The sequence below is a fragment of the Daphnia pulicaria genome, chromosome 6 (assembly GCF_021234035.1).
Source record: "Daphnia pulicaria isolate SC F1-1A chromosome 6, SC_F0-13Bv2, whole genome shotgun sequence".
NCBI classification, from domain to species: Eukaryota; Metazoa; Arthropoda; class Branchiopoda; order Diplostraca; family Daphniidae; genus Daphnia; species Daphnia pulicaria.
The window spans coordinates 18,538,473-18,667,809 of NC_060918.1; the positions used below are offsets into that span (position 1 = coordinate 18,538,473).

At 40.2% G+C, this 129,337-nt stretch overlaps 12 protein-coding genes and 3 long non-coding RNA genes across 18 annotated transcripts; 6 read left to right on the forward strand and 9 right to left on the reverse strand.

Annotated features, from left to right (window-relative positions):
* Positions 1-4,377: 4,377 nt before the first annotated feature.
* On the reverse strand, positions 4,378-10,653 carry LOC124342150. The gene is made up of 2 exons (XM_046795118.1): positions 8,352-10,653; positions 4,378-8,234 (listed from the first exon to the last, which is right to left on the reverse strand). The coding sequence occupies exons 1-2, from the start codon at positions 10,651-10,653 to the stop codon at positions 4,378-4,380; spliced, it is 6,159 nt and encodes a 2,052-aa protein (XP_046651074.1).
* Positions 10,654-12,928: 2,275 nt separating this feature from the next.
* On the forward strand, positions 12,929-13,721 carry LOC124342151 (low-density lipoprotein receptor-like). Its single transcript, XM_046795119.1, has 4 exons — positions 12,929-12,967; positions 13,045-13,277; positions 13,346-13,551; positions 13,642-13,721. Exons 1-4 carry the CDS (start codon positions 12,929-12,931, stop codon positions 13,719-13,721), a joined length of 558 nt encoding a protein of 185 aa, XP_046651075.1.
* Positions 13,722-17,215: 3,494 nt separating this feature from the next.
* On the forward strand, positions 17,216-18,252 carry LOC124341822. Its single transcript, XR_006918621.1, has 3 exons — positions 17,216-17,922; positions 17,991-18,085; positions 18,198-18,252. It is a non-coding gene; the product is annotated as an uncharacterized LOC124341822 (long non-coding RNA).
* A 2,323-nt stretch (positions 18,253-20,575) lies between these two features.
* Positions 20,576-22,125, reverse strand: LOC124342152 (extensin-1-like). The gene is made up of 2 exons (XM_046795120.1): positions 22,075-22,125; positions 20,576-21,478 (listed from the first exon to the last, which is right to left on the reverse strand). The coding sequence occupies exons 1-2, from the start codon at positions 22,123-22,125 to the stop codon at positions 20,576-20,578; spliced, it is 954 nt and encodes a 317-aa protein (XP_046651076.1).
* A 3,124-nt stretch (positions 22,126-25,249) lies between these two features.
* On the reverse strand, positions 25,250-27,655 carry LOC124344380. Of its 3 annotated transcripts, none has more exons than XM_046797921.1 (5): positions 27,582-27,655; positions 27,370-27,471; positions 27,179-27,279; positions 26,973-27,095; positions 25,250-26,843 (listed from the first exon to the last, which is right to left on the reverse strand). In XM_046797921.1, exon 5 carries the CDS (start codon positions 26,820-26,822, stop codon positions 25,920-25,922), a length of 903 nt encoding a protein of 300 aa, XP_046653877.1. In that variant the 5' UTR covers positions 26,823-26,843; positions 26,973-27,095; positions 27,179-27,279; positions 27,370-27,471; positions 27,582-27,655; the 3' UTR covers positions 25,250-25,919. The 3 variants fall into 3 exon arrangements, with proteins under 3 accessions (XP_046653877.1, XP_046653879.1, XP_046653878.1); XM_046797923.1 differs by having other exon boundaries at positions 27,370-27,491; positions 27,582-27,636; XM_046797922.1 differs by having other exon boundaries at positions 26,973-27,279.
* An 8,423-nt stretch (positions 27,656-36,078) lies between these two features.
* On the reverse strand, positions 36,079-38,301 carry LOC124342269. Of its 2 annotated transcripts, none has more exons than XM_046795234.1 (5): positions 38,180-38,301; positions 37,818-38,064; positions 36,819-37,687; positions 36,421-36,719; positions 36,079-36,292 (listed from the first exon to the last, which is right to left on the reverse strand). In XM_046795234.1, the coding sequence occupies exons 2-5, from the start codon at positions 38,004-38,006 to the stop codon at positions 36,183-36,185; spliced, it is 1,467 nt and encodes a 488-aa protein (XP_046651190.1). In that variant the 5' UTR covers positions 38,007-38,064; positions 38,180-38,301; the 3' UTR covers positions 36,079-36,182. The 2 variants fall into 2 exon arrangements, with proteins under 2 accessions (XP_046651190.1, XP_046651189.1); XM_046795233.1 differs by having other exon boundaries at positions 37,818-38,080; positions 38,180-38,293.
* A 116-nt stretch (positions 38,302-38,417) lies between these two features.
* Positions 38,418-43,765, reverse strand: LOC124342270 (ras-related protein Ral-a-like). Its single transcript, XM_046795235.1, has 5 exons — positions 43,574-43,765; positions 41,283-41,696; positions 39,900-40,108; positions 39,646-39,820; positions 38,418-39,501 (listed from the first exon to the last, which is right to left on the reverse strand). The coding sequence occupies exons 2-5, from the start codon at positions 41,391-41,393 to the stop codon at positions 39,391-39,393; spliced, it is 606 nt and encodes a 201-aa protein (XP_046651191.1). The 5' UTR covers positions 41,394-41,696; positions 43,574-43,765; the 3' UTR covers positions 38,418-39,390.
* A 343-nt stretch (positions 43,766-44,108) lies between these two features.
* Positions 44,109-48,885, forward strand: LOC124342267 (DNA-directed RNA polymerase I subunit RPA2-like). Its single transcript, XM_046795230.1, has 16 exons — positions 44,109-44,320; positions 44,415-44,762; positions 44,832-45,364; positions 45,423-45,715; positions 45,773-45,886; positions 45,942-46,144; positions 46,208-46,720; positions 46,789-46,965; positions 47,021-47,140; positions 47,207-47,316; positions 47,387-47,525; positions 47,586-47,747; positions 47,808-47,928; positions 48,029-48,156; positions 48,222-48,386; positions 48,632-48,885. Exons 1-16 carry the CDS (start codon positions 44,216-44,218, stop codon positions 48,851-48,853), a joined length of 3,453 nt encoding a protein of 1,150 aa, XP_046651186.1. The 5' UTR covers positions 44,109-44,215; the 3' UTR covers positions 48,854-48,885.
* Positions 48,886-48,943: 58 nt separating this feature from the next.
* Positions 48,944-49,983, reverse strand: LOC124342271 (cytochrome c-2). The gene is made up of 3 exons (XM_046795236.1): positions 49,836-49,983; positions 49,420-49,487; positions 48,944-49,361 (listed from the first exon to the last, which is right to left on the reverse strand). Exons 2-3 carry the CDS (start codon positions 49,456-49,458, stop codon positions 49,074-49,076), a joined length of 327 nt encoding a protein of 108 aa, XP_046651192.1. The 5' UTR covers positions 49,459-49,487; positions 49,836-49,983; the 3' UTR covers positions 48,944-49,073.
* Positions 49,984-50,171: 188 nt separating this feature from the next.
* LOC124342268 (PAS domain-containing serine/threonine-protein kinase-like) lies at positions 50,172-53,282 on the forward strand. The gene is made up of 9 exons (XM_046795231.1): positions 50,172-50,373; positions 50,443-50,764; positions 50,827-50,991; positions 51,057-51,332; positions 51,398-51,661; positions 51,725-51,961; positions 52,030-52,122; positions 52,188-52,710; positions 52,769-53,282. Exons 1-9 carry the CDS (start codon positions 50,333-50,335, stop codon positions 53,245-53,247), a joined length of 2,400 nt encoding a protein of 799 aa, XP_046651187.1. The 5' UTR covers positions 50,172-50,332; the 3' UTR covers positions 53,248-53,282.
* An 11,810-nt stretch (positions 53,283-65,092) lies between these two features.
* Positions 65,093-67,375, forward strand: LOC124344407. The gene is made up of 2 exons (XR_006919731.1): positions 65,093-65,708; positions 65,741-67,375. It is a non-coding gene; the product is annotated as an uncharacterized LOC124344407 (long non-coding RNA).
* A 5,658-nt stretch (positions 67,376-73,033) lies between these two features.
* LOC124342153 (serine/threonine-protein kinase 4 homolog B-like) lies at positions 73,034-74,604 on the reverse strand. The gene is made up of 4 exons (XM_046795121.1): positions 74,574-74,604; positions 74,342-74,428; positions 73,607-74,029; positions 73,034-73,383 (listed from the first exon to the last, which is right to left on the reverse strand). The coding sequence occupies exons 1-4, from the start codon at positions 74,602-74,604 to the stop codon at positions 73,034-73,036; spliced, it is 891 nt and encodes a 296-aa protein (XP_046651077.1).
* A 1,963-nt stretch (positions 74,605-76,567) lies between these two features.
* On the reverse strand, positions 76,568-82,777 carry LOC124342154. Its single transcript, XM_046795122.1, has 7 exons — positions 82,682-82,777; positions 82,525-82,626; positions 82,362-82,413; positions 82,093-82,297; positions 81,965-82,022; positions 78,484-80,301; positions 76,568-78,175 (listed from the first exon to the last, which is right to left on the reverse strand). The coding sequence occupies exons 1-7, from the start codon at positions 82,775-82,777 to the stop codon at positions 76,568-76,570; spliced, it is 3,939 nt and encodes a 1,312-aa protein (XP_046651078.1).
* Positions 82,778-99,688: 16,911 nt separating this feature from the next.
* LOC124344576 lies at positions 99,689-100,574 on the reverse strand. The gene is made up of 3 exons (XR_006919773.1): positions 100,488-100,574; positions 100,137-100,388; positions 99,689-100,061 (listed from the first exon to the last, which is right to left on the reverse strand). It is a non-coding gene; the product is annotated as an uncharacterized LOC124344576 (long non-coding RNA).
* Positions 100,575-119,698: 19,124 nt separating this feature from the next.
* LOC124342156 (angiomotin-like) lies at positions 119,699-120,640 on the forward strand. The gene is made up of 3 exons (XM_046795123.1): positions 119,699-119,706; positions 119,771-120,579; positions 120,621-120,640. Exons 1-3 carry the CDS (start codon positions 119,699-119,701, stop codon positions 120,638-120,640), a joined length of 837 nt encoding a protein of 278 aa, XP_046651079.1.
* The last annotated feature ends 8,697 nt before the right edge of the window (positions 120,641-129,337 follow it).

The window sequence follows — 129,337 nt, forward strand, 5'->3', positions numbered from 1 at the left end:
TTTATCCATTGTATTGTTCTTTCACATAAATCTGAAAAATTTTGTTTGTGTATAAAGTTTACCATGAAATTAACATTTTGAAATATGGGTTGTTTGCTTTTCACTGTTGCTTCGTTTTTCATGTAATGGAATAATTAGAAAAGGGTTCATCATAGTAATTATCCTTACATTTGCTATATTTTTATGCATTGCTTGGCGAGGTATCAAACACAAAGCATAAATCTGATCTTATTTAAGAGTGGGAAAAATATGGCCATCTATCTGAAAGAACCAATTATTTATTATCTTGAAGAAGAAACGGAAAGAAGAAGTTTGTAGATTTGTCATTGTTGCGGTATCCATTTCCATTTCTTTAAGGTACTTCGATAACGAGTAACAGTTTAATTGGAAATTTCTTTGGACAAGTGTTTACAATTACTTTTTTGAAATTGGCAAATAAAGAACAAATTTGCTGTCTATCAACACAGTTAAGAGCAACCGTCTTACTAAGTGTTATAACAGAAATAACTGTTGCCTTTTACTAGTTGAATAAAATTGATACTTATGTTTAAAAATGAATTTTTGATGGTAAACCTCCCCTTTCCCTATTCTAAATTTGTTGAAGATGTGTTCGGTGTTGTTTTGCCAGACCAAAAGGGTAATACCAATTTACAAAATCGTGATGATGTTTGATTGGTCCTGTTTTTACTACTACTGGAATTACAAAAAAAACTTTACGACAAAAAAATAAAACATGTGGTCGCTCCAAAGACGATGTAGAAGACTGTGGCAAAATAAGCCACACTGAAGATATCTGTGACGACGCAACTCACAGAAGTAACGCTATTTCAATGCTATTGTGGAATTAGTATTTTTTTTAATTAATTTTCTTTTTAATAAGTGCTTGCTCGACTAGTTAACCATCCTTAACCACAAGATTGAATTTGTTTCACAAACTTCGTTTATGGAGACGGAAGTTTAATGTGGTTGGTGAGAGAGCCAAACTGAAGACATCTAAAATACCCATCACAAAGTAGTTTTTTGAAATGAATTCCTTTTATAACAGCAGATCCTCATCTAATTGATCAGCCTTTACCACTTGCGATGTGAAGTTTGTGAGCAACACTATAGCTGAATAGCAGGATAAAAAACCGATATGAAAATATGAACAACAACAACCCCAGGAGCATATACCGCAACAAATATAAAAGGAATCCGTGCCCACTTTTCCAACAGGTACCACACTTCTTTTTTTACATTTTTAAATGAAGAAAAGGGACATCAGTAAAATATTTCTAGATTGCTAGTTTATTGATTGGAATGTTGACAGGGAAAGGGCCTTTTGCGATAGAGAGAAATCGGATACCTCATTTATTATTTCTTTCATTGGGTTTCTTTATTTATTTAAGAAAATTATTTTGTATATTATTTGTTGCACAACTTTTGCTTGCTTTCGCAAGGATTATGCTGAATTTTTTTACGTTCTTTTTTTGAACCATTCCCTTGCCTGTAGAAAATATTTTATTATAAGATACTCCAACACAAGATGGGCAGTATGTTACCTCTGTGCCGTTCACAGCAAATCGAAATCTCTTTGTTCTCTTCCCTACTTATTTTCCCTAACGTATTTCATTGTTCTTTCAAAACAGTCCCGAACTTTATTGTTTGATAGATCAACTTCCTGTAAGCATCTTCAACTGCTAAGAAACCTACTTTAATCCCCTGTGTCTTTCTCTTTTGGATGTTCCAATTTGTTCGTATAAATCATCTGGTAGCAGCTCTAGTTCCGTTCTTTAGGTGCTCACGCATTCATCGCATTTCAGAAGCCGCTTCCGAGAGTTCAAGTCGTACTCACACAAATTATAAACCATTTTTTTGTTTTACTTTGATGGCCACTACATCGGCTCCCGCTCGGACATTGTGCTCTTCGTTTGCTTCTTTAAGCGTAGGAAATCGGAGAAATTCGTACTCCATTAATAGCGGATCAATGACAGAATAAATTTGTGGATTTGATGATTGGTTAATGCATCATTATGATCAGCATCACGCGTGGGATCACGCTCCAGTAAGTTGTCAAGTATGTTCTATTTCATACTCATCCAAAGGAAGTCGGGGGGAAATGCATTTGACCTTGAGGAATTCACCAAACAAAACTAGCTTTTGGTGCTGTTCCTCGTCGTCAATATTGACGTGTGCCACAAAATTTTTGGTTGGAAAGTATATACAAAAGAGCCGAAAGAGCTACATTAATGAATGATTAGTTGGGTGTTCATTGAATCCTACGGGATTCCGGATGATTTCAAAAAATCGGCAATAGAACAAAACATATGAGTAATTCATTTGTGACTGCCCTTTTGAATTAATATTCATAAAATGCTACCTCTATACAACCCTGGTTGAATTTTGCGTTTAAAACGAACTCATAATTTTCCGCAAGAAGATCATTTGTAAGATCTATTGTGCTACGTACATAGTTAATCTCAGCGCCTGTAATGTTGTCTGTGACATGAACAGTTTTAAATTTACTTCTGTGGATAGATGATCTGTTATGTCAATTGCATCAAGAAGTTCATATAATACTTTACAAATAAGTGCGAAATATTTGATTAGTAGGGAGAGTATAGCACATATACATTCACTCTTTTATATGAATATAATGAGACTATCGCCGCTAGTGGCGCGACCATCTCGGCAGGCATTCAAGGGGGGGGCGGAATAGAGTTTTAAGGAGGCATATTCGTAGCGGACCCATCAAGACGACGCCACCTTCGAGATAATCTTCTGCCATAAGAGACCGGTAACCATAGTTAATGGCTCTGATAATATAGCTAGGGTTTAGTAAAGGTTCACCGTGCATATTTTTGACAATGATTCCTGTGATGACGCCACATATGGCAACTCCGCACCCATCCCCATCCAAAAAAATCTAGATGTGCCCAACAGAGAGGCTCGCGACCTCGTTCCCACTCAGTCCAAGTTTGCCCCTCTTGTAGTGACGGTCACGTTGCATCTCTCTCCGTTCCTAATACAATTGCCTTCCGCTTAGTTTTAGTACTTCACTTCATCATAATTGCCATACTAATTATGAACAGAATAGCCAAACCTCGAGAGAGCGTCAAGCTTTCATCTATAAATAAACCTTAATTCAGTTTTCAATTTGAATTTGAAGGTGGGGGGGGGGAGGTTAAGGGATATGCACCAAACCATAAAACGTTTGCCATGCTCGTTCTGGTACATACCATTGATATGTACATACCATCATGCTGTATATGATAGGCATAAAATGCTTTGGTAGTGTGTATAGTATAGTATGTATGCTATGGACTATCATGCCGGACTTTTACCTATGCCATTGCGTTTATACTGCAGGTTGCATTTATATCGCCCCGTGTTTCCTGTTTCTTGGTGAAAAAAATTTCCCACTCCTAGATGCCGTTCGACTGCACAACGTGCATTATGCAAAGTGTAGTGGCCCCATCTCCCAGCATCCAGGCTCTCGACGTATGCTGACGTATAATCTGTTTTCTTTATTACAGAAATTTGTTTTTAATGAAAGTTCTAGATAATCCAAATTGACGAGGAAAGAAAAAAAATTTTGAAGCTTACCGATTTATATATTAGGAGTCGAAGACATTGATGCTAGGCTGAATGCAATCGCTCCTCACGAAACAGCATTGGCGCAGAGAAAACATGTATTAGCAGAAGAAATGCGTCGTTTAAGATACGAGATTAATGGTAGGGGAATTCTTGCGTTTAATATTTTAATTAAATTTTTAAACGTAAGTCCGTTGACAGTTACCAAACGAATGTTGAACTCATTTTATGTTTCGATAACAGGCGTGTTTACTGGACAAACTGGAACTCTCGCAATCCTGGAATCCAACGAGCCTATTATACAGGGTTTGATGTCCAGTCAATCATTACAACCGACATTCGTATGCCTAACGCCTTAGCGCTCGATTTTGTGTCTCAAAAACTCTACTGGTCTGACGCTCGACTGGACAAAATGGAACGAGCTGATTTAGACGGCAAGAACCGCGTGGTGCTGTCCAAGGTTTCGCCACAGCATCCGTTCGATATCGCCGTCTACGGTAACTACATCTTCTGGACAGATCGGGTTCTGCACGCCGTATTGCGAGCGAACAAATATACGGGCGAAGACGTCGTCTGGCTGTTCGGCAGGAAAGTAGTGTGTCAGACTTTTTACCTTACCGAATAGTTGAAATGATTAAAGATGACACTGATTTTAGATTTGCAAGACTGATTGTATTGAGCCTGACTCGTTGTACGAATAGATTAAGACAGCCGGGGCCCGACCCCCTTTGGAACATTACATTGACACCAGGGGGGGAAGGGGCACAAAGAATTTACACAGTCAGGCGGGTAACAAGGGGCCACCTATCGGGGGCCCCGAAGATCGAATTCTCGTAGGTGAGCTGGAATCCGGGTCGTCCGGCCGGATCTCGTCGTCGGCCGTTGGGGATGCCTTTCGTTCCCAACATACTCCCCACCAGAGCCCATGCCTTGGGACTCGACCTCGCCGACGTCAGTTGCGGCCGGATTGGCCACAGGATTTTCTTCTTCGACGGCAGCTGGATCGATCGGGAGCAATGGGAGTGGAGCCGGATCGGGTGGATTTGGAATTTGCGGAGCAGTTGCTTCAGCTGGCTCCGGATTCAACGCACCGTCTGCGATCTCCACATCTTCCGGTTGATCTTCTCTCAATTCTACGGGATATAAACATTGAATGGCTCGGGTTAATAATTTACCGTTTGGGAATTTAACTATTGCGGATCGGACTAGGCCGTCGCAGCTGGGGAGTAATTCTTTAACTACTCCCGTCTCCCACATGAGTCGTTTGGAAAGTTTGTCGTGGATTACGACGACCTCTCCGACGCGGATTTTTCTGCCTGACGATCCTTTTGCGTGAAAATTATCCAGCTGCATCAGGTAATCGGAGACGAACCGCGAGCACAAGTCACTGACGTAATCACGCCTGTTCTGATCCATTTTCTTGAGTAGTTCACTTGTTGAATCGGGAGCCAATAGATTGACTGCTGGCTCCGGCGTAGCACAAGTTGAACGACGATTATTGAGAAACTGATTCGGAGTGATCGGGAGCGGATCGTCCGCTCCTTCTCCAATGTAGTTCAACGGTCTCGCGTTAATCACGCTTTCCGTTTCGATTAAGCTCACTTCCAGCTCGTCGTATGCGAGACATGCGCGCCCGTTGGATCGCCTCAAGAGATCTTTCGTGATCCTCACCATCCTCTCCCAAAATCCGCCCCACCATGGAGCGAGGCTAACAGAGAAGATCCAGCTGGTTCTTCTCATGGCGAGGAGGTCGTGAACGGATGGGTCGGATCGAATGTTTTTAAGAAATCGAGACACACAACGGAATGTTTGGGCGTTGTCACTGTACATCACTGACACTGGGCCTCTTCTGGCGGAGAATCGACGGAAAGCTAATAGAAAGGAGCGAGCCGTCATGTCTTTGGTTAACTCCAGATGAATCGCTCTCGTCACGGCACAAGTAAAGATGCACACGTAACTTTTCGGTTGCTTTTTGTTGACTGGTTGCGCTGGATCCAGTTGGTCGCCATCGTCTTCTTCTTCGGGAGCTTCTTCGGTGGGAAGCTCCGCTGCATCCGGGTTCTCTTCTTCTGGTGGAGGTTCCGGAATGACTTGTTCGACGGATGGTGCCGATTTGGATTTCTTTTTCGGAGTCGCGTTTTTGTAGTACAGCGGGCCAGCAAAATCGGTTCCGGTTATTTCGAATGCCCTGGCATCGCGGAGTCGGTTGGCTGGTAGCGGCGCTGCTATTTGTCGGAAAGGAGGTGAAGTCAGCTTCTGGCACTTTACACAGGTGTACCAAACGTTTCTCACTTGTTGGCGTCCTTTCACGATCCAGTATTTCTCTTTTAGTTCTGACAGTGTTGTTTTTACTCCTGTGTGTGAATTGAATACATGTTTGTTAATTATCAACATAGTTACGACCGGGTGATTTGCTGGGAGAAGGATCGGTGGTTGAATGTCTCGATCCCTGAGGGCGAGCGCCACTCTTCCAGTGACTCGGATGAGTCGATCTCGATTGTCCCAGACCGGTCGGAGCGATGCGATTTTCTCTTTTGGGTGAATCTCCAGTCCGCGCTGGAGTGTCCAAAAGGCTTTGGGATAGCGTTCGACTTGGAGCTGTCTGCAGATGGCTAGCTCCGCTTCGTTCAGCTCTTCGGTGACTATCTTGTCGATTGTAATTTCTTCTCCGGCGACTATGATGATTTCTTTTAGTTCGAGTCCTGGGCCGCGCGTTCTTTTCCTCATACGGTTGAGCGCTCTGTTGATCCAGGCTGTTCTGAAGAGTAGTTTTGTCCATGTAGAGATTTTTTCGAGGTGCCATTCCATTGGCTGGGCAGTTTCGATTGCTGCAAAGGAGACGGTCGCCGTTTTCTTCGTCTCCTCTTCCTCGATTTTCTCTTGAGTTTCAGTGGAATGGTTTTCTGGAGAATTCGGCCATTCGCTTTCTTCTTCTGTTAGCCAGGCTGGTCCGTGCCACCAAAGTTTCGAATCCACCAGCGCATGCGCTGGCGCTCCCCGCGAAGCGAGATCGGCTGGATTCTCCAATCCGGGGCAGTGTCTCCACCATTCCTTGTTAGAAAATTGTCTGATGGTTTCTACTTGGTTTCGTACGAACGGTCTCCAACGATAAGGATCTCCTCTAATCCATCCGAGTGTGACGAGGGAATCTGTCCAGTAAATCGTTTTCCACGACTCGGTGTGAAGGGAGGTTCGAATTTTCTCTCCTAAACGGATTGCTAACAAAGAGCTTAGTAGTTCGAGTCTGGGTAACGTTACTTTCTTTTTTGGAAGAGGCGCCACTCTCGTTTTGCTGGCTAGGAGGATGGTGTAAGGAGTTCCGTTCTCCAGTTGGAGCCGTGCGTAGGCTACTGCTCCGTAGGCTGCTTCTGATGCATCGCCGAACACGTGAATTTCTGCGGAGACGATGGAAGGTTTTGAATAGCCGATCCATCGTGGGATCTCCAGATTGTGTAGATCCTTCAGTCCTTTCATGATGCTGCTCCAGGTGTTTTTCACTTCGGGTGTGGCGTCATCGTCCCAACCTATGTCTCCTTCCCAAAGTTTTTGATAGATTATTTTTAAAAGTAAAACTGTGGGAGCTAGAAACCCAATTGGGTCGAATATCCTTGCTGAGATGCTCAGAATTTTTCTTTTGGTGATTTTTTCTCCAATCTCCACGGCTGCTTCCATTATAGATGTAGGGTCAAATTTAAATGAATCGGAGCTTGTGTCCCATCTAAGACCCAGTGCTTTGTGCTGGCCGTCAATTGTGGGAGAAAGGATTCCGACTATCTGGTTCGACATTTCTTTTTCGGTGAGAAAGTCACGGAGCTCTTTGTTGTTTGTTGCCCAGCTCCTCATGTTGAGTTGGGCCTCTGAGAATAACGTGACGGTCTCTTCCACCGTGGTGATGGCTGTTGGCACGATGTCTGCTCCTCCCAGGTAGTCGTCTACGTAAAGGTTCTCTTCAATTTGTTCGACTGTCGAGGGAAATCTGGATTTGACTGAGAGCAAATGCTTGTTAATGGTGACTCTTAAAAGAAATGGGCTTGAACTTAGCCCAAAAGGAACTCGTTTCCATTTGTACGCGATGAAATCGGAGTCGGGATTTTTCGGCTCCTTTGGCCATAAAAATCTGACCGCTTCGGCGTCTTCGGGCTGCAGCGCGATGTTGAGAAAGGCCTTTTCAATATCCGCAATCCAGGCGATCCGGTTCATCCGGAAGCGCATTAAGACCGAGAGGAGGTCAGGATTTAGATTCGGTCCGGTCTCCAAAACATCGTTGAGGCTCGGCCCATATTTGGATCTTGCGGCGCCGTCGAAAACTGGGCGGATTTTTGTTGTTGCCTTGTCCGTTCGGTAGACTGGATGATGTGGTAGATAAGTGTGGAGGCCATCGTAATTGAAATCAGGCTCTTCTACGAATCCGTTTGCTATCAGTTGATTGATTTCTTTGGTGTAGTTGGCTAAGTCGACTGGAGATTTGCGTAGTTTGGACAGCATGCTTCTCAATCTTGTAGCTGCCATTTGGTGGTTGATTTCCAGTCTCCATCTGTCCGTCGTCCATGGGATTGGCGTGCAATATCTGCCGTCTTCGAATCGCGTGATTTCGTTGCAGAAGGAGCGGAATTGATCGTCCTTCTCCACAGCAACACAGTCGTTCAGATTGGCAAAATTCTCTAGACGCCAAAATAATGAGAGATCAAAATTCAATTTTTCCATTTCAAACCTTTTGTTTTCTTTTGTTGTGTCGTAAAAGCAGATCTGTTCAGAATTTTCTGGTAGTGGAAGGAGACTGGAATTTCCTGTCTCCCTGCTTTCCGACTTGTTTGATTGGATGGATTTCGATGGCTGTGAAGTGATCTGTGGTAGAGAGCGATTTGAATTGATTAGAAGTTGACTGACAATTGTTTGATTTTGTTTCGATGATTTTTCTTGCGATGGACCGCCGATGACTTTCCCAAGTTTGGACGTGTAGGCTCTGAGTCCGCACGGGCTGATAGTTGCTGGTTCGTTGAACATGATGTTAAACATTTGGTCCATTCCAACAAGAATTCCGACGTCCTCGTCTCCACCTTCACGTTCAAAGCGGTCGTCTGCCAAATTCTCATTCTCCAGCCACAGCTTTCTTGCAAATTCTGTAGTTTGATACGGGCCGGTGCTTCCAACTTTGTCGGTTGCTTCTAGAGCTTCAATACGCACCGTTGGGGCTCCTGGCCAGGTGCCCCGCACCGTCATCTCGACCACATTGTGAGTTTCTGCTGGAGGGGCTTCTGTCTGCCGGAAGGCCCTGGTCGCGATCTGTTCCACCTGGATGATTTTCAGTTGAAGTTCTTTCGAAATCTGCCTTTTAATCCATGTTCTATGGCTGCCATCGTCGAGAAAGAGAATCGCTCGGATTTGTTTTCCATTCGTGCCTGTAATGTAAACGGTTGCTGTTTTTAGGATAACTTCACCAAAGGAGCTTGCACACGCTGTTGTTGAGCTGCTCCCAGCGACCGGTTTGCTTGGAATTATAGTTGAGGATCCGAATCTGGTATCTTTCTCGGCACACAAGGATGTGTGGTGCTTGGCTCGGCATCGTTGGCACCTGTGTGGATTAAAACAAACAGTGGTCTCGTGATGACCAAAACAATTAGAGCATCTTTTTTCGTTTGTGATGACTGCTTTTTTCTCTTTCAGCTCCATTGGGCAATTGATGGCCCAATGCATCTCTTTGCAGAACACGCATGGCAGCATTGGCTTTCTTGGGGATGATGCTGTCGCTTCTCTCTTTGGTGGTGGACTGCCATTTCTTCTTGTTTTGCTTGAATGTTTCGATTGTGGAGTCGGCTTGCTGCTGACTCCGAGCTGAGAGGCTGTCGGTGTAGTAGGTGGTGTTGATTTGGCCGGCTGTTGAGAATTTTGGGCTGGCTTTTGTGTTGAAGCTCTCAGACGGCTGAGTCGCTCTGCGACTTCAACTTGCTCTTCGATAAAATTTAGTACTTGATCAATGTCAGTTACCTTGTTCGTTGCTGATTTGGCCCACTCTGCTTGAAGTTTGAGTGGGATCGAGCGCAAAATTCTTGATCCAAGGAGACACCCGTGGCTGGCTCTTGCTACTCCCAGTGTCTCCAACGCATTGATGTGTGACTGGATAGTCAGCTGGAAGCACCTGAGTGCCGCGGTATCAGCTACGTCTTTTACTGGTTGCAGCGTGTCCAATTTCTGTGTGTGGGCCTCGATTAGGACGTCCGTTTTGCCATATCTCGCCTTCAGGAGGGTGATTGCGACGGTGTAGTTGGCGTCTGTCAGTTCCAGGTTCTCCACGCACAGTTGTGCTTCACCTTTCAAGTAATCTTTAAGGTATCCAAATTTTTGAACCGCCGGAATGGCCGATTCGTGGACGGCTGCGTTGTAACCTTCCCAGAAGGCTGTCCATTCGAGCACGTCCCCTTTGAACGGCTTGATTTGACGTTTTGGCAGTTTAGTTGACGCAACTGCTGCTGCAGCTGCTGGCGCTCCTGGTGCAGCTGCTGCTGGAATGGCGGCAATCAGTTGTCGGAACAAGTTCTGTTGATCCAGATTTTCTTGTTGACGGATTGCTCTTTCCTGTGCTCTTGCAGCGTCTTCGTCGATTTTTTCTTGGGCCCTGGCAGCGTCTTGATCGGCCTTTTCCTGGGCCCTGGCTGCATCTTGATCGGCTTTTTCCTGGGCCCTGGTGGCATCCGCTGCTGCTTGTTGCGTCTGGAGCATGAGCAGTAGTGTCTGATCATGCCGTTTTCTTTCTTCAGCGTCTTGCATTTCTTTGAATTCTTCTCTTTTTCGTTTTGCGATCATGAGTGCGTCACCGACATCCTCTTCAACTTGGATTTGGCTGTCGATTTCCGCTTGAAATTGTTCTTGGGTCGCTCCTGCTTGCTCCATGTCTTTGGCGACCCCCTCTGAGAGTCGCTTGTATTTGCTGTACATGTTGCGTAAGTTGGATTCAGCTCCCAGCACTAGGTTGAGGATTGTGCGATCCATCTGCACGTTGTCGTACTGCTGGATGTTATTGATCCAGCGAGTGACATGTCCTTTCATGCCTCTCCGTGACGCTTCGCTTGTCGGAGTAGTCATCTTGATTGTTTTTGAAAGAGAAAGGGATTTAGATTAGTTTGTTTTTGTTTAATTATTAATTGTTGAGCCTGTTTGTTTGTTTGGTTGCTTGAGGTGTCTGCTTCAAGTTTGATTGCAGCGCCTCTTGCGGTGTTGTTGGAGAGTGGCTGCTTCAAGTTTGACTGCAGCGCCTCTGCCGGTGTTGTTGGAGAGTGAAAGTTTTTCGTCTCTCCTTCCTCTCAGTAGATGGCGTGATGAGCGGTGGGTCGGCTAAGTTTTGGCTCGACCCTCGTTCACCTACTCCTCCTGGAATGCTGTGTTCCTGGTTGCTGAGAAAAAATAGAAAAAGTTTTGTTATGGAGGTCAGCACTTGGCTTGTCTCCCGTTTGATGTAAGAACGTTTTTTTTTTTTTTTTTTTTAGATTGAAAAAGTTAGAGTGAGATAATTGAAGAGTGGTGCATCCTGTATTTATCGAAAATACGACATCCCTAAGAATACAGTGATGAGAAATTTAATTTCTTATTGCTCTTCTAGTTTTCTGATCCAGGCGATCCTGGATTTGGATCGCTGCCTGGGGGTCTGGTCGAAGGCTTTCCTGAGACCCTCTGGCGAATACATGAGTAGCCCCCTCCCTCGTGAGCGGCCTTGCCGTGTTGGCTCTGCTTGTATTGGTGTTGGCGGGATAGGGGCTGGTGTCTGCTCTTCTAGTGACAGGCTGTCGCAGAGCACCTGCAGAGTGTCGTCGTCGCTGCTCTCACCTCCAAATTTTCCTTCTTCTGTTTCCTCTGTTCCGCCAACGGCTCCCTCCTCTTCCACTTCGGCGGCTGCTTGGGCTGGCTCGATCGTCCGATGCTGTTTGGGGCCGGTAAACAGCCCCCTGGTGATCCTGTAGTCTTGGGCGGGACGTTCCGAAATTTGTTGTTGAAATTCGGCCACCTGGGCTGGCGTCGGGAAGAAATTTCTTGGAGGGGGTGTAGCGGCGTTGAGACGGTCTAAGACTCGACGGAAGTTGGCTGCGTCTTGTTCCGGTGATGGAACCGGAAGGACCGGGTCGTTGCTTACGACGGCGCAAGGGACGATTGGTCTTCTTTGGTATGCCTCTCGTCTTCCTTCTCTCGTATTTTTAAAAAGCGGGTCTTGAATTGGGCCCGTCCATGGAGCGATCTTCCCCTCCAGGCGGAGCTGGTGCCGCTTGCGTTTCTGTTCGGGCCTAATTTTTGCTTTGGAAAAGGAGCCCGCTTTTGGAGCTCCGCTAAAGTGGAGCGTTGAGAAAAAAAGACGAGAGGGTTAAGTTGTGGAAAATAAATGTGGAGAGAAAAAAGGTCGAGCGAAAACAGAAAAGGGAAGAATTTATCAACGCAAGAGGAGCTGGGAGATTAATCTACGATTTGAATTTAATTTTGATTTGAGCTGAAGAAAGAGTTTCAAATGATTTTACTCTTTAAGAGTTATATATAAAAAAAGAAAGAGTGAGATGCTTTAATTTTAGAATAATCAAAGGGAGAAGAGAGTGAACAATGGAATGCTTTTGCTTAAGAAAATGAGAAAGGACTTTACTGTTGAGTGTGTGTGTGTGTGTGTGTGTGAGGCGCTCAGATTTTCTGACGCCCCAGGCCGCCACGCGGTTTCTCAAAAAAATGGCGATGACGGCTAGACGAAATGTCGGAATTCACACACACATACACACTTAACTAAATTGATTGGATTTTTACTAGAAAGGGACAGTTTGAGTTGATAGGGAAGCAGAGTTTTTAGATTGGAGTGTCAGTGGGTCTTTTGTTGCCAAAGAGACCCGAACGCTTTGCTGAGAAGTGTTCTCGTTACAATCAGTTACACAGAAATTTTGGTTCAAAAAAATGAGGTTACGAAGGACCATGTTCGGCAGGAAAGTAGTGTGTCAGACTTTTTACCTTACCGAATAGTTGAAATGATTAAAGATGACACTGATTTTAGATTTGCAAGACTGATTGTATTGAGCCTGACTCGTTGTACGAATAGATTAAGACAGCCGGGGCCCGACCCCCTCTGGAACATTACATTGACACCAGGGGGGAAGGGGCACAAAGAATTTACACAGTCAGGCGGGTAACAAGGGGCCACCTATCGGGGGCCCCGAAGATCGAATTCTCGTAGGTGAGCTGGAATCCGGGTCGTCCGGCCGGATCTCGTCGTCGGCCGTTGGGGATGCCTTTCGTTCCCAACACTGGCTCCGCAAGGAAGTCCCACGGCCGATGGGCATTGTCGCCGTCCACAATATCACTTACGACTGCAGCGCCAACCCCTGTAGGGCTTTGAATGGTGGATGCGAGGATCTGTGTCGATTGGATGAATACGGTAAGTAAATGATCAACAAACAATTCTTTGTTTGACTCTGTTGGGTGTTTTTCTAATTATTCTTGGCGTGCGTGCAGGTTTCTTGTCAGTGTTTTCCCGGAAGAACGGTACTCAGGTCGGATCCAAGCCACTGCGGAAGGCAGAGCACCAACTGTTCGGCCATGGAATTCGAGTGCACCAGCGGTGACTGCATCCCTTTCCATTTCACGTGTGACGGCATGGCTGAATGTCCCGACTTTTCCGACGAGCTTCCCACCTATTGCATGTTCCGTAAATGTCTGCCCGGTTTCTTCCAATGCCAAAATAGCAGGTATGAGATTTTGCACATTGTTTTCAAAATAGAAAGAGTTAGGAATCCATTTTCTCGATTTTTCTTAGATGTGTGTTGCAAAACGCTTCCTGTGATGGACAAAACGACTGCGGGGATTTCAGTGACGAAGCCAATTGCACTTGCAGCACTAGTCAATTCCGATGCACTTCCGGCCATTGTATATCAAACAGTTTTAGATGCGACACTGATCCCGATTGTCCAGATGCTTCAGATGAAATGGGTTGCCCGCAACCCAACTGCACCTTAAGTCGAGGTAATTTCATTTCCTTCTTTATCTTTTTCTTAGTTTATTTGTTTGCTGAACATGTTTTAATTGATTTGATTTTAATTGGATCATCAACAGCTGTCAACGCTTCCGCTCAGAAATTGCAAAATTGCCGCAACACGACGGCATGCATTCATCCGGCAAGGATATGCATTTGATTACCGATTGCGACTGCGCCAACGATTGCTGGGACAATTCGGACGAGCTCAACTGCACCAGTCTCGGATCAACAACAGGGCCGTCTGGGGGTCCGTCCGTGACAGACGGCCAATCTTGCCAAGCATCAGCATTCCAATGCCGCAATGGCAAGTGTATTACGCATGCCTGGTTATGCGACCGTGACGACGACTGTGAAGATTCCGTCAATGGAACGCTCAGCTCCGACGAAGTCAACTGCGACTACACTCAGTCTTGCCGTAAGCGCTGAGCGATCGCTCCGCTTACTCACTCCGCTCGCACTCTAGCGGAGATTTTTAAGCGGAAGCTTAGCTTAAAATTTTTGAGCGAGCGGTAAGCGCCGCTTCCGCTAGATTTACTCATGCGCCATCTAACAATGATTTTTGTTACTAGATGTAAGTTTTCATTTGTTTATGTATTTTGTATGCATGTCGCCTGTCTCGGGTGTAATAAACGAAGAGTTGTAAGTGCTAAGCCTACATTTTCCGTAAAATGGATTTACAAGGTGGTACAGCTGAAAACAGGTAAACGTTTTATCATAATCGGTGGTTTATTTTTGCTCGAATAATTAAATCATTTTATTACTTGAAGATGCCAAGAGGAAGGAAGTGTGGCATCCAAAAAGAAAGTCTGGCTTCCACCAGAAATGTTTGAATTTGTGCGTGAAGTAAAAGATGTAGCCACATGTGAGTATAAATGTCTATTAGGATGTACTCCCCAAAAAAAAGCGGATGGCTCTATTAAGTTCTTACGGGTATCAAATACTAGCAGACATAATGCAAAACGTCACATTGAGGTATTTAAGTTTTTCAGTTCTCAGCTTATTACCGTGAATCACTGTGATTTAATATAGGAAAGCCATTGCACACTGACAGACAATACTGCAATGACTCGGTTTCTTGATCTAATCGCGAAAAACAAGAAAGTTACGGAGAGACTAAAGCCAGTAACAAGTATCGAACAATGGGAGTTTCCAACACAAGATGCGTTAGATAACTACATCACTGTATGGGTCGCAGCTATTTACGTTTTCATTATGACATTTACTGATTTGATTTATTTGTTTGTTTTACCAACAGGAATACTTAATAGTATCAAGACTTTCATTCAACCACGTTGGAAGTGAAGCTTTTATTACTTACACAAGGAAATTAGCTGGTGAAAGCTTGATTATTCGCGGAAGAACGTTTTTTACTAAAAAGGTTGAACAGTTGTTCGAAGTGAGAAGGAAGCAGCTAGCTGATACACTTGAAAAGATTGATTTTGTTGCTACTACTGCAGATGGCTGGAGTAGCCCTCACAGAAAAAAAATTATTGGTGAAACCGTTCATTGGTTCAACGAAAGAAATAAGAGAATCAGTGGCTGCCTGACGATCAAACGCGTCATTGGACCAACTACCTATTTAGTCATTGGCCGTCTTCTTGAAAAAAATCACAGCTATTTCAACATTAGTGGAAAAGTGTCAATGATGACCACAGATAACGGATCAAATTTTTTGAAATCGGCAAGAGAATTTAGTGTACATTCTGGTGCTCCAGAGTTTGACGAAGAACAATGCGATGAAGAATACGACCACGTTGAATTTCTTAATCTCTCCACAATTTTATCCAATCTTCCACAACCAAGTCAGCTGCCTAGAGGAGTACTGCCAATTTGCCTGCCACCACATTCGAAATGTGCTTGCCACTTGTCAAATCTATGCTGTACTGTGGACTTGGATAAAATTACTGATCCCACTTTTAACGCCATCATGAAAAGTGTTGAAACGAAAGTTACTAAACTTTGCAACGCACAGAGCTTCAGTGACAATACTTCAGATATGATTAGAATGGAACTTGGTGGCCTTTTCGTGAAGAAAAACGACACAAGGTGGAATTCAGGATACAACTCAAAGTTCAGAGTGCATCATTTTGCTACAAATAAGAAAACGGAATTATTCAAATTGATGGTGACATTGAAAATTGAACCGTTCCAGCCAGTTGAAATAAAATTCCTTGCAGAGTACCTGAAAATTCTCGAAGTAGTTGATTTCCTTAACATTATGCAGGGTGAGGAAAATATCGGTATGGGTTATTTACTTCCAACGATATTTATTTTAGAAGAAAAACTACATTCCTTTAAAGAAGATCGTACTATTCAATTCTGTGGCCCATTGGTTGAAAAACTAATATCATCTTTCTCAACAAGGTATTAAAAAACTGTTTTATTGGTAGTAAAACCACTAATAGAATTTCTTATGACTTTCTTTCATTTAAGATTCTGCGACATCAAGAAAGATAGTTTCAACATAATTGCTTTTTTATGCCATCCAAAATTCAAAACCGATTGGATTCCCAATGAAATTGAGAAAACCAAAGCTGTCAAACTATTCATGGAGGAATTTACAATGTCGGTCTTCCTGCTTCAGCAGCAGTAGAAAGATTGTTCAGCGTTGGTGGATTCATTTTTGATGACTACAGAAGTCGCTTATCAGATGACCATTTTGAAATGCTGGTATGGCTGTATGTTAATCGTCGTGTTTTTGATACTTGGTAGTGCATAGATTTCTTTATACTTGTAAACATCGCTTTTTACATTTGGGACTCCAATATTGATTTTTCATATCTATGCTACCAACTCTCAATAAGTGACAAGTGTAATCTGTGCAAGAATTCAAATTCAATATATTTTCACAACTGACAAACTACACAAATGTAATCTTTTCTTTTTAAGCAGTAATGAATTATTGTAACCATCACACTTTAATTTCTAATTGCGGTTATGTGAACGGAAAACTAAAAGTTTGCAGGTTAAATGGTACACATTTGCAGCGCTAGATGGCACCTATGAGCGAAATGTGTAAGCGCTGCGCTCAAGCGCTCAGTTCAACGCTTTCAGCGCTAGCGCGAGCGCGAGTGACCACCATCTTGAATAGCGAGAAGGGAGCGGCGCTCAGAAATCGATAAGCGCGCGGCAAGACTGACTACACTTGTCGGCCCGACCAGTTCAAATGCAACAATTCAGATTGCATTCCATCAATGTGGCATTGTGACGGCACCGAAGACTGCACAGATGGTTCCGGTACGTTTCTCCATTCGAATTTTCTCCTCTTCATTCTTGGATGACGTCAATTTTCCTTTTCTTGATGTTTGTTGTTGTTGTTTGTTTTAGATGACTCGGGTGACTGCCAAACAAGGGTCTGTGGTGAGACGGAATTCCGATGCAACACCACCGGTCGATGCATTCCATCCTTGTGGGTATGCGACGGCGACGTTGACTGCTCAGAAGACGGATCAGATGAAAACCCATCGGTTGGATGCAGTCCGAACCTTTCGCCCGACAAATCCCGACCGGCTTGTCACCACAACGAGTTCCGCTGTCTCAATCGACGATGCGTCCTAAAGGTGAAACGTGAATCTTATCGAATAAGAAAATGAGTTAGGAATTCATTTCTTTTTTCTTTCTTTTCATTCGATACAGCTGTTTTATTGTGATGGCGACGATGACTGCGGAGATTTAAGTGACGAGCCGCCCTACTGCGCTCACGTGAGCAAACACCACTGCGCGCCCAACGAATTCCAGTGCCGAAACCGGAAATGTATCACAAACCAAATATTATAATCCGGTGCTATCGCGCATTTCCCTGATGGCGAATAAGGGTGGGGCTGGAGGTTAGGTAACAATTGCAATCAAGGCAAGCCGGTAAAATATATATTTCGCCTTTGTTACGTGAGTTTTTTTAAATAAAACAAAAGAATTCTACTGATGATGAGTTGCTATTGTGTTATGTAAATAGCTCCAGTGACATCTAGAGTGGTGTTCCCTAAATCAATTCTTTTTTTTCTGAGTGTGATTTTTTTTTTTTTAATCTCGTCTGCTGTCGAATCACTTTGATTTGATTTGTTTTAGGATTGACATTTGGGATTCTTGACGTAACGCAGTAGGATAACTAGCCAGTAATAACATCCTGTGTCGATTCAATTTCCAAAACTTGTCAATTGAAAAATTTGCATTCGATTTCAAAGTGGAGGGGGACTGCTCTTGCAAATAGACGAGAGAGGCTATTCGGCCAACTTTTGTGTGCTCATAAATGGGACATTCGAGACTGGGGAAACAAGTGATACGCAACCGAATGACGTGAATGCCAAGAATAAATGTCAACGTCGACAGCCCGGAATAATCTACACGAAGAGTTTACTCAGGTATACATTATGATCTTCTTTAATCTAACTTTCGAGAAGCACTGAAATTATAAGACTTCCTCAAGCAGAAAATTTGATCCAGTTGACTAAATGCTAATCATTTTAAAAAGGTGCAGATATACAATTCCAGAGTGTGGCCACTAAACGCTGATCCTCTTACAAGGTCTGGTAATTATAATAAGCCAAAATCAGTGGTGGGGAAAGGATTACGTGAAAAGCAAAGGGTTGTTAACTAATAAATAAAGTCAGATTCTATTAATCCTTCTCGTATTTAGCTCGGTGACCAGCGCGATCGAAGACTGTTAATCTTACAAACTACACCACTTCCGGATGCGGTTAAACTGTTTTATGCATGTATAGTTACAGTTCTTTATTATTTGTTATTTATTTCAGCTAATGATTCTTTTTGGTGGGATTTTTTTCAGGAGGATTAAAACAACAATCTGATATATGTTCAGAGTGCCGAAAGTTCGGCAGTAAACGTCATATACGATATACCCATCATAAACTAAGAAGCATTTTTACCTTTTTGGTTGCTTGCTCTTAACAGCAGTTTGTGTGGTAAGTTGTAAGCGATTAATAAGCAATAAATCAGCTGTTCGCAGAAAGTATACCCATTATACAAATGTGCAGAAAAGTTGCGCGTTACATTAACAAAGCGGAGACGACCATTTCAAGTCAGTCTCCTTATTACTGGCAAACTCTAACATGATTTACAGTCGCCAATAAAATGGACGACGTCTTAAAATATTATTGCCAATATCCGTGCTGATTCTTGAATTAAGATCAAAGTAAACTTGTGAATAAGGCGGAATAAGGGAAGTGGTTGCACGACGCAACGGAATTTAAATCCAGTGCTCAGGGAGATTTCTTCGACCCTAACAAGTGTATCTTCAACAGACAGTCAAACGAGAAGAAGGCATTTTGTTATTTTGACGTCGCTTCACTTACTTAAAACTATTTCTGGAGCTAGCGTTTACTAATGCTCGTACATGTTTGAAGAAGGATTTACAATTCAACTCGATGTGACAGTAGTAAAAAGGGTTAGATATTCTCTAGACGATCATTAGCCGAAGGGAACCATAAATATGTTTAACGAGGGGCAGTTACAAACATTGTAGGAATTTCGGTGGAGATGTAGCAATAATTCCTTTATTGGAATCGACTGATGACTCTTGTCAAGTAATTACTAATTAGTGTATTTTTGGATTTTTTGCTGATTGTTTTCTTTTTGTAACCTCAATCTAAAAAGGCGGAAATGGTTAGATTATTAAATGCATAACGAAACGTTACAGAAAACGGAAAAAAATTTGAAAATGTATTATTCACAGATTCCTAGTCACATATTGTTTTTTTAAAATGAATAGTAAATAAGTCACTGACAGAAAGTTGATTTCACGTTCGCTAGATGCCGTTCATTTTTTTTTAAGTTTTAACGAACGCACGATATCACAACGTGATGGCACCCTTGCCCTTCGCTCTGTTATTCACCTGCTATGCTATTTTAAACCATGCCTTGTGTGCGCATTCCAAGGTACGAACTGATGATGAAATGCTGGCGGGAAGACCCACAGGAGCGGCCGCAATTTGCCGAACTGGTTAAAACCGTCGAGGACCTGCTAGGCGTTGGCTCTGGTTTTTCAAACAATTTAAATTTTTAGAAAAAAAAAAATTAGCGGCGAGTTGCCGGAATTGCCAGCGACGAAATTGCTGTATGTGCTGGTGCTGTATTATGTTGGTGGTTTACCTCGGCCCACGGGCGGAGCAGCAGCTGCTGGTGGCGGATGTTGGCCACGTACCACGGGCGGAGCAATAGCAGCTGCGGATGTTGGTGGTTTGCCACGGCCCACGGGCGGAGCAGCAGCTGCTGGTGGCGGATGTTGGCCACGTACCACGGGCGTAGCAGTAGCGGCTGATGTAGGTGGCTGGCCCCGGCCCACGGGCGGAGCAGTAGCGGCTGATGTAGTTGGCTGGCAAAACAGCTGTTGGGAAAATTCATAGAACGCAAAGTTCACTGCATCCTTTTTTCTTTCTTCTATTACGTCGACGCAAATCTTGTCTAGAGAAATAAAAACAATTTATAAAAACAATTTTTTTTAATTATTAAAATTCCTTTTACCTGTTCCATAATTCGGAAACTGCAGGCTGCAGCGGTGTCTACCGGGTCCTCCAGTTTCGGAGAAATAAAAATTTCTCCGGACAAAATATTTTTCTACTGCACAACGTGCATTGTGCACGTTGTAATATCCCTTGTTCCACATTTCTAGGCTGCTGGCGTATTGTTTCAAATTTGGGCCAGTGGTGAACCTACGCCCGTTTAGGGTCACCACGCCTAAATTTATAAGATGATTGACAAAAATCGTTGCTGCCTCTCGCTTGTTATCGTCAACGTAGTTGTCGGCAGTTGCGTACCGGGCCACAAATGGGTCACCTAAAAAAATTAAAAATAATCAAACAATAACTGTTATATTAATGTAACATATTGCAATTACTTACCAGGTACTGCAACTGTTGTTAAATAACCATTTTCGGTTGGGAAACTCCGGCTAATGGCCGCTGTCCCGATAGTTCCTGTCAGGAAATTGAACAAGTCATATATGACTTGCATATGACATTTTAGCCAGCCACCGACAGGTGGAGCAATGGCGGCCTGTTATGGATGTTGGCCACGTACCACGGGCGGAGCAGCAGCTGCTGGTGGCGGATGTTGGCCATGTACCACGGGCGGAGCAGCAGCTGCTGGTGGCGGATGTTGGCCACGTACCACGGGCGGAGCAGCAGCTGCTGGTGGCGGATGTTGGCCACGTACCACGGTCGGAGCAGCAGCTGCTGGTGGCGGATGTTGGCCACGTACCACGGGCGGAGCAATAGCAGCTGCGGATGTTGGTGGTTTTCCACGGCCCACGGGCGGAGCAGCAGCTGCTGGTGGCGGATGTTGGCCACTTACCACGGGCGGAGCAATAGCAGCTGTGGATGTTGGTGGTTGTCCTCGGCCCACGAGCGGAGCAGCAGCTGCTGGTGGCGGATGTTGGCCACGTACCACGGGCGGAGCAATAGCAGCTACGGATGTTGGTGGTTTGCCACAGCCCACGGGCGGAGCAGCAGCTGCTGCTGGCGGATGTTGGTCACGTACCACGGGCGGAGCAATAGCAGCTGCGGATGTTGGTGGTTTGCCACGGCCCACGGGCGGAGCAGCAGCTGCTGGTGGCGGATGTTGGCCACGTACCACGGGCGGAGCAATAGCAGCTGCGGATGTTGGTGGTTTGCCACGGCCCACGGGTGGAGCAGCAGCTGCTGGTGGCGGATGTTGGCCACCTACCACGGGCGGAGCAGTAGCGGCTGATGTAACGGGCGGAGCAGTAGCGGCTGATGTAGGTGGCTGGCCCCGGCCCACAGGCGGAGCAGTAGCGGCAGATGTTGAAGGCTGGCCACGTCCGACGGGCTGTGCAGCAGCGGTAGATGTTGGAGGCTGGCCACGTCCGACGGGCTGTGCAGCAGCGGTAGATGGTGGAGGCTGGCCACGTTTGACGGGCGGCACAGCAGAAATTAAGTTATTCTTTGCATTGAGTTACTCTTAGTATATTGAGTTACTTTAAATGAGTAGAGTTACTTTTATTAAATTTAGTAACTCTTGTAACAGAACGCTCGGCTCACTCCCGTATCTGTTCCCTTTTTTTGCTGCAAAACAATCGCCAACTCTGACTACTAGATGTCAGCGCCAACCGCGCTTATTCCGCCAGAAGCGATTTATCAAGAAGCGCAAAAGCAAGACTCAACCGGGCGACAAGAGCGCGTTTAACTTTAATTACATTTTTCTCTTATTCCCTTACCTTTTATATTTTACTCCATTACATTTTACTTCATGTTTTTCTCTTATCCCTTTATCTTTATCTTTTATTATATTTTGTGGCTCGTTTTACCCTTCTCGGAACTCTAGAAATAGTCGTTATATAACCTTTGTCGGTCTCGTCTGAACTTGGTTTTTGCCTCTTTTCGACAAGGTCGGGCAAGATTATATAACTTTTTAACTTGTCTGAACCTGTTTTTCCCTATGCCTTGCGTGTTAAAAAACGCAGCCGGCATGAGTATAAAAACCCGATGTAAAAGCTATTCAGTTCCGCACTTCTCTCTCTCATTTTACCCGTAACTTACCGAGGCGTTCGCTCCTCTTTTCGTACTGTTTTGTATTAAATTCAATTCCATTTAAGTTTTGTCAAATCTTCTTTAAACTAGTATCGACCCTTTACTAGTTCATCACCTAGCCTGACGCTCGACCGCCGCCTACCATTTGTACTCAAGTAAATTGTCGCTATCGTTTATTCTTGTCTAAATTATATTAGGCCTATTTGTTCTGTCTTACTAGTAAAAATACACGGGTTAAACCAAAATCGTTCATGTTTGTCTTCATCATTTGTGCCATAACATTGTGAGTAAATTCGCCTCTTTAGTTATTAAGTATCTTCGTATTGGTGACACAATGATTGTGTTGGGTCAACCTTTACACTCCTAATGCTTTAAGTTACTCTAAATTTATCGAGTTACTCTAAATACAATTAAGTTATTCTTTGTATTGAGTTACTCTTAATTTATGTAGGTTACTCCAATTACATTTTTTGACTTAAAACTTTTTATATCATGCGAAAGCTAAAAAACGGTCAAAATCGTTATAGGTAGATTTTGGACTGAGATTTGCCAAAGGGCATGTCCTTGAGAAGACTGACGGGCGAAAAACCGAATAAGGGGAAGAGGTTATTCCCGGTGGCTATTACCTTGGCCAACCATGAGCTGAGGAAAAATACCAAATTAAATAAATAGGAGATATAAACTTAACTTAATGCCATTAAACAATTAATAATTACTGGTATTTTGATCAATCAAATTTTTTTTAATTTTCTTTACAAATATTTAAATGGCGTATATGAGTTGACTTTTAAAATGTAAACGCAAGAAACAAGAACGTATTTAAGAACGAAAACTTTAGGATAGCGAAATAAAAGGAAAGAGAACGTAAAAAGGAATGAATAATCGCTACGAGGTATAACCTTTGCGCACGGAAAGGGAAAAACAGAAGAGACAACAGAGGAGAGAACAAAAGAAGGGGGAAGAGGTTAACGCCGGGGGAAAGATACCTTGGGTCAACCAAAACAAAAAAGGGGAGGAAATAGAAAAAAAAGAAAAAAACAAAAACGCACGGGGTGATTGCCTTGGACGAGTCAGGACAGAAAAAAAAAGAGAAATTATGTTTGCAAAACAATTCAAACTTTCAGGGCTTGAAATATTGGCTAAATATTTCTGTCCATTAATCAGCGCCAAGATCTTCTTTCAACCGCTTCGACTGCTTTGATGATTCAGTTTGCACCATTAAAAATGGATACTAAAATGAACCATGCTTGTTTAATTAAAAATATCACTATTATTTATAATTCATGATTTTAAAAAACCTTTTGCAATGGCCATTTGCTTCCAATGAGAATAATTGCGTACGCTTGTCGTCCAGCCGCACACACCAACTTTTCTTCCAGTACGTTATCCAGAATTAGTTGATGAACAAATCTGAAGGCATTATTAGTTTTCCAACCCACACCTTTGCCGTACAGTGCACATTCTTTGATTTCTGTAAATAAAATGATATTTAATTAATTTAATTTGTCTAAAACATATCGACACAAATTAAATTACCGCCTGTGCTTAAGCAAGTCTGCAAGCAACTGACTAAAGAATCAAATGAGGCCCGAATCAAATTCAAACGTTGTATCTTAAGTCTCACGTGCTCCGCTGAAAGATTTTTTCTTTGATTTATCTTAATATTTCAAGTAATTTGTCAACATGTCCTCTCCGACTTAAGACAAGTCTTTGTCTGAAACTTTTACATGTAACAGACAAAGACATGTCTTAAGTTTTCCTTATTTTTATTACATTGCCTCCTTATATTTGTTATACATTTATTTTATCCCTTTTCAATTCACAGCATAAACGTCCAAACGTTTATATTCCCTTTCATAATTTTCTAAAAAATGTTCTGTTTTAATGGTATGGGTGACATAAAACATTTCAGACAAAGACATGTCTTAAGTTTTCCTTATTTTTATTACATTGCCTCCTTATATTTGTTATACATTTATTTTATCCCTTTTCAATTCACAGCATAAACGTCCAAACGTCAATATTCCCTTTCATAATTTTCTAAAAAATTTTCTGTTTTAATGGTAAAGGTGACATAAAAAATTTCAGACACAGCCTTATCTTAAGTCGCAGAGCATATGTTGAGGGTTTCACATTTTGAGAATTTTTTTTTCTTTTTAACTTAGAATTTCTTTAAAAAACTTAAACCTTAGCGTAAAGCAATTATCAAGTTTACTTCAAATCCAAGAATCTTTCATTTAAAAAATACTTCAGACAAAGCAACGTCTTAAGATTTTATCTATTTTTACGAAGGCGCTATTACCATGTAATTTTGGGGATTATGCAAATTTTTACTAACTAAGAATTTTTTTAATTAAATGCAATTCCTTATGAAGATTCGCATTTAATTTAAAAAAATCTAAATTAACTCAAAATAGTACCGAAGTAGAAAAAATAATGTGGCTAAACAAGGAAAATCTTTGTTTTTTTGTAATTTAAGTTTTATTTAATAAAGAATAACACAACTTATTTCTTTTTTAGTAAAGCAATCTTTATTGTTGATTTTTTTAAAGCCAAAAAATAAATTTAAAAAATTCAGACAAAGCATTTTCAGAAGAATTACCTCGTTGTTTCGATTCGTTCGTTCGGTTAACGGTTCTTTATGGGAACCCAAAACCGGCACTTTTTCATAATACAAATATTTTCAAAATATTTATATATAAATCAGAAAACAATTATATAAATAAAGATGTAAGATTAAAACTGGTAAAAAGTATTATATAAAGAATTATGATTTTCACGAAATTTTGACTTGTCTGAGTCATGGCTACAAAAACATAGGTCAAAACAATATTTATCCTTAATAAAGGTATACTTTAATGGGATGTGAACCATGATCCTCTTCATCATCAATCAGCGCTATAGATCTTATTGCAATTCAAAAGTAGTCAAGAGTATAGGATTAGTCAAGTATAAAACAATTTCTAGTTCGGCTATTGGCCACAGTGGTGCGCATTGGCGTAAGCTGCGCACGACATTTGGCTATGTCGCGTACTTTGGAATTGCAATAAGATCTATAACCACTATATTAGTTCTTGTATATGTTTAGACCAACGATATTGTAGGGAGAAACTGTGTATTACCTGAAGATGTAATCGAGAGACGTTGAGAGCACAACGTTAGGCGGGGACGAGCTAGCCCAGACTGACCCTACTCTCTTACTAGCGTCGTCTGCTTCACACACTCAGTCAAGTCAATACATGCCCTTTCTTTCCGGGTTTGCTTTCTTTGTAGGGCTTGATTAATACGTGAAAAAGGAAAAGGGGGGCATGGCTGTTTTGGGGAACAATACGAAACAAAATACGGACGCGTGACGTTCTGTGTGGCCGTACTTAATTGGGACGGGAAAAACATGAATCATGACAAGAGCGGGCAAAAATGAAATTCTGGCTTTGTTAACGCCGAGGGGAACGTGGCCGGGTTAGTCTTGAAGATCGGTGTGGCTCGCGTGAATCCACACTAAGCCGGGTAGCGAAGCGGCGCGCTGTCTGGCTCCAGGGCTGGAGGGGGGGATGAACGCGGCTGGGGCGATCGCGGCTGGGATGATCGCGGCTGAGACGATCCCGGCTGGGACGTTAGTTGGTGTGGCCGTTCCTGGCATGGCCACCACGCGTTGACGAAGTAGGCTTGATTAATAGATGAAAAGGAAACGGGGGGCATGGCTGTTTTGAGGGACAACACGGAACAAAATACGGACGCGTAACGTTCCTTGTGGCCGTAATCAATTGGGACGGGAAAACATGAATGATGGCAAGAGAGGCAAAGTGACATTCTGGCGTTGATAACGCCGACTCGCCGAGAGGAATGTAGCCGTGTTAGTCTTGAAGATCGGTGTCGCTCTCACACACCGACGCGAAGTGATTGTCTTTGCCGCAATTGTCGCAGCTTTTCCCGAATGCCGGGCATTGAGTTGTGCTGTGTCGTTGGGGCCCGCCACAATAACGGCATGGCGCTGACGTTCGGTCGTTAGATTTCGTGTCCGGGGCAAAACGTGTCTGTTTGTTGTCACGCGTAGGTGACTTGCTAGATTTGTAGGCCGAGCGGCGGATAGCGTTGATGGCATGATCGTTTTGTTGAAGAGACGCAGCTTGTAGTTGGGATGTTTCGGCCGATCGGAGGATTGTTAGTGCCTGCTCTAGGGTGAGTGCGTCGCCGAGCTCTAGAAGTTTTATGCGAACGGCGTTGTCTGATACGCCGGATATCAGTTGGCCCAATATACGCGTCGGTTCGCATCGGGCACAACAATCTTGTCCGAAGTCGCACTTGCGGCTGATATCTCGGAGACTGCATAGCCAGTTGTCTGCTGATTGGTTTGGGAGCTGAAAACATAATGCGAATTGATGACGCCAGACATGCCGGTTCCGGCCCGCATTGCAGCGGGTACGGAGTAGGTTGATGATTTCCTCGTGATCTCCCAGTTGGACAGTCGTGAGTCCGGCAGAAAGTACAGCTTGCAACGTAGGGGTTGACAGGCAAGATTTAAGCTGGTTCGTCTTATACGCGGGGCGTGCGGCGGCGTCGAGTACTTCGTCGATGGTTGACAGAGCCAGAAATATCTTCCATCTTTCTTCCCATACGCCGAATGAATCGCGTTCAGCTTCCAGATCGAAGGGTGGTGGTGACCCATAAGGCTTAAATGCTCTGGGTGGATTCACTATTGGTTGTTGCGGAACTGCATTGGCTGCGGCTGCTGCTGCGGCGGCGATGGCTGCGGCCATGATTGTGGTTGCGAGCGTATTCTACAGCGAGAATGTAAAGAATGAGTGTGATGTCGACCCACTTGTACTGCGACAGGGTGAGGACGCGCTACGTGCGTGTAGTTGCGTAGATTGACGTGGTATCAATATGCGAAGATCAGGAGTGTATACCTTGATAGGGCGCTCCTATCGGAGGCGTGGGGTAACTAAAGCTGGGGGTGGCGTGTTCCCGGAATATGCGATTCCAGGCCGTGTGATACGGATCGTGATGAATAAAGTTGGGTTCCCGAAACTCTTGATGAGAAAGGTTGCTCGTGAGAATGCCGTAAGTCGAAGTAATACACATAAACCACTGAGTAGAGGTAGTGATATATTACCGATTGAATTGACGAAACTTTTGTGTTGAGCGCCTGGCGGCAAAAATGTGCGGCACCACGCTAGCTCGACGTTCGTTGGAGTGGATTTGATTACCGAAATACTGGGCACACCGAAAATTTGATTTTAGAGAGAATCGTTAATCAAGGGAGTTTCTGGGTACCACAGTTTTGTCGAAGGGTAATAATAATACCAATTGTAACTGCGAACTACTCTGGTGTTGCGCACCTAGCGGCAAATTTGTGCGGCGCCACGTGAGATTGGCGATCGTTGGTGGGATGTCGATGCCGAAATGCTGGATACACAGATAATTTTCTTGGTGAAACAATCAGAAACTTGAGGTGTAGGACCCTACCAACTGCGCCATGTTTAGACCAACGATTGTAGGGAGAAACTGTGTATTACCTGAAGATGTAATCGAGAGACGTTGAGAGCACAACGTTAGGCGGGGACGAGCTAGCCCAGACTGACCCTACTCTCTTACTAGCGTCGTCTGCTTCACACACTCAGTCAAGTCAATACAGTATACCATGGGAAACTATTTTGAAACGGAATTGATTGTTGTGTGTCATTATTTTTTGCGTGAAAAATTTTTTAATCGCGATATTCGGTCGTTACCAACCCTAGGCTTCATATACCATTCCCCCACACACAGATGATCACGAAAAACAATGTTGTTGAAAATTGGACTTGAACCACTTTCCTTTAAGTCACATAGCCAGAGCTAAAGCCATTATACCGACAGCAGTTTCCTTCAAGCAACGTTTTCATAAGTGCAATGTCCTCCGGCGGTAAATTTGGTTTTCAGGCATAGCCTCCGGCGGTTTGCACGACAGAGGTTCACGCATGGCCTCCGGCGGTATATTTGCAGGATAGAGAAATCCCGTAAACACCTTTACATGACCTTGACATGGCAAGTCTCTGTAAAAATCAAAACGAGGGAAGCTATTGTGGAAAATGGAATTTAGATCTAAGGTGGAAAAGTTGTAGTCACAACCGCCAGATGTCACCAGTCGTTAAGCAATTATTTTAGCAGTTTTTCATTTTTTACGGGAGTACTAATTAAGTAAATGTATTTTTTTTTCTGGTCGCACCGCATATTTTTAGTCTAATTGTTAAGACGAAAAAGTCCAAAATCTGTCGTAAAACGCCCGAGTTATGGAGTGTTACAGACAGACAGACAGACAAAGTGACATGGTTTTATTTTGCCCTTCAGGCTCGCAAAAAAAAACGAGCAAGCGCTTAAATAACGCTACTTAATGCGCGTCGCTCTAAATTATTATTATTATTTTATTTAATGCGAAGAAAAACTACTGCGGCCGACTGCAGCGAATGGTCAGACGAGAAACGCGAGCCCGTCCGTTTTTTCAGTGCTTGTCGCTGGTCCGTCCGCTATTTAGCGCTGTCGCCCGTCCGCTGTTTTCGGCGGCTCATTAATATAAGCGAAAAATAATCCATTCAAATGTTTTTTTAATAAGCTTTCGGAGGTAAATGGAAGTGGAAGATCGGTGGTAACTCTTCACGACCGCAAGAAGATCTTGATGACCGAGGAGAGGACAGAGGAAGAAGGTAGAGATGACCCAGAGCTTCAAAATGAATATAATCTAACATTTTTAAAATGTTCCTCAACTTCTTGGTTGATGACTAACTGTTAAAAAAGGAGGCATAGAAATTTTACTGACAACCAAATTTATTAAAATCAAGATAAAAAATAGTAAACAAAAAGAGTTAATAATAAAACAAAAAGGGTTAAAAAAATAAAAGTGGGAAAATACAAAGTAAAAAGAAGAATAAAGACGAAATCGAACATAAAAACCAAATCAAATAATTAATACTCTTCACTCCCATAGCAGAAAACTTGTCTTGCTAGGGAAGATCCAAACTTTTTTTTTTCTTTTTGTTTACACTGCTGAGCATGCACTGACAGTTGGAAGGTTACGCAAAAAAAGCGAATTCACTGCCTAGGATTCGGCAACCAGCTAGGTAACAAGTACGCAAATTAAATTTTTAAAAAAGTAATGAAAACAAATGAAACCCCGTTAGGACATGTATCAAATTTTGACAGAATTATGTACAAAATTTGGTGACGATTGGTCATTCAGGGAAGAAACGTATGAAGGATAACTAAATGGACATTAAACCCTCTGAATTTCACTACTAGCTACTACTACCCTACCCCCTATACCCCACACCCTATATTGTTAAGGACCTTCGTATATAAATATACCTCAGGGATAAACGGTTGTGACAGGGAAAACGATTGCGGCGACTGGACAAGTAGCGGACACGCGTCCATAATTTTCGCGCTTGCCTCGAGTCCGTTTATAACTTACGAAAAACGCAAGCTTTAAAATGAATGTTTAGCGCTTCTTGCGCGATTTGAGCGTATTATTTGCGTGGCGCGCGCCACGCGCGCTTAGAAAGCGCTAGATCTAGCGCAAAACATTTGAATGGATTATTTTTCGCTTATATTAATGAGCCGCCGAAAACAGCGGACGGGCGACAGCGCTAAATAGCGGACGGACCAGCGACAAGCACTGAAAAAACGGACGGGCTCGCGTTACTCGTCTGACCATTCGCTGCAGTCGGCCGCAGTAGTTTTTCTTCGCATTAAATAAAATAATAATAATAATTTAGAGCGACGCGCATTAAGTAGCGTTATTTAAGCGCTTGCTCGTTTTTTTTTGCGAGCCTGAAGGGCAAAATAAAACCATGTCACTTTGTCTGTCTGTCTGTCTGTAACACTCCATAACTCGGGCGTTTTACGACAGATTTTGGACTTTTTCGTCTTAACAATTAGACTAAAAATATGCGGTGCGACCAGAAAAAAAAATACATTTACTTAATTAGTACTCCCGTAAAAAATGAAAAACTGCTAAAATAATTGCTTAACGACTGGTGACATCTGGCGGTTGTGACTACAACTTTTCCACCTTAGATCTAAATTCCATTTTCCACAATAGCTTCCCTCGTTTTGATTTTTACAGAGACTTGCCATGTCAAGGTCATGTAAAGGTGTTTACGGGATTTCTCTATCCTGCAAATATACCGCCGGAGGCCATGCGTGAACCTCTGTCGTGCAAACCGCCGGAGGCTATGCCTGAAAACCAAATTTACCGCCGGAGGACATTGCACTTATGAAAACGTTGCTTGAAGGAAACTGCTGTCGGTATAATGGCTTTAGCTCTGGCTATGTGACTTAAAGGAAAGTGGTTCAAGTCCAATTTTCAACAACATTGTTTTTCGTGATCATCTGTGTGTGGGGGAATGGTATATGAAGCCTAGGGTTGGTAACGACCGAATATCGCGATTAAAAAATTTTTCACGCAAAAAATAATGACACACAACAATCAATTCCGTTTCAAAATAGTTTCCCATGGTATACAAGAACTAATATAGTGGTTATAGATCTTATTGCAATTCCAAAGTACGCGACATAGCCAAATGTCGTGCGCAGCTTACGCCAATGCGCACCACTGTGGCCAATAGCCGAACTAGAAATTGTTTTATGCTTGACTAATCCTATACTCTTGACTACTTTTGAATTGCAATAAGATCTATAGCGCTGATTGATGATGAAGAGGATCATGGTTCACATCCCATTAAAGTATACCTTTATTAAGGATAAATATTGTTTTGACCTATGTTTTTGTAGCCATGACTCAGACAAGTCAAAATTTCGTGAAAATCATAATTCTTTATATAATACTTTTTACCAGTTTTAATCTTACATCTTTATTTATATAATTGTTTTCTGATTTATATATAAATATTTTGAAAATATTTGTATTATGAAAAAGTGCCGGTTTTGGGTTCCCATAAAGAACCGTTAACCGAACGAACGAATCGAAACAACGAGGTAATTCTTCTGAAAATGCTTTGTCTGAATTTTTTAAATTTATTTTTTGGCTTTAAAAAAATCAACAATAAAGATTGCTTTACTAAAAAAGAAATAAGTTGTGTTATTCTTTATTAAATAAAACTTAAATTACAAAAAAACAAAGATTTTCCTTGTTTAGCCACATTATTTTTTCTACTTCGGTACTATTTTGAGTTAATTTAGATTTTTTTAAATTAAATGCGAATCTTCATAAGGAATTGCATTTAATTAAAAAAATTCTTAGTTAGTAAAAATTTGCATAATCCCCAAAATTACATGGTAATAGCGCCTTCGTAAAAATAGATAAAATCTTAAGACGTTGCTTTGTCTGAAGTATTTTTTAAATGAAAGATTCTTGGATTTGAAGTAAACTTGATAATTGCTTTACGCTAAGGTTTAAGTTTTTTAAAGAAATTCTAAGTTAAAAAGAAAAAAAATTCTCAAAATGTGAAACCCTCAACATATGCTCTGCGACTTAAGATAAGGCTGTGTCTGAAATTTTTTATGTCACCTTTACCATTAAAACAGAAAATTTTTTAGAAAATTATGAAAGGGAATATTGACGTTTGGACGTTTATGCTGTGAATTGAAAAGGGATAAAATAAATGTATAACAAATATAAGGAGGCAATGTAATAAAAATAAGGAAAACTTAAGACATGTCTTTGTCTGTTACATGAAAAAGTTTCAGACAAAGACTTGTCTTAAGTCGGAGAGGACATGTTGTAATTTGTTGGGAAATGTAATTAAATATCAAGAAATGGAAAATTTGTTTTAAGATTAAATTTTTTTTGCGTTATATTTCATTTAAAATCTGAATCTATTCATATTTCTTACTTGATGTAATTTATGGATTCCAGGTCATTTCGGCCAAACCATTTCGGTCAACCATTTCGAATTTACCAAAAAGTCCCTTCGGCTAAATACAAAAAAATTTAATTTATGAGACCCCATTTCGACAAAAATATTACCAGATCGGCCACTATTCATTTTTAAAACCTTTTTTATTTTAGCAAATATCCAACCAGACTGAATATTTGTCTCTGATTTTGAGCGTGCTATTTGGAGGGGGATATATTTCCGGAGTCAGCGATGCTAAAATTGTTTGGCCACGGCAAGTGTCGCTCTTCCACCTGGCTGAGCCCCTTGATGACCATTGCTAATCATCATTAAGCTTCAATAATGATTGGCCTTTCAGTTTTTTTTTCAGTTTTTTTTTTGCCTATCTGCTGAGGAATAATTTGTAATTGTGCAGCTGCTTGAAGAAGGTTGTCATTGTTGAGCTGAGCAGCTTGTTGGTGTCGTTGAGCAGCTTGTTGGCTTGGTTGAGCAGCTTGTTGGTGTTGCTGTGCAGCTTGTTGGCCTGACTGAGAAGCTTGTTGGTGTGGCTGAGCAGCTTGTTGGTGTCGCTGTCTTCTTTTCTGAGGAACCCTTTGAATTTGGTCCGCTATCTTAAGAAGGTGTCCACGGTTGGGCCCCCAACCAAGGCCTCTTACAACTCCACACTGAAATGGTAAGAACATGTTAGTGAATTAATAGATGTGTTATTAATTTAGGAGAACATACCATGGTAAAAAGCCAGCTTTTGTGCAAAACAATAAAGTTAAAGCGATACTCTCGGCTTCGATTTATATATATACATATACGAGATATCAGCACATGCAAAGTTCCCTGCACTTCACGGTGGCAGGCAACCTGAGTAATGAAGTTGGTTGTGTTAATGCTTTCGGCCAAAGCATCCCTTGCACGCTTGTGTTGGATACTATTTCCATGGATGTTCCTTGCATTTCTAATTTCGAATGCGTTTAAAACCATTCTCAGAACTTAAGAACTCTGTAGGGATGTACGACATTCAGGCCCTTCCCCTTCAGGCCCATTACTTTCAGGCCCGTGGCCTAAATTGGAGACGTTCAGGCCCTTGTTGGCGTACCCTTCAGGCCCGCCCCTATAAACACCGTTGTCATATTAAGTGAAAACATTTGAAACCAAAATAAAGAATTAAAAAATTATATGGCATTGTTGTTAGTTTTTTTGGCGGAATCTAACTTTTAGGCCACGGGCCTAAATGACTCCTACAGGGCCTGAAAGGTACGGGCCTGAAGGGGAGGGGCCTGAACGTCGCCCACCCCTCTGTAGGTATAGAAGGAAAGTTTAAATGCAAAACAAGCAGTAGCAGATAGATTGGAAACTGGAAATTTTTTTATGAATTCAATGCGATCATTGTTTTAACTGTAAATCAATAATTGATTGCATTGATTGCAGGATTGTGTTCAAGGTTCACCAAAATGCAAGAACCAATTCTGTATTACAAAATTTCCAACACAAGAATGAATATTAGACATACTTCCAAGGCGTAACCTCCTTAGCCCTTAGACGACCAAACTTCCAAGCGATTTCTTAATTTACCACAACAAGACTTCCAAGACATAACTTCCTTAGCCCTTTGTCGACGCGAGCCAATAAAAGTTTTTAACCTCTAGACACCGCGTAAACAAGGATTAAGATCCCCTATCACGGATTAAGATCCCTTATATGGATTTGTCCCTACAGGCAATAGAAGTTTCCAAGCCGATGTGTCTATAATGTCCCGACGGTAGATAAAGAGTAGACGACCAAAATTCCAAGTGATTTTCTAAATTGAACATTGACTTTCAAGACTAAGACTGAAATTATATCTTCGACAAAATAATCAGATCAATCACGCTGACGGCCACTAGCAGCCCGACCCTGCCGAGTGACGCTTCCACTTCCACCCTGACGTTCACCACGGTCAACGCTATCTATAGCTGTCGAGTTGGAAATACCGGGTCGCCGCCGTGGAAAGCTCCGTGACGAATAATGTGACGAGCATCGTGTTATGTGCGCTATTTCTTAGCGTGTATTGAGACTCGATGGCACGGAAGTCCGAACTACAGAGAAGGCTAAACGAGACTGAGTCGTCTTCTTAGGGTAACAGGGGCTGCTGGGCGAAGCCACTACTTGCTATACTAGCTATTACTTGGATACTACACACATATACGGAGGCCTCTTCTGGGTATTACACACACATACAGACACAACAACCCTTTCCCAAGCTGTTAATGCAAAACAGCTTAACCAACACAATACAGACAATATCGAAAGTAAAAAGTATATGTTAAACATCGACGACGGTGCGCGGACGGCGGAACTGGACGCTCTAGCGGAGTGGCATAGGTGCCTGACGGTCGTCAGCTTCCACCGCTTCCGGTGTCTCCTGGGCTGCACGCGGGATAGTAACGACACTGGAATTTTCAGTATTGCCGGCTTCTTTTCCCAATTGAACCAAGGGAGGGGACTTGGGTTGGGTTTCTAGAGGCACTATTAAGCAGCTTGAGAGGCTTATCCGCTCACCGGTTGTATTTATCGCTCGAACAGCTGAGACCCATAGAAGCTCGTAGAATCCGATATCGTCCCCATGGTGTCATTAAGGTTGTCAGATGTTGGCTGTCGGGATGTAATGGGATTTGGTAAAAGCCGTTTGCAGCGAAAAAGCTACTGAAGAATGTGGCGTCATCGTCGATTTCCGCTACTGCTTCACGAGGAGTCCTACGGGTTGGGTGTGTAGGCCGCATAACAAATTTGTTCAATCTGGTGTGGTCGACGCATATGCGGATCTTTCCATTAATCTTAATAACTAAACTGGGTAGCGAAGAAGAAAATGAAAACCAAGGTTCGGAAGTAACTGAAAGCGCTCTGCTGAAAGAGTAGAAAAGTAGGTAAGACGTTTATTTTTTAGAATTATATACGCCTCCTTCAAATAATAATCAGCAAGAAATGTCTTAGATAATCATAGTCATTGAACACACACCCTAACTGGCCTACTCTTGTGAAACTCTGTGCGTCGAGTTGGTCTATTTGCTGGGAACCTGGAATCTCAGAAAGTACAGTACCCACCGAAAGTCTTTGGAAGCCGGAGGGGACCTTATGCAAAAACGCTGTTTTTGCAGTCCTCTAAGTACTACAGTTTTTAACCCAATGCTTTCAAATTTAGTTTGTACATAGCAATAGGTAGTGAGAACACCTCTGATTTCCTCTGATGACCTCTCGGGCTTCCAAAGACTTTCGGTAGGTACTGTATGTTTAAATGGAAAACTAATCTGATTCAAACTTGTTCTTTACGCTTGTCTTTCTCTCCCGTCTGAAAAACATCCTTTATTTATGTTAAAGTGATCTCAATTGGTTTTTCTATTTACACACTTCCAGTTCAACCTGAAGAGAAGACAAGTTCAATGCGAGACCATTCGTCATACAACAAGCTTTTCAGCCATCCAATTCCACTATATAACAGGCGAAAAAGTACTATGCCGTATAATCTAATTAAGGCGATCCCTCGGGTAACCGCTGCCAGACGACGGGCATCAAATTGGCGTCGGAGCGTCGTCGTTGGCCGGTGGTTAAATTCGAAAGATTCGATTTTGACATTTTCCTTTTTCACACGCAATGTGTATAAGAAGATCGATCGCAAGTCTGTACCTACACATTGCAATGATTTTGTCAGTATCCTTTCGGCCGTCATGGCAATCAAATATGTTGGCTTCTCAGGGCGATAAAGGCTATATACGGCTATATTGTTCCGCTCAGGTTCCGCTATAATTATATCTTACCTTTCTCATCGATTGACGTGCTTGGGAGCCCAGCACAAACGCCCACACCTACCAGCAGTGTGAGAGGAAGTTATTCGATTTATCATCTGTCGTAATGTGGGCCTCGACATGAGAACGTCTTCACTATCACGTTCCGCGGTGTTGAATATCGTCGGGCTGCATTCTCAAACTCTCTCAACATTAAAAAGGGTATCGATAAATTTTTATTTAAAAAAAATCATAATGTGTTTGCAGTGGAAAACAGAAGAGTTGTTTGCTTTATTCATCAGCAAAAATACAGCCTTGTTTGCATTATGGATTTTGCAAACCCTCATATTTGCTAATATCGAAAGACACTTTTTCTTATTTGAAAAAAATAACGAAATGGAGTTTTTGCCGCTGAAACGGCCATCTAACGGTCAAAATCAACACCAGGTTGTATTTCACGGCCAAAGAACCAAAATTCCAATCACGCGGGCAAAAATAGAAAATAAAACAACAAATTTTCCAAAGAATAAATCTTTCAGCGGGAATCTAAAGGTGGAGGCGCCAGTAACTGATCATCACCGTCATTATCGGCGGCCCCTGCCTGATCGCTTGCGCCAGCTGTCGCCTGCAGCGGAATATTGCGAACTAGAGAAAGAAAAAACAAACAAAAATGAAACTATAAGCAAACACACTAACTGCATCCGATGTTTGACGTTGATTAATAGATAAAAGAAAAGTTGTTTTAAACACCGTGTGTTATTATAATCTTTCACCTTTGCTTTTGACGGCGGACAGTTCGTCAACGACCGAACTCAGCCGGTAACCCATGGAATTTTGGCGCTCGACGATTTTCTGGTAAAACTCGTTGACCGTTTGCGAGAAATGGGTGCGAATGCTGTTCATCTGGTCTTGAACTTGAAGTCTGAAATCGCCTAATTGCGTGGTTAACAGCTGGATGTTAGCCTCGTGTCGGCGCGATCCCGTTCTCATCTCTTCCAGCCCGCGGACCGATTTCATGTCCTGACCGATGAGAAATTGAATTTGGGCCGTTGAAGAGGAGACGGCCTGCCGTCTGTTTCATTCCCCCCCAGAAAAAAAACAATACCAGAGTTATATACTATAATGAAATATTTAACTACGGGAGGATGCATCACAGCACAGTCTTCCTTACAGGATCTGCAAGTCCTCGCCAAAGGCCAGCGTCGCGTTGGTGATGACGTCGTAGGACGAAGTCGACGCCACCGACACCTTGTCTTCCAGCACGCTGGCCAACGATCTCATTCCTTCCTGGTAGACGGAGCTGAAGTTGCGCAAGGCTCCCTCGCTCTGGACGTGTATGGAATTAATCGACTTTTCCAGGTCGCCGGCCGTCAGTTGAAGTTTCATCTTCAACTGCTCAATTTCGCGTTCCATGTCGTTCTGGAATTTGGCGATGCTGTCGTCCGAGACCGACAAAGAAGATCTGGGCGATTCACCCGAACCCCCGGATTCCTCGGTACTTTTGGCCGCGTTTTTACCGGCCGAAGGTTTGACGGCCGGACAGCCGCAATTGCCCGTATTGTTCTTGATTGACTGCAGTGTTTTCTCGGTTTTGGAGAGCCGAGTGGCCATCTGCTCGCCGCTGGAGATGACGAGTCGTAAAGATTCGTCGGTCTTGTTGCTCTGAATCTTGAGGCGTTCCTGCTGGGCCGTCAGGGAGGCGTTGACCCGGATCTCTATGGCATTCAAGTCTTCGATTCGGCTGGCCGAAGCCGCTTCCGTTCGGCGGTTGGCCTGCTGGATCTGTCGCAACTGGGCTTGAGTCTGGTTCAATTGGACGGCCATTTGTCCGAGTTTCTGCGTCATTTGTTCCAGTTTGGCTTCCAATTCGGCTGACGGGGCCGCAGGGGCGGCAGGAGCCGACTCGGCCGGCTGTTCGTCAGCAAAGTCGTCGCTTTCGCTCGGGTTGAGAGCGTTGGCCCGCCGGAGTAAGCGTTTCATCATGCGAGGCAATCGGGCGGCCGTCAGCCAGTCTTTGTTGGCGTTGTACCATCGAAACACCTGATGGCCGCGCCACAGTAACGGCGACATTACGACCAAAAGGCAGCACAATAATCATAATTTTTGGAGAGAGAACAAACGTCCGTTAACGATCGTGCACTCTAATGAGGTTACTGTTTAGCATAATTACCATTTCCGCTTTGAAATTGGTGGCGACCCATTTCTCCTGGTACTTTTCCTGACTCTCGACTTTGCGGCAAAGCTTTTTGAGCGTCGGATCGTCAATATCGCAGGCGTCTCTGTCGCAGCGGCACAGCTCGATGGCCACCAACAAAAGGATCAGCAGGGCCGGCCACCACGGGTGCAAAACCTTCCGCATTCTTCCACTGACAGCTCCCGATCGGTACAACACACTCGGTCAACAACCTAACAGCCAACTGATGGACGATGGAACTCCCGAATGAATTCCGTTTTTTATTTTATTTTCTCAAAAACACTGACAGGCCCAGCAGCAGCTGCCCGGCCAATCATCTCTCGTATATTTATATTTACTTGTAGACATCAACTCGACGTTATGCGGAGGAAACGGGAAGCATCTGTTGTTTGTCGATAAACCAGCGCATATCAGTTCGTGACAGACTTGACTCGTCTCCCGTTAAAGGGGCGGATCACCTCCGGGCAAAAAGAAAAATAAAAAAAAAATAAAAAGGAATTTTTCTAAAATGGAAACTTTTTTTCCCCTCTCTGCTTTGTTGTTGGTTGTTTGTATGTTGTTGCTATTTGACTCGGCTGATCTTGATTTCATTTACTTGTTTTTCGATCATCAGCAAACGTACGGTGAACAGTCAGGTTTACAAGCACAAAGAAGAGAAAGAATACAATGAAATAGACGAGAGAGAGAGTTGAAGAAGGAAAGAAATAAAGCGCCAAACTATTGAAATGTTTCATGGGCGACAACTTTCGCAGCGGTCGCAGAATGCGTCAAGAGGAAGAAACGATCCAGTGAGAAGAGAACAAAAAGAAACAAAAAATAAAAGGGAAAACGATATGCAGAACAAGGCAGAAAGAAAGAAAGAATAAGCAAACATTCGAAAAACCGCTGAGATTATTGAACAACAGGAAGGAGAATTCATAATGACATTTTGGAAGGAAAGATGAAACAAAATAATAATAAACCCAGGGGAGGAAAGATTATGACATCCGACACACTCACGCAGAACAGACACATACACACACACACACGCACCCACACATTGACGTACACACACACACACACTTACAGTGACATTTCTTTTTAGTTCCACAAAATCAAAGTTTTGGTTCTGCCATTTTTCTGTGGGCTCTTTGGAGGGAGCGGGGAGTGGGGAGTGGAGGACATGTTGAACGCAACAGGGACAAAGTGGCCAGCGGTTTTGGCTACTGCCGGATGCGAGAAATAAAGAAAGAAAAAATAAACCCAAAAAAAGAAAAGAATAACTAATAAACAAAAAGCCAAACAAAAAAGAAATTCTATGTGAATAATTTATCTCTCTGGGCGAAAACAGTCGTATGAATAAAGGCCAAAACATCAACCTCCACAATCCTCCCAACCTCTCGCGCGGTAACGTACGGGCGTTCGAACAATCCACGGTGTGACTGGGGTGTGGCCTCGTTTGTTTTTTTGAATTCAACTTCTTTTTTTCTTTCATTTTCTCTCCTTGTTCTTTCACGTCTCGGTTGATTTCTTCTTCTTCTTTTTTATTCTTCTCGTTTCGTCAAGTTTCCTAAAGAATGGCGCACTTGAGTTTCTTCCTGGCCGGTTTTGGCTTGCCTGGATTGGTTTTCGTCTCGTCCATTTTCCGCGATCGGATGTCGCGCATCAAGTCGAAAAACACCTGCGCCAAGGTCAAACAACAGAAAGATCGTTTGTAGTCACGAGAAAGAAAAGGATTGGCCAATCGAATCGACCATTTATTAATGGAATTTTTCTTTCTAAGGTCGGAGGGCCATTCGGGAAAGAAGAAAAGAAACAAAAATACCTTATCGACATGTTCCCTGGTTTTGGCCGAAGTCTCGATGTAGGGCACTCCCCACTGCTGGGCGCGGTTTTGAGCTTCTTCCAGCGACACTTTCCTCCGCTCGCCAAGGTCGCATTTATTTCCGACCAACAGGAATGAGATGTTTTCGTCATTTTTAACTCGTAAAATTTGCTCCCTATTTTTAGAAAAGTTTCGAAATTTTCAAAATATGATAAAATAATGAATCAACTTTGGACGAATTGCGAAATATTCACCTGAATTCCTGCGTGGCCTGGAAGCTGTCGTCATCCGTGATGGAAAAAACGCAGAGGAAACCTTCGCCGCTCCGGAAATAGTTATCACGAATGGCGGCGTAGTCCTCCTGACCGGCCGTGTCCAATATGTCGATCTGAACTTCCTCGCCGTCCAGCATCACCTTCTTCCTGTACGAATCCGCTTTGGTGGGTTCGTAGTCTTCCACAAACTACGCGGGCAGGGTGGGGCGAGGAGGCGAACACAAAAATGCAAAGAATTAAGAAGAAGATAAATACAAAAACCCTCAAAAACGTGAGCGTGCGTGATATTAGACAGCCACCGAGTCGTGTTTCCCATGTCATACGGTAAAAACAGAAGGGGGGTGGGAGGGGAAAAAAACAGAAAAAGAAAACCGGAACAAAAGAGAGACGCCAAAACTATTCCCTTAGTTTACTTGTTTTCGTGTGCGTGTTAATGCACGAATCACGCGGTAGTTAAAATTACGCCGAAAAAAAAAAGAAAAAATGTAGTAAGGAAAAATGAAAAGCTACACGGCTGCGGGATACCGTTGCAAGAATTTTTCTCCAACTTGAAAAAAAAAAAAACTACTCGAAAGAATGCGAGTGCGGTTACTCGGTGACCGGTTTTTTGTTTTGTTTGGGACCAATGATGTCGGTCGTCCAGCCAGCATCGCTTGGTCACTCAAGCGCTGACAGGAAGCGGGCTGTCGGGCATTAAGGCAATCTTACCGGACCGTCCGGATCTCCGATTAAAGGCAAAAAAACAATGAAAAACTCTCTTTTTCTACACTCGATTTCCCATCGATCACGACGTCTAGGCAATGACTATGTTTTTTTAATAGATAAGTAGACGAACGCTTTAAAAAAATCGAACATAGACTTTCTAGGAGAAAGATAAAAAAAATAAAATCACGAAACAGGTTGCGTTATCTGCAATCATTAATCGAAACGAGAAAATCACGCCGATTCGCCTCACCACGAACATTCCTGCGACCTCAATGGCTTGACGCTGTTCGTTCTTTTTCTTATTTCAGTCGCATCGGGGGACCTTTTGTTTCGAGGGGGCTGAAAACAAACCGGGCCAACGACAATGGCGACAATTGCTTCTACGATTTTTTTTATGGTTCGGCCGTTGTGCAGGCACAGACAATGTTCACGCAGATGTTACGGGACAGCCATTTTTACGGTTAGCTTCTCGATTTCTTAACGACGGGGCGTTTTACGAGCTGCACGCACTCCACATTTAGTGGAAACCGGCCCGCCAACCATCTGCGTTCAGCGAAGAGAGCAGAAGCTGCTGGGCCACATTTAATTATGATGTGATTGGGCCGGGGAACAACAAGAGAGAAAAAAAGAAAATTAGACGTTTGCGATTGTTCTTACCTCGTCGTACATGAACTGAAGGGTAAGGGCAGATTTGCCAACACCACCGCTGCCCACCATGATGACTTTGTGGACCACGGGTTGAGCAGCTTTGGTCGCTTTGGAAGCCATTTTGGCCTGTTGCTGCTGTTGCGGCTGGGCGACGGAGGAAGTCTTGATCGTCCTCCCGGGAGGCGACGGTGAGGCTGGCACAGGCTCCTCGTCAAACAACAGACGCTGAAGTTGAGTCCAGCAACGCCGGAACGTACACCTGGGCCTGCTACTGGAAGATGTGGCGGTGGCGGGCCTGTTGTCTTTGCTCCTGGTCGTGCTGCTGCGATTGCTGGACGACGACGACGACGCTGACGGCCAGGCAAAGGTAAAGATCTTGGAGTGATTGGGATCTTCGGCTTCTTGCCTACGTTCCTGGATGGCCTGGGCAATTGAAAGACGGACAGAATTAGGCCATTTCGTCACAGACTGCCGGATCGAATCCCAGTTCTCTCTCATTTTGACGCGCATTTCTTTTTTTTTTGATTTCACAAATTCACATGAAACAACAAAGCAACAACAACAAACAACAACACACTCTCCCAATGCGTACGGGACGGTGTCGACGGACTGACTGACAAAATCTTGGCCGTACAGTTTGCGTTTTAGTTCCCAGAAGTTTTCCACTCTCAACAAAAGCTCCTCCCCTTCTTCTTCTTGCTTCGAGCTCTCTTACACGCCCGAAGCGGCCTCCAAAAGCTTTCACATATTGCGGCGAGACTTGCTCATTATGACATTCACCAGTCGTCTAATTGACGCGCGGGATTACACACACACACATGCCTATCGATCTTGACGGCAATTTCTAAAACAACAACAGCGATTCTAGAAAGGAAATGACTAACTCGTTGGCAGAACACGGCATGCCCAACAAAAGAGAAAAGATGATCTAAATATTCGAGGAGAAATATAATAATGATAAAAAACACAACAAGAATTTAAACAAAATAAAATAAATAAATAAAACTGTGAGCGCATCAAAAAACTAAACGGGTCAATGTCCTTGTAGCAAACTACGCCATAATGAGAATACTTTTTTTCCCTCCCTTTTTCCTCTTTGTTTCTCACATTCAACTCGCTATCAAGCGGAAGTTCTTTATCCTGCAGCACGAAAGAGAAAGGTGATGGCCTGCGAGCTGAGAGGAGAGGTCACCATGTCGGGGTTGTTGAAGGCTTTGAAATAATTTTTCATACTAAAAAAAGAGAAAGCCCCCCTACAGATGATCGTGAGAAGAATGGGGGAGCGAAGATCATCAACGATTTGAACCCCCATTCCTTTCTTTTTGGCTACATGAAAAGGTCGTAAGTTGAGCCTGATTCGTGTGACACCGGTCACTGGTAACAAAACGATAGCAATTTGATCAAAACAGCCGTGCGATTTGAATGCAAAAAAAAACCTGTCGCCCTGTGCTGAGATACCGAAATAAGAGAAGAGGATCACGAAGCCGTTAGGATCGGTGACGATTAAGACCAGAATCGTGCGTGAGCGTGCCAAAAGATGCTTGACGAGTTTAGGGATGCCTGAGGCGCGCAAGTATGCGTGACTGGACGGTCCCCGTTACAAACACATTTCAAAGAGAGAGAAAGAGGGACCATGGTACCCTCCCCGTCAGAACGCCTCATCCTTCCATCACTTTTCTAGCTTTGGCAATTCAACCATCTGCTCTGCTCCAATTATTTCGCGTCCACGGTGTGTACCGCGCGTGTTCATGGACGACAGCGAGGGTCATGTTTCCTCTTTGTTGTCAACTTTTATAATGATGCTTACAAAACTCCATTCAAAAGATTTTTTTCCCTTTCAGTTTCCTTTCCATTGGTTGCCTCATTTCACTTTTGTCTGGCTCCCCCGTAGTGTTGCAACACACACCCACAGACTGCATGCCTGCTTCACAAGGTTGTTGCAATTCCTGGGTGTGTCGCTGTTGAATATCTGTTGGCTTGCCTATCAGACGGTAAGGAAGATGTACCAAGAGATGACATTTGTTCTGCACGTCTGTACAGATTGTCATTAGTTATGTTGAAACAGAAAAAAACTAATAATCTACACATCACGAGCCATATAGGCCAAATAGCCGGCCACTTAAATTTCTAATGGTCACAACTGTCAGTGTGATGGAACGGCGTAACTCTCTCACACTACAACACTTTTCTCTTAACTAACTGACAAAATGGCCCAAAACACATCTCTTCTTCACAAGTATGCTGGGAATTTCGGGACGGAAACATGAGAGAAAAAATGTTTGACACACTGGTTGACTTACCAACAGAGTTTAATAGGTGGAGTTAATTGGAACACAGCTTTTTGAGGGAAATAAGCAGACGCGAGCAAACTGTCAGAGCAGAGGACCTCTTTCGACAACTCCCTCTTGCGAAGCCCGAAAATTTCTCTCACGGAAATGCTAATGCCCTGACGATTTTGCAGTGACTCTAATAACCTTTTTTAGCCGCCGAAGCGGACAGACACCGACTTGGACAAACAGAGAATGGCTGACAGCTGAGTTATTTCTCTTATCCTGGCGTAGACGGCCCTTTCCTTGCATTTCGCGATAGTAGTGGTTCCTTTCGCCGTGCCTATAGAACTATTTCAACGTAGTTTTAAATTATTTTGCTAAACATTTAAACATCGTAGGGTGGAAATATAAGTGCACAGATTATTTTTGGCACAAAATAACATCTAACTAATTTTGTAAGGTATATTTTTGTGATTTTGCTGTTCCCTTGTCATTTTATCTTTTAGTTGTCGTGAGTACGACTCAAGAGGGCAGCACGACTCGCCGGTTCCATCCTTTTTTTTTCTCTATTGTTATTCTCTGTCGTTGTGTCGTCTGCTCTCGACCACGCTTGCATTAACGGCGAGTTTAGACTAGACGAGTGACTAGTTCTATTGTCATTAGAGCTGAGAAATGGCCACGAAAATGGATTTTTCTCACACGTGGGAATCATTAGAGCCATCTCTAAAATACACGCAAAATCCGAACTTTGGAGTTCCGCCGGGAAAACGGAATTTGGTGAGTTGAGTTTTGTTTATGGGTTTTATATACTTGTTTTTACCATCCTTGTCTCAATCTGTAACACATGTTCTATTGGTCACTTTTTTTTTAGTTTCTGAAGACGCTTGGGGAACCGGCTGTGCAGTCTTTTGATTACATGTTCCATGGAGGTCTGAAAAAAGCTGCTCTTGATATGTTACCTGTTGAGTTTGAAATGAAAAATCAACTGAAAATTAAGCTGAAGATTAATAAAATCAGCATTTATAAACCAACTGTTGGTGATGATGTAGTACCTCCACCAAAGATCCCAGAAACATTCCCAAAGGAGTGTAGAATGAGGAACTCGACCTATAAGGGGAAACTTTTTGTCCAAGTTGGTTGGTCAATTAGCAAGACACCAGAAGGACCGTTGATAGCACAAGTACCGTTTGAAAGGTGTCTGGGTGAAATTCCAGTGATGGTATTTAATCAAAAATAATTATATTTAAAAAGTTCAAAAAATTCAAATCTATTTTTTTTTTGTATTTAGATTCAATCTGAAATATGCAACTTGTCCGGTCTTTCCCCAAAAGAACTGGTTTCAAAAGGTGAACACGAGCAAGAGTGGGGGGGATATTTTGTAGTTAAAGGTCATGAACGTATTCTTCGGATGATTTCGGCCACACGCAAGAATTACCCTATGACTGTGCAGCGCGACGTCTGGAAGAGACGTGGTAAACTGTTTACCGACAAGGGTGTTTTCATTCGCTGTGTAAAAGAAGATATGACGGCCACCAACAATGTGCTGCACTACCTGTCTAATGGCACAATGAGGTTGATGTTCAACTTCAAGAAGATTTTGTACGTCTTCCCCCTAATGCTCGTCTTGAAGGCACTTATCAATTGCACAGATTCTTATATTTATGAGCAACTCGTGCAAGGCCTGGAAGGTGACATCTACTACAAAGATCGCATCGTGTTGATGCTTAGACAATTACAAGACGAGGGTCTATACACGCATGAACACGTACGCAACTTTATTGGGCGAAATTTTCGAGCCAAGTTTACTGATCTCCCCAAGTGGTAATTAAACTTTGTAGTACCCTAAACGAACAGTTAAATATTGTTTTTGATATTTTAGGTATACGGACGAGCAAGTTTGCAAGTTTCTTTTGGAGAATTCTGTTTTATTTCACCTAAAGGACAATAAAGACAAATTTAATTTGCTTGTGTTTATGGCCCGCAAGTTGTTTGCTTTTGCGTATGGAAAATGTGCCCTCGAAGGCATGGACCCGGTGATGATGCAAGAAATTTCTTTGCCCGGCCATCTTTACCTCCAACTAGTAAAGGATCGATTAGCAAGCTGGCTGACCGTAGTGAAATATGTCATTTTGAAGAGAGAAAGAATGACAAAGAATTTTGTGTTAACTTCAAGTTAGTGGATTCTATTAAATTATATTTGTCTTCATCATTAACTACTCTCAAATATAGGTGAAATGGGAATTGCGTTGTCAAAATCCGGAAAAATCGACAGCGCCATCGAAAATGTTTTTGCCACCGGAAATCTTCCTGGAACGGCCGATTTGGGCATGAATCAGAACACAGGTAACATTAAATAAATTTAGTATTTAATGTTTTTACCATTTTCCCTGTTTTTAAGGCTTGAGCATCATGGCTGAAAACATCAACCACATGCGATACATGTCCCATTTTCGTGCTGTTCATCGAGGTGCCGTGTTTATGGATTCAAGAAGTTCCGAAGTTCGTCAACTTAAGCCGGATGCGTGGGGCTTTTTGTGCCCGGTCCACACTCCTGATGGTTCACCTTGTGGATTGTTGAATCACTTATCCGCCACATGTCACGTAAATGGTTTATATCTTATGTTTGAAAAATAATTGTTAATTCTTTCCAATAATTTGGCACAGGTGGTAAACGCTACGCAGGATACATCTGGTATACCGACACTCTTGGTCGCCCTTGGTATGACCCCAGTCGAAGAGACCATTCACAACAACAACTATTCCGAATGCTACGTGGTTATGCTAGAAGGGCGAGTATTGGGTCGAGTTGGTGATAGGAGTGCTGCTCGCTTCGTGGACAAATTGCGAATGCTTAAAGTGCGTGGAGCAGAAAATGTCCCCAAAACTTTGGAGATCGCCTTTGTGCCGCGTACCCTGAATGGCCAATATCCTGGCATTTATCTTTTCACCGCCTCAGCTCGTATGATGCGCCCTGTATACAACATTGCCGCTGGAACCGTCGAGCTAGTAGGAACGTTCGAACAAGTATATTTGAACATCTGCGTTACGGAGGACGAAAACGAAAATGGAATTTTTACTCATCAAGAACTTAGTGAAACTAGCTTTCTTAGTAACTTGGCGTGTTTAATTCCGCTGCCTGATTTCAACCAGAGTCCAAGAAACATGTACCAGTGTCAGGTAAGGAATTTTTTTTTGTCAATTGATTTTTGTGGCCAACAGATTTTGATCATTTTGTTTTTAAATAGATGGGAAAGCAAACAATGGGTACACCCGTGCACAACTGGCGTTTCCAAACCAACAGCAAATTGTATCGGCTGCAGACACCTACCACACCTCTTTTCCGTCCAGCTCATTGGGACCGTATCAATATGGACGACTTTGCTATGGGAACCAACGCAATCGTTGCTGTCATTTCGTACACCGTAAGAAAAATGAATTGGTTGTATTGCTGCTTATAATGGAATTTTGATGAATTAGGGATACGACATGGAAGACGCCATGGTCATTAACCGGGCATCGCTTCAGCGCGGTTTTGCTCATGGCCAAGTTTATACTTCAAAAGTTATTGACTTGAAAGAGATTGGTAAAGGAAATTCGGTAAGTAGCAAGTTCTTTGTTTTTGCTTTACTATGTTTTTAAAAGTGTTGCGTCATCTGATTATAGGAGCGATACTTCAAAAGAGACCCTGCTAACGATGATTTGAAAGAATTCCTTGATGAGGACGGCTTGCCGTATCCAGGAATTTTGTTGCAAGAACGTGATCCTTATTATTGGTAGGACTTTTTTTTAACTGGTCATAAAGTATTTTTCCTTCATGTACTCACTTGATACTTTCTCCAATAGCTATCTAGATGTTGAAACAGCGAAATACTCGGTAGCGAAATACAAAGGAACCGAAGCTATGTACGTCGCTAACATCAACATCATTGGAGCTGATTGGATGTCGGGAATGAACAAAGTTACAATTACGTTCCGGATTCCCGTGAGTGCAATTTAAAAGTAAAATCAACGAATTTTTAAAATAATTTAGCCCCTGTTACAGCGAAACCCACAAATTGGAGATAAGTTTGCTAGTCGAGCAGGACAAAAAGGTATCTGCAGTCAGCAATGGTTGGCCGAGGACTTACCGTGGACAGAAAGCGGTATGATCCCTGATATCGTCTTCAATCCCCATGGCTTCCCGTCCAGAATGACCATAGCCATGGTAATAATTTTCATTAGCGTTTACTCAATTTGCTTCATATAATCCAAATATTTCGATTAGATGATTGAGTGTATGGCGGGTAAGTCGGCAGCCGTTCATGGATTGGTACACGACGCAACTCCGTTCCGTTTCTCGGAGAAAAACACTGCCATTGAATATCACGGAAAGTTGCTGGAAGAAGGCAAGTCCTAATATCAATTTTAATTCGTTCACCATCTTATGCGTTTATATATATATATGTATTTATTTAATATATTTTAAAAATATTTTTTCATTTTCAGCCGGGTACAGTTATTATGGTACGGAAAAGCTTTACAGTGGCATAGATGGCCGAGAAATGGACGCCGACATCTTCTTTGGAGTTGTTCATTATCAGCGTCTCCGACACATGGTGTCCGACAAGTTCCAGGTTGGATTCATTTTTTTTTCTGTCTTTTTGATCTGTTAATGACATCTTTACTTTGATCTGTTCAGGTTCGCAGTGTTGGTGCCATTGATCACGTAACTCTCCAACCGATCAAAGGCCGTAAAAGAGGCGGTGGTGTACGATTCGGTGAAATGGAGAGAGACGGGTTGGTCTCACATGGCGCATTGTACCTTCTGTATGATCGTTTGTTTCATTGCTCAGATCAATCTACGGTAAGCATAAAATGTACTATTAGGAAAAGTTCAATCTTTTCAAATTTGGCGCTGCATTTCCTGGCGTGATTTGAAGTTTTGGTGTACGTTGAAAACGGTCCGTTCTTTTGGGCTATTTTTATTCAATGAGCACGTGATTGGCTGGTAGCCAATTTTACTAGTGCCAGAAATATCCAGCTCAAACATGTGACTTGAACGGAATTGATAAGGATTATTTTACAGTTTTTCTATCTTCTACTTTTCAGATGGATATTTGTCGTGTCTGTGGAAGTTTTCTTCCTCCGCTTTCGAACTTAAATTCAAGACGCAGTGGATTTTATCATTCACAGAACGCTTTGATGAAATGTAGTGTCTGCAACGATGGTGGGAAGATGGAGGAAATTATGGTTCCAGCTGTATATAAATATTTGATTGCTGAATTGGGTTCAGTAAATTTGCGGGTTTGTTTAAAACCAGCGTGTGTGTAATGAGTGAAACCTTATTAAACTTTGAATGTCAACATGGCAATGTAAGAATTTTGGAGTTTCATTGAATGAAAATTATGCTTCAGACTTCAATTCAAGAAAATTTTTTTAGCACTGTATTACTAACATTCATTCACTGTATCATATAAAACATTGTTACACTGAATGCAGGTCGATTTATGGAACTATGAATTGTTGCCTATGAAAGAATTTCTTTGAATGATTACTTGGTGGCGTCCTCTAGGTAGGCAATGAGGTCAGCCCGCTCATTGGGTTTCTTCAAACCAGCAAACACCATCTTGGTGCCTGGGATGTATTTCTTTGGGTCAAGCAAGTATTCAAAAAGTGTATCATGATTCCAGGTAATTCCTTTGGATTTGTTAGCATCTGTGTAAACATATCCAGCAGCCTGGCCAGTCTTGCGACCAAAAAGACCGTTCAGGTTGGGCCCAGTCTTGTGCTTGCCACCAGCTTCAACAGTGTGGCACTGAGCACACCTCTGAACAAACAGCTACAAGAAAGAAAAGTTAAAATCTGAATTGTGCTAAAGTAAAAATGTGCTGAAATACCTTCTTTCCTTTCTCAACATCACCAGCTGGGATACCCATTTCAGTTAGATAGGTTGAGACGAAGTAAACTAGAAATCAATAAAAAGAAAGAAAATAGTTATTATATAAAATAAATGACCTGTATTCTTTTTAAAACTAACTATACACAGATACTTTCTATCCCACTGATCCCACTACCCAAAACCATTAATCAGTTATCTAGGTCGAATTCCCCATATGATGCAATATTCCACCCAGTCAAGGCCTTTTACGGTGTGTATGGCTTCTTGTAAACCATTTTACACATTAAACGATAAAGCTGAATAACAAATTGTTCATGTAACTTTGATTGCACTTATATTACGCTTTACAATAACGATAAAAGGTGAAACATTTCTTTTCACAGTTCTAAAAAAATAGGAATAACTGGTACGAACCTGCGAAACGACGAGATCTCGTAGAGTGGGCTCACTTAAAAGAACGGTGAGCGGATTCGATCGATTCTACTTTTAGAGGAACTGAAGTCACTCTAGCGGAGAGATTGGGAGTTTCCCCGTGACGTGTGTAAACTAGAATGATCGGCTTTTGAATAAAACTCACTTATTGTTATTGGACAGCATAATTTGCAGAAATAATCATCTAGATTTTTTTGTTAAATAATATGTTGACAAAACAATAACTAAAATTTAAAAATGAAGAAATTATCAAATTAAAATGGAAATTTTGATTATTTGATTTGTTGCCTTTATTCATGCTTGGCAACCTAGTATGCATTTCGAATGAAAATTGAAATTAAAAAAAACAGACAATAGAAGTTCAGTGTCTCAGTCAGAGTCTCAGTTATTTATGAAAAGTGCATGTGTTATCATCTTCTATAAGTTTTAAAACGAAACTAACTTATTTTTTGTATTTTGACACCCATTTATTTCCAAAAATGGAGAAACGATTCATGGATTCCCCTATAGATCTTCTCCGGTTCGTGTAGCTTGAATTTTAAACTGTTGGTTGCGTTAGACCTCTTAATTGTGTATTTTTCTTTCAAAGGAATGGCAGATTACTTCGAGCAAAGGATCTTGGACTTACTCCTACAGCCAATTCTTCGTTGGAGTTAAATCAAAGTTTTCCCAGGCTCACGAGGAAACTGAAATCAGTTTCCAAAGTACAATTTAGTAAAGCATTGTTGAACACTGAAGATATGAACAGTGTCAGTTTCAGTACTCAAGCTACACAAAGTTCTTTTCATCCTGACAATCAATCTAATATAGAAGATACTCTAAATATTTCACATAAATTTTCATTAGAAGATGCAGTTTTCAATCCTAATCCTCATAAGGGAGTGTTGACTATTGACAGCAAAACATCTCAAGTACTAAAAGATTCCTATTCATTACCCCTTTTTAGTTGTCTTAAACAGAATAATATTTGTAGATTATCATCACAAACACCATTGCTTGCAAAATGTTAGGATATTCATCTGATGAACTAATCACAAAGAAATTTAGAGACCTTGTCATCAAAGAAAAATCACAGCTTGCTCTGACAGATATGATCTTTAATGAAAAAGGAGAGGTTGTCATCTTTAATGGAAAAGTGGTAATTATATTTTAAATTATTTGTCAAGATATGTATAAAGGTTTTAGATAATTTTTCATTTTTAGATTGAGCTGAAGTGCAAGGATGATTCGAAAGTTGCGGTCTCTTGTTGGTTAACTAATACTGAGGATAGTGCTGGAAACAGTTTATACATTGCTGTGATTGAACCGGTGCAACGAATAGTGTCCTACCTTTTGTTAGATGAATTTGGATTGATCATGTCAGCTGATGACACAGCATCTTCCCTTTTCCATTGCACTGAAGAAAGATTTGTTGGGCATAACATAATCAAATGGATCCCCAATATAATCTGGCCTGCTTCTTCTGATGATCTGGATCAAGTTTGTTGCTCTTTATTTTCAAAAATGATATCATTGCATTCCTTTCGTCGTTTAACGTTTTGCAGGAAAAGAAAATTCAAAAAACCACAGGATCTAACGAATCAAAGCAAAGCTTTCCTCTGACACTTCGTTTGGACCATTATGAAGGAGACAGCGTCACCAGCCTGTCCGAAACCACTTCACTACTGCCTTCTTATTCAGCTACAATTTGGGTTTTCACGAATCTGAGTGGAATGTTGCTTGTTACAACAGAAGGTCTTATAATTGACTGCAATTCAATTTTTGCTCAGCTCGCCTTGGGCTACTCTCGAGAACAACTTATTGGGAAGGTAGTATATATAAGTACAGATAAATAAAAATAATAGAGATTTTAAGGCATTCATTTTCTATAGGATCTCGGTGATGTTTTGCTTAATTATTCAAATGCACAAAGTGGGCACTTTGGCAGTGAAGCCCACCACGAAAATGGCTCTTTCATCCCAGTGTCTTACTTTGTCAATGGACCGATTGACGGCACGGATATATATCAAGTTTGGATGGCAATAGCTTCCTCAGTAAGCAACTGCAAGTCGACTTTGGATGCCTCTGAACTGTCGAGCAGGAATTTTACTGCTAACCAATCTGAAAGAGTATAATAAATATTATTAAATATGTTTATGCGCATTTTAATATGGATTTCATATTTTTGTATTTATAGGAAATCTCGAAATCTGAGAATCACCATGAAAGTAAAGAAAGCAGCATTAACAGAGAAGATATGTATGGGGGGGACTACAGTGAAAATTACCAGGTTAACAATTCTCCTTTACTGTATAATTCCATTGACATAAATTAAATTTTTCTTTCTTTTGCTAGTTCATCAAGCAAATTGGAAGTGGAGGGTTTGGCTCAGTCCAACTGGCACATGGAATAATCGATAATAAATTGGTCGTGACAAAGTTTATTAAGAAATCTACAGTTTATAGCGACAGTTGGGTTGTAACGGAAGATGGACATCGTCTGCCGAACGAAATTTATCTCCTTAATCGCATTCAGCACCCTTTCATAGTCAACATGATTGAGTTCTTCGAAAATGATTCCTATTTTCAATTAGTCATGGAAAAGCATGGGTTTGGGATGGACTTGTTTGAGTTCATCGAAAAAACCAACGGTGTTCCGGAACCCCTGGGAGCCAATATCGCGAAGCAGTTAGTAGATGCCGTTGATTATCTACATTCTAAAGGCATTCTCCATCGAGACATCAAGGATGAAAATGTGGTTTTGGACGATCAGTTCCACGCAAAATTGATTGACTTTGGATCCGCTACTTACATATCAGACAAACCTTTCAAAGCATTTTGTGGTACATTTGAGTATTGCAGTCCTGAAGTTTTAAAAGGTAAAATTCTTTTGTTTATTATCGACCAATTTTTTTCTTATCTAAACGTTTTCTTTAGGAAATCCATACCGCGGGCCAGAGCTAGAGGTATGGGCGATGGGTGTCACAATTTACGTCCTTATTTTTGGCCGCAATCCATTCGCTGGCATAGAAGACATTTTAAAAAGTGCGCTTGAGTTCCCTGATTCTGCCTCATCAGATCTGCGGGACCTCTTAAATGGCATGATGAACCGTTGCGTAGAAGATCGATTTAGTGTGTGCGACGCGTTGAAAAGTAAATGGCTGAATCAGACAGTATTTTTAGATAACTACGATTTCTACGATATTTGTGATCTCGAAAGATCGAGAGTAGAATTTCAAAATTCGCGCTACATCATTGACGAGGGCCCCGTAATTTCATTGACAACATCTACTCCTTATAGAAAATCAAATGTACCTGCGAAAAGAAGCCTTGATAATTCTTCCTTTGATATTCGTGACGAAAGTGTACATTTCCAAGCATCTGAATTGGTTTTCAACGATATATCTATAGATTAATAAGTAATACACCGTGCAAAATTTTCATTGTCAAATCTTTGTATTGTGTTTCTCGTTTATTATCTTAAATTCGGTAGGCCTTTTTTCATTCACCTGTTGACTCCTAAAACGAAATAGAATCACAGCTGGTTTATGTGTTTTATCTGTGCGTAGTCGAAGACGAAAAATACGAATCCCCTATTTGGTCGTATGCCAAATAGGCAGATGGCAAATATTCGGACCATAACATAACGCTTCCAAAGTTACTACAAAAGCTACTATCGAATAAGGAAAAATGTTATTCGTTTTGTATAATCGAATACGAACAAGGTGTACAAACGAATACGAGTAACGAATACAAAGGGGGTTTTATTCGAGAATAACGAATAATTTTGAATAACGAATAAAATTTCGAATAAAAAAACAACTAATTTTTCAGAATAAATAAAAAGGTTAGATCTATTGCCACGACATATGTCGTGGCGCGACGGTCGAAACTGTCTATTGCCACGACATCTGTCGTGGCAATAGATTTAACCAAATAAAAATTCCCACTTCATTTTGCGCCATCTAGCTGCCGATTTTAGAAACACTCTGGCCCCGCTGTGTGAATCTAAATAGCAGAGAGAGAAGAAATTTCCCTTGCACTTTCATAAATAATTGGAAGCTAGATGGCGTGGCAAAATGAAGTGGGAATTTTGATTCTGAAGAATTAGTTTGTTTTTATTGGAAATTTTATTCGTTATTCGAAATTTTATTCGTTATTCGAAATTTTATTCGTTATTCGAAACTAGTATCTTGAGCCCCGGTCAAGTCCGGGGAATTTGGGTCTAGCTTTAAGTTGGACTCATTTGCTACCTTTTTTTAAATCAAGGAGTGTTCAACGTAAACACCGCCAGACGTAACCAAATATAATCTTGTTTGGCAACGTCCGTTTCTTCATAGGACACCAATAATTAAAAAATGAATAAAAACTAAAGGGACCCCGAAATGGGAATTTACACGGGGAAAAATTAATGGGATCTAAAATGGTCGATTACGGCGTTGCCGGATTGGAAAATCCCGACTTTCCGCATTGTGAAAAAGGTCTATTCGTATTATTTGACCATGTAGTTTTATTGCGACTTATTAATTTCCTATGATTATTTCCCAGGTTGTCAAGCAAAATGGGTAAACAAAAAATATGGATCATTTACTGCTAAATTCCCATGGGCTGTTGCCCATCTTCCCCGTAAATGTTATCGTAAAAAATCTCCAAAATAAAAAATGTTATCCATAAAATCCAGACAAAGGAAAATATTTTTTCTTGCGTAGTGACAGGCTCTTCTGTTGTTTTAATTTCGATAAATATTCGTTTTCTGCCTACCGATTGGAATTCAATTTTTTTTTTAAATTAATCTTGAAGTCTAATCTTTTTATAAGCAAGATTTGTCCGTTTACCATCTACCTGCCAATTTTTCTCGTAGAAAAATCTGCCCGTGCGAAGTAAACTCGGGTTTTGTTTGCATTAAATATAGCTATTTATTATGTCCTATACATCATGATAGAAAAGCAGCGTTAGTAAGGCGTGTGGAGTGTGGACGATATCGTAAGTCCTCACAACAGTGTTGCACGATTTCTTATAAAAGTAACAAAATTCAATCTTGCAACACGTGGGGTGACAGAAAAGACCGTGACACAAAGGGCTTGTATATTGATACAGATTGAACTTGTTGCATAAAAAGAATGGAAAAGCGAAGGGGTGGACAGAAAAGTGGCGAAAAGCATAAATACTGCAAATGGCAACGCCGAATGAAATGCCTCAGAAATTGGTCTAAATAGAGTTGGCTAACGTCCGAAGTTGCCAGTTCGCTGAAATTGTGAAAAAAAATTAGACGTGAACTAGTAACAATTTTTTTCATGGCTCTTACGGAGTTTCGCCCGTTTCAGTTTTAGTTTTAATTTTTTTCATTGAAATTTTCGTCAGTTCCGTTACCAATTCGATTAAAAAATTCCTTCGTTATCAAATAATCTTTTAATTTTTATTTCACCTCGATAGTCATTGCAGTGAATTTATTGTTAATTTTTAAGTAAAAGGCATTTTGTTTTCAAAAACAATATCCTGCCCCGAGGAAAGAGAACCCCGCGCCACCCCTTTGTCCCCTCTTAGTTTCTTCCATCGTCTTTTCTAGAGTTGGCTGACGTCCGAAGTTGCCAATTCAATGAAATTGTGAAAAAAAACGATTGTACACGAACCAGGAACAGTTCTTGCATGGCGGTTTACGGAGTTTTGCCGGTGTCATTCTTAGTTTAATGTTTCCCATTTCAGTCGTCTTTAGTTTCCATTCATAATTGGATAACTACATTCCTTAGTTATCAGGTAATCTTTTAATTTTTATTTCCCCTCGATAGTCATTGTTGTTTATTTATCCTCAGCGAACTGGCAACTTCAGACGTTAGCCAACTCTAAAGGGGTATCACTTAAAAATAAAATAAAATAAAGGCTTTGTTACAGTTACTAAGAAAGCTGAAGTAAAGGAAATACTTTCTTCGGCCGTTAGTTGTTTGTCATCATGATAGTGTTCTATGTGATCTTTAGTCGGTCGCCGTCCATAAATGGTAAAGCAGAGTCCTTAAGCGTTTAAGAAAATACTTGACTAAACAGGATTCCTAAGCAATTTCGCAAATAAGATATCTTTAGAGAAATAAAAAAAATTAATCGCCGGTTCGGTTATCAGTGATTCCCAGGAGTCCGGAAACAGCAGAAAATTCCAAAGTGGTAGGATACTTAGAAGTTGTTCTAGAAGACGCAACTGTCCGGTTAAAGACATGTAAAACCATAACTATCTTTAAAAAAAAAAATGGAAAAACTACTGAATGCTTTTCAACTCTGTGGTAAAGGAAGTAACTTTTGCATCTAATGCCAAGGAAAAGTAGTGGAAAGGATAATACCATGAGATAAAAATACGGTTCAGTTATACATGAAAGTTAATGTTTCTAAATGAAACACTTTTTACTCGACAGTACTACTGTAGAACCCAGAGTAATTCTCTGACATACTCAATGGTGAACATCGATGAAGCTGTGGATTGGTGTGATTGCACGTATAAAATTGCTTCTTATAGCCAATAACTGCAAACTGGACTTCCTTCTAAGAAGAATCGTCCTCCCACTGGCGCTTCACTGCACCTTTCTGAAGAATGGCTCTGCGTTGACCCCATTGTTCAGGACCCTAGTTGGGGTTCCGACTGAAATTTTTTTTCGCGGTTCGATGGTTCTGCTTTGGGATCGACAGGGGAGATGGGTACAAGACTCAAACTTTTCTCTTTTACTCTCTTCCCACCTTTCATGTGATTACTAAATAAATAAAGGAAGTTAAACAGATAAAAAATATTTCAAATCGAAATATTTTTACTGATGTTTAAAATAGCTTTATTCAGCTTGGCCAAGTTCATAAACAATTAGTTTTACTTGACCCCTGTCGATGGATCCATTATCTGTTAGCCAGACCTGCAAAATGAAAGAACTTGATTGATTTCTTGTTCCTTGAAAAGTTTTAGAAATAGGTAAAGGAATAATCTTTGATGATTTGTAGAAATATTTTTGAATTGAGAGCCAAATCGGTCATTAAATTGTCTCATCAATCTTGTCAACTTGTTCAAATCGTGAATTTGGGATAGGACATTTCCGAGTAAGAAACACATGAAGATCCAGTCGTCCACAACTCTCTTCATTTCAATTTGAAATTGAACGCTGGGGATGTGGAACTTTCTAGCAATAATACATTCCCTCTAAACAAGAATTTTTACTCAAGTGAAGTGGAGTTCTCCGTGCAGAATTGTTTAATCAGGCTGGTGTATAGCCAAGCTGAAAGTATTAAATTGGTGTCGCGACACCATAAAAGACACATATTATTTAATTTCGTGGCTAGGCATTGATCATGTTGTCTGATGGATTTCATTGTCTTATGTTATCCTTCACTGTTCGTGGACATTGGTGGTGGAAAGTATGATAGACACAATTTCAAATTGAGGTTATATCGTCTCGCATCTGACGATACAGCATGCAGTAGTGAACAAAATTTTACAGAAGAGACATGGACGTCGTATAGCCTGGGAGAAATAAATGGAAATGAATAAATAATTCAAATAAAAACACTTAAAAGAATTATATTGGAGTAATGCTGTTTCCATTTAATTTGTCTCCTTTCATGAGTCCAAATGAACCGAAGAAACCAATGTTTATTCATTTTTGCCCTTGGGGCTTAATAGAAGGATTCAATTATATGTAATAACTGCCAAATACCAAATTTCCATAAAGATTGAAGGTCATTTGTCGTCTGCCTTCGAGATTTGGTAGCCCATCACAAATAATAATCTAATGATATTACTCTAAATCCAGCGAGATCTATCAAGGTCAAGCTAGGTTCAGATCAAGAATTAGATGCAGTTCCAGTTTTTTTAATTAACTGACTGTTATCTCCTGACGGAGTGTCGCCCGAATGTACTAGACAAAATAAAAACAGGCTATGAATTTACAAAAACATATTGGACATGGTAACAAAATATGGCGAGGGGAAGGTGTGTAATGAAAACTGGGCCTATTTACACCGCGCCGGGAAGGAGAGCACACGTGAGCTCTCTACGGCTTGTAAATGTCTACCCGGTTTGTCTGAACCTTTAAAACTGCCAGTGGCGGCCTCCGGTACAGCCTCTCTTGCAAAACAGAGAACAGATTTTTCAGTTCCAGCGGGAAAATCTCTGGCTAGCTAGAAATTAGCTTGGACATCATGGAGTATAAGAAACTCAAACTCCCCTGACTAGCAGGAGAACCGAAAGTTATTTCAGGACTAAAGGGACTGCAAGACGACCTCTGAGGCAGCCTAAGTAGAACTAAGGGCACAGAGTGAGCATTGGGAGCAGAAATGCAACACAGAAAAGAGGAAAATAGAGACTTGAGCTCATTTTCAAAAATACCATCAACACCCATCTTAACACAGCATTCGTTTCGTTGAGCGAATGAACTGACGAAAAGCTTTCCATAAGAGGTGGTTAGACGAAATGGAGACAAGAGGCCTAGGTCAAGAATCATCTATCGAGACGGAAGTCGCAATAAGAAGAAGGCGTTGTTGACAATAGCCACAAAAAGTGAAAAATAAAGTTCCCAACTGACTCAATAACATGACCACATGCACAGACTTGAGAGGAATGGCCGGTCTGAATTTTGGGTGATCTGACGACAAAGCTGGTGAAAAGGAATTAAACTGGCCGACTTGATCGCTGGGAAAATTAAATATTCGTTTTGCCATTTGAACAACTCTGCCATTCCAACTCCCACAAACCATGGGCCATCCTCTTAATTGAGAGACGAGCTGAAGATTTAGATGGGAGATACTTTGGGAGGTTATGAAGAATGACATCTGGAAGGTGAAAGACAGCTATGGAAGCTGAAGGCCTACAACCTTAGCGGGCTGGAAAAAAAACAACCGTGGGAGGAGAAAGTATGTCAACGATATGGGACGTTTGATTTCAAAAAGTTTAGAGACATAGCAAGAGAACGTAAAAGAAGAAGGGTTGATGTTAATTGGGGGAAGCGTTGGGCAGAAGGGTTGAGAGTGTTGGCCCGCCGTTTCATCATGTGAGTCAATTAGTAGGTGGCCGTCAGCCAGTCTTCGTTGGCGTTGAACCATCGAAACATCTGGTCGTCGCAGAAATGGTTATGACAAAAAGCAGAGCAATAATCATTTTTGGAGAGAGAACGATTTTCCATTAACGTCTCGAATGAGGTTACTGTTTGGCATAATTACCATTTCCACTTTGAAATTGGTGGCAACTTCCACATTTTTAAAAAGCGTAAATTAAGATAATCTCTCACTACTGCCATTTATAATACAAATACATACAACACATACATTAAAAATCATCGAAATTTGCAAAATTTTCAGCCTTTTTTTACTGTTTTTTGGTAAAAAATTCAAATTTCGTGCGACTATTTTGCGGCGAAATGGTTTTTTTTTCAAGATATAATTTGTGTGTAACCAAAAAAATATTTCAATTCTGTTAGTGCATGAAGCTCAGTAATTGGCTTAAAAAATATGCATAGCTTGATTCCATTTTTATTTGCAGTCATTGAGAAAATGTAATTCTTGCATTAGACTAGCAGAGTGCGACTGGGGAATTCCTCATGAGAAAAGAAAATCCACTAAATTTGTAAAGTTTTCCTAAATTTTCTCATTAACTAGTAAAAATTTTAAGAATCTGAAAGCACCTTTAGAAATGTAAACACGTACAAAATGTTTCGTATTTTTTCAATGCAAAAAAAGAGTGACGGGGACAAACCAATGGTTCAATTTTCACAAAATTTTCAAAATAACATATTGTAACACAGATTATTAAAATAACACAGCTGGTTTTTGGATTTCACAAAAATAATTTCGATCCATTTAGGCTGGAGCGAAAATCGAAAAACCTTGGGTAGTGCTACTGTTGCTACTGTATCAGTTTTACTGTTAATTTTTCTACAATCCAGGCACCTTCCTACTACTTTGCGGACATCCCTCCAGCCTTTTAACACCCTGTAAACCGTACGCAATTCGTACAAGGTTCTTTGAGCAGAAGTATATAACTGTTTTTCATGAATTTTGATGATGATACTGCTCATAAAGTAAAATGATTTGGGTCCTAGCTTCTTGACGGATGACAAATCTACAATCTTTGAAGATATGGAAATTGTTTTTTTTTTTTTTTTTTTTGCCTTTCAATGCACTAATTTCTGCCTGGAACGTTTGCTGTTGCGCCACTTGCACACACCTTTCTAGGGATGACCGCCTGATGTCAAGTTTCCTGGATTGATTTATTGTTGTGCCTACTGCGATCAATGCATTTGTTAAATCACGAAGTGAAATTGACTCGTCAGGATTTAAATGACCGGGTACATGTCACCATTGATTCCAAGTTGACATTATTAGGATTATTTCTCTATGGTTGCTTAGGAACGACTCGTTTAACGCCCCCTCGTTTATAATAATGTTAATAATCCACCCACGAATTTGTTCCAACGTTGAAGGATGATAGGTGGACCCCTGCCGTCCAAATCGAATTTCTACGCAAACCTGCCATCAAAATTTGGGTCGTGACTCATTCTCAAAACGTCTTGTAGTTTAGCCTGGCAATGAGGCGGAATAACCGTCGGTGGAGCCCAATCCACCCGGTAAAAAATTCGTGTTTTTCGTAACGGCCCCCACCGCACTGCCTTATTACGGGCTCGCGCCGAACCGAATCCATTCAAACTTGGAGCTTCAAAAAACTTTTAAAAAACCTGATCGAAGATGGTTGGCGGGAACTCGGGAAAGGGCTGACAAAATTTTCCAGTTTGTCTAGGTTACGGTTTCGTTTTGCAAGGTCGTTGTTTGATTCAAAGTGATGGAACCACGACCACTTAATTTATGAAATATTTATCTGATCTAGTTCTGCAACCAATCATGCTTAAAAGACTTAAGTCAGATATCACTACCTTCTTAAGTAAGTAGTTGTTCAGGTACAATACATATTTACACGTAAACACATTTAGAAATCCATAATTTTATTTAGCCAACGACGTGAAATTTAGGCCAAAAATGACTCATGAACTCGGTTGGAATTGTACACTATTCCGTAAAGCAATAAGTGGTTAAGACTATCTGTTCAAATTTATCAACCAACTATGTGTAGACTCAACTCAACTCAACATATATTTCAAAAGTGCAACAATTTGAAATCAAAGTGTTTAACCCACGGAACAATAGTAGATTGTAAACAAATCTCCACAATATTGTGATTCAATATTGATTATTATCGCATTACCACGTTGATAAACATAAAGAAGATGCATGATCACAGATTAAAAAGATTCAATTTGCAGGATGTGAACTAATATGATGTGATTGTGAACACATATTACGAACCATTAAAGAATAATAATTTCTGTTCAGCTACATTTCGATGTTAGATCAATGGCTAACAAGAACATTAAACAACTTGAATAGTTTTGGCAAAAGGAAACCCTTGTCCGCCTAAAAATTGTTTTAACCGTTGTTGAAGAAAATGGATTTAGTCAACGGTTAGCTCATAAGACAAGATAAATTTATAATTGGCGTTAAACATAAAATTATGGTATAAATTACAAAAACGTTTTGTTGCCTCATCAATGACAACACTTTCCAATACAGCATAAATTAAAACTTATCCACTGAAATGTCCGACGCCTTCGTCGATTAAATGGTTACTTGGAAATCTTTAATAATCGCATTGGAAATACTCCAATAATACCAGAATTTTCAAATGAACCCAATGTTTTTCTTTAGTTTGTTTGCAATTGCGGGTATCGACAATTGAAGTATTTTCATGTATTTTTTTTCTGTTTCACCTTCATGAGCCATGTCAACGTAGAGGTTTGGTAAGGAACGCCCCTTTGTCATTCCATGATGTTATGTAATCAAGAAGGAACGAGCAATAATAAATTTTTAAAATAAAGTAGATTTGTTCAAATGCCTTGGTGCTGTAGTACTTAAGAGCGTCGGTGTAGTAGCTTGGAGCAGCGTAGCACTCTGGGGTGCTTCGGTAAAGTTAGTTGGCTCAGTAAGATAAAACATAATAAGATGGGGCAGCAGCAGTGGGGTAGTAAGTCGGGGCAACGTAAGGAAATACGTTGTGAGAGCATAGTCCTACGAATAAATAAGAAACAAATGAAAATCAGAGTCCTTGGCAGAAAGACATTGAATTGTTCAATGAGAAACATTACACAAATGTTATATCGACCAATAAAACACCATCGACCAACTTCAAGAACTTGACAGAAAAGCATTTCAAATCCACGACGATTTCTTCAAATAACTTCGAAGCGGATTCTGAAAAATTGTGGGAGCCATCCTGGCAACATTTGAAAGCCAGGACCGGTTGTTGCGCAAATTCTTTGGGTAATCCACGCAAATTGCAGGTATTTACGGCGCAACTGTTGCCGTAGTCAACATAGCTGATTTTGACCCAGTCTTCTTTGACGGCTTTGACTTTCGCGTGATACCATCGTTTATCGTTCTCGTAGATTGCCAAACATAGTTTGCCAACGGAGGGAATAAAGTTCTTTTGGTTGAGAAACTGAGGATCGAGAGCCAGTTTGTCTAAGCGTTCCATGAATTTTTTCACATAATTTGGAGCTAATTGAATCCGGAATTCGGCTGGTGATTTGAACCACGATAAGGTAGCAGTGGTAGAAATGATTTGCTGTGGAGAAAAATCACACATCCTGGGCAGCCAACTCCACATCTGCTTCCTTCGATACACGTTCAACGACATTTTTTTTGATCAAATACTGAGACGAATCGCCAATTTTGGGATTTGCCAAATCTACTATAAAGACTCCATCGTTATCACCTAAATTACAAGAGTGTTTACAAGAGGTTTTTTTATAATAAAATAATGAAACCAACCTGAACTTGCATGATGAAACCAAGCAGAAAGCTCCTCATTGGTTGAAAAGCATGCGTCGATGTGTTTCTGGAAATTTTGGCAGATTGCGCTGGACACCTTTACCCTTTTAAGTGTACAGAGCCACGACTATGAAAAAATTAATACATTAGACACAATTACTTTAAATCACAAATGAAATTGAAGTACCGTTCGTGGCAATTCCATGAAGCATGGGGTTATTCGCTTTAAATCAGATAGACGAGTCTTCTGTTGATTTCCGTAATTAACAAATAGGATGTCGGAAATTCCATCAACAATCCTGATGATTTGCGAACGGTAGTAACGACCGTCTTCGGTGAAGCGAGCCATGCAAGGTAATCCTAAACTGAGCCGATCCGATCAATGGGGGAAAGCGATGAATAGAACTTATCAAGCTGCTCCAATTGGTTCTAAGACGAGCAGAAACACAATAACACAAAATAAATTTTACTTTTTACAGAACAGGTCTTTGTTTGCAATTTTCATTAACCTGAAACGCATCGTCAATAGGACTCAGATGGAATTGAAAGGTGTCTGTTATCATACTAACGACGGGGAACCAACTAACGACGACACTGATTGGTTTATCAGGAACACTGCGACTTGTATACCCGGAACTGGGTGGTGGGATGTTGGTGAAATTTGGCGCTCCGAATTCCTCCTTAATGGCAATGTTTGCTTCCTTTGTTTCTTCCACCAATCGCACAGGATATTTGCCTCGGGAATCTCGAATAGTGAAAATCGCGGATAATAATTTTGCCATAGTACGTCCTTCAAACTTCTTCTTTTCTTCTTCTGTCCAATCGCGAGAAGCGTCTACTCCGTCTAGCGTGCACTGATACGCAAGTGGAGGTTGCTTTCTGAAATTTTGTTCAATGCTTTTGATTTGTTTGACTGGGACAAGTTGCGTGTTTCCATAATCGACGAAAAGAACAGTGGCTCCCAGAGGATCACAGTATTTTAGAATTTGTCCGTGATACCAAACGTTATCTTCATCGTATTGAACCACGCATGCCGAGCTGACCTGCGGATCTACAATTGTAGGTATGGACTCATCTGTTTTAATGAAAAGCACAAAATTATGTTTTGAATAAGAGAAAATAATATAATAATAACCATCTAGTAATGTGTAAACTGTTACCTGAATAAACTGTGTTGAGATTGGTTCCTAATTGAGCAAGAACGGTGCAAGATTCAAACAGCTGAAGGTAGAAACTCGACGGGTCGTTTACATGAACAACTTCAACTTGTTGATTTCTCGGAACGTCACTTTGTTCTGGATAACCCAACTGCTGTTGTTGAGTTGTTAACGGCCATGAGCGCCCTGGTGCATCGTAAACTTCCAGGAGTTCTTGAGTTGCTGACTTACTTGATTTGAAATAGACAACGGTAGCAGTGTTAGAAAACATTTGCTCTGGAGAAAAGGCCATATCCTGTGCAGCCGACTCTACATCTTTTTCCGGTGATGCTCTTTCGATGACATTCTTTCGATGACATTGGCCGTTGCTGGTAATCTTGATCTGACGACGCCTGACCAAAGCTTCGAGGGGGAATTGAGCTTCTACGCCTAACTTTTGTTGAATCAGGGAACTAGCCAGAAGCTGATTGTTTGAATCCAACAACCTTATACCTTGATGTTTACCATACGGTTCAAGTATGATAGCTTTCCAGATTTCATTTTCGACATTGACCTTTAGAAACATAAGTGCCGCAGCAGTCCAATGTCGAGAATTAGTTACAATGTCAAATGGGGCAATGATATCAGCAAGATATGAATTCGAAATGAAAAAAAAAAATTGAAATTTTTTTCCATAAAGTCCATACCCCTAGGGATTCATTTCTAGTCTGATATATTTGGTGATATATAAGGAACAAAAGCCCAGTCAGTAGCGTAGTGAGCTAGTAATTTCTCAACATGTGGTCCTATGGTTCAAATCTTTCTGATAACTTTAGGAAAAACAAGTTAAAATTTTGTTACCTAATAACTAACCGGTGGGTGGCGATGTTTGGTGGTGGGCGAGTGGTGGGAATGAATATTAGATGAGGGGAGGTGGGTTGATGAGGTAGAAAGGAAGAGTTAACAAGCAAACAACTGCTTAGGACATGGGCTCCATCTAGCCAAGTCTGTACAGCATGTCGACTAGCCGCAGGACTTTTGGCTATGGCGGATACGAAGCAAGTCAAAAGTGGTCTATAGGCGAGAAACTAGAGCAGACGATGCCTTTTAACTACTTTCGTTGCGATGCCAGACAGCGGAGGAACACCCTTCACCTTGGTCGGAAATATTCATTTCGCGCTCAATTTCTTCATATGTTGCAATGCTGTCCCTCCTTCATTTGCTCTCAACCCCTTTTTTAACTTTCCCCTCTTTGTTCTAGAACTAGAACTGACCTTGGCTCCGCCGATGTGGGTCGCAAGTTCTCTCTTTCCACGGTTTGAAATTGAAAAATATCTTCCGGTCGGTCTGGGCTGTCTTCATCAGGTCCGGGCTGCAGCGGCGGCTGTTCTGAGCCGTTATCTCGATTCCATCTGATCATTCATCATTTTCGTCATCTTATTCTTCATTGTCCACATCAGTCATCAAAGGAAAAAGTGTTTCGAGAATTGGAATGACGAGTTCATTGTCAATTATTGACTGAAAATTAAAATTCAGTTATTACTGAGTAGCAATAAGTAGCAATAAGGTGCAATAAGTCTACCTGCTTCCCGAGTCGTTACGTTGAAAAATTTTGATCGACAAAAAGGAGGACAAAAAATTGTCTGAAACTTTTGCAAAACAGCATTAGACAAGTGTGTTGACTTTAAACTCTTTAGAAAGACAATAACATGAAACTAACTGAATTATTTATACAAAAAAGAACATGGAACTCACTTTGAACTCTTGGGAAAACGCAGCAAGAAAGTGATGGTCACCGTAGGTTCCGTTTTTTTCAAGTTCTTTAACTGTTTTCAAGTGAAAAAAATATTAAGATTTTGCAAATTTTGATTTAAAAAAACACCAAATACCGTATTGGGTAAAGGGTTTATTTAAAGTGTGAAACGGTTCATAAAAGTTGGAGTTCAACTCCAATTGTTCCACGACGGATTGTCTTATGAAAAAATGGTAGTACCTAACACCGTAAAGCTGGAGTGCCAGAGCGTAGAACAAACAATTTCTAAAAGGAAAAACAACTTGTTAGTATATTAGAAAAAACCAATCGTTATTTTTAATGGAGATTTACCCATCAGCCGGAACTTGTATCAACTCCAAATTAATGGCTTGCAAAGACGTCGACAACTGCTATTCGAATTGTAGAAACTTTATGCGGTGATCTTCGGGACTGGACGAGGGGGAAAACTACCCGGAGACGGAAAAATGGTCGTTGTCCAATCCACAGACCACAGCCGGATCGTCGGGAACGTAGACGATAGGAGAGGTGGATTCACTGGACCCTAGTAGAGTGGTGTCGTCCGGCTCTTCCACAGAGATTACGCCAAGAATGGATTTTCCACAGCTTCGGCGACGACTTTGACTTCGACTACTACTGACTCATCAAATTCCGAAACAAATTCAGTTGCACTCTCCGAGAGTTGGAGTTGACTCTCGTGTCCTCGAACTGTGTTATCGCATAGGGGCGGAGAACTAGTTTTGCAATTTTCAACTCGATTTGTGGAAGCGGCCTTCGGTAACTTTCAGTAACCCGCCCAGCAATCGGGGAGGGTATAGAAGAATTTTTCGGCTCTTTGTTGCTCTCGAATCGAGCAAACATTTCCCTCTGTGGTTTCTGAAGATTACGGGTTTCACGAATGTTGGTATATTCGAGGTATTATGAGTCTATAGCTCTGGTATTTCCAAAAATCAAAATTTTTAGAAAATTAAAAAAATAAATTAGGGAAGAGCAGCCGGAATTATTCCAGCTGCGAATAGTTGTTTTGCAAATTCAAAAAAGGCTAGATTAAGTGCCTCTTGTTTTTTTGACGACTTCTGCTCTGCGTAAACTATATCTAAAAAAACTGAAAAAATTCGAAAAAAAAGGTTTTACATTTTTAAAATGATTTTACTTTTGCCATTGCGGACATATCGCAGGTAGCATATGTATCGCCCCGGTGCTCCAGTTGCAGTTTTTAAAAAAATTCCGACGCCAAGGGCGTGTTCGACTTTAGTACGGGCGTTATGGACAGTAAAGTTGCCCCATGACGCAGCATCTAGGCTGTCGATGTAGGCCTGGAAATTGTCACCTCTTTGACCATCTAGGGTCATTACACCCATAGCAATCAGGTGGTTGAGAAAGATGGTCGCATATTCTCTTTTATTTAGTAATTTAAAAAAAACGATGTCTTGAAGACTGGAACCCCTAAGAAAGATATTTCCTAGAGTAGCCTTTGGGATGACGTGGTGGAATAGTGTCTATAGCAGGGTGGGTACCAATTGCCTCAAATAGATTCACCTGATTGGATCCGCAATACTCCAAAAATCGCTCCCCGTCTTCTTTCTTCTCGAACTCCACGAAGATAGTTGCGGTTCCCCTTCTCTTTCGACGATTCGGCCTCGCGATGATGAAGTCCCTAAGATTTCTAAAATAAAAAAAAAAATAATAAATAACGCTTGGTTTAACCCCATCTGGAATTTTCTCCAGGAGGTATTTCTTTTGTCTCTCCTCCAACGTCAAGCGAACATTCTTCGTGGTGGAGGTCAGTGGAAGTCAGAGCGGTCTCTTGATTCAATTTTCATCACACAATTTTCACACAATTTTCAGAAACACTTTGTTTTCGACAGGTTTATAGTTTCACTATATGAGAATGACCAGAGTAGATAAGGTAACAAACAGAAAAAAGACTATTTTAAAGGTTCTACATTAAAAAATCTTACTGATCAAGGATTAGCGTCGCAAAGTAAATTCAAAACAAACGTCACAAATAGTTTTTTTTTATTTATTATTGTTGAGGCTACTCAGACTTGAGTGTTGCCTTCGCTCATTTACTATACATGCATCTTATTGAGACTGAGATTAGGAAAAGAAAAGCATCACAGAGGGAGATAATAGTTGAGAAATACACTAAAATCATTTTTCATTTTGTTTACATTTTGGTAAAATATTATGCAATAGTAGAAGAGCCTGCGGGGAAATATGTATAGGAGCGATTGGGGGAAAATAGTAATTCGTATAGTTTAGGTCCAAAAAAATTGATAAGATGAAAAGGTGACATGACCGAGGGAAAAATAAAGAAATAAACTCGACGTAGTTGATAGAAAGGAGATAATACATCAGATATCATCAGAAAAATCTGTCGATGGGACGAGGGAGCTATTTGGCAGGATCCTGGAATTTTAGTGTTTTCGTGTTGAATATATATCTCTTCGTTGCGTTCCAAAAACCATTTTGCCTTGGGATATCTTCTAATTTGGGGGAAAACACTATTGTTTTGTTTGCAGAAATTTTCTAACTCAATTCTGTTGACAGCAAAACGCGGGCATTTGAAGAGAAAGTGGATGACTGTTTCTTCTTCCTCTCCCCTTTTAAAAGTGGGGAGGAAGATTTTCCGATTTTATGGAGATGCTGCTTCAGTTGACAATGACCCGTTAGAACTTGTGTGACTTCGTGCTGAATGAATTTATTTTTCAGGCATGCTGCATCTTTGTGGCGTGGAAAAAATTGCCGCGTGAGAGAGCCAGTAGTGCATATGCTCCAATCTTTCTGCCATACTTCCAGCAAGTTGGATCTAACATTTGCTTTAAGTAGTGTAGGTGACCAGGCGATTTCGGTTGGTGTGTTATTGAAGCTGCTTCTTTGGCTAATTGTTTGGCTGTTGTGGATCCTTCTGATGAAACCTGTGACACTAGATTCAGGATTACGTCGCCGTAAAGCTCGTGAAGTAAGTCGTGGCAGAGTTTGGCTGTATTGCTGATTTTACTGTTTCTAGTGCAGATTTTGAGTGCTGTGATGGAGGCAGTGAAAAGATAAATTTTTTTGTGACGTGCTCTATTTGATTGGGAGTATTTTAGGGCTAGATGAAGGCCATGCAGTTCGGCTTGAATAGTCGTGGTGTTGCATGATAGCATGCATGCATGATAGAGACTCTTTTTGTGTATATACACCTTCCTTTTGCGAGCAGCATACAATTGCTACCCCAGTGCCTGCTTCTGTTATTGAGACGCCTATATGAATATAGAGCGTGTTACGGTCGCTGGGTAATAAGGGTAGAGGACTGGGAGCGTTGACGAAGTCTAGTTTCGATGTTGACCATGGTGGATGATTTGGTAAGAAGTATTTTCTTGGGTAGTCTAGTGGACTTTTTTTTTGTTTCCGGGAGAACTTTCCCGATAGCTTTAAGAGAAGACGGAGTAAAAGCGAGATTTGTAAAAGATAGTTTTCTTGTGTACGAAAGTTCCAAGGCTGTGAGGTTGATAGGTAAAAGATTTGCTAATATTAACATAGAGGAAGTTAGGACCGATTTGAAGGAACGTGTTATGAGTTTTAGCATTGTTCTTTGTACTGCCATGAGATTTTTTGTGACATATTTTTTCAGAGTAGATTGGCACCAGACGGAAACGCCATAGAGTATTTTTGGGATAATTATAGCTTTTTATAGGGTAAGAAGTTTGACTGTGTCTATGCCCCAGGTAAGTCGCAAACATTTTCCAAGTGCATGGATCAGTCTTTGAGTTGCCTGGCAGCTGGCACTTAGATGTTATATGGGACTTCCAGTTTAGTTTTGAGTCTAATTCAAAACCCACAAACCGATTAGTGTTTACTGGTTTGATTTGCTTATCTTTAATTTTGATTGTGCTGTTGTCTTGTTGACAACGTTGACTCCTGTTCTCTCCTATGCCAAAGAAGTCTGGTAAAGTATGACTTACAATAACCAAATAAGGAAAACAATTTTATCATTTTAAAAATACGCTTCTAATAATAGATAAATTATCATTCAAAAATGATCTAGAAGTTAACATTCGCCAATTTAAAAAATTATATTGAGCGTCCATGAGAAATACACTGAGGCAAAAGCGACACAACGGCATTAGAGAGAGGGCAGGTTTTCGAGGAAAAAAACGATTCCATTCAAGTTTACGTTACCGGCACTGTCCAAGCCTCGTAATCTTGTGGGATTCCCAAAGAACAGGTGGAGGGAAAAATCTTAGGTCGCTCACGTCAGCAGCTTCTCCTTAACGCTTTATCTACCGTCGAGACAATTTTTTTTGACGGCTAATCAGTAGGGTATGGCGGGCACAAGTTCGCAGATACGAGAGGAAAAAATCCGCAATTGAGTTCACTGCCTGAACTGTTTTCTCTAAATACCACCTACATAATTGATTTCCAAAGTCACTAAATATCAATTAGTTTCTACTTTATCGATGGTTTGAGTTTCAGTCCCTTCGTGCGCGTCATTATTGATTTATAACGATTTTTTGGTTTACAAGTCCCGGCAGTTGAATACTGATGAGAAAGTCTTCTACGCTTTCCGATCAATTTCTACTGGAAAAAAATTTGTCCTGGTGCAATTTGACCAAATGGGTGTTCTATTGATCAAACCCAATAAAACTGATGAAAAAAGTTTCTTCTCATCTTTCGCTTCGTTCCTTACCCCCAAAATTCGGCCTATAAACCAAACCCAGTTCCCCGCAATATGGATAGGTGGCTATTTTAAAAAAACGGCGTTCAGATTTTTTAAAGTAGGTTTTACACCATCCTACAGTGAACAACAAATAATAAAACCAGGCCGTCTCAAACAATATTCCCCCTTATTTGCCAACCACCTTGCTTATCCTCTTCCGTGACATCCAACAAAATGCAAATACCACTATTTTTTAAATACAAAAAGTAGTAGAAGTTCATTCTTGGGCCAATCTGTCAAATCTGGTATTTTTGTCAACGTAAGCAAATCAACAATTTTTTGCATCCCATTTTTGTCACATTTTATGAGTCCACAGAAAAAATTGGTTATTATTTATACACATGTACAAATTGTCCAAATAAAATTAAGAAAAATGGTCAAGTTTAAACTATTTGTGTGAGTGACATCTCGAAAAAACTTGTACTTGTGTTTGTCATCCAACAACAATGGATTGCTATCATCGTTTAAAGCTGCTTGAATTTGTGGCGAACGCAAAAAAAAAGTTGGACGAAGTTTAAGATTTAGACGGAATTGAAAATTGTCCTAGTAAAAGGCAAGCTACAATCCAAGAATCACTTACGCTAAAATTAAGGAAGTCACCAAAGGCCGGAGCCGTATTCTTACTATAGTTACCTAATTTCCAAGTTTGCTTACTAGATAAGTCATGCGACTTTTACAAGTAAGCTTAAACTTGAACTTGACTTAGTAATGAAAGTCAAATTACGAATGGATTTTTTCTCAAATTTCAAGTATACTTTGCAAAGTAAACCTTCAGAAAAGTACGCTAGTTTTCCTGGTGGAAGGGACTACCAGCGACCAATAGGAGATGGTGTATCAACAATTATCTCAAATAAACATCGTCTGCATCAAAACAACATTTACATTTGTGATTGAAAGATTCTAAGTGCAATAAGTAATGAAATACAAAAAACGAGTGGAGTAAAAAGCAAACGGAGATTCTTATTGATGAAATGATTGTGTCAAAAATTAATTAGTGTTTTCTCAAAGTGCTGTCCCAACCAAATTTGAACCATTATCTGTAAACAGAGTTTAGTGATCAGCAAATTCAAAACCACAGTTACCAAAAACGGCAACAAAAGGCTTGACATTTAGGATGACATTTTAGAAGAAACTAAATCTTTCTTTCCCCAATGAAAAGCCAAAAAATGAGGCAGAAATGAAAAAAGTGGAATAACTTGAAAACTGCTGCCAAATTAGACATTGCTCAACACAAGAAGTCGTTGACTGAGACTGGTTATAATTTCTGTTGTCAATTTCATTTTATTTTAGGTTGAGGTGTTTAATATGTCATGAAGCCGATACATGCTAAGATTTACGAGCATTTTTTTGGAAAAGAAAACCAATGGTTTGCCTGGTTTGCCGGAAATATTATTGATGTCATTATATCTATAAACAAGGTAGCCTTAACGTAACTAATTCCATATCTTAACTCTCAGGAGGCGTTGAAAGTGAAACTGGAAATATTTTGCCCCCCCCCCGTAATATAGAAATCAAAGACGATTCAACTGAATTTCAAGTTGCAGTTGACTTTGACGTGGATGGTGATATTCCTGAAACAAGTTTACAATTCATAACTCTAACGTAATATAATTGTATTCTCTTTCGTTATATTTTAAATTATTATTAAATTGTGCTTTTTTTCGCTGATGAAGGGGTTGTGCCAATCTCCACACAGGAAGGAAATGCAAGTTTGGAAGACGAAGGCAATCAACGAACACTACGAACTCAGGGTGGCAATCAAACGTCAAGTGAACTTGTAATTTACAGAGCTCCTCATGTATCTTTAAATGCCGCCGATGAAGACAGCTTTTTCATCAGATTCTAGTGCTGCAGGTAGTTCTCTTACACCAACACAACACTCTCCCTATTCTCGTACACCAACCCATGGCCTTTCAAGTAACCGTGAACCGACATCCGGTCCTTCCGAAAACCATACATCATTCCGCAACAATAATCAACCTATCAACACACCAACATCCAGTTCTAAAAATCACCTGAATACATTAAGTATTGAAACATATAAGCAGTAATAGTGTCTCACTTTAGAAATCCGACCCGTCTCAACCTAATATTTTCTTGAGCTACAGTCTCGTAGAACTGGTAGGTTCAGGTAAGTGAGTTAACAGGTTGCTATAACAGGTTGGCTACAATTTTCGTAGAGGTACCTCCTCATGTGGTTCGTTTATGGGTTGGTCATCGTCTGGTATGTCGACGTTATTGAATTCTGGGATATTAAGGCTACGAGCAATGCTTTGTAAAACAAAACTATCAATGATAATTTTGCAACCTTTTTTCAATTTGATATCGCAAGATCATGAGATCATGCCAACCGGCTGCTGGACACGATCCATCGCCGCAACCATCATCGTCAGATTCGTCTCCACCTTAACCACGGCCCACGAAGTCGAACTAAATAATAAAATGGACCACCAGCAGAACCAGTCAGGAAGAAGAAGAAGAAGAAATTCTCCTTACCATTTCCTAGTGTACCCTCCTACATCTGTTTTCCTTTTTTTATTTTTAAGGGGGACAAGGAAGGGGAATGATTTAAAACTCGGAAATCAATTTGATTTAAACGGGGTGGAAATAAAACCAAAAGTTTCTTTTTGATAAATAAAAGTGGCCAAAGATTTTTGGTTATTTTTTTTGTTTTTCTTGTTGGAGAAGAAGAAGAAGAATGTGATACCCTTTAGCTGTGTGCTCGTTGTTGATGGGCGTCGTGGTGGTGGCCGTCACAACCGTTTCGGCTTCCGTGGTGGTGGCCGACACGAGTACAAGGGATTTCCGACACGAGGCCGACACCGACACGATGGCCGACACGAGTCTAAGGGATTTCCGGCCTGCGCTTTCAAATACAATATGCGTCTCATGCCCCGGTCAGAGTCATCATCTGTTTTAGTTTGAAACAATTTGAATTTTTGACTTGTTGATTGGACAGAACAGACTAAGTTACCGTAAATCTTTTGGCGTCGATTGACACTGGCCGTCGCAGCGGGCGTCGTCGTCATTTTCGTAAGCGACTGTTGACTCTCCTGCTGTTGGTGGACCGTGAGGCTCCCGCTACTGCCGAGGCTGCTCGATCCTGTCGGCACGACGAAATCATCCAAATCAATACCAAAGTCTAATCGAGTCGATTCAAATTCAATATTAAAACATTTTTTAGAAAAAAGGAAAATTTGAATAAAAACAGTCACAGCCAAAAAATGTCAAACATTCCGGGGTTGTTGTTGTTGCAGGAGAGAGAAAAATAATTGGCAGGCAAAATGAAGGAAGAGATGCGAATGTGCAAGGCAACAAAGAAGAACCTGAGGAGGTCCCTAAAGAAGCCAGGAGCTGGTCGAATCGCTCCAAAACGGACAACTCAAAATCAGAAGCGATGGGACTGGGTCGCGGCAGGGACAATGGACTACCAGAGCTTCCGGTCCTATCGACCGTGGCCAAACAGTTAATGTTGTTGTTGTTGGAGGAGGTAGAGGTAGTAGTGGTAGTAGTAGCAGAGACATTGTCATCGGCGTCGATGTCAGTTTGCAAGCAAGGACCGTTGGAGGGCGGTTGTTGGACGAGCCACGACTGTTGTTGCTGTTGTTGCTTTTGTTGTTGCTGTTGGCTCAGCTGGTTGTTTCCGGTTAGTTGCAAGTGGGAGGGTCGCTTTTTGACGTGACTGACCACCACAATGCTGCTGGACGCACTCTTGTTCGATTTCTCATCCAGCGACAAGTCAGTTGTCACTTTATTTGTAGCGGACTAGGCGAGGAAGCTGAGGCGGCTGAAATTGATTTATTTTTCAAATAAATACATTCCAAAATAAAGAAAAATTTAAGAATAAAGAACCAAAATGATAAAACGGAAAATTATAAATGATAAGAATAGGTAGAATTGAAATGAATTTTTCTAAAATGCAGTTTTTTTGTTTAAATTTGGCGCCTAGCGAATTAGTTTTACTGCTTTCTTTTAAATTTCAATTAAAAAAGGAGAAAACGAATAAAGCGGTTGAACAGAGTGTTGCGGAGATGGGCGCGGGAATGGCCGACAGGACTCACCGAAATCACGGACGGCGGAACGGTACGAGTGCTGCCTCAAGACGAGACTTTTACGTTCCTCTTCCTTGTTCCACTTGACTTGTGCATCTAATGACGACGAAAACAAAACAAAGACCACAATTGGTTTTGTTGGCCGATTCAAAAATATAGGCATATTTCAACCCCCACCCCATCCAGTGAACACTCTTAGAAAACGGGATAATCAAATAAAAAAAAAATAAGACAGACTCACCATAGGTATTGGGTGGGAATAAAATTTCCATGGCGGGCGGTTGGCAATGCAAATTAGAACTGCCAATGATGACGGTGCGGTTGCCCGAACCACCGGCTGGCACCCGTTGGAATTTCGACGTTGATTTATATTTACCAACAAAAAGAAAAAATCAAAAAGGTAAACAAAAAGGAACAAACAAATTGTGGCCAGCCCCCACATAAAAGGGGATAAAAGACGGGCCACGTGTGTGTATATATAAATCTATCTCTCTCTAAGCGAGAGATAGATCAATGTGTATATGTTATAGTTTATTGGTGTGTGTGTGTTATATGTTCTAAGTGAGTATCGTTCGGCGGAAGCGGCGGAGGTGGCGGCGACGTCGTCCGATTCCTGTTGTTGTTGGCCGCGATGAGCGATCTGGGCGCCATTTTCAAACGGTTTGGTTCGCTTGACGACGACCGGAGCAGCAGCAGCAGAAACAGTGGCCGATGACGACTGGTTGGCTGTTGCCAACCAGTCGTCTGGCTGGTCTGAAATCTGACCACCAGGTGGCCATGGATGGATTGCAGACTAAATTATTGCTGTTTACCAAAAGAGAGAATCAAATAAGAAGGGTATTAAGTATCGCTATTTTTACAAGGTTTGCATATTTCAAAACAGACTATCACTCACAAGGTTAAACATTGTTCTAACATTTGATTTAAGTTCTAAATTTACCAAGTTATACGAATGGACGTTCCGAAAAGAAATACAAGGTAATGCTTGCTGAGTCAAAAGTTGTTGTATGTTGTCGTAATGTTATATCTTGTTGAAGAACTCGAAAAGTGATGAATTATGCTGAAAGTGATGATGATACATCATCAACGAGTGATGGCAATGCAATCGAGAAAAAACTACCGAAACGCACAGCCCAAACAGCAAAATCAACCAGATTGAGTAAAATGAAGCCAGGTTCGACAAAGAAAAGAAAGTTGTCTACTAAAATATAAATTTTTTTTATTCCAAATACCACATCTTATTATTACCATGTTTTTCATGTCAATTCCACCTCCAATTACTATGACATCAAAGAGAGCGAAAGGGATTGCTTTGCCCAAAGCAGAACCTAATGCGAAAGATCATAGAATTTCGTCACAAGACACTGTTATCACAGAAACGTGTCTTTGTCTTTTCCCGCATAGATTAAGTGATTTCCCCAACTATGGTGGATTATTTTGAACCACTCCATGTGAGACTTCCACTACTCCGTCCAGCATGTGTCGAAAACGTGAACTGCCTAAGAACAATTTTTGTGAACACCACAAAACACCAGAAAAAAAAGAAAGAAGATCAACACGCTTAATCAATGACGATACAAATAAGAAGATTGGCAATGAAAGACTTGTTAGAGAAAAGCCAAAGAACATGCCCAAGTTGAATTTGCAAAGAGAAACAACAGATGGTAAGATACATTTCCATATTATGATTCGAGAAAAAAATAAATTAAAATTTCATCTTTCTCCGTTAGGTGACAGTCACCATCAACAAAAGGACATGTTGAAATCAGTTCAATAACTGTTCAATAACGCGTGGGTGTGGGATTCAGTTACTTGTATTTGAAGAAATAAGAATTACTGGTAATACAAGGGGGAAACTAGAATGAGTGTCACGGCTGCCTGCTGGCAGGCGCAACCTAGTTTGCCCTTCAGACTCAACAAAAACGTGACGTGACTTGACTCGACTCTTTACTCTCGACTGACTCCTCTCTGACTCTGCTACCACGCGCCAGGTGGGCTCACGGCCGCTGCGGCTGGGGAAGCCCCATCTGGCTCGTTTGGAACATCGCCGGCCCTGCGTCCGGCAGCGGACGCATCTTCTTCCTTTTCGGGTTCGGGTTACATGAGGCAAAGTTTGACGGCTGGGCGGTGTAGCTCGGTTCCGTTGTGACGCACGCTGGCGGAGCGGACCACTCCATCGGCTCCCGTGAATACTTCTGTCACCAAACCCAAAGGCCAAAGGCCTCGCGGAGTATTTTAGTCAATGACTAGGACGATGTCACCTATGCGCAAGTTGCGCTCCTTTCTTAGCCACTTGCGCCTTTCTATCAAGTCCGGCATGTACTCGGCCATCCAGCGTCTCCAAAATTGGTCAGCGATGACATGGGCGATTCTCCAACGCTTCCGGCACGAGAGATCCGCTGTAGAAAAGACGTCAGACTGGATGCTTGGATTTGCGCGACCGAGTAACAGATGATACGGCGTAAGCGGCTCCGGGTCGGAAGGGTCGACGCTGACGTAAGTGAGCGGGCGGCTGTTGATAAGGTGCTCCACCTGCTTTAGCTCTGATGATAACGTCCGGTCCGTGAATGATTGTAGGTGCAGCACACGCTCCAACGCCCGCTTTGCCGATTCGACGAGTCGCTCCCAGCTTCCACCAAAATACGGAGCGGCTGGTGGATTAAAACGCCACTCTACACCTTCCAGTGCTAAATGGTTGTAAATTTGAGACTGATTAAGGCGCTCCAGCGCCTCTGCTAACTCGTTTTTGCCGCCTACAAAGTTCTTACCGTTGTTGGCATAGATGATCTTTAGGGTGCCTCGTGCTACTCGGAAGTTTTCGCAGGCGCAAATAAAGGCGTCGGCGTCTAACCCGTAGGCCATCTCAACATGAATAGCGTGATTGGTGAGGCAGGTGAATAAACATCCCCATCTCTTGACGACGCGTCGGAAGAGTGTCACCTCAATTGGTCCGAAGTATTCGATACCGATGCAGGCAAATGGAGGTTGAAAAACTTGAAGGCGGGCAGACGGAAGCGCGGCCATAAGCGGCAATCCGGCTTTTGCTGCGAAACGCCGACAGAGGGTGCAGCGGTCAACTAAGCGCCGAATAAGGCGGCGTCGTGCAGGAATCCAATATTCACGCTGCAGCTCCAACAGCGTCCTCCGTGATGAAGTGTGTCCTTTACCCTTGATGTGAATGGCTCGAACAATTCTTTCGGTGACGATGGCCTTCGGTGGCAGCACGATCGGGTGGCGGACGTCAAATGGGACTGGAGCATTTACAATTCTTCCTCCGACGCGCAACAGCCCCTGGTCTAAAAAAGGAATGACCTTGGCAAGCGGAGAAGCAACATCTAAAGCAACCTTACGGTTTAGGGCCTTTAGCTCCAGGGCGTAAGCCGTTCTCTGCGCCTTACCGACGAGACGGCTAACCACCGTGGCCAGCTCTTCCGGCGACGGCTCCTCCATTTCAACTTCTCTGGCCACGGCGACGTACTTTTTTATGGTGAATTTCTTATTGCGGGGGGATGGTAAGACAGTGATAACTTCCGGCTCTGGCTTGCCTTCACAGTGCCGCTTACGCTCCTTGAATTTAGCTGGCCAACGAAGAACTAGCGCCACTGTCCTCGTTACTCGGCTCCATGGAATAAGCGACGGCAAAAGCGTTTCGATACCACACGCGGATACTTTGGTGGTAACGGCGAAAGCAGGCGGCGCCTCCTTCACTTTTGGATCCGGGCGGAGCCAAGTGGGGCTTGTAAATCGGGAAAAGCGGGCCACATAGTCGGCTGATCCAATAAAAATGCCGGTCCGGTGAAGAAACGATGATCGGCTGTTAATTCGGATGCTGGAACTCCTCGACTTAGATCATCCGCCGGATTCTGAAGCGTAGGCACATAGTGCCAGTGGGTGGCGTCGAACGATTCCAATACTTCGCCGACTCAATTGGCGACTTACGGCGTGAAACGGCAGCTCCCTGAGTTAAACCAGCGAAGATTTGTTGTGGAGTCGGTAAATAAAACGACGCGACGGATTTTGATGCGAAGCTGTTTCAGAAGGACTGAGGCCATCCTGGCCGACATCATGCAGCCACACAGCTCCAGTCACGGCATCGACACATATTTCACGGGCACCACTTTCGCCTTGACCAATACAAATGCGACCTTCACCTTTCCGTCCGGCAGTTCAAAACGTAGGTCGCCAACGGCGCAAAATGCTCTTTCTGATGCATCGGAAAACAAAATCAGGTCCGTTGCGTCTTCATGATGAGGAAATGGGCAAGACCATCGAGGAATTTGTAGATCGTTCACAGCTGTGAGGGAGCCGGCCCATTGTTGCCATTCTTCGGACAGCTCCTGGTCCAGCAGATCGTCCCAGCCGAGCTTTGCTTTGCAGACCTTATGCAGGATCATCTTGGCGGTGATCAAAACCGGGGCAGGAAAGCCCAAAGGGTCGAAATTAGTGGCCGTGGCGCGTAAAATTTCACGATGCGTGCTTCGGCTCACATTTCCCGTCGCTTTCAACACAAAGCAGTCGGCTGCAAAGTCCAGCGACATTCCCAACGTTCTTTCCGTAGGTAATCCATCCAGGTCCACATTAAGAGCCAAAATGCTTTGGCCGGGCAGTGCCGCCAGCACAAAACGACTTGAAGAGCCCCTCTGCGCCAATTCAAAACCTCCTTTTGCCAACGCTCTCGTCAATTTTGCAGCTCCCGTGATGGCTTCTTCTTTCGTATGGAATGAGGTGATCCAGTTGTCTACGTAGAATTGGATTTCCACTTCTTGGACAGCAAACGGAGCATCTTCGGCGTCGGCGTCTTCAACAGCCGCACGGTGCAGAACATAAGCACAAACGGCGGGTGAACAAACAGACCCAAAAATATGCACTTTCATGCGACACGCCACTGGCACCGATTCACCTTTGGGCGCGTATAAAAAGAGGTAGATGAAGGCATCCTCTTTACGGACCCGCACTTGATGGAACATCTTCGTGATATCACCGCAAATGGCGACCGCGAACTCACGGAGACGAAGCAGCACGTCGATGAGATTGACATGGGGCACCTCTCCCTTCAGCAACCGGTCGTTGAGTGACATTCCATGGAACTCGGCCGCTGCGTCAAACATCACTCTCCATTTTCCCGGCTTATGAGGATGAGCCACTGGAGGCCACGGAAGAAACCAAACTCGCCCTTTCGGCAATGCCTTCAGCTGCTCTTCCGATAGTTTTTCCGCAAAGCCTAAGTTGAAGTTCTGCTCCATTTCTTTGTGCACGACGCTGGCCAAATTCGCGTTGCTGTCAAGTCTCTTTTGGGTCCGTTTGAAACGCTCAAGAGTGCCTTGATAATTATTGGGCAACACGACGTCATCTCTGGCCCACAGCACTCCTGTCTCGTAACGCCTGTGCTCAGCATCGTAGCGGGTGGTTTCTTGAATCAGCTTCCGCGAATGTAAGACATCCTTCCCGACGGCTGGTTTTGCTTCCGGAACGGCGCCATACGACTCATGCAGTAGAAACTGGTTCACTACACCGAGCAGATCGTCTTGGGGCGCTTTCATCGACACGACACAACACCTCAGGCCTTGGTTTTCGTTCACCGCTGGGCCAATGTTACCTTGAATGGCCCAGCCGAACGCGGTGAGAATCGCCTTCGGTGCATTTTGACGAAACGGATATTTTCTGTATTCCAGCACTTCATGCGGGTCACTATGGTCCATACCAATTAGGAGCTTGACTTCTCCGGGACTAACACAAGACAACGGCACGACGGCCAAATGCGGCCACTTCTCTATCACCTTGTCCAACTGGATTGGCCTCTTGCTGAGGTTAAGACGTGGCACAGAATACGCATCAGAGATTTTGAACTCACTTTGTCCGTCCGTTGATTCCACAGTGAACGAAACTCTGTAAGACTCAAACTTCGGATCTTGAGCATGCCAAGAGCCGATTTCTACCAGCTCCGTTGGTCCCGACAGATTAAACACTTTCTAACGTCCTCACACAAGAGCGTTACTTCACTGGAACAATCTAACAGGGCGAAAGTGTTGTAAGTTGTGAGGCTTGGTGAGCGGATGACTACGGGAACGATGGGAAGCAGAGTAAATTTTTGACGAACGTTTGAGACATTCATTCCATTAAATGTCGGCTTGCTGGACGCTGAATCTACAAATTTGATCGTCTTTCCATCAGAATCGTTTTTCTTCATTGCGGATTGGAAAACGCAAGGGGCACCGTGCATTAAACGATGGTACGCTCTTACACCCATCAATTCCACACTTCTTCTCCACTGTGCAATCTTTTAGGCCGTGCCCTGACTCCAGACACTTAAAGCACAGTTTCTTCTCCTTAACCAACTGTGCTCTTTCTTCTAATGAGCCTTCGCGGAAACGTCTGAAATCTCTAGAAGGGTGCGGCTTGTCACACTGGGCGCATTTCTTCTCCGCTGGAGCTCTTCCCGGTGCTGAATTTGTGAAGACCTTTGGCTTTAACACCCCCCCCCTTCTGTTCCTGGCGGTCCTTAAGATGAGCGCTAGAAGTAGAAGCCCGATCGCTGCCAGCTCGAACACAGTATTCCGCCATTGCGCAATTGTCGAGCCAGTTATCCAGGTCGGTGATGTCAGGAAGGCGTTCCAGTATAGTGTAGCTGTATTGAGCCCAATGACTACGGAGCATATGTGGTAGCTTGTTCACGACGTGGATACCATAATATGGTTATCTTATAGGACTACAATGTTTAACGTTCTAGAAAAAATACTGATTAAAATCGAATCATTATTGTACTTTTTATTGCAGTATTAAAAATGGCCCTGTTTGATGTAATAATCTTTCCTATTACTCTAAGCATTTTTAAAGTGAAAAACAATAAAAATGAATAAAATAATAATAAGTGAAATAGCCAATACATTTCTTTAAAGATTGATGAAAAATTAAATTGTAATGCCTTTCCAGTGTTAAGTTATTAACGAAATACTTAATACTAAATAGCACTGGGTGTGGTTATTTTGGACACCCAGTTTTGGGGTCATATCGGACAACTTCAATATTGTAGTGGGAGGAGAAGCCATATACGCCCGTTTGTTTACATGAAACGGTTGTTTAGTACTACCCTCTTTGTTTTCAAAACAACTCCATGAAGTGTTTGGCACATTTTTATAAATATTGGTAACGCGTTGTTTAAATAAAAACATTTTAATTTCTCACCATCTTCAATATATTATCAGTTTAATACTACATGTTTAGAAAAATAATTATCTTCACCTATACGTTTGTTCTTATGAGACGGTGGACAGAGCGTCCGCTTTTAGTAACACACGGATATTTCTGTGATTCATTAAATGTATAACATCCATCCGATCCATCATCATCTTCATCATTTTCTTTGTTCTTAGTTTTCTGTCGCAAGTTTTTCTTCTTTTTTTGGTTTCGTATTCGCAAGAAGGAAACATCTACCAGATCCAAAATCCGCTTCACCCCCCTTTTCTTCGTTTTCTTTTATTGACTTCATTTTTTTCCCTTTTTCCGGAATTATACAGCGCTTGGATTTGGTCGAGTTCTTATTGTTTTCTTTTTTTTTGTTCTATTCTTCTTCAATTGCGTTTTTCTTAGGTGTGTTTGTCGAAATTCTGGTGCTACTGATTGTACTTTTCTTACGTTGCGTTTGCCGAATGGTTTCTTGGTTTTATTCAACTCTTGGAAACGGACGGAACGTCTGAAGGAAAAACTTGATAATTCATTTGTAGATGTTCCTTTAGAAAAAACATGAATAATGTAAACTTAACGTTTCTTTTAATTCTTCAAAGTTTATGTCATTTGAACACGCTTTAGAATGTGAAATTGCAGTGTCCACTTCAGAAACTTCTCGTGGAATATCCATATCTGTTGAATTTCTGGTTTCAATACGATGAGGATGTGCAGTTTCACCAAAATTTGATATCAGTTGATCGTCGTCCATGAACTTGACAGATAGACCAATATTATAATCTTCTAAAGTATCGATGTTATTGAAAATTATAAATAAGATAAGGCAAAATCAATTAATAGACTATACCATTGGAATCTGATTCGACATGAAAAACTCCAGCGTTCCATTGATAACATTCCTGGTGGTAAGAACCACATTAGAAGTTGTATGCAGTTATCCATCCGGACTCATGAACTAGTTCAAGACAACCGATTAGGCCATCTGTAGATAATGTAGAATTTTGCTTTACACATGGAAAAACGAAGACTGGTGGGATTGTGGCACCAACTGCATTAACGAAAGTGAGCATTGTGACGTTGATTCCGTTCTCAGCTGAAACTGTTTGCAGTACCTTTAAAAAATTGTACTTTTACGAATTTAACGAATTAATGTATCAATCCAAATACCTGCTTTAGTCCTTTAACGACAATTACTTCGGGTGGGGGGCAGAACTGTAGGCACATTTGTCTCGTCGCAATTCCAGATTTGATAAGGTTGAACATTTTACTTCACGTAAACATTTTGCAAATTGTCGTAGAAAAAAGAAACCACAGGTTCATTTAAGCCCGCCGCGCGATCCTGTCTCATGGCCTCAGGTTTTCGGATAGATTAAAGTTGCTTCCTTTTCAATGACATTTGTGACACCATGCCCTATTTATTTTGTGATTATGTGTTCTATTCTTATCTTTTTTAATATCACCTGATGAAACTGCCTCACCCTCAATTACATTTGACGGCTCATGCACCAAATCCAAATAAACACACAATCAGTAATCAAATGAGAAATTTATAAAATTTTATTTTCGAAATTTAATTTTACTCTGTACGAAACATATCCGCATCGCAGAAGGTGGCGAGGACCTCAGGTAAATTGGATTTTTTTCCTCCATACATTTTCCATTTTGATCCCTTAGCCTGACATAAGGAATACCAATTACAGCAATGACAGGAGGGTAAATACACAAAACAAAATTTTGTTTAAAAAATATTTTTTCCTCTCGGAATCCACTCAATCTGGTTACAGTCAACGGATTGGGACTGCCAATTCACTTCATATAGTAAACCCTAATACCATGAAGTGTTAACTGTTATAATCTCTGAATCCTATCGGAATCCATTCAAACCGGTGACAATCGTCTTTAGTTAACTGGTACTGCCACTCCACTTCACCAGATAAGGAACACTACCGTGAAATGTTCTGCTATATAATTATAACAAAAAACCTTCAATTAATGCTAAATTAAATTTGCATAATATCTAAATTAGGGCTATCGGAATAACGACGTTTTTTATGGAGAGATTCCAAGGCATGTTAGATTTTCATGGTGGTGTACACTATGTCGTCAGTTGGGGTGAGCAGTTTCCATATTTCGATTTTGTGCCCAACAAACTTATGTCCAGATCTGGCCTAATCAAAAGGTCATTTCATCAAATGTATGCCATGTTTAAGACTACTTGTAGTACAGAATGATAGTGTTACACTTTTTGGGGTTGGTTTTCAGCATTAAAAATTTAGAAATCTAGCCGAATGGTCTCTGGCCACGAGAGAATCCAACTGAAAACATCTTCAATTTCGAGAAGAGAACAAGCGTTAGGTTAATATCAAATGCTATGGTTACATAAGCAATTCACTAGACTTATCAATTGATTGGTGGCCAACTGCTGCGCCAACGAAAAGAAAGAATCAGCCAGGGAAAAAGGTAATAAAAATCGATCAGAAAGTCAGAAGATGCATTGACTTACGTGTAATGTCTCTGGCTTGAAAGACAACACTGAATATACCTCCGACATTCATTACAGAAGTAGTGGTAATAGCAAATGGTTTGGTGGAATAATTATTTTTTCCATTTTTCTTTTCGAAAAATTGCAGATCTCAAACTAGTTGACCATCCTCAACAACAAGATAAAAATAAACGGTTCCAACTTTTCACACTTCCGTTTCTCCCCATTATTTCCCATTCGAATCAGTACAAACTTGTCTAATTATGATACAAAATAAATTCCTTGAAAGGTGCTGGATGTTTACTGCTCCTGTTGTTTTGAATGCTGAATTCATTTATACATGAATGAATTCCAATTAAATATATCTCACCACTTGTTGTTGTTGTCAGTTGAGTATTAGAACCTTTGCCGAGAAGCCGTTTTGAAGTAATCGTCTACCTAACGAAGCATTTTCCGATTGTACTTTTGCAGGGAATTACAGAATATGCTGGCAAATTTTCAATCGAATTTGACCAACAAGGCTGCAAAATCGCTGGCATGGTTTCTCAGATCTTCATCGAATCCTCCATGTGACCAGTATGGCGCTCTATTGCAGGTGGTGTAAGGTTGCAATATGTACCTTTTTCCACAATTTTTTTGAAATTTGCTCGCTCAATCGTCCCCCAATCTTTTATCCTCGATCCGTGATTACATTGGCTTTCCGCTTTGTTATTAAATTAGGAACTAACGTCGCAGAGGCAATCTTCGCCAACTTTTGGGGGAAGGAATAAGACTTTACTAAGGAAAAACGTCCTGTGCGGCTGTTACTTGCAAGGTCAATTCAAACAATTGAAAAAATCCCCATTCTTATACTATTATTCTATTCGTTCCCATAATGTTTTACGTTGTTTCCCATATCAGTTTTCTTTGCATTCTAGTTGTTTTCATTCCCTTCTCCCAATTCTTAATCATATTAGGCCTGAGTTTGGAGAATCTAAAACCTCTAAATTCGATATTTTCAAATTGCACAAGAACTTCTCAAATCAACCAGCAATTTTACGTCAAAATCAACCAAGCAACTTTTAAGTCATCACCTCGTGGCACGTACCTCTTTTATATCAACCAAAACGTCCAAAATAAGGCCCCAAAATTTTACGATTTCAAAAACTCAGAAGATGTGGTGTTGAAGGAAACAAGCAATTAAAACCAACACGCCATTTCATGATTCCTGCAGTGCGTCTAGGTAAAGTGTTCAGAATTCTGTTGAACAGCACCGAACCTCTAACAGCTGGATGACAGAGGAGGAAGACTTGGCTCTCTCTGTAAGAAAGTACTGCAGGTTTAAGTTTACTTGATAGTGTCGTAAGTAAGTTTACATTACCACGTAGAAAATGGAACCCCAGACTTACTATTACATGTATTTGACTTAATCGTGTATGTGAATTATGATAAATTGGTTTTACACAGGTGTGTAAAGAACAGTAAATGTGTGTGAGTGTGTATTGCTTCAACAGGTTATGGGAAACTTCAATGCTCCTTTTCTTTTTATTACATACAGATTGTCTTGTGCAACTGCAATTTTATTATCGTGGCCAATGTTGGACAACCAGCACACATGATTCATCACAATGCAAACAAAAATGGCAGGAATTTGACTACTTGTGTTATTGCTGCAACCAACTTCTTCAGAAGAACAGGATGATCCCGATTGTTTTAAGACAAAGATTTGTCCAGCTCAAGTATTACAGGTTATTTTAGTTGCCACGTTTTAAAACAGGTGTGGAATCATCATTCGGCAATGTGAGCGTAGTCCCACGTATGACTAGTTGTTACTGGTGATGAAAAGTTCAATACCTCGTTTAGTCTGACATTTCAATTCCAGTAGTACAAGTGGATGAGTTTCATTTAAGTTTATATAAAGAAAAGAAACAGAATAGGGTAATCTTAGATCGTGTATTGAGAGATAAAGTAAAATATGGTTATTCTGAGTTGAGTGCATCCTTCGTACTATGTTGGAAATAGATTATATGATAGTTTTAGTGGATATGATGTTTTATGTCGGTCAAAGTGTTCCTTTGTCTTTCGTTTGTGGGTTTAAGTCTAATGTTTTTTTTTCAACGAACAGATTATTGAATTGATGGCGTTGTAATCAATCAAAATCTAATTGATGCCTGGGAACTGAAGGATAAAGCTAGAATCATTTTCTACTGCAATGTTGGAATCGATTGGCAGGTTTTGATTGAAGGATTTTCGTGGGCGATGGATATGTGGGAAATAGCTTGTTTGTACAGTTCGCGCAGGCTTCCCCAGCCAACACCAGGGTTCTTTTGGCTAAATTTTACGATTATAAGAACAAAAAATGTGCCACAAACAAAAGTCACACATTAAAGGGGTGAACTGTTTACTTGTCCATCCCCTTTGGAGATACCTATATACATACATACTGCCTATGGCAATTCTTCCACTGGGCCAGCCGGGGGCCTGAGAGTTCTTTCTAAAATTTAGCTTTAATTACGACAGAACAAAACATGTTGTTGTTGAGCCATATTACACCTTTTCTGGTATGACTGAAGAATGATCTTTTGCTCTCCAGTCACTGAGCAACAGGTTTTCATGAAATCGTTGCATACTTTACCACCCAGCTTTACATCTTTTCAATTCACATGATCGAGTTTACTTGTTGCTGATCAGACGATGGTGAATCTCACAAACAGGGTGATGGCTGAAGAAGTCCCATTCAAGATTATCAATAGTGGTGGAATGGACCCCGCCGATGTCATCTTCTTTGCCTGTAACTTGTTTGGCGGCGGTTGCCTCAAATACCAACAATGATACCGATACCACAAGAAGAAAATAATAAATAATAAATAAGAAGAAAATATCAAGGCTAAGGAGGAAGAGGATATCATGGGAGAAGTGGAAGTCATCGATGTCAATAAAAGCACGACTACAAGAATAATACTACATGTAAAAACAACAGCTCCGCAATCAAGTGATACTCGTGTGCAAAGGCGTAAAACTGAAAACAAAAGTGAAATGAAGAAATTCAATGGCATTGGTGGGTCGGAATTGGACGCACGTGGAAGAGGAAAAGTCGGTGTGATCTTGTTATTGGACGGAAAAGAAGTAAAATGGGACCGTTGTGTATGTCGTGTATGTCCCTGAATTAAAGGTTAACTTTGTCTTAAAACAACACTTAAAACCCAAGCTAATCTGTCCAAGAGGTCTGGAGAGAGTTTCTTTGTGCAACGGTCTACATAAGAAGTCGCATTGTGACGGCTAAGAACGAAATAACTCCGTTTGAAAAATTCTTTTTTCAAGAAGCCGTTCGTCGATCACCTAAGAGTTCAAGGAAGTGAGGCTAAGACGTTGATTCCCCGAAAAATCCTCCCGAAGTATGACCCCACTTTGTGCTCTTCTCGTTGGTTATTAGGATATCTTGACAATATGAAGGGTTGTCGCATTTGGTTTCCTAGTCAAAGAAAAGTTGTGGTGTTGGGGGATGTTGTTTTCAATGAGACGCGTTTTTTAGACTCTGGCTAACTTCCAACCACTGAAGTCAAACACAACCATGTGAACCGTTTAATGTTTTGAAAAAATATGGTTGCTTTGTTTCAACAGCCTCAAAGAGAAGTGGTACCTCAAGAGCTTGACCTTGAAGGTAATACATTTATTTTTTTTCTCTTTCAATATAATTGTGCGGAGCAGCTGACACAGTTGTTTATCGCTTTATAGGCATGAAAGTTGCTGAAAATGGTCATGAATTTGCTCACGAAGCCGCAAAAAAAAGTTGCTATCGAAAATCGACACGAAAATGGTGTTGAAACTGATCGTGGAAACACAGTTGATTTGGGTCAACCTGATATATAAAACACAGGATCTGCTCAAGTGGGTCTGAAGGTCCAGCAGTTAGTTTGGTTACTCAGTGTGATGCAATTTGATGTATGTTTTGTTTACAAATTATATTTTATTTCTGTAGATGACTCGACCAAAGATACTCATTCCCACAATAACAATCGCTCTAGAAGACTTATCAAGTACACTGACAAGACAAATGTTTATCGAAAGTGGTTTGGTATTCTAGTGATGTTTGAATTTGATGTTGACGAGCCTCAGAGCTACAAGGATGCCTTGCGATCTAAATATGCTCACTTCTGGATGCCAGCCTTCCGGGTACAGTTTCTTGACCAACGTAGGATCTACATCACAAGTCATGGATCTTACCACCCTTCGTGAAATTCCTTTCGGGACGAAGGAAATTCCTCTAAAATGGAGGGGGAAACACAATCCAGTTTACGGCAATGTTCCGGCAAGGGTAAAAAGCCGTCTTACAGCTGTTAGATGCAGCCAAAGACCAAGGATCGATTATGGAGTGACGGTTGCACCGGTAAATTGTCATGAAGGTTAGGCGTTTTGCATTTTCCTGTCGATCGTTGCAACTTGAAAATTTGAAGGTGGTCCAGATTTATATCAAGAATTCTTTCCTCACCGCTGATATCGACTAACCCATCTACATGACTCAACTTTAACGTGTGTGGAACCAGGGAGAGAAGATAACCTTTGCTTGGTGCTGAATGCACTTTATGGAACCAAGTATGCGCCCTATCTTTTCGGTGAGTAGCTGAAGAAGCGAGTTATAGAAGTGGGTTTCAAACAACTTACAGTGGATATCTGTGTATACACTCAAGTGAATGGTAACGAATATTCAATTATCGTGACGTCGTCACGACGACTGCGTTCGCAACGAATCGCAAGGAAACTATTTAAACTTTCAGGACTTCATAACTGCTGAGTTTGAAATCCACGTTTGTAGTAGGGCATATGGCAAATTACTGCTACAATCCTCTCCCAGCTAATTGGAAAGCAGTAAATCTGAGTCATCTTCCGTGATCTTGGAGTATGGTGACCCTCATGGCTCAAGGCTTGTTCCGTTGGTCTTTATTCTCTATTTAGTCTACTCAATCAGATAATCCGTCAATTCGGTATCGAGTCACACTTTTTCTCGAATGCTACGCCACTTTACAGGTCATTACCTGTCACCACTGACGCGGAAGAGCAAAAGATTGTCAGTAAAACCACTTCTGTTTGTATTGCTGAAATGAAGCAGTGAACTGGTCAAAAAAAGATGAATTTGCATGTCCGGAAATCTGACACTGTCCTTTTATACTCTGGATCAGCCAGAATTTAGCCAAAAGACATTCGCATTGAAGTTGGAGAAGAAAGCATCAAGCCATCATCATTTGTCTGTAACCTTGTGTTTTACCTCGAGTCAACCCTAACTCTGGGGAAGCATGTAAAGAGCATCTACAATCGTAACCAGTTCCATATTCAGAGAATCAGTCGAATCCGAAGATATCTTGACCAAGAATCAACAACATGCCTGATGCCTGCATTTTTCCTCTCACTGCTTTATAATGGCAACTTCATCATTTTCAGACTGCCTGGTAAGCTCTTGAAACTGCTGCGATCAGTACAGCATACAGCAGCACGCGTGGTAAGTGGTCGAAGGAAATTTCATCAAATTTCTGATGTGCTGAAATCTCTTCACTGGCTGCCAATACGGTTCCCCATTGAATTCAAGATTGCGACGCTGGCATTTGATGTGTAAATTGGGATGCGTCTTCCTACCTACTGGAATTGGTGAGCATTATCAACCTGCAAGCAATCTTCATTCCGGTCACAACTCACTTGACTTAGTTGTGCCACGAGCGCGCAAGAAAAAATGTGGTGATCGATCTTTCTCACAAGCTACCCTGCTTATTTATAAAGAGTAACCTCTTTCCATTTGATTATCTAACTCCATGTTGCGTTTCCGCGCCTTGCTAAAGACACACTTATTCAATAAATCATTTAATTAAAGATGGCATGTTTTAAACTCTCATGTGTAAGCTCGATGAGCGCTTTTGAGCATTTATAATAAAAAGCGCCATACAAGTTAATACATTTCATTCAATTATATAAAGCTCATTTTTCGTTCTCTAAAGACGACTCAAACTCTTTGTTTTTTGCTTGGAGAAGGTGATGAAGATGTGGTGGTGTACACATAATACTACTCTCATGAAACTACAAGGTCTTTTAAAATCATAATCTCTCTTATAAGTCTCAAAAATTTGTTTTTGCTTAATTCAGTCAGCGAGAAAAGTACGTGGATCTTCAATCGAACAAGTTCGAGTTAGATGTACAGGCTATAATCTTTTTGGAGCAAGTGGCCTTCCGCCGGGAGGTGCAGACCATGCTTCAAATGTCTGTTTTTTAATGCATAATACATGGGAAGTAATGGTAAGGGGGGGGGGGGAATCAGGCTGCTTGCCATTGCAGCCTAGTTGATCAACAATGATCCTATTCAAGGGAATCAAAACCCAAAATGTATTAGAATAATTGTAATTTTTGTTTCGAATTTAAATAATAACCCTTTCTTACTTTTATTTTAGATATTTGTGGAAGTGGAAGACGTGGTTTAAGACCCAGGAATGTTGTTGGTCGTGGTGGAAGATGTGATGCTGGAAGAGATTGTACTAGAAGAGATGGTGATGGAAGAAGTCGTCATGTTTAATTCTTTGTCCCTCGTACTTCCGTAAAGTAAAAAAAACACATTTTGGACTGCCATTTGCTTGCCTTTTGCCTGTCGTTTGCCTGCCATTTACGTGCCTTTTGCCTTCCATTTGTACTTTCTGTTTTCTTTGTTCTTTTCTTTCTTCTGTTTTTTTTTGTCCCATGAAATACAATCAAAATTAAAAGTGATTAGTTTGTAATCTTTTAATCTTTTTTTTTATATCATGGAGGATGAAAGGAGGAAATGCTACGTTAAATTAGTACATAAAAACAAACTGATTTAAAGAAAATCCCCAAAGTTTTCATTTTTACGTAATCTATAACATAAAGAAGGAAAGGAGGAGACCAAGTCGAAAAAACGTGCGGATGCTGATTTTTCTTCGGGCAAAGAATTGAGTTGTTTTTCGACCACTAGATGGAGAAATGGTATCTTATTAAAAATCTTGGCGTTTGGTTACCATCGTTACGACTGTTATCTGTCAAGTGTGTAACCGCCACTTTAGCAGATGAGCTGTTGTTTTTGGTGCTGCCCTAACTACACCAATTACTCCCAGCAATCGCATCTCCATTCCTCCTCCATCTTTTTTAATAAGAATTTCTTTTGCAGCGACATTTCTGAAATAAAATTATTTAAAAAATTAGAACCTTTTCATGAAATTTCGAACATTGAAACTTACCTTAACACATACTTATTAATAGCGCCGATACAATTACAATTTGAGTAATGAACCCAGTTGTTGTATTCCTCTGAGTTCGGCAAACCAGCCCATTTTATTAGGTTTCCACTCCCTGTAGTCTTCTCGCTTCGTGCAAATTTGAAAAGTTATGTAAAATAATAAATTTAAGGTCTTTTTCTAATAAATAATCACAAAAAAATATTATATAAATAATTGTTCCTATTTGTCTCATCAGGGTATTGGAAGGTAAAAATACAATCACAGTAAATTTGTGCCTATAAAAGCTGGTCCACTTTGACCAGAAACATATAGATGTGCAAATCTGTTTTATATCCTTGACATAATACGATACGGTTGAAGTATCCCCCCCCCCTTCCACAGCAAGCTCAAAGTGAAACTTGATCAAGCAGATAGGAAATGTCTTTTTCATCTTTTCTTTTGGATCTTGGAAAAACCCATGTCTTTCAAAAATCCCAAGTTTATATTTGACATATAGAAAAATCTCTTAACTAGCTGTGGGCAAGTACTAACTACACTTCGTGTGTAAAATCTGGTTCCAAAAATAAAGGATTAATAACGGATTCACCTTAAATACAAGAAAAAAAAAATATTAATTAACATTTTAATGCAATTCCATGTAATTGAATTTTCCCAATGAATTACCTGGTGCTAATTTTGTAACCTTCTTGTGATGAAAATGCCATCTCAAGTCCGCTGGTTGTTAAGCCTGCAATCTTCTACTGCGTCTCATTCTTACGAATGTCAGAATTGAGAAACTAACACAAACAGAGCACAAATTGAAAACAAAGTGAAATTTTTAGAAAATTGAACGTTTAATCATCCATATTAAGACATGTGTAATCATTTCATTCCAAACAATTCGAAATTTTCTAAGTTAAAGCCTTAGTTTATTTAAATTTAATGCAAATGAAAAAAAAAATTTTTTTTGTTAAAACATTATACTTCAATTTTTATAGGCCTGTTATTTAGCCTTAACATTATCGATTTTTTAAATTCCCTGACAGCGTCGTTTGCAGAGAAAGACGCCATCGTTTAGACTTCAACCCCTCAGTTTTGTTGATGCAATTATTTGTTGCTTTTTTAATATTTTGGCTGCTTGGAACTGGGATATTTTAAGCTAGGATTCATTGTTATTGCAGGATATAGTATCACTATTAAATTCCAATTAATTTCTCTTATTACTTCAATTGTCCTTGTGAAATAAATAATTTTTTATCATGTCTACTCTTTCATTAATTAAATTTACGATATGTGTTACTTGAAGCTGAGAATGTGCTGAACAGGCTTGTTCTGAAGCAAAGTGCTTTAGACTAATTGATTAACTGTGAAAACAGTAGTTGGTTATATATATGTGAGTCTCAAGGATTTTTTTTAGTTTTGTTTTGTTCAATGCACATAATGGATTGGCCTCCTCAAACAACTAAGTTAATTCTTTCTGATGACCTGGATCACGTTCCCACTGGTTTGAACTAGGTGTGAAGTCCTTGAAGAACCATTTGGAGGATCACACTTGAAGAGCTACACCCATGGGCAAGTACGATGAATATCAGGGTGTAGAAGACTGTTTGATCCCAAGTTATCAACTTCTGATCAGGATTATGATTCAGCAAAGACGTGAGTGGCAGCACAGACCTATAATGTATCATATACATGTATGATGTACATGTAAAATATAACGTACAGATTAGCATTCGGACGTCGTTTTTGGCTGCATAGGCCTCTTCTGAAGAGTTGAATAAGGTATTCAATTCTGTACGGACAACTTTTTCCCTTTCACCCCGCTTCAATCCTTTTAAGCCTAGTTTTCGTATTCGAATTTAGACCTTCACGGTAAGCGGTGTAGCAGTTCCCTCTGGGTTGAAAAAACGTAAGCTTATTTCGATAAAATAAAAAAAGAACTACAGCAATGGACATTAGAACCTAATAAATAAATAAAAACCTTTTTTTTTGTTAGACACAGAAATTTTAGTTAAACATTTTAAAATTAAATGTTAGCTACTTGGACTTAATTAATAACTGTCGGGTTTCAGTAGAACCTGTATTAACCAAAAACTCATTTATTAGTAATCGCGATTACCAGAGTAGCTATCGCTATTTCATATAGGAAAATTTCAATCCGTTGTTTACGTTACACTATTCTGTTGACTTAACCACTGTTATAAGTACTAGGTTGAGTGGATGACTTACATGTTACTAAAAAGTTATAACTTCACGCCTCCTATTTTCAAATAAAGGGCAACCAGTATTAAGCAAGATCTTTGCTTGTGATTCAGAATTTAATTAGAAATGTTTTTTGTACAGTAAACTGTTATGGTATTAAGCTTATAATCCCTTTTAGGTTCAAATACAAATTATTTCTAGTTTTACAACATTTTGCATGAAATACATTTCTTGTTAAAATAGCAATCTAAATTTAAATCATTTGGTCACAGAGCAATAGACCTTATCCCTATGACCATTCCCATGTCCGACAATTGCCTTAGTTTGCACACGCTAGGCAACTGGATAGGCATGGATCAAGTTAAGTAAGACATTCGAAGGCATTGAAAAAGATTATAGAGCCATTGAGCTGCTTTTTTCGCTTTCGCAAATCGCAAATTCTCGAGTTTAATGCAGAACATAAATTTAAGTTGCTCTAGGTGATTGAAGTGTCTGTGCGGCTTGAAGTAAAACTTATCCAGAAAATGCAATGGCAAAAGATACCTGTTTATCTTGAGAGATCTGGTTGGCTTTAGCTTGTTAAGGTGCAAACATTTTAGAGAGGTCAACTTCTTTCAATGTGAAATAAATTTCATGTATCTATTCCATTACTGATGCAAAATGAAAAAGAAAAATCGCACAGAAATAACAAAAAATATGATAAGTACAACAATGTATTTCAGTACAAAGTAAAAGTGTACACAATCCATCCTTGCCAGTTACCATCATCCTGATTTTTTGCAGCCAGTGCAGTCTCAACTGCCTTTTTTGGGGGGCGATTTCCAAATTTATTGTATATTTCATTAATATTTAAAAAGTAAAACGTGAATTTTGAATTAAATATCCAATAATAATGCAGCAATTATGTCGGAATCATCATTCTGTTTGTTTCTTGGAGTAAAACTTAAAAAAAAATCACCTGAACCGATATTTTTAGCTGTGAACTGCAGTTGTTTAAGAATTAAACTCATAAGTCGCATTTTTCTGTAATGTAAAGTGGTGATTGGAGAAACAAATTCCATTTTTTCCAATTTAGGCATCTGACAGGCATAATGAAGATGGTAAATAAGGAGAAAGTATACCGGGGTTGCAGGGATGGGATTTTAAAAAAATTATTGGAAATTTGCAGTGTTCTGTATTTGACGAATAAAATACAAAAAATACTTTAATACGCCCACTAAAGAAGTCAAAAATACAAAAAAAATACAGCTTTATTTGTATTTTTTTTGTATTTTATTCGTCAAATACAGAACACTGGAAATTTGCATAATACATTTCTGGATTTTCATTTAAATTCGACTTTTTGATTAAAATTGAATTATTTCCAATTATTCACCAAATTGATGAATTATGAAAATTTTCTGTTTTTCCTTAATTTAATTTTGAGTATTTTGTGTCGACGATCAAGAGCACCTTGATGCCATGGAGAAGAACTACCCTAAATTGCCCAATTTATTTTCAGCATTCGGTACATCCTACCTTTTCTTTTACAAATAGAAGATATGCATTTCGATTTTGCAACTATTTTATTGCTTTTCCAATAAATGTCATAGCAATTGTGATAGTATAGCTGTCTTTTGCTGAGTCGCCCCTTAGAGTAGAACCAGAGTGGCAGCACCAAATTGAGCTCGATACAGTTCAATTGATTCTTTTAATTGTGCAACATATTTCTTACTACGTTTTCTATCGGTTAGTGATTACTGTGCATTCTACTCCATCCAATGTTCTTTTACGAGCTACGTTTCAATCTACTTTGGTACTTCACTGTGATGAAGATGTTTAAAATTTTTCCTCAGAGCCCTATGGTTTCGAGTGAGCTTATTTATACTCTTCGTCCCTCCTCTTTTGGGGCAGTGCATCTCTCCTACATAGTGTTTAGTATTGCCAGATCACTCAATATTTCTGCTGCACCGTCTACATTTCGTAGCTTTAGAGGTCTTAAATCAGTGAAGAATAAAAGATCAAAGAAAATATTTCTATGCTGTTGAATCGCCAATGCCAGGTCTGTGGTTAGCAACCAACACATTTTCAATTACCATCTGGCTGTTACTAGTCTAGACTGATACGCTATCATTGAGACTTGGTTGAAAGTAGACTATGGTAAAGTTATACTTCTTAATGTGTGCCCTGCAGGCTACTCTCCAATACACTGCTTTCCGAGAACTAGTGGTCGTGGCGATGGAGTTGCCCCACTCTTTTGTGACTTGATTTGTGTTAAACATCGCAAAGTTGATTTTAGCCCTACATCATTTGAATAATTCTCTGCTTCTCTCTCTGTGAATGGCACTAAAATACGGACAGTGATAAATATATTGCTCACCTTCACTTTAGTGCCATTCATTTCTTGGTTGAGTATGAGTATGATCTTTTTGAGTTACTTCTACCTACTCCCTCAAAGCTTATGATCCTGAGAGATTTATGTATCCATGTAGATACTCTGAGAAATCTGTTGTGTCAGAAATTCGTGTATCTCGTTCAATCTTGTGACTTAATTCAGCGTGTCACGGAATATACTCATAGCAGTAGCCATACCCTTGACTTAGTTATCTCAAGAGTGGACAACTTGGTTCTGTACTATCACGCATTGCATATTCAGGGTCGTCTTTTTTAAGAAATCACCTCTCCACCTTCCTTCCCATGATGATCTTTCGACTCTTCTTCAGAACTTCTATCTCAAGAAGGAAAACTTCTGTGGTGACTTCTTTCTCAACAAGGTTAAGGAAATCTGATGTTTGTTCTATGTCCTAGTCCTAGCTTCGGAACCGGACGAACTGATTGCCGCACGTGTTTTCACGGTGTCTTTTTCCTGTATCTCCAGCTGATTGCTTGTAGTCCTAACAAATCCTCTTATTTATCCCATACCCACGTTCTTGCTGAAGGAGTATGCTGAAATCCTTGTTACGCCTATTACTAAATTGGTCAATCTCTCCCTTTCATTGGGTGTTTTTCCTGATTATAAAAAAACTTGCTGTTATGACTCCACTCCTGAAAAGTCTGATCTAAACCGAAATGTGTTAAACAATTACTGAACTTATTAAGTTTGTAGTTATAGCAGTAGTAGTATAAGCAGTTACAATATTGTATATAAGATAATATCTTTATAATATTTTCGTTATAGAATGGCAGGAGAAATCGACTATCAGGTCTTTCAGGACATGCTTGCAGATCCTCGTCTGGAAGCCGTTAAGAATGAAATACTGGATAATAAATACCGTGACCTACCAGAGGAAGTTTGGGCACTGGAAGACAAGCCAAAGTTTGTATTTGATGGTTATAAAAAACGTTATCCTCCAAACTTCATCGGCCCGAGACCACTAGACCACCGGATGAAATGCCCTGGATCGTTGTGTAGCGAGTGTCCTGCGCTTAATCCGAATCATCTAATTTTCCAAGGCGACACCAACTGTATTGCTGGCCGTAAGCTATGGAAGAAATTCAAACTCTTGCTGTCACTTAAGTGGGAAGATAGGAAACATCCTTCTGTTGCGCAGCTTCCTCTCCAAGAACTCATTTCTTCCACAAAGTGGTATGCAAATTTTTCTTTCCTTATAGGTGTTTATTGAAATACCAAATTTTTGTAATATGTTTTGTCTCAGTTTTGTATTTTACTTTGTGCTGCTTTAGTTCTTAAAGTTTACTTTTCATGTTAGCTCTATGTACAGTTTCCTTAACTTTTCACATGGTTTCCACATTCACATACCGTACACACGTATGAGGCCAACCTGTACTCGATATATATATAAATATCTAAATATCTATTTTTTGAGAATCGCGTTTGACGTGTACAATTTGCAAAGTTCTCTTATAATTACGTCGCGTTACGATTTCTGTATTTTCTACAAAAGTTATTAATGAGTACCTTTACGTTGTTAATGTAGGCACGTAGCAGATGATCATATGAAGGGCTTGTCGGAAATTGCGACATCGGACAAATATCTGCCTTTCAAGATTCACGAGTGGTACATGAAGTAATTTAAACTCAACTTTTCAGCTTGTTTGATTGTTGTCCACCAATTTGCGACCAGTGACGATCGTTTATGCGAGCAATGTCGCAAGGAGGGCATGCCGACAACAACTAGGAAATTGTACCCCTCTATCGCGACGCTACCAAGCAAATATAAAACCATTCCCGACGTTGAGGCGTACATATTTCCAGTAACTCGAAAGTATGATGGAGATTCTGTTCCCATTGGTTATTTTCAGGAAAGTATGAATTTGTTGCAGAGCTTAGCAGGTTTTTTTTTATTTGAAAAATTTATGTCTGAAATGTTTTATCAAAGTTCTACACTGTTTTTATTTTATTTCAAATTAGTATTGGTCAATTAATTTTTTCTTTTTCATAATTTTCAGTCGAGGAGAAATACAAAAATCTTACTTTAAGATGGCGAGCACTGCAGGAAATGGAAATGGAATCACTACACAATGAAAAAAAAATTGCACTAAACAGACTTTGGATGAGACCAGTTCGACTCAGGGTGTGTATGAACCCATCGCATCGCTTCTACACCGGATTGTGTATGTATACCGGGAAAACAAATTCATCTACTTGGTGATGAACCACCCGAGCTGCTTCCTGCTACATCCTATGTCTTTGGTAATTTTTTTATTAATAAACAAGTGTTAAATGACATTAGTATATATTACATATCAAAAAATTTTAATGTAACTTTGATATTCATTATTTGAAATATTTCATTATGTAAGGTTAGAAAAGTAGAATATCAAATGTTAATGAGGTAGAAATTAAATTGTGAAATTTGTGGAAAATGAAACATCCTAAATTGAAAAATGAATGTTTTAATGCAATCAGTAAAAAAGGCATTTTATTTGTTAATTAATTAATATTTTACTTTTACCTTTTTTAATTAATTTTTTGTAAGGTGCAATTCCTGAAAGATATCGCATTATATGGAGTTGATTTGTCGCAAGTCATCTTTCTATATTACGGTCTCGTATTGAATCATAAAACTATTGAAGATTATCGTCAAGTCTCTGGAAAATAAATGCTTGCTCCAATAGGAGCCAAAATTCGCCTTTACATTGGAGCCAATTGAGTTTCAAGCATTCTGTATTCCATAATGGAGCAGTTTGACGAAAGGGAAAATCATTGAGCGGTAGCCATAACGGGAAGACACAAGAGAAAGTAGCAATCATTTTCACATCTCAGTATATATACCATAAATGTGGTGGAAATGACGTTCTCGCCAATTTCATATTTGTCCAGTTTTGTGCAATTTTGTGTTTCTTCCACTTATATCATCGTGCTGTCGTCCCCTTTGGCATATTCTTTGTACTCTGTTAGCTGTGTGGTTATTTTGGTGGTCCGCGAGTTACTGGTTACCGAACAATACATTAAACCAAGAAATTTTATTCGGAAAAGCCTTAAGAATACCTCCTTTTCTTCTTTGATTTCTTGATTCCTTATTCCTCCTTCTTCCTTTCACGCCTTCCATCCATCAGGGATTAAGGCGAGAAGCGAGGACAATATTCATATCGCACCTTCAACCGTTACCCTCATCCACCTTCATTAAATTTTCGTACGCCGTTGTTACGACCATGATAAAGTCAATTAATCTTTCAATCGATGACTGATCCACGGCCAGCCGGCCAGTCAAAATCAAATCATAGATTTTGTCAACGTTTCAACAAACGCAGCGAAGTTCCTCACCAGTGGCGCCCTGTGCGCCTGCATCTCCCTTGTCTCCTTTAGGACCAGCATAACCTTGTGGTCAAGGGGCACCAGGAGGCCCGGCAACGTACTTGGTTGTTCCAGCAGGTTCAGCCAGCCCAACAGCTCCTCTCAGCCATAGAAGGTATCTAAATCAATGAACAATTATCGTGTGTGTACCAGTCAATTCGTCTATCGATCGAAATGTAATTACTAAAGAAAGCGTTCCCATTGATTTTTAATTTCTTCCAGTGTGCCGTTCTGTGAATGAAGTGGATTCATAGCGGCCCATTGATCGGCCGAAATGAAGGGAGCCGCTTGATTAGATTGCGGTCGCTGGTAGTGTTATTGTGGGGCAGCCACCGCCACGGCAACGATCAAGTACGGTAACCAACCAAGTACGGTTCACAGGTCTAACACCTTGATTCAGTCAAGCGCGCCCTTGGCAAAATATCAGAAGCCCAGGTGAAACTATAATGAATTATTTGGGGTGGAAAAACTATCAAGAGGCGATGTCAGCCAATTCACTGATTCCCCCCTCCCCTGACCTCGTATCAATCCTCACCCTTAAGGCAATAACGCCACAGACAATGTAGTATTTTTTAACCAATAGACCACTTTGTATTTCAAAGGAATTCCCCGTGGAATAAGGGGGGAGATACATTTTTTCCCATCACCGTATAGAACACCTTGAAAACAAACTTTTTAACAACTGACATTGGGAAACGTTTTGGAAACAGAACATAATAAATTGGAATGTTAAGGGAAATGGTACTTGGGCGACAAAATTATTAGCATTTGAAGGTAAACAGCCGGTATAAGGTACCTAAATAATTTTAACAAATTTGATTTGATTTTTTTTGTGTGTGATGTAGGATTAGAGATGATTAATAGCTGCTCCGGAGCCAGGCTGGGATAGGCATGTCATGGCATGTCGAGGCATGCCCTACTTCAACGACAATTTTTCATCTAGAATTAAATATGAGATGAGATCAATAAAATTGCAATCCAACAAACTTCTGTATATATATAACGCTTGAGTACATGACTCTTGCAGCCAATCTCCTGCATTTTGTTTTCCTGCTGACTTTACGAGTTGACACTGAAGAATCATTTGGCCAGTAGAGAATATATTCCTCTTCAGAGGACATTTTTTCACTAGGGTGGTTGGAAAATACTGAATCATGCCCAACATCAAATGAACCATCTTCAAATTTAAATTTAAAAAATTGATGTGACGGATTTAACAACAATTCCAACATGGTGATGGACGAAGAATCCTCATCAAAGCAATACCTGCAATAATGGACTTAGTCAGTAACTTTCCACAATCAATTTTTCACAATTAAAACTGTATGAACAATATAAAGACTTAAAAAGAGAAAATATACTCACAATACACGAATATATAGCTGCTTTTACTGCCTGTATTCTAAAATACGCTCTGCAACAAACTGACGCCATTAAAAAAAAGCCTCTTACAAGAGACAGTTGTGCGTGTTTGCCAGATATGCTAAATGAGATTGCGTATTCACGATTTAGGGGGAAAATTAATTTAATGAATGGGATGGGATTGGGGAGGAATTGAGTAATTGACACTTTGTTTATAGCTAACTGTGTGAGTTTTCTCCAAGATATTGAGCAGATCACCAACATCGTCGTTGTGCAGCGTTCAATTTTGTGTAATCAAATAATGTTGAGAAGATTGAGGTACCGCTGGCCAAGTGTCCGCCGGCGGGGCTAAGACACGACGTGAGCAAGGTTTAGACCAGTATGGTCACAAAAAACCAAAAAATCAAAAGAAAAGTGAGTGATCCAAAAAAGACTATGGTAAAATGAATTTAACGACTACTTGATTCCCGTCCATCCCTGCTGTTTGGCAATGGCGAATCTATGGAAGTGTTTGATGGTCCTGGTGTGTGAGACGCCGGGTTTGACGTGTTCGGAGGAAATTGCACGGGCCGGTTCGAGCGGAGCAGGGCCGTTTTCTTTGCATCCAATTCTGCTTGTTGTAGATTTAGGCGGGCGATTGTGGCTAGACGACGCTCGGCTTGCTCAATGTTGTTTTTTGTTTCTCTTGCTAGAGATCTGGCTTGAAATTGTTTGCTTTTTTCCTCTTCTAAAAGTTGAAATTCTTCTCTTTCGGCGGCGGAGAGATAAGCCATGAGGATTGGAGGGTTTGATCTTCTGTGGGCTCCATAGGGGCTCCGTCGGTGGCGTGAGTGCTGGCCTCTTGGAGTTGTATTTATCTGCTGGCCAGGTGTGGTGGTCTCGGTTCCACGGATGAGGTTGCATAAAAAGTATGCGCCTGGAGGGAGGATGTGCGCCAAACGGTTGTGAATTTCCCTTTGGTCGCCTGCCAGGGTAGAGGCGTTGAAACAATCCAGCAAGATTTTTTCTGCATGGGCGATGCTGGCGTTCGATTGGGTCGGAGTCGTTATGACTTGATTTTTCGACTGCTTGTAGTGTGTGCTGGCCACTTCGTTCGAAGAGAATCGGCTAGCCTGGCAAAAAAATTTTCCCCAGTGATTTTTTCGGCTTGAAAGCGAAGGGAGGCTGCTCTGGCAGATGATTTGTGCCACGTGATTTATCTCACCTTTGAAACAGAGGGGAGGGAAAATAATTTTTATATAGTCGCTCGTCGTGAGCATACTATAATTTAAAAAAAAAACGTATCCACTTACCGTGAAATACTTGGGACAGTATTGGATTCCAAATACGCCAGGTTTGATTTATCATAAAAAAGCCGATACAGCGGGTGGCACCAAAACGATGAAGTAAAGTAAAGTAAAGACGAGAAAGGCACGACGAAATCAACGGGAAAACTGTATAACTTTATGGCAAAACATTTTGACAATGCCTTGCGTGATTTAAAACTACCAGACGAAATCCATAGGATGTACCGATCATATGAAAAATACGGAAATTCCTGGAAAGCAAGTGAATTAAGAAATGTTCTTCTTTTTTTCTCCCCAGTAGTCATGAAACCCTTACTACCTAATGAATACTACCGGCATTGGCTTTATCTTGTGAACTGCTGTAGATTGTTGCAAAAAAAGTCAATAACGCAAGAAGATCTCCAGCTTGCTAAGATGCTTTCTTTCGGTTTTATCTGAAAAATCCCAGCTTTATACGGCGTTGAACATGTTTCCTATAATGTTCACCTACTTAACCACATTGTAGAGGGCACGGAAAATTGGGATGCGCCTTGGGCATACTTTGCTTTTTTGTGTGAAGATGCGGGTGGCAGTATGAAAACTCAAATTCGTGGCTCCAAGTGTGTGGCCGGTCAAATGTTTGAACGTTTTACAGCGATGGAACTACTTACTACTTACAAAAACATTAATTTTATGACAGAGGAAATAATTTCTAATTTCTTTGTTTCTTGATTGGAGACAACAATGTCCTTTGAATCTCGAATAGAAAATTTGAAACCAATAGGGAAATTTAAATTTTAAAAGTTGTCTGCTGGCGAGATAACTGCTATTGAAAATTGGTTTAAAAACGCCGACAGTTTAAACTGCCTCTTTGCGTGTTCGTGCAGCAGAATATTTCTAAATGGAAAATTTTTTCAATTGCTTTATACTGTGCGAAATTCAAACGGGATAATTCTGTCGTAAGGTTAGGGAATTGTTTTGTAATTATTGAAAAATTTATTATCTTAAATCAGAATTGCTGTTGTTACGTTATTCCGAACGGGGTTTGTTTGCTGCAAAGGTGGCCCTAGTATTCCAAAATTGATAATCCCCCACATTTGATGTTAATAATTGGTCGACAACTTAAAGTAAATAATCACCCACCTTCTCAAGATTCTTTTTTAAACAACACAAATCTAGTTAATTTGATGAAAGTTTTAGTCCACGAGTCATATCGAGAGCGAATTTTTTTCACGCCCGTTGATATTTTATGCAAATGCGTTATTGTCTCAAAAATAAATAAAAAATTAGTCATTGTGCCTAATAATTGTAGATTTGAAATGGATTGATTGTGTTTTGTTGTATGAATATGTGTTTATCATGTCAACGTTTTGTAAAAAATAATACAACTAATATAAAAAAAAACTTTTATGTATAAAAGCTTTGTAGAAACCATTGAATTTAACTACGCAACTGTACAACCTATACTTTTGTAAAAAATAATACAACTAATATCAGAAAAAAACTTTTATGTATAGATGTTATACCAATGAAAAAGTAGTAGACATGCCAAAAAATCGTGCGCAGTTTACGCCGATGCGCACCACAGCGGCAGATAGCATAACTAAACTTTTTATTACGCTTGACAAAAACCGTACCGCAAGATCCTTTGTTCGACAAGCAGTCGGTTCTCGTCTCGTCTCTGGCGGCAAATGTAGATTGTGGGAAAAAACTTGGCTATAGCATGAAGGAGTAAAGGAGGAGACGCTGCTTCCATAAGGCCTTACAGAAATTTGTGAGGCGATGATGATATCTGACTCGGGCAGAATTTTCGTTCCTTTTTCTGCCACTAGATGCGGAAGAGTAACGAAATATGTAAAAATCTAGGCTTTATTTTGGTTGCCACTGTTACGGACTTTTCATCTGCTAGACTCCTGTCAAAACTATTTAAGCATGTTGAAGTGAATTTTTGAGTGTAGGCCATATTGTTTATATTGTTTAGAAAGAAAGTGAAAGTGATAATGACTTGTTGTATCGTAGGGTGCAGGACAGGTTATAAACCAACAAGAAAACATCCAAATCCTACCAAACATAGTAGTTTTTATTTTCCAAAAGACTTTGACTAAGAGGCAATGGATAACTGCAGTTAGTCTCCATTCAGTTATAAGAGAAAATTGGGCTCCGAAGCCCCAAAGCAGAGTGTTTGCAGGTCATTTCTTGTCTAATGATTAATTGTGCGTTGATAAAATAAATATTGAAGAAGAAACTATAAATACAATTGATGGAATGCGAAGCAGGCTTTTGCCACATGCAATACCATCTATCAACCTAACACCCGAGGAAGGTTTCAATAAGATCAATTAAGCGGTTACTTGATTTATCGCTTCGTAAAAGATGGTAAAGCATTGTAAGGAATGTCATGAAACAATGGAGGTGAAAGAGGAAGATATTTCTCCCGAATTCAATGCGCATCACCTCACAAAAACTAAAAGTAAGGGCAAGTTAAGGTTCTCTTTCTGGAACCTCTTTCAAATGCTGAAGCAAGTCGAGTTCTACATTATAGATTTTGTGTGGAGTAGGGGATATCGTTCAACATGACTCCTTCAGGGATATTTTCTGCACGCTGTGCGTAGACAAACTGCCAAACGTAGTTTGTGATTGCAATTTTCTTAAGCTAATGACTAATTTAATATACGATTTCATGATTATTCGTTACAAATATATTGACAATCAAATAAGCAATGATGTTTCCGGTTCAATAATTACGCGAAAACACGCACAATCAAAGTTGTCTAAAATGTAATGTAAATTTTGTTTTTTCAGAAGTTCACATGTTTTGTTTGATATTTAAGAAATCACCCTTTTCAAATTTTAAACCCGCGCCAACCCGTAACGATAGAATCCAGCGAAAGCCCAGATTTTCTCATATTTCGCTACTCTCCCGCATCTGGTGGCAGAGAAAGGAATGAATACTTCCCCTGAGGCAGGTATCATCATCGCCTCAAAAATTTGCCCGACCAGCTCCTCCTCCATTCCTCCTTCATGGCTATAGATGGGAATATGGCATTTTTGGCTTGAAGAAATGCTGAAATAGATGTTGGTGAGGCACATGCAGCAGTTGTAAAGAAGAAGAAGAGGAACAAAAGGACGAAAAATAAAAAAAACAAATTTGGTTTCCAGCTATTTCACAAAATCGTCATTAAACCAATTCTGAATTTTGTTTACTTGACGCCGTTGCCCAAAGTGATTTCATCCTGAATTTCAAAAATATTTCAAATTAGAGTATATAGTGTTCCTAATTCTGTACACGGACTATAACACATTTGCGTATTATAAGATTGGCCAAACGTCTTCCTTAATTGGAATCAACCATATAAAACCTTGCACAAATTCGGGACAGCCAATAGCGCCATCTATGATTAAGAATTACAACTCAATAAAACAAGTCGAATATGAATAATTCGACTGCGATACACAAAAGTGTAACATGACTTTATTATCACAACACCTGTTAATCTTACACATAAGTTAAAACTTTCATCTTAAAGGGATTTACCAATAATTTTAGAAGATTTGCAGAAAATATTATATTGGAAATCCTTTGATTCATTTCTGGATCCTAGACACACAATACCTGAAAGAAAATCATTAGCTGCTGATATAATAAAACTGCAAAAGAAATCCAAAAAGCTAGTCAATGAAGTTCTCACGAAGTTTTCACTTTCAACCTTTATTGCTTTGCATGGCTTTATGTAAGCTACATAGTTTGCATAATTAAAACCCTCATCACAACCCTTGATAAATAGGTGAAACGATCCACTTCTTGGACCGAATCATAAACTTTAAAACGCTGTTCTAGAGTTACTCCATTTCCCTTCGCCTAACACGAAGAATTTAAACGGTGACTTGATGCAGAAGTTTATCGCTGAATGTGCTATATCGATGATGTCCCCATTATTGTTACTGACAATTGAGCTAACGTGATTAAAGTTTCCCAGCTCGCTCACACAAGAGCAAATAGAGAGAAGTCATAAATGATGTTGTTCTTGGCCTAGAAGCTGAAAACATCGCACAAATCTAAGATTCCGAATTTGATAAAAGCTAGCTTTGACATTTTACTGCAATTTTATGGTTCATTTACAGACAAAGTTCTTGAAAGTGATCAAGTTGCCACTTCAACTTACCTTAATATTCAAATTTACCTACAAATTGCACCTCTGTAGATGCCAGAGAATAAGTCTGGAGCAAATGCTTATGTTGATTCCGCATATCACTGTATACTTTATGATATGTATTATCGCTTTGTCTTCCTGACGCGGAATGATCAGCTTTCCCATAGTTTGCGTAGATTTTTTTAAAGTGAATGATAAAACTAGAAAAGATAAACACACCATTTATATAAGCTATTTTATGTTCAAACTTAAATTTCTCCTCTGTTACTTTGAACATTTCCTTCGGCCTGTAAATGCATCTTTCAAGGAGGATAATATTAGGACATTCACTCCTTAGAGCAGAAATTAATAATCTCCGCGATGTTGGTCACCAAATCGACCAAGAAATAAAAGTCGACGGAAAAGTAATAACTGACTCTCAAACTGACTGTTTCAATGTGTGAAAGGGCATCGGAGCTAACAGGAAGCACAGCTATCCCCTTGTGCCTTTGAGCAATAAATAGGATTTCAATACCAATACCAAAAAGGTTAGGTTAATCAAATTATTTTCCCGTCAGTAGTTTCACACGCCACATAATAATGGGGAATCAATAAGTGGAATAGTTGCCTAAACTGCTCTGGATACTTAAAGAATACATTACAAGAAATGGTAAATAATTACACCAACCAGTCTTTAGGATCGCCACTGTAATAGCACAACCAAGTTGACCGAGGAAGATCTATGGAAAATTTATTCCTGGTATGGTGTCTGAGAGATGAATAAAAAATTAAATATAAACTGTTTGTAGATGCCTGTAACATTTGAAACGGTTATTGATTAACAATTCAAGTTAAGTTGGGTAATAATTTACTGATGTTTTCCGTTTGGAATAAGGAGAAGTCGACGTCAATGACGTAGGAGGAATTTTTCCTTTACAACTCGTTTGAAATACCGAAAAATGTTGGACCAAAAGGGTTTTGTTTTCCAAATCCAAGAGAACCACCATTCGCAGCGTCGGAATTCTGGCATTTTTCAAGAAATCTGGCCATTTCTTTTGTCTCCCTTCTCGTCAGTTTTGGTCTTCTTTTCGATAAAGTCCATAAGGAGGAAAAAACCATCCCTTTTACTGGGCTGACATTCATAGACCAGAAACAAAGGTGTAGTGACAGTTTGAAAGTCCTGCATTTTTAGATTTTATTTACAGTAATTACATTATACATGTATAACTAAATAATTAACTTATTACTTCCTGATGCAAAAATTTTATCTTTATACTTTCCGCCCATCCGTCTGTTTGCTTTTTCCCAGTATACTCAACGAAACCAACCAACTCCGTGTTCTAAAGCATTTTTTGCTTAACTCATAATCTGGGAGGTAGACTTATCAGAAAATATTCTCAAACCTGTTAAAAAATACCCATTTACTTGACATGCCTTATGGATAAAAAGCAGATTTTTTTACAATTGTTGTTTCGATATCCATATTTAATTGGTTACAGATTTTCTGGTTGAACTTCAAAATAATTGAATTGAATTGAAAATGCCAAATGCAATAGTCGAAATTTCAAGAAGGCGAATTCATACAGTTTACACCAAGTCAACTATTGAGCTCCAGAATACCATTGCTTGCCACAAAAATTTATGGTTCGACGATGTTGGTGCCTGAGTTCCCCCCAAAGTGGAAAATCGAAGGAAAAACAATAACGTACTCGCCCACTGACTGCTGTAAGGTAGGAATGAAATGTTGGGAAGGATATCCTGGTTTTTTAGCCACTTGGGAGGAACATGTGGATCTCGTTCTACGCTTATTATTTTACCTCGCTGCAGACCACAAGATCGTAATAAACGTGACTCAGGTCGTCTTTTTTTATTTTTCTGTATTTTTTTGGTCTTTGCGTGGTAGGCGAGAGTAATTTCCAACGTAGCCTAGAATTGCTGAAGGCCATCCGTGAATTCCCGGCACCCACTTTCGTGACGGTAATGTGATCGTTTCATGGGCTCTGTCAGCAGGTGGGCAATTTTTCGGACACTCTGGCCCCCCTTCTTCCCTTTCTGGTGACATGGCCACGGAAAGACTTTGTGTGGGAGTGAACGGAGCAGCACGAGAGGGACTGCAAGATAGCCCGGGAGTCCCTGTTTTTTGCTATGGAATTATCGTTTAACAACCCTGCTTGCCCAACTTCACTTCATGTCGATGCGTCCCGCCTACGAGGTGTCGGGTTAACGCAAATCGTTGCTCATTCACCCCTTAATGGTAGAAAACCTTGTGGCTATAAGTGAAGAGTGCAAAACGGTCAAAGGATCTCCAAATTCAGTACTTAAACGTTCCCAACAATCCTTTCACATCTGGCGATCAGTGACATTGTGCTCATCAAGGATCACACGTCAAACATTGGTCCCCTCTGGGAGTCATCGTCGAGGTGGAACCCTTAATAGCAGTAGTGTATCGAAATATTTATAGGGAATTTGGGAAGAGGTGAACCAATAATAAAATGTAACTCTTATTTTTTCAGAAATGTCTGAATGGATGATGTCTGAATGAAATGTCTGAATGAAATTTCTGAATGTCCATTTAGCAACGAAGAAATAGAAAATGAAATGTGACGTATATTCCAAATCCTTTAAACTACTCTTCAGTCTTGAGAATAAGTGCAATAACGGCTTCAGATATAAAGTATCGTTCAGACGACTTTTACATTAACGTCATGTTATGCATAGCATTTCCATTTTGTTCGTATCGCTACGTACGGAGTGAACAAGCTTTTACACTAAAAATTTGTTCAAATTACAAAATGTGTTAACGGAAAAATTGCGAGGAATTTTGTCAAAAAGCAGATAATGTTTAGTAAAAAACTATTATTTTGTAAGTGTAAATAGTGTCAAAACTTCTATCGTCGCCATGCAAGATAAAGAGGATGACTAAAAAAACTTTATACGTGCAGGTAGATTGTGTACTAGGTTTCATTACTCATCTGAAGAACGTCAAAAACATTCACTCTAAAATTCCTTCTATTGAATCTTTCATTTCAGATGGTTTTACTTTTCGTAATATTACTCAATTACTCGCATGTCTCGAACAATCTTTGAAAACTTATTACTCAAAGTTGATGGAATTCTGAAAAAGGAAGATACAAGGTTTTGGAAGGCTATGTTGGTTCGTGAGGCATTTCCTACTAATTAATGAATGTTAAATTACTTCAAAATATTTTAATATCTGCGTATTTCAGAAGAAGGTTGGCCTAAACATTACGGTTTATCACATCAGGAGATTGTTTAAGATCGCTGTCATATTCTTTTCGTATTGATAATTCTACAATTACTACAATAATTGTAGAGACTTGCATTGCGATTGCTGATGCGTTGTCTACGCAGTATTTTAAGAAGCCTGATGTTGATGACTGGAAGAAAAAAAGCCAGACATTTTTCCAAAATTTTGAATATTACAAATTGCATTGGACATTTTTCTATCTAATGCCACAATAATGCTAGATCTAATTAGTTGAACTATAAATCCTATGGCAGAAAAGGGGATGCAAGCATTTTCGCATAATCCCAAGTAGCCCAAGAACTTGAAAATAGAGATATGAGACTACCTGTTCCATCAAAGTTAAAGTACTCCAACATCAGACTTCCTCATTTCTTCTTCATGGTTTATTCGTGGTTTAAAAAAATTATGCTATAAATATTTGAAGCAATAATGAATCATGCGATTCATCAAATATTTACACGATAGGATGATGCCTTTCCTCTGAACACCTATTTCATGAAGCAAGGAGTAAAAGGACGCTGTCAGAAAAAAACAAAGAACATTCAACTACAGGTGTTGTGTTATAAAAATAATTGATAAAAAGAAAATAAAAAATCTCCCTTTTCCTACAGGCTGTATTAGCTTTTCCTTTGGCATATTAGCCGACAGATTCAGGCTTTTCCTTAAACCCATTACGGCAAAGCCGGAAAAAAAGATCAATTCATCCGAGCCAGTGTTATGCTGAATAACATGGTAATTGAAGAGTATAGCTCCTTCTACTTTGATAATCAAAATCTGTTTGACAACTTCGACAAAAACGGAAACTTCATTGAAGGATCTTGACGATCTAAGAATTGTTCAAGTTCTTTTAGGTAATATACACATTATTGTAGAATGATGGCAGTTATATAGATTATGATTTTGAAATAGGAAATTGAAGCTGGAAGAGGGCACAATTTCACTAATGATTAAAAAGCAGTAAGAGATAAACATACGGAATATTATATGAACGAAGTCTATATTAGTTGGCAAAAAGTCATTTTCAACGCCACTGGAAGAATTGATGCATGACGGATTTGTGTAAATTTTCACTTGTCAATCAAAATATTTGAACCGACTTCTTCTATTTTTTATCATAAAATTTTTGATTTTCTTGTCTTTAAATTCCAAGTTAAGAAGCAACTAAAAATGAGAATAATCACTCCATGAAACCTTATTATTTCTGTATTCCAGAGAAAAAAAAGACAAATGGCTATAGATTTTCAGTGCCAATGTGTGAAATAGAGTAGAAAAAAACATTACAAGTATACAATGATGATCAATCACAATGTGTAGCAACGTATTCAACATGAAGTTTCTTGACTTAACATTAAGTTTTTTTTTACTTTTTTATGAGGTTTCCAACTTTGGCCATTCGACATGACCTTTACAGCCACACAGGAAAAAAACACACTTAAACAGTCGAATCTTTACTTGTTCTTTCTTTCTTCTTTTTTCCCTTTTTCTTTATCCTTGTTGACTTTCGTAACAAAGCTGCTCTATTTTAAAACGTAAATCTTTACTCTTGATGTCAGATACTATACAAAATTTTTTGAATTGTAATTAATGAAGATAATTGATGAGATTACTACCCCTCTTCAGAAAAAACACTGCAACAGTTCCTCCATTCTTCAACAACTTTATCAGAAATAATTTCAGCATAGTTTCTTCCTTATTATTCCACTTTTCAGGTTTATCATTAACCAATATTAAGACGAAGTTGGTGATTTCATTATCAGTTTGCATCTCGGGAGCCTTTGTTTTTTTATTAAAGGGCTCTCAGGAAACCACACCCCTTCTATAGACACACGTGAATAAATATATTCGTTACAACTTATACTGGCAAAGGTTATAATAAAAAAAAAACTGTAACAGAATCAGGTGATTTCGATTTATTTGGTGGTCCAGGTTTTGAGGTGGAATTTTTTGTTCTTATTTGAAAGATCTTCGGACGCTCAGCTACGAACGCTCAACTATTAAAAATGAACAACGTTGCAATGAAAACTGAATGCCTACTACTACGTGATGAAAGGTCAGTATGAAAGGTCAGTTTTTGAGATGAAAATTTATCGGCCTCATTGTTTAGTTCTTCCATGGAAACACTATTTAGGCTAATTGGAAATAAAGCATATTATTTGTGGAGTTCGAGTCAAATAAATCTTAATTGTGGTTCTGATATAAATCCTGATTGTTCGGCGATGCAACAGAAGTTGCATTTATATATATCCTAAAAATAACATTATTTTGAGAAATTGGGTTTAGGTACAAGTATAAATGAAAAAACATTTTCAACCCTTTGTCTGATATGGGCTTCCATAAAAGTCATGTTCTCGTACAATTCCCAACCTAAATTTCTTGTAAAATCATCTTTGGCATTGCCTGATGGATGTTCTTTAGACAAACTTTTCCTCATTTCAATATTTCCATGACAAGCGTTGTAATAAATTAAACTGACGACACACAGCTTGCAATTGTGATAATGAGCTGGAGATCTTGACGGAACAGTGTCTTGTTTGAGAGTAATGATCGGATAAAGGGATCAATCAAAAAGGGGGAGGGGAAGCAAACATACGTTTTCAGAGAACGAAATACTTTTGTCTGAATAAAAATAGTCGTCAAAAATCTTTTGTAAGCGATCCAAAAAAGTCGGCAACTCTACAAACGTGTTTTTCGCTTGGATTTTTATGCTCAACCATGTAACAAAAGGAATCATTAAAAAATTAAACAGTTGTTTAAAGTGTCAGGACCAAAATAGGGGATGTTTTTCCTCACATATGATGCATTTTTATTTTCATTTATTATAATGTAATTTTTACCAAATTATAGCTGTATTAACGGTTGGCCTTGAAGATAAAAAAAACTTCTTTGCAAAACTTCTTTGATTTTAATGACATTTTTAGCGAAATAGAAATAGTGAAACGCTTTTAAAAGGCGTGATGGAAGTTAGGTGGGAGATCTCTTCTTGTTCATTTGAATATTTCCCAAACACTATTAATTTGCATCGCATTTCTTTGTTTAGCTGAGAATACAATTCAGCTTATTGCCGTTTGAATCAAGTGTTTTGGATTTATTTTAGAAATTTTTCATTGTGTTGGCGGTTTTTTATTGCTCCATCCATTCTTCCGTAATTAAATACAGAAAAATGTTTTGTGAGTCATTCTTCCTAATCATCGTTGGATAGTGTAAACTTAAAAAAGGAATTTTCGCTCGAATGGAAACATCCAGGTAAAGGGATGAGAAATTTTCTAAGAATTCAGCGTAAAGCATCCCAGGAGAACCCAACATCCCTTAAGTTATTTTAGGGGGCCAAAGCAATGTCAACTATTATTCTTGAATCTTCAGAAGAAGTTACCAGGATAGGCTTCGTGTGTCAAGAAAACTTGGAAAAAATTACGGGATTAATTGTTTTGGAAAATTGCAAGATTTTTTTGTGGCAATGAGGTTAGGTCAGACCGTTTCCTGGTGTTGGAATGGGTGAAAATGGCGTTGGTTGATAATGTTTTTTCAGTTTAGAAGTGGAAAAAATTCTCGATAGGAAAATTAATAATTAAATTCTACACTCCAATTGTTTTTTTCTGAAAGGGAAAAAATCCCACGACCCAAAACATAAGAAACTATACCTTCTAAAACCGTCTGCATTGGGTCGTTAATCTAATTATTCATTGTGTGTAGTAACCCTACAGCAATTGAATCAAAACACCTGAAGGTTTAATTCCGATGACGTGTTCACCATTTCCGTCAGTCCGTCTTCTATTTCTTCTAGACCTTGGTAATATTTTTCACTACTTCTCATTGCTAGTTGGTTTTCACGGAAAATATGACACATTTCGTCTCTGGAAGCGTAACACAGTGCGCAACAGTCATCATAAAGAGTTGTCAATGCCGAAAGCTTCCTTCAAGTCAAGATTATCGGCAGTATATTGATTTAATGTCCCAAGCACACGCACGGTTTCTTTTCCTGGAATATTTAACAGATATCCAGCCGTCTCAAATTTTTTTATTTCTTGGACTTGTAACTCATTAACTGCTCATATCAACCACCTTCTTTAAGATGTTTTTAGTTACAAATTGCAATAAGATATTTGTTTGCCAATCGAGCATTCAATTTTGGAACCATATTTTAAAAAGTTAAATAGAACCTTTTGTGCCGCTAGGTGCACCAGCTCACATTACATTGCTCAAATAATTTGCGTCAGAAAAAATGTGTAAATACAATTCATAATTGAAGTTCACTGCTTCCTCGGACAATCTGTTTTCTTGAAAATGTGTTGAATTTTGATAATACGCGTAAACACCGTAAACTTCTCATTACTTCTTACAAATTTTGACGGTGCAGGAAAGACTTCTGTGAATTCTGGGTCCAAAACGAGGGACTGAATTGCTTTTTGGATTGAAATGTATTGCACCGTTTTGTATTTATTACCTTATACATGTCTCCCTATTTTTACTGTTTCAGGGGACACAAATCTTTCGAGTCTTTTGTATAATTTTTGTACTTTTTTCTCAGACTACATATCGTCAAACACATGCTTGAGCGAAACGAGCTGTTATATTACTTCCTAGCTTGTATCTTTTACAACTTCAGTGCTCTCTAGCTTTTGAAACGAATTGTGAATCACAAATTAAATTTTGTTGACAAACAACTGTAGGTATGAAGGTAGAACTGTAGGCTCGTAGGTTCAACATTATTTTAATTAGGCTAACTTTTATTCCTAGTGGCAGTAACACACAAGTTAGGTATGTTTAGTTTAAATTGTTTAATCAGAAGTGATGCATAATACTTTTAATGATTTGTAAGACCGATGCTTTAACTTACACACGTATACACACACACATTATATCCTACAGAGTACAGACATAATTCAGAGAGGAGTGCCATAGCAATAGAATTCAGTGGCGTGTCATCACTTGCTTCCGCCGACAAAAACGAGAAGACAACTTTTTTTCTCATTTTGATTTAGTTGTCAGGTTGGTAAAAGCTGGCATGCCAAAACAAACCGGCGGTTCAGAAATCTATCAAAAAAGCTCCCCAAAAAAAACCTTGTCCACGACCAGTACGACCCATTCCGACTGCTTACATAACTCGATGTCTTACACTCAGCTCTCGGGACGAGATGAAATTAAAACCATTAAAATTGCGTAAATCGAATTTCTTTAGAAGTACCTTTTGCTTTTGGGTTTGCACCAGTTATCGTTTGGGAAGGTACTGACGTGTCTACTGGTTGTGGCAGTCCGGGAGGAGGCCCCGTTGCTCTTCACGTTGTTCGTCACGGAGATTTCCATGACGGTGTTGACCCAGGATAAAAAATTCGACCCGTTAACTTTGTCACTGCGAGTTAAACCCTAACCTCCCCAAGGGGATGCACCTTATGCTTTTGGGTCTCAACCATATCTCGGTTGGGAAGGTACTGATTGGTCTACTGGTCGTGGCAACCCGGCTTGCTCGTCACGTTGTTGGTCCAAGAGCTATCTATGACGGTGGAGACCCAGGATACCACATTCAACCCGTTTTCGTCACTGCGAGTTAAGCCTTTAGCTCCCCAAGAAGATGCACCTTATGTTTATGTTGCTCGTCACGTTGTTCTTCCCGGAGTTTTTCATGACGGCAGTGACCCAGGATACCAAATTTGACCCTATAACGTCGTCACTGCGAGTTAAGCTTCGGAACACTGCCGTTATTAATGGCATTGCGTATGTTATCCAGGACGACTTGCAAAGTCATTTATTTGCAAACATAAATTTCCCTTAACGATCGATCCGAGGTCACAGTCTTAAAGATTCGGTTTTATCTTTTAGTCAGATGCTTGCAGACATTGCGAGAGTAAAGGTGTGCACAGCTGTGAGAGCAAATAATTTTTCAATCCGCTTCTCACTATTCATAGTCTAATATACTGGTGCTGCGACTGCCTTGTACTGTTGACAAGTGACTGTTTCAAGTAGTTAACTGTAAGTTTGTCATTTTATACTAACGGGATGTAATTAATGCAAGTTTTGCATTTTCTGTTTTTTTCCCTTCAGATGATTCTGACTGCAGAAGAATTGTTTCTTGCTTCTACTATGATTGGATCTTCTGATGAAGAAATATTAATTCAAGGATACATTGAAGAAGCAAAAAGCACGTCAATTTTTCTGCAACAAGTGGCTGTGCGCAGAAAGATCCTGAACATCATAAGTTGGAAGTTAACCAGCTACAAGAAAGGCACGTTAAAGACTTATAAACTGTTTTGTTGCATCTTACATAACTCACTTCCATTCAAAGGAGTAAGTTAGCAAGTTAGAACTTTCACGTAAGCTCTTTTATTAAATTAAAATATTCTGCAGGAAATCCTTTTACCTTTTAGATTGTGGAAGTTTGCTCAAGCCCGCCTGTTGCAAATTCAGCAATCTGTAAAGCGCCTCAAGTTCTCAAAAGTAGGGAACAAAAAGGATTCAAAGCGGGCAAGAAGAACAACAAACCCAACAAGAATAAAAGAGGAAGAAAAAACAGAAAGAACAAGAAGTTCTAACTTGATTACCACGAAGAAAAGGAGGATGTAAAATTCTAAATTTTCTGTAATTCTCCGACGTTCTCAAAAAGCCAAACAGATAGCGATCGAAAAAAGAGCCTGCACAAGAATTGAACTACGGTACCTCATTCGATTCACGGGTTACGTATAACGCACTAAACTTGCGTAGTACATCGTACTATATATGTAAATAAAAATGTAGCACCGAGTCGTGGAGAAATAAAGAAGAAAAACTTGGATAAGATTTCGCATCTCTTTTTACTGGACGGGACGGAGAAAATTCTTGTGTTCATGTTGCATCTAAATAGACATTACGCAGCTATATGTGTGCACTAACGTATCGATTCAAGGGAAAAAATAAAATAAAAATTTGCTCAACAACGAAAGGAATTTTCTATTTTCCTGGACGTATAACGCACTAAACTTGCGTAGTACATCGTACTATATATGTAAATAAAAATGTAGCACCGAGTCGTGGAGAAATAAAGAAGAAAAACTTGGATAAGATTTCGCATCTCTTTTTACTGGACGGGACGGAGAAAATTCTTGTGTTCATGTTGCATCTAAATAGACATTACGCAGCTATATGTGTGCACTAACGTATCGATTCAAGGGAAAAAATAAAATAAAAATTTGCTCAACAACGAAAGGAATTTTCTATTTTTCTGGACGTCCAATTTCATAAATTTATGTCTACTTTATATACAGTATAATTGGTGAACTTTTTTTGGGGAAAATTTTTTTTGTTGACGTTGACATTTAAATTACGCATTCCACCCAGGACCTAAGATTACCTCCCCAAGGTGATTGCATTTCCTCCCTATAATCCCCCATTTTTTCCTTATTACGTCTACCCCACTTGATCTTTTGGTGCCCACTTTCTCCAAGACGCACATCCAAGATGGCTGACTTTTTTCCCCCCTAAACATACATCTAGGTTCCTAGAAAATCTCTCTATTTCTCATAAATTTTTATGGGAAAAGAATTAAAAAAGGGGGTAGTGCTGCAACAGTGGAATGTTGATAGCACATTTAGAACGGTTAATCTATTTTTATGTTATAAACCGATATGTGTGCATATCGTATATATGTGCATGTCAAATCTCAATAAATTGTAATTCATAATTGTAACTGAATTTAGTTACTCTTGATTCATTTAACTACTCTAAATGATATAAGGTTTTTTTTATTGAGTTACTTTTTGTATATTGAGTTACTCTTAAGAAATTTAGTAACTCTAAATGCTTTAAGTTACTCTTTAATTTATCGAGTTACTCTAAATAAATTAAGTTATTCTTTATATAGAGTTACTCTAAATTTATTTAGGTTACTCTAAATGACTAGAGTAACTCTTATTAGATAGAGTTACTCTAAATTTATTTAGGTTACTCTATAAAAGTAGAGTAACTCTTATTAAATAGAGTTACTCTAAATTTATTTAGGTTACTCTATAAAAGTAGAGTAACTCTTATTACATAGAGTTACTCTTATTAAATAGAGTTACTCTAAAAAAGATGAGTTACTCTTATTAGATAGAGTTACTCTAAAAAAGAAGAGTTACTTTTATTACTTTTAGTAAATCTAAATGGTTTAAGTAACGCTATATTTATAGAGTTACTCTACATGAATTAAGTTACTCTTTATTTAGAGTAACTCTTTATTTATGTATGTTACTCCAATTGCTTTTGTGAACCTTAAACTATTTATGTCATGCGAAAAGCAAAAAAAACGGTCAAAACCGTTATTCTAATAATTAGGAAACAAAGAGAAATGAGAAGTAGAAACTGCAGTCATGAAAGATCCGTCATGACTGCAGGTAAATCCAACATTGGATTTATTGGAGGGGATGTCGAGAGATCGCCGGATCGTAGCAGAAAGCGAGACAAAACCGTTGCTGAAAACATTGCACGTTCCGCTAGCCATGGTATTCAACAACAGCCCCCAGGAGCTGCAGCTCCTAACGTGGGACGCGGCCAACAACTTCCACCTGCCGCTGCTGTAGCTCCTAACGTGGGACGCGGCCAACAACTTCCACCTGCCGCTGCTGCCGCTAAACCCATTGTCCGGGCCCAACATATTCAGCCACATATATTGGTCCTTCACAACTTATTTAATTTCGTAACGGGAGTACTAAGGTCGGGGGCGACCATAAGAACTTACGAAACGGTAGCGGGTTATGTGACAACATATGCCGTACAAGGTAGTTAATTTTTGAATTAATTGTTACATTGCTGTTTATTAATAATTTCTATTTTTTTACAGGTGATCCAATAGTGGCTCGCTACCACTCTACCGACAACTACGTAGACGTCAACAAACGCGAGGCCGGAACAATATATTTAAATCGTTTAATTGATTTAAGCGTGGTGCACAGATTCCTTCCTCGACTTCTTCATGACTTCTTACAATTCTTCATTTCGACCAAAGAAAAGTTATGGTGTAATTTCGTTTAAGGAAGGAACTAACCGCGATCTCGGGCTGTTAGAACTTCGACGGGGATGTTTTAATGTCGGTGAATATGTTGGCATATGATAGAGATTCTATTGTAAACTCCACTATATCTGCACTTCAAGTCCTTGACAATTTCTTGCTTTTTACGGCTACGTGCGTCTTTATGACCGTTATGATCTCTTCAAACTGACATTTTATAATAAAATAAAGAGTAAACATATTACACTTACTTCGTGTTATCGACTCCCCACCACTTTTGCAGTTTTTGACTTTTTGCTTTCAATCTATTTGCTTACGTTTACTATTGCTTTCCTTACCTTTGCCGCTAGATGGCGACGAATAAATGTTTTCATTATTTAAATTAAACACCGATTTGTTCAATCAGTGGATTAATTAGTTTCAAATTAATTAATTTTTATTAGGTTATAATTTTTAATTATGTGTTTTTTCATTGAATTAATTAATTTATTTTAATTTTTGCATTGTTAACGTACAATCTGGCACTCCAGCTTCTTTATGAAGCCACTGCGTAAAGACGCCATTCTTGAAGTTTTCTGAAATCTGTAGAGACGCCATTGTACCATTGTACGTTGTATTTCCTGAAAAGCCGTTTTGTTGTAAGTACACACACATTTCTTGATAAAATTATTTGATCGACTTTTATATGATTTTCGATGTGAGGATTTATGTTTTCTTCTTGGGAAATGACTTGGATTTCAACATTTCCTTGTTATCAATTTAATTTTCAAGCTCAGTGCCATTTCAATTTGGATGTCGGGGCGTATAAATTTCATCCCCATTTGATATTGAAATCCTCCCACCGACGCCCGCTGTAATTCCAGGGAATTCAAAATTAGTGGAGAGACTCTCTCAATTATTGAGAGAGAGAATTCAAAATTAGTGGAACTTCTTTCTATTGCGCCTTTTTCTCAAGGAAATGCTAAATTTGGATTCAGGGAATCTGTTTTTTCTGCTTTGTCCAATTGATTGTTGAATGTACAATGATCGTCAGCCAGGTTACGCTCACGAACGAGAAGAGAGGATGCAACCTTAACATTATTTCCTTGCCATCACATTTTGGCCAATTTCAAAAGGCATTATTATTTTATAACCAATTTTTTACGGCTCTCCGTTTCCTGTTTTTAAGGAATGTCGTTTCCGATTTTTACGAGCGACTAGAATTTCAAAAAAGGGAAAACTGATGCGAAGTTTTTGGAGCTGATATGGTAGCCAGTGGGTTGTCATGTAAAAGGCTGTTGAAGGAATCGTGCTGGTCAGGATGACCTTGTCAAAAGGAATGATTTGAACTTGATGATCATTCACTTGATGTCCGACTATTTTGCTCACATATTTTGCCACTTCATTTTCGACTTTTTCGTTCCACATTTCAAATCTGATGTACATTTTCCCATACATTTTTATCATGGGCCTCCATCTTTTTTTCAGTCACGATGACTTGAGTGTCTTCTCTTAACTTTTGTGTGTTGTCTGTTTACTTCTCTAGAATTTTTTGGGACCATCATCAAATCGCATCACCATCATCGCCTTTTTCTAGCTGAATCGAAATAAAAACAAAAATGAACAGGTAATTTTGCGTCAAACTCTTTTTTTTTTGTATTTTATTAATATGTTACATTTTATTTAATTAGGCAGAGAAGAGGACTGCAAAGGCGAGACTACAGTCATGGAAGACCCGCCATAACTGTAGATCATGACAACATTGGAGTTATTGTAAGTGAAGAAGACAGATCACCTTCGCCTTCATCATCATCATCATCTTCGCCGGATCGAAGCAGAAGAAGAGTAAGAACATCGATTGCGGAAAGAATTGTCCGTTCAGCTAGCAGGAGCAATCTAGAACCATCTGGCGCTGCTGCTGGTCGTGAAATTGGACGCGGACGTCAATTGTTAGCAACACCAGGAGTAGCCATTCGGCCAGCAGACCTTGGCCAACCACTTAATCAACTACCGGTAGCAGCCGCCATTCGGCCAGCCGGCCTTGGCCAACCAGTTCAAGTAGCTGCTGCAGCCGCCATTCGGCCAGCTGGGCGTGGCCAATTACTTCAAGTAGCTGCTGCAGCCGCCATTCGGCCAGCCGGACTTGGCCAACCAGTTCCAGTAGCTGCTGCAGCCACCATTCGGCCAGCCGGCCTTGGCCAACCAGTTCCAGTAGCTGCTGCAGCCGCCATTCGGCCAGCCGGCCTTGGCCAACCAGTTCAAGTAGCTGCTGCAGCCGCCATTCGGCCAGCTGGGCGTGGCCAATTACTTCAAGTAGCTGCTGCAGCCGCCATTCGGCCAGCCGGCCTTGGCCAACCAGTTCCAGTAGCTGCTGCAGCCGCCATTCGGCCAGCCGGCCTTGGCCAATTACTTCAGCAACCACCGGTAGCAGCCGCCATTCGGCCAGCCGGCCTTGGCCAACCAGTTCAAGTAGCTGCTGCAGCCGCCATTCGGCCAGCCGGCCTTGGCAAACCAGTTCCAGTAGCTGCTGTAATTATGCAGCCACGCATGTTGGTCCTTAAAGACCTATTCGACTTCGTTACCAGTGTCCTAAGGTCGGGGGTGACCATTCGGACTTACCCAACGTTAACGGGTTTCCAGACAACATATGTCATTCTAGGTAATTAATTTTTTAATTCATTTTTATGTTATTTTTTATTAATAATTTCCTTTTTCTTACAGGAGATGCATTTGTAGCAAAATACGACTCCATTGACAACTTCGTTGCAGAAAACAAGCGCGAGGCTGGAGCGATCTTCTTAAATCACTTGATTGATGTTGGAGCGGTGGTCATGAATGGCCTCATGATCACCACAGGCCCGAATTTCAGACAATACGTCCAGAGTCTCAATCTGGGGAGATGGGGACATTACAATGTCCATAATGCACGTTGTAGTGTAGAAACCCATAATGGCAAAGACAATATTTTATTCTTGGAGACTGGTGGACGTGGAAGATACCGCTGCACACTGCAATACCCCATATATGGACCAGGTTATTATTAAGGGAAATTAAAATTAAATTATTAAGGTTATTATTAAACATTTGTAAAATGTTTACTAGGACGGCCAAGCAACCTAAATATAAATTCCACCAGCTGCAGGAGCTAGCATTGATAAATAGTTTCGGTACATTGAAAAGAAGAGATATCTGGAAGGGAACAATTTCTGAAATTGAGAAAAATGTGGAGGAGTGAAAATACGTTCTTCGCGAGAGAGCTGTTCGTCAGCGTGCTGCACCAGCCAGCAGAAAAGTGAGAGAGAGAAACGTAAAGGCCTATACAGTAGATGAGAGAAGGCCGAGATATCTCCCTTATCAAGAGTGCTGCCATCTAAGGTGCTGCCATCTAGTGTTGCACGGTTGCATATCCAATCACAACAATATGCTTTACTCCCAAATTGTTGAAGGAGTTGACATTTCCGTACGCTCGATATAATGGCATTATATTTCCTCCCAACTGGTCGAAAAATAGTTGTTCTGGAGCCGATAGGTTTACAAATTTCATAAAACGCCATCCTCGGTTATTATTTAGAAAGTCGGAAGGAACTAGCATAGCAAGAGCCGGTGCCCCGAACCATCCAGTAATGGAGAACTTTTACGACCAAGTTGGGGTCTTGTACAAGAAATACGATTTCACAGATGCAGAAATTTTCAACATAAGCTATCACCGTCTTCTTCTTCGTCGTCAGTTCCTTCTACTCTTATTACTTCGTGAGCAGATTTTGCCGTGCCACACACTCGCTCCATTCCAGTTCAGTTCTACCAGCCCCCAGATAGAATGATCCTTTCTGCTGGATCGTGTACCTTCACACCTACCGTTCCTTTTTCCAAAAGAATACGACGAGGGTAACGTGTTACAGTAGCTTCGTCCACTCCAGTCCAGCATTATGAACAGCAGGATCATTCTGTGTCGTGTACTTCCTCGCCGACTATATCTGTTCCAGAAGAAAACGTCGACAGTTCATTTTCTGTGGTTCGTCATTTCGCACCCTGAGACTTACTACCGATTCCCAGGTGCCACAAAGTGGGCCACGCATGTTAAAAACGAATAAAAGATTAGGCTCAGCAAGAAATCTAACAAGCGACCTTGAGCTACAGAAGAGTAAAGAGGCTTACGAAAAAAATTCGGAAGGAAGCGAAGAAACAAGAGGCTGCTATCAAGAAAGCTAACTTTAAAAATTTCCAAAACTTCAAATTTGTTCACTTTTACTTGAAACTTGCACAAAAGGTAGATGACATAGTCATCTACAATTGGGCAAAGTTAACATTTTTTAGAAAATAAAACGCTGATTTTTGGCGATTTTTTAATTACATGTTTGTTTTTCTTCTCGCGTCGTATGGAGCGAATCCTGCCCCGAGGAAAAAATAGCAGAGGGAAAAACGCCAGACCCCTTTGTTCTTCCATATTCTCTTTCCGCCATTCTTTCCCGGGCAAGGATTTTGCCCCTGCACCATGAAAATAAATCATCCTTTTTTCTTTAAAAAATCGCCAAAAATCAGCGTTTCATTAAAAAAATGTGAATGTTTGCCCAATTGTAGATGAATATGTCATCTACTGCTTGTGCAAGGTTTAAGAAAAAATTAACAAATTTGAATTTTCGGCAATTTTTTATCGCCACACACTTTCGTACGGAAACATATGGCGATTTTAAGTTTGGAAACATTGGCGCTTCGCCAATTTGCGAGGAAAGTGCTATTCACAAAAATTTAAAAAAATCATGGTGATAGCATATTATTCCTTCACAAGAGGATGTTTTTAGTTTTTCTTTGCGATAACTCAAACGTAAGCTAACACAAATGTCTGTAACCCAAAATTTCTTATTATTTTAATTGTGCAAGCAATAAAATAATATGACTTTTAAACTGGTTAATTTGTATTTAAAAATAATTGGGAGATAATTGATATTAAATTCGTGGTGGTAGTAACCTAAAATGAGTAAAATAGAGAAAGGGCTTAACTGGAACGATGAAAAAGAATGATCATAAAAACACCACATCCTTTGGACGCCTAGCAGTGGTCTAATTCAAACTTCCTTACCTATTTGAATATCACAAACGTTAAGGGGTACAAAACGTAATGAACTTTATTTCGGAATAAAAAAAGAATAGAACCTACGGCTTAATGTCGGGCAGTTTTGGAATTTGCAATAGTGTACGGCAGACACCTTTCATCCCTAATTGTTTAATTTTACTGCTTGAATGACTGTAGGTGAGGGCGTCATCGTGATGTCGTTGAGGTTCCTGGTTGAATATCCTAGTCGGACAAGAACAAATGGTCGTTTTACCCCGTTGACGTTCCCTGATCTGAATCAATCAGACTTAGGGATGAAGACAGTGAATCGATTTTACCAATATCTGAGCCTGGATCTCAATCTGAAGAAACTTTTAATCCAGCCGCAACACATTAAAATTCAACTCAGTTGGTGCATCACTGAAATTTGGGAGGTGAGATGTTGAGGACTGTTCTCGAGCAGGTACTGGTTGTTGACAGTTGAGCGAACGAACAGCTGGCAACTGTTTGAAAGTGTTCATCTACTTAACTTACGCAACAAGAAAATGAAACGAAATTTCTGTCGTGGTAAGACCTGCTTCATTTCTCTTATTACAAAAGGTGTGTTTGTAGAAAGGATTTAGTTCCACTTATCAATACCATTACAGTTATTTCTTCTAGTTTCAACCTTCAGGTTTGTGTGCCATCTCAGAAACTGACTTGGAAATTCCTTTTAAACGCAATGGATCTGAAAAATGTCGTAAAATATCTTAAATGTTTTCCCAACACCAGGAATTTATTTAAATTTTACTTCGTATTTTTAATTATTTTTGTTTTCAAATAGTAACAGTACCAGTCGATGAAATGCCATAAGACATGCTAATTTGGGATTAGCCAAAGCCGCCTCTTTTCTCCGTCAGCCGTTTTGTGTAGAAAGGAGTAGGAAATATTATCGTAGGCCCATAATACGGTTTTTATGGGCTGTGTACATTGATTAAAGGGAGGTTAAGGCGATTCCATGATGATGAAAATCATCGCCAATCGATTCCTGACTGAACCGGATTCGAATCCTTTAGATCCATTTGGGCTAGGTGGACGAGATGGCCACACAAAAAAATCAAGAACAACAGCAGAGGAACTCGTATGGCAACAGGCAACACTTGCCAGTTGCCATTTGCAGACAAAATTTATCCATAAAAAAATTAAAATTGAAAGGTTGTGCTATACATTCCTTTCGGATGTGAAAGTGATTTGATGTCTGCTGCTCCCTGCAAGTCGAGTATAAAACGCGGTTGTACCTTTTCCTACCCTGGTCTCTTCTCTCTCCCCTTTTTAAAATTGTTTGATGTTTTCCGTCAATATTGGTCGGTGAAACATACAGACATGCCCATTTTTCACCAAAAACTGTAGGAAAGAGACTAAACAAGGCTAGTTGGTATGCTATGTGCCTCTATTGGAAATGGGCACCAAATATTTGGCATTATAACTAAGATTTTAGAAAGCGTTTCATCCGTTTAAATGAAGACTTTACTGTTGTTTTGCCAAGATTGCATGGGATTGTCCATGTTTGGCATTGTTTTGTAAGCTGTAATTTATTTGTTAGCCATTCTGGTCGGCGGCTCTCCACCTATTCAAAAGCAACCTGAAGGATCAAGAAGGAGCCAACGAAGCAGGACTCACCAATCTTTCCACACTACATCATTGTCGTATATACTACAGAGAGCTCCTAAGTTTTACACTTCTACCAATAAATTTTTAACATTAAACCTGTTCCAATTTTTTGAAATGTTAAACAGAGTCTTATAAATATGCCGATAAGACTTTTTTCAGCTCTTGAACAGTAAAGATGTCAGGTCCAAGTGATTACAATGGTGGGAAAGGGCGTTATTCTTGTGATCCACGGACCATAAGCTGATTTAACAGAGATCAGGAAAATCGTAATTTTGAGTTCACAATGGAGGAATGGGATAGGTGACCTCATGGTCAGTACGAAAAATACAAGTTTTTGTAAATAGATCGTTTCCCAATTTGGGACCCGCGTGGCGCTGGCCCGTTGTTGTCCATGACCATTTCGAGTAACGTGGCCTTCAAAATGAAATATTCGAAGGACAGCAACACGAAGAATGGTTAGATAAGCATCGTTATTATCAAGATAGAGAGTTTAAAGAAGGGTCGAGTAGACCAAGCTATGTCGATGAGGAAGTTTACGAATAAGTTGATAAGCCAAGTTGATGTGCAAAGCGAGTTGATCGGAAAAAGAGGAAGCGTAGAAGAATGAAGGAAGAAGAGGAAAAAGATGTTGAGGTGGAAGAGAACGCGTTGACGATGTAGAGTCAGAACAAGAGGAGGCGGAATTCCCTGCGTGTAGGCCAGCTTCTCGTTACTGATTCCCGAAAACAAAGCAGCGGAAGAAGCATAAAATTAAGGATTTGTCAGTCGAGGTGACAAACAGGCAAGTCCAATGTTGCTAGTGGCTCCAATGAGCCAATTTTGAGGAGATCTCTGGCGAGATGAGATTATTAGAAACTGGTTGGTGCAAAGTTTAAAAGCGGACGAATCGAAATTGATTTCAAAGAAATTTGTGCTAGATTTTGAAGTCAAGGGCGATGGCGAAGCGAAAGATCAGGTAGAAAATACGGTTCAATTGATCCTGCAGCAATAGAGAAGAGTCTATAACCACATTTCTCAGTGTAGAAGACGTTTGGTGGCCTCTCTAGTGGACCCGGAGTCCTTGGAAAGGAGGTTATAGAGCTCCTTTTTACCGACTCCTTTTTTCAATCTATGCTGTAAGAGGCGGCACAAGATGTCACGCTGGCCAACTAATCGGCGGCAAGGGAGAAGGCCAGAGTAAGCGCAAGTAAGACAAGCCATCGCCGTCCTGATCCATCCACCAGGGTCTTGAGACCGAGAAGATCAGAGACGATTCGCTTCTATCAGAGGCGGAGAAAGGTATGTAGCGTGCAGTCTTTTGGATTCCCCTAAAATTAGCATTAATTGTAAGAAGGAACAGATAATAAAAGTAGGAGCTCGTATTTTGGATTTTGCTTGTAATATTGGTAAAATTACAAAAGATGGTTGGGTACTAGATTGCGTGACGAGTGGGGTAAACTTTGATTTCTTATAGCTCCAAAGCAATTTAAAAAGCCGTCACCTGTTCAAATATCTGTGGACATGTTAAAATTTATGGCCCAGGAAGTTGACGAGTTATTGAAAAATAGGCCGAAGTGGAGGTTGGGTTAGAAAGTTGACGTTAGAAAAGGCACTAATTCTGAGGGTTTTCGGTCGATTGTGATTCTAGAAAACGTTGAATCCTAAATTCATAAGGTAGGAACACTTCAAGATGGAGAATCTTGACTCATCACGTTTCATAATAAGAGAGAGGGATTGCATGGTCAAATTAATCTTGAAGGATGCCTACTTGACAATCACATTGGGACAGGTTTCCCACAAAAAAACAAGAAAGCTAAGAACACAGGAATGCGTATGGTTATTTATCTCTATGATATTTTAATTATGAATTCGTCGAAAGAAGGCGTGAAGGGGGGATTTAAAAAACCGATCGATCTTTTGCAGCATATAGGCTTCCTAATCAATTTTTAAAAGTCAATGGTGGAACCTAGCCAAATAATGGAGTATTTTGGCCTCATGATTAATTAAAATAATTTTTCCTTTTCGATGCCAAGCAGCAAAGCGGCGGAAGTTAAGGCTAAATGCGACGTAGCGTTAGGAAAATCAGTAATTTCTTTGCGGGAAATGGCTTCGATAATGGGAAATTTTACATAGGCGATTCCATTTGCACTGGCTCATTTCAGAAGAATGCAGGCCTTTTATATCAATCTGGCCAGACGCGCTAATTTTGATCTTAAGATAAAATGCGCACTTTCGGTGGAGTTTATGCAAGATCTTGAGTGGTGGTTCAGTAACCTTAGGTAACACAGAGAGAAAGTGTTTTCCCCAGAAGTCTCTTATTTGGAAATTCTTTCCGATTCTTCAATTACAGTGTGGGGACGTGATTTATTGGCTTGATAATAAAAGCTCGTGTACCCTACAAGATGTTTAAAGGCACATACTGTAAATGAGCTTGAATCGATAGGAGCGCTCCTATGCAGTTTAAGCGTTACGGTGGAAAAGAGAGATGTCTCAGTGCGGATTTATTTAGATATAATGGGAATACTGTAGGTCAAGTTCATCCGTATTCAAAACTATCCAGGCATCAAGGTCATCGAAATTGGATGTGTTTGCTTCGTGATGGTACACCCAGCTGATGAAATTCATTTCCTCGTGACCGCACCTGCAGACGATTATGGTTGATGCCTCTGCGATGATTTGGAATAGACTAGTGGGTTACGTTTTTTCCAAAATATAAATCTCTCGGAGATAAGGCAAAATTCAGTTTAAATCAATCAAATCATACTCTTTCAATTTTGAAAGTTGAAAAAATATTGTATTTCATTTGAACAGTGTTTCTTGCTATGTTTGTATCTTAAAAATTTATTGATGTGACCATTAATAGTCATAGTCTAAGTTGGCCGGCAACGGGCAGGAACCAGCAGCCAGGACGGAATCCTATAGAGTATCACTGTCTGCGGCGATTTTTTGTATTGTCAACAGACTGAGGGAGATGTCACATTTTGATCAGGTTAAGTAAGAGCTTAATAATTCCTTGAACAATCGTCAAATCTCTTAAATTTGGCCCAACTGCGGAAATTTTATTGAGAGCTTTTACCGTTATCTTTGCCATAAATGTATTATATGAACTTAACAAATAAATGAAAAACAAAAAGTAGTAAAAAATAATTCCTCATAGGAAAATGTTGTGTGATTTTTTGCGTAAGCGGCGACGTTGAATCATGTTAAATGTAGCTCTATATGGGTAGTTGTAAAAGAAGGCCTTTGCAAATTCAAGGAAAAGTGAGTCTTTTGTTCTTTCCCCATCTACCAAAGTTTAAATATCGGGAGCCCAATTATACAATTCGGTTTGGTTTTTTGCAGAAAAATTAGAAGCTTATTTTATCTATCTTACCTTAATCAAAAGATTCACTACGGCTATCATTTGTCCTTTGTTTGATGCCTAGAGCCGATTAAGAGGCGCAGGTTGCTTCTTTTGAAGCCTTTCTGAATGACTGAGGTGTGTAATTAATTACTTGAATCTAGTAACGGATAATAATGTTATCCTGGAAATTTCTTCTATAGAACTTCCATTTTTTAACATCATATTCAATAATCTAGCTTCACCCTTAGTCTTACCTCTAGCTTCACCTCCAGCCTCACCTATTTGGATCCCTTTAGCTTTACCTCTAGTTTTACCTTCTACTATGTATTTTTGTGCAACCGTTCACAAAATGTTACTTTTACCGGTATGCAGCAGGCTTTGACCGGTATTTTGTGCCAGGGTTAAAGCCACATCCAGTAGTAACTGCATTCAATCCTTACGTCGGAAAGGAAGTACTAGAGCGAGATTTTTATTTCCATGGAGCGAAAGAAGAGAAAAATGTTGAATAGAAATTAGCCATACAAGTTGGCATTACAGTAGGATGGACTCAAGATCAAACTAGCCAGGTGTCATTTAGCATGTCAAGAGGGAATGTCGCTTCTTGGCATGAACAGTTCGGCAAAAACATTATTACCAAAACTTTTCCGACGCAGGCCAACACTTGTTAGAGAAGTCAGAATCAAAACACATAATTTATTCGGGATATTTCTTTACAGGAGAATTTCGCAGTAATATGTTCCAATCTACCAGAAAATTGGGCTTATTTACTATCTGAAACTCAACGGTTTGAGCAAATTACCAGACTTATCTAACCAGTGCCAACATAAAAAATGAAAGAATCCGGTGTCGCATCTTCAGCTTCTTCAACAGACAAGGCTAGTACTATCACTGGAGGCTCTAATGGCCAAAATGAGCTATACTTCTCTCATACAGTCGTATGATACTGTCGCTCCCGTCTTTTTAACAGTGTAACTGTCTTTTCCACGATGGAGGAGCATTTCAGAACGTTTATGTTGTTCCAACAGTACTTACAGAGTAAGTTTATTTAATTGCATTTGTGATTATGTGTTTATTATTTTAGAGCGATGAAAAAATTTCAGTAGGGTGTGCCTGTTACGCACGTGTTGAACACGTGCGTCATACAGTTATCTATTTTGCTTTCATTCCCATTTGTTAACTTCATGTTTTTTTAACATTCCAGGCCAAAATTCTGTGACAGGCTTGCCCATGCCTAGT

Bases quoted from the DNA above. Each gene is read 5' to 3' on its own strand.
- LOC124344380 (XM_046797921.1), bottom strand. From the start codon at position 26,822: ATGGCCGCAGCCATCGCCGCCGCAGCAGCAGCCGCAGCCAATGCAGTT.
- LOC124342267 (XM_046795230.1), top strand. From the start codon at position 44,216: ATGGCCACGAAAATGGATTTTTCTCACACGTGGGAATCATTAGAGCCA. The intron at 47,929-48,028 runs GCAAGTCCTAAT...TTTCATTTTCAG, and splicing joins CGGAAAGTTGCTGGAAGAAG to CCGGGTACAGTTATTATGGT. The intron at 48,387-48,631 runs GTAAGCATAAAA...TCTACTTTTCAG, and splicing joins ATTGCTCAGATCAATCTACG to ATGGATATTTGTCGTGTCTG.
- LOC124342270 (XM_046795235.1), bottom strand. From the start codon at position 41,393: ATGGCTTCCAAAGCGACCAAAGCTGCTCAACCCGTGGTCCACAAAGTC. The intron at 40,109-41,282 runs GTAAGAACAATC...CTGCCCGCGTAG, and splicing joins TTCAGTTCATGTACGACGAG to TTTGTGGAAGACTACGAACC. The intron at 39,502-39,645 runs GTATTTTTGTTT...ACCTTGGCGCAG, and splicing joins CCAGGGAACATGTCGATAAG to GTGTTTTTCGACTTGATGCG.
- LOC124342154 (XM_046795122.1), bottom strand. From the start codon at position 82,777: ATGTTCAACCTTATCAAATCTGGAATTGCGACGAGACAAATGTGCCTA. The intron at 82,627-82,681 runs GTATTTGGATTG...AATTTTTTAAAG, and splicing joins TCGTTAAAGGACTAAAGCAG to GTACTGCAAACAGTTTCAGC. The intron at 78,176-78,483 runs GTGAAGGTCGCA...GGATGATCTAAG, and splicing joins TTGAACTGCCGGACGGAAAG to TCGAGGAGTTCCAGCATCCG.
- LOC124342268 (XM_046795231.1), top strand. From the start codon at position 50,333: ATGGAGAAACGATTCATGGATTCCCCTATAGATCTTCTCCG. The intron at 50,374-50,442 runs GTTCGTGTAGCT...TTTCTTTCAAAG, and splicing joins TCCCCTATAGATCTTCTCCG to GAATGGCAGATTACTTCGAG. The intron at 50,992-51,056 runs GTAATTATATTT...TTTCATTTTTAG, and splicing joins TCATCTTTAATGGAAAAGTG to ATTGAGCTGAAGTGCAAGGA.
- LOC124342156 (XM_046795123.1), top strand. The intron at 120,580-120,620 runs GCCTTGGCAAAC...GTAATTATGCAG, and splicing joins AGCCGCCATTCGGCCAGCCG to CCACGCATGTTGGTCCTTAA.
- LOC124342153 (XM_046795121.1), bottom strand. From the start codon at position 74,604: ATGGAAATTTTATTCCCACCCAATACCTATG. The intron at 74,429-74,573 runs GTGAGTCTGTCT...CGTCGTCATTAG, and splicing joins ATTCCCACCCAATACCTATG to ATGCACAAGTCAAGTGGAAC. The intron at 74,030-74,341 runs GTGAGTCCTGTC...CTACAAATAAAG, and splicing joins TTCCGCCGTCCGTGATTTCG to TGACAACTGACTTGTCGCTG.
- LOC124342152 (XM_046795120.1), bottom strand. From the start codon at position 22,125: ATGGAATTGAATTTAATACAAAACAGTACGAAAAGAGGAGCGAACGCC. The intron at 21,479-22,074 runs GTAAGTTACGGG...CTCAATGCAAAG, and splicing joins AAAGAGGAGCGAACGCCTCG to AATAACTTAATTTCTGCTGT.
- LOC124342151 (XM_046795119.1), top strand. From the start codon at position 12,929: ATGGTGGATGCGAGGATCTGTGTCGATTGGATGAATACG. The intron at 12,968-13,044 runs GTAAGTAAATGA...GCGTGCGTGCAG, and splicing joins GTGTCGATTGGATGAATACG to GTTTCTTGTCAGTGTTTTCC. The intron at 13,278-13,345 runs GTATGAGATTTT...GATTTTTCTTAG, and splicing joins TTCCAATGCCAAAATAGCAG to ATGTGTGTTGCAAAACGCTT.
- LOC124342269 (XM_046795234.1), bottom strand. From the start codon at position 38,006: ATGCGGAAGGTTTTGCACCCGTGGTGGCCGGCCCTGCTGATCCTTTTG. The intron at 37,688-37,817 runs GTAATTATGCTA...CGCGGCCATCAG, and splicing joins CCAATTTCAAAGCGGAAATG to GTGTTTCGATGGTACAACGC. The intron at 36,293-36,420 runs GTGAAAGATTAT...TTCTTTCTCTAG, and splicing joins GTCCGCCGTCAAAAGCAAAG to TTCGCAATATTCCGCTGCAG.
- LOC124342271 (XM_046795236.1), bottom strand. From the start codon at position 49,458: ATGGGTATCCCAGCTGGTGATGTTGAGAAAGGAAAGAAG. The intron at 49,362-49,419 runs GTATTTCAGCAC...TCTTTCTTGTAG, and splicing joins ATGTTGAGAAAGGAAAGAAG to CTGTTTGTTCAGAGGTGTGC.
- LOC124342150 (XM_046795118.1), bottom strand. From the start codon at position 10,653: ATGACTACTCCGACAAGCGAAGCGTCACGGAGAGGCATGAAAGGACAT. The intron at 8,235-8,351 runs GTCTCCTTCCAC...TTTGGCGTCTAG, and splicing joins CAGGGAGACAGGAAATTCCA to AGAATTTTGCCAATCTGAAC.